Genomic DNA, 144,179 nt, shown 5'->3' on the forward strand with positions numbered 1-144,179 from the left:
GGTCGGGGTGGGTTTTAGGGTGTTTTAGTGTGCCGGTTTTCCTGCCCTCCCCCTTCCCCCGATTTAGCTATGGACCGCCGCTGGACCCCCAGGTAATTTAAGGCATTTGGGGGGGGGGGGTTCGGGAGGGTGGGGGATTTAATTTAAAGGGTCGGGGTGGGTTTTAGGGTGTTTTAGTGTGCCGGTTTTCCTGCCCTCCCCCTTCCCCCGATTTAGCTACGGACCGCCGCTGGACCCCCAGGTAATTTAAGGCATTTGGGGGGGTTCGGGAGGGTGGGGGATTTAATTTAAAGGGTCGGGGTGGGTTTTAGGGTGTTTTAGTGTGCCGGTTTTCCTGCCCTCCCCCTTCCCCCGATTTAGCTACGGACCGCCGCTGGACCCCCAGGTAATTTAAGGCATTTGGGGGGGTTCGGGAGGGTGGGGGATTTAATTTAAAGGGTCGGGGGTGGGTTTTAGGGGGTTTTAGTGTGCCGGTTCACGATTTTAACGATTTTCACGATACTCTAAACACCCAAACGGCGACGATACGATTCCCTCCCCCTCCCAGCCGAAATCGATCGTTAAGACGATCGAGGACACGATTCACATCTCTAGTCCTTTGTGTGGTTATCTACACTTTGACCTAGATTCATCATTTTGTTATAAATTTCGCAAGAATAGCCCCTGCAATAAAAAAGGGGGCATGGTTAGGGAAATTTTTGAGATACCGCATAGCTATTTCTAGTACACATCAGTGAAAGTTTGATGTGAGAGTATTAGGTCGAGAGTACAATGAACAAATCTCAACTTTGTGTACCTTTCCTCACTCCAAATCACATCAAATCTTCACTGATGTGCACTGTGCTGTTCGTACCTCTGGCTGTGCATGTAAAACTGCCCCTCAAACCCTAGACCACCACCAAAACCTCACCTCGAGTTACTAGTTGACCCTCCTAAAGTGGTATAAATAGATTACTTATATGAAACCCTTCTAGTCTCTTTCTCTCTCTTTCTCTCACTCACCAGAATTAGCTGCCTGTTTGGGCACTTCTCAATACTGCAAGTGTGATAAATTTAACATGCATTGTAGTAAAAATAGCTATGTGATATCTCAAAAATTTCTCTAACCATGCCCCCTTTTTGTAATCAAAGGTGCTATTCATGTGAAATTTATAGCAAAATGATGAATCTAGGTCTTAGCCGGATAAGTAGCGGTTCTTGAGACTTATCTGGTAAGTGGCAGCAAAGACACCACTTACCAGGAAAAGTCAAAATGTATCCAGATTAAGTGGTGCAAATCTCCTAAAAATGAGTATTTGTACTCCTAATTTTAAGCATTTAGTTGTGCAGATTTCACTCACATATTTTCCTTAGCGCTTGTCGGCTTCTACACTTGTTAAGTCATCAAATTTTGTAACATGCACGCATAAAGACCTTCCTGGTCTTCAGCCTCCCCAGTTTTGCTATAAAGAATTGAATTCTCACTTATGCCAGGTGTAACTATGCGTGAGTCACAACTGTGCACTTATCCCTTTGACAGGTTATAAAATAGCAGCATAAATGTTGGCTCTGCCCTGGAATGACCCTGGCCCGTCCCTTTTTAAACAACTAAATGTATTCATGCACCTTTCTATGTGAGGTTTATAAAATAGCATTTATGTGAATATGTGCTATCTGCATGCATATCTACTAATTTGTGCGTGCACAACTCTGAAAATTCATCTTCTAGTGTACTGTTAGCTCCTTTGTGTTCCTTTGCCTTTGGGGTATAATTATTTTCTTCTTGGAAATGCTTTGGTCCATCTAGCTCTGAGCTGATTTCTGTATTGGATCTTTTGCTGTTTTGTGGGCTAAATAAGAAGCAAACGTTTGTCATATTTCTTAATTTTTCCCTCCTTTTTTCAATTGTTATAAATTTTCTGTAAATTTTCATTTTTTTTCTCTTGATTTATAAATATTGTAATGTATATAAATGTAGTATAAGAAAGATACAAGATGGTACAAGTAATTGCTCTAGGCAATCTTTTGTGGAATAGATTGGGTAAAGGTGAATTGGTCATTTACTCTTTCAAAAAATACAAAGACTAGGGGATACCCCATGGAATTAGTAACATAAATTGTACAAAAGGAAACAGCCAGAGTTTGGCTCCTTATTCCTTCTGGCTGTTTCCAAGCTGCTATCACCCAAGTTACCAAAGGGTGAATGAAAGAATGTATATTTGGGTGGGTGAGAGCATTGCCTGTTTGAGTAACCGAGAGAGTACTGTGTGTGTGTGTGTGGGGGGGGGGGGGGGGGGGTAGAAGAGTATTATGTGTGTGTGTGTGTCTCTAACAGCATATGTGTATGTAGATGTGGGTGAGACAGAGTATTGTATATGTGGGGATGAGAGAGATCATTGTATGTGGGTGAGACAGCATCTGTGTATGTGGGTGGGTGGGGGTGAGAGAAAGTGTATGTGTATGGGTTTGTGAGAGCATATTATGTGCATGTGGGTGTGGGTAAGAGAGCATGTGCGTGTGGGAATGAGAAGAGAGTATGTGTGTGTATGGATGGATGAGAGAGCATGTGTGTGAGAGAGATCATTCTGTGTGGGTAAGAAGGCATGTGTGTATGTGGGTAAGAGAGAGCATGTGTGTTTGTGGATGGGTGAGAGCACATTGTATGTGTGGGTGGGAAAAAGCATGTATGTATGTATGTATGTATGTGAGAGAGAGCATTGTGTATGTGGGTGGGTGAGAGAGAGCATCTGTGGGTGTGTGTGGGTGGGTGGGAGAGAGGCAGCATGTGTGCGTGTGGGTGAGAGAAATAAAGCATGTGTGTATGCATCACCCTCTACTTTCTCTCTGCCTGCTAATCCATGACAATCTCAGGGCATCTGGAAATCAAAAGATCCCAGTTATGGGGAGCAGGACATTTTTAAAAATCCTTACTAGTTTTAATTAACATAGTAACATAGTAATGACGGCAGAAAAAGACCAAAATGGTCCATCTAGTCTGCCCAGCAAGCTTCCCAAGGTAGTAACTGCTGCTCTGTGCAGGTTTCCCCCATGCTTCTGTTAAGGGTAGTAACTGCTGCTCTGTGCACGTTACTCCCATGCTTCTGTTAAGGGTAGTAACTGCTGCTCCGTGCACGTTACTCCCATGCTTCTGTTAAGGACAGTAACTGCTGCTCTGTGCAGGTTACCCCCATGCTTCTGTTAAGGGTAGTAACTGCTGCTCTGTGCAGGTTACTCCCATGCTTCTGTTAAGGGTAGTAACTGCTGCTCCGTGCAGGTTACCCCCATGCTTGTGTTAAGGGCAGTAACTGCTGCTCCGTGCAGGTTACCCCCATGCTTCTGTTAAGGGTAGTAACTGCTGCTCTGTGCAGGTTACCCCCATGCTTGTGTTAAGGGTAGTAACTGCTGCTCCAAGCACGTTACTCCCATGCTTCTGTTAAGGGTAGTAACTGCTGCTCTGTGCAGGTTACCCCCATGTTTCTGTTAAGGGTAGTAACTGCTGCTCTGTGCAGGTTACTCCCATGCTTCTGTTAAGGGTAGTAACTGCTGCTCCGTGCACGTTACTCCCATGCTTCTGTTAAGGACAGTAACTGCTGCTCTGTGCAGGTTACTCCCATGCTTCTGTTAAGGGTAGTAACTGCTGCTCCGTGCACGTTACTCCCATGCTTCTGTTAAGGACAGTAACTGCTGCTCTGTGCAGGTTATCCCCATGCTTCTGTTAAGGGTAGTAACTGCTGCTCTGTGCAGGTTACCCCCATGCTTCTGTTAAGGGTAGTAACTGCTGCTCTGTGCACGTTACTCCCATGCTTCTGTTAAGGGTAGTAACTGCTGCTCCGTGTACGTTACTCCCATGCTTCTGTTAAGGACAGTAACTGCTGCTCTGTGCAGGTTACCCCCATGCTTCTGTTAAGGGTAGTAACTGCTGCTCTGTGCAGGTTACTCCCATGCTTCTGTTAAGGGTAGTAACTGCTGCTCCGTGCACGTTACTCCCATGCTTCTGTTAAGGACAGTAACTGCTGCTCTGTGCAGGTTACCCCCATGCTTCTGTTAAGGGTAGTAACTGCTGCTCTGTGCAGGTTACCCCCATGCTTCTGTTAAGGGTAGTAACTGCTGCTCTGTGCAGGTTACTCCCATGCTTCTGTTAAGGGTAGTAACTGCCGCTCTGTGCAGGTTACCCCCATGCTTCTGTTAAGGGTAGTAACTGCCGCTCTGTGCAGGTTACCCCCATGCTTCTGTTAAGGGTAGTAACTGCCGCTCTGTGCAGGTTACCCCCATGATTCTGTTAAGGGTAGTAACTGCCTCTCCGTGCAGGTTACCCCCATGCTTCTGTTAAGGGTAGTAACTGCTGCTCTGTGCAGGTTACCCCCATGCTTCTGTTAAGGGTAGTAACTGCCTCTCCGTGCAGGTTACCCCCATGTTTCTGTTAAGGGTAGTAACTGCCTCTCCGTGCAGGTTACCCCCATGTTTCTGTTAAGGGTAGTAACTGCCTCTCCATGCAGGTTACCCCCATGCTTCTGTTAAGGATAGTAACTGCCGCTCTGTGCAGGTTACCCCCATGCTTCTGTTAAGGGTAGTAACTGTCGCTCTGTGCAGGTTACCCCCATGCTTCTGTTAAGGGTAGTAACTGCTGCTCTGTGCAGGTTACCCCCATGCTTCTGTTAAGGGTAGTAACTGCCTCTCCGTGCAGGTTACCCCCATGTTTCTGTTAAGGGTAGTAACTGCTGCTCTGTGCAGGTTACCCCCATGTTTCTGTTAAGGGTAGTAACTGCCTCTCCGTGCAGGTTACCCCCATGCTTCTGTTAAGGATAGTAACTGCCGCTCTGTGCAGGTTACCCCCATGCTTCTGTTAAGGGTAGTAACTGCCGCTCTGTGCAGGTTACCCCAATGCTTCTGTTAAGGGTAGTAACTGCCGCTCTGTGCAGGTTACCCCCATGCTTCTGTTAAGGGTAGTAACTGCTGCTCTGTGCAGGTTACCCCCATGCTTCTGTTAAGGGTAGTAACTGCCTCTCTGTGCAGGTTACCCCCATGCTTCTGTTAAGGGTAGTAACTGCCTCTCCGTGCAGGTTACCCCCATGTTTCTGTTAAGGGTAGTAACTGCTGCTCCGTGCAGGTTACTCCCATGTTTCTGTTAAGGGTAGTAACTGCCTCTCCGTGCAGGTTACCCCATTGCTTCTGTTAAGGGTAGTAACTGCCGCTCCGTGCAGGTTACCCCCATGCTTCTGTTAAGGGTAGTAACTGCCGCTCCGTGCAGGTTACCCCCATGCTTCTGTTAAGGGTAGTAACTGCCGCTCCGTGCAGGTTACCCCCACGCTTCTGTTAAGGGTAGTAACTGCCTCTCCGTGCAGGTTACCCCCACGCTTCTGTTAAGGGTAGTAACTGCCGCTCCGTGCAGGTTACCCCCACGCTTCTGTTAAGGGTAGTAACTGCCGCTCCGTGCAGGTTACCCCCACGCTTCTGTTAAGGGTAGTAACTGCCGCTCCGTGCAGGTTACCCCCACGCTTCTGTTAAGGGTAGTAACTGCCGCTCCGTGCAGGTTACACCCACGCTTCTGTTAAGGGTAGTAACTGCCGCTCCGTGCAGGTTACCCCCACGTTTCTGTTAAGGGTAGTAACTGCCGCTCCGTGCAGGTTACCCCCACTTTTCTGTTAAGGGTAGTAACTGCCGCTCCGTGCAGGTTACCCCCACTTTTCTGTTAAGGGTAGTAACTGCCGCTCCGTGCAGGTTACCCCCATGTTTCTGTTATGGGTAGTAACTGCCGCTCCGTGCAGGTTACCCCCATGCTTCTGTTAAGGGTAGTAACTGCCGCTCCGTGCAGGTTACCCCCATGTTTCTGTTAAGGGTAGTAACTGCCGCTCCGTGCAGGTTACCCCCATGTTTCTGTTAAGGGTAGTAACTGTCGCTCCGTGCAGGTTACCCCCATGTTTCTGTTAAGGGTAGTAACTGCCGCTCCGTGCAGGTTACCCCCATGCTTCTGTTAAGGGTAGTAACTGTCGCTCCGTGCAGGTTACCCCCATGTTTCTGTTAAGGGTAGTAACTGCCGCTCCGTGCAGGTTACCCCCATGTTTCTGTTAAGGGTAGTAACTGCCGCTCCGTGCAGGTTACCCCCATGCTTCTGTTAAGGGTAGTAACTGCTGCTCTGTGCAGGTTACCCCCATGTTTCTGTTAAGGGTAGTAACTGCCGCTCTGTGCAGGTTACCCCCAAGCTTTTTTATTTATTCCCATCCTCTAATTATTGGGTATTATTTTGAAATATTTTATGGGTGTTTGGAACATTTTTATATGAGTTTTTAACTACTGAGATGATATTCTATTTGGTAACTGTTTTGAATTGTTCTTTTTTATTGGTATGGTTGCTGCTTTAGTCCTCTCACTGCCCCCTCCACTTCTGCCCTCGGAGTTCTAAGGAGGACTCCGGTTCCGATGAGCACCGGTCATGCGGCCCTGTTTAAAAACAGTTTGCCCACTCCATAGCCCACACCCCTGTATTTGAGCTGTGAGACCGGTGCCCCCCCCCCCCCCTTTTCCTTAATAAAACCAAAAAGTATTACATTTAGGCCTATAGAAGGTGCACAGAAATGTATTTCTGCTGGATCCTAAAAGGTGTACACCAGAATTTACTGACATTGAAAAGTTAATGCTGTTAAATTACACATAATACAAATATGAATTGTGGGGACATTTTTGCAAAGCCATTTTTTGGGGGGTAAATAGTGACTTATGTACCTAAATTGGCTGTCTGAAAACTGTTCTTCCTCAGTATGCCAAAAAGTGCGTCCCATAACCTGTGTACTTTTAGCTGAATTTAGGGGAAGCATTCCTGGAGATGTGGGGGAGGGGGAGTGGAGACAGAGCAGAAAGTTGCACACGTAGCATGTATTTTCCAAATTATCTCTATTTACCATTAAAAAAAGCGAACTGCGATCAAAGCAGGTACAAAAGTCTGCACCCATGGCAAGTTTCAAAGGGAAAGGTCGTGGACACTTTTTCTCTGAAACTCTGAGCAAACTCCACAGGTAGAACACGCCCATGGATTTTGTCAGAAAATCGCCCCCTGAATACTATAAATGTAATCTAGATCTAGAATAGCTCTACGCAGACATCAGTGGACATTAAATCGATATTCAAACTAACAGATGCAAGGAAATGTGGCGACTGTCTCAGGCTCATCTTATCGCAAAGCCCATTAAAACCGTTTCCCTTTTCAGAAATGTAAAGGAAGAGGATTAAGCGCTGGAAGTTTCCGGCATCTCTTCAAACAGCTGACCCTCTGATTTCCTGTGCTCTGATCCACAAGTGCCAAGTTACCCAGATTCAGGATGCAGGTTTCACACCAGTCCTGTTTTTCCTAGAAGCCCGTCCTGGCACATTCTGGGACCTTCAGCACTGATTTCAATGGGCAGAATCAGGGACTACAAACACTACACAGTACATTAAAAACCAGGACCGCCCAAAAAAAGCCTCCTGGAACTGGGTAACTTGGCAGCTCTGCTGACCACCATCTTCATGATCATCAGATGCCAAACTTCAATACAAAGACAGGCAGCTAAAGGCACACCAGTTTTCTCTATTCTCAGTTTTTTACTCTCCCCCCCCCCTTCTGCTCCAATTTTGTAGATCTTGACTATATTTTAATTTTATCTCCCCAGATCATCAACTGTTTTCCTCTATTGCTTGTGCCCTCTCTCTCATGCCCTCCACTAATGGACTGGCTGATTTGCCAGCACAGCCTCCAAGCAAATGACACACACACATCTCATTTTTCCTTTTGACCAGAGCTTCTGTAAAGGTTCTTCCACCTATTATGTCAAACACATTTCCATTTGACATCATGAGATCAATGCAATTAAGGCCTGATTTAAAAAAAAAACCGCACGTAAAAAATGGGGGTTATGTGCCGGGCCTTGCGCGCACTGCGCGCATTTTAGAAAAGGACCAGCCGCACGTATAACCCCTCTATGAAGAGGCGGTCCTGAAGTGGGGAGGGACAGTCCAGGGGGCAGGGAGGGATGGTCCAGGGGATGGGGCAGAGCTGGAGGCCACCAGTACAGCTCAGGAGCTGGTTTAAGTTTCGAAAAGAAAACATTTACAAAAGGTAGAGCCTTCAAAGGGTGGGGGGGGGGGAGGAGAGGGGGAGGGTAGGTAGGGGGAAGGAAAGTTCCCTCCCAGTCCGCTCCTTAATTGGAGCGGACTGGGAGGGAACTGGCAGAGCCCCGATCTCGTCGCCATGCATAAACTAGGGAACTCTACCCCCCCTCCCCCGTGCACGGCAACCCAGATTATATAACATGAGTGCGCCGGCGCGTGCATGTTATTAAATCACGCGTTCATGTGCACCCGCCAGGTAACGCGCGCACATATTTTTTTTTAAATCGACCCGTTAATGTTTTCCTAATGGGATTTGGCAAGTCAGTGCCAGAAACAGATGCACTTTTACTATGGATCCTATTTCATGATACATAAAGAATGGCAGAAACATGTTTTGAAAGCTGAGGTCTATGAATGCAGGAAGTACAGTTCTGGCATACACAGTTGGTTATGGGAACATCTGTCTAATGTAAAACAGTGCAACTGCTTCCACTTCTCAGAATGGAGGAACCACTGTTGTCATTAGACGCAGATTTCCAGGAACCAATTACACGTAGCTCATCTGGAGGGATGTACGTTTTAACAGAATGCAGGGATACAAAAAAATATCTAGTAGCAAACATATTTGAACATCTCAAAAGAACTGGATATGTCTTCCAAAACAATTGATACTTGAGTGTGCTGATGAAGTGGGCACAGTAGAAAGTCACTGACATGCAAATTCACTTAGGGGCTTTTGGTTAAACACAAAGGGGTGGATTTTCTAAGGGTCTAGCCCATGAACTTCAGACATTTTGGGGCTGGACCCAGCATTTGAACACCCCCTCCCCCCACAGCAGCTAAATCTAGGTGCGGTTATTCAGTGAAGGGACTATATTTAGCCACTCAAAATGTAGGCTTTCCACGGGGCGAAATTTAGCAGGCTAGGGAAAATTTTAAGCACTAGCCATTTGATAGCCGGCCAAAGTATGATCGACTAGGTTGTACTTAAAACCTTTCCTAAATCTACCTCATAGCAGTGTTCTGAAAATCAACCCAATAACCTATACTTCTGCTACATTTTTCAGTTTTGAACGTATAGATACAAATATATCTATAGATATATATGCAATTGCAATGTGAAATTCCTACACACTGGTAGAACAATGATTCCCACTTAATAGTAAGATTTAAGGAACATGTGTGAGAGAATCAGTATGTGAATTTGGATTTACCAAGCAGTTTTCAAGCTATATAGGAAGATGCAAAGTCCAGGGGTACTTTCCCTGTGGATTTTGCACCAGTTGTCAAAGGGAAAATGCAAACTTGCCCTGGAAAAAATTACCCTCAGAGATTTGCTCCTCATCTTTCGGCAGGTATCTTTTTTTCCCCCTGAAAAACAACAAACATCATTTTGAAAATGCAAAACTATATGGGCCGGATTTTAAAAGCCCTGCGCGTGTAAATCCGGCCAGATTTATGCGCACAGGGCACTCGCGCGCCAGCGCGCCTATTTTGCATAGGCCGCCGGCGAGCGCGTAGCTCCTGGACGCGCGTAAGTCCCGGGGCTTCGTAAAAGGGGCGGGAGGGGGCGTGTCCGGGGGTCAGGGGGCGGTTCGGGGCGGGACCGGGGGCATGGCGCCGTCCCGGGGGCGTGGTTGAGGCCTCCGGACCAGCCCCCGGGTCGGGTGATGGCGCGCCAGCAGCCTGCTGGCACTTGCAGATTTACGCCTGCTTTCGGCAGGCGTAAATCTGCCAACAAAGGTGGGGGGGGAGTTTAGATAGGGCCGGGGGGGTGGGTTAGGTAGGGGAAGGGAGGGGAACGTGAGGAAACAGGCAGCGCGTGCCGGGCTAGGGCTGCGCAGGTTGCACAAATGTGCACCCCCTTGCGTGCGCCGACCCCGGATTTTATAAGATACGCGCGGCTACGCGCGTATCTTATAAAATCCAGCGTACTTTTGTTCGCGCCTGGTGCGCGAACAAAAGTACGTGCGCACGTAAATTTATAAAATCTACCCCAGCATGTTCTTGTCTCCCCAACCTACCCTCACCTCTTATCCCACCTACCTTTCCCATGAGTAAATGTAGGAACATTGTTGAGGCCCCATGTGCTTTTAGACAGCCTCCCCAGGACTATTTAGCTGTCAGATCTTATCCATATTAATACAATGTTCTGTCATTCTCAACTTTCTCATTCTATAATCTATCTGGCATCACTGACGTAATTTGATCAAAACATATTTGTTAGACTTGGGTCTTGGCATTAGCCATCAGTTATGTAATTTATCACAGTTAATTGTCTCTGTCCCCTTAACCAGGGCTGAAGTTACATTACAGACTATTTTTGAAAAGAAAAAATTAATAGCCTGAAATTGCCATGTATAGGGGTGATTCACTAAACAGTTTTGAAGGTGGAGATGCTAAACCTGTTTTAGCTTTCATGTCAGGTTATCAGACCTTTAAAAAATAGTCTACCATTTAGCTATATACTTAGCAAATCATACATGCTGTATTGGGTAGGGGTTAATAACACATGGATATTATCTTTGAAGTCAAGAACCAAGGAAATTTGCCCATGAAATAACAGCTGTGCAGTGTGCAAAACCCAATGCTGAGCTGGATACGAGGTGCTGAAGATGGGGGCTCAAAGCTTCTCACTGTAATTTCATGACATCCGGCAGGAAGGATTAGTTGAGCCCTGGATGGCAGGGACAAGTAGGTCGATGTCTTCAGCTGTCATAACAAATCCTAAAACACTCTTGATGGTGTGCTAAGGATATTGTTATGATTTTGGTTCACGCTGACATAATGTGTCTTGCATTACAGGATTACCGTTGCTCCCATCCTCTTTGAAAAATATATTTTATTCATGTTTTACTTGATTATATTCTATATTAATAACAGCACTATAGAATTTGCCTTGTGTGGGGCAGTATGGGACAGCGGCAAATGCAAAACGATCCTAATTTTCTCCCATTTACATTTTCAAAAGTGGTTCCCATGGTTACAATGACTTTCAGGTTTTTATCATAAATTTGTAATAAATAATAATCCTCCCGAAGTAATTATTTTTTCTCTTTTGAGGAGTTAAGGCATGGTTATTATACCTGTGAAATTTCATTCTCTACCCCAGGCAGAAACAAGACCTCCTCTAGTCTTCATTTTTTAACCCTTTGGAAAACCTTTCCCCCCCATCCTGCTTTCCAGCAGTTTCTCTAGAGGTTCTTATGGTTAATGGTTATCAGCATTCAAGTATCATTAATTGTCCCATCAATGTTTTCCCCCAGATTTCTCTCAAGGCCAAGGAGAGATGGCAGGCGACAGGTTAACCGACATGCTGTGGTCACCAAAGCCTGATGTCATAAACGGGGGAGCATTGTGGACCTAAAGCTGAGCTAGATTCTGAAGGTGTTAGGGCACAGGAGGCTAGGGATGTCCTTGGGAAATCTTTTGCTTTGTTTCATTTTTATTTTTATTTTTTTCATTTTTTTGCTTTTTAGCAAGGGCTAAATCATTTTAGCACACACTAAAGTCAACTAGCGTGCTCTATAATGCCAAAACAAAATGAAAATATATTGTTTTCTGTGTCATTTCCGATTTATGGGAATGAGACAAAACGAAAAAACAAATGTCATTGTGGTGTTTTCAACATCTTTTTTAAAAGCCCGCGCATCCCTAGAGGATGCTTCCCAAACTTTATAGTTGAGGAGGGGTAATTTTATAACCGTCTTCCTAAATAGAAAGTGCCCGCCGACATTAACCCGCATTCTCAAAGTGAACTTGTCCGCGTAGGTCCACTTTGGAAAGTAAAGCTGTGAAAACGAGGGCGTGCTTGAGCGCTTGGATTTACGCTTCCTCTGGAGAGGGCGTAAATATCTGCACGTGCTTTTATGCGCCTATCTCTGAAAACCGAAAGCATGCATGGAAATGATTTCCCTGCCCCAGCTCTGTCCCAGAATGCCTGTTTTGTAAGTATGGGCCTCATTTTCCAGAGGGATCGCGTGCGATACCAAAATGGGGGCGGAGTCGGGCCCCGGAAGAGGAGGAGTCGGGGCGTCACCGGGGCCGACTCCGCGAAGACGCCGCAGACGACGAAAAGGTAAGGCCCTTTCCGCGTCCGAGTTCGCGTCCACCTTCTATGGTGGCGCTATTGGGTGCGAAACCGGCAGCGATCGCACTGCGACGGTGCGATCACTGCCGGCTAGCACAGGCCCGCCCCCCGTTTCGGCCCCCCGCCCCTCATTCCCTAAAGTATCGCTGGCCTGCGATACTTCAGAAAATGAGGCCCTATGTGTATAAAAATGCGCATGTGAGCTGCGCCTGTATTTCTCTGCACACGACCCCCACCCACCCCCACCCCCCAGCCAGGGCAATTTTCAAAAGCCCTTTCACAGCCATAAATCATTTTGAAAATCAGTCCCGGGATGCACAGGGGAAAACGAATATACTTTTGGGGAACAACAAAGTAGGTAGGGAAATGTATGTCTTGTCTTACCGATGTGCTGCAGAGCTGATCCCTGACTTAACTACAGCAGCTCTATTGCTTTGACCAATGGTTCAGTACATCTGTAGTAAATCATAATACTATCGTGCCTAGCATTTTTATGTTTAAACTTGCTAGGGCTCTCAAATATCATCGGAATCTTAAACATTTGGAAAAGTACCAATAGAAGCAGCATTATTAATAGTTCAAACCAGGACATCTGGAATGCTGACCCACAGTAAAAAAAATACATAATGTACACGGGATCGCTAAATCTAAGCTTGTCAGAAAGTAAATTGAGTTTAAAAAAAAACTACTGACCTCTTCAGAATTCATAAATCTGTGAACGATTTCTCTCTGGTTAATGTATGCAGATTCCTCTAGAGAGCCCAAGCTCTTGTTAAACAACGACAACGGAAAAATTAAAAAAAACGCCCTTTAGACTATAATGCAAAGAAAGGGCTCTTCATTGCTCTAAAGAATTTCAACTGAATGATGGCGTGATTGTGCTTAAACTTAAACGAGCACAGGTGATGATTACTTTGCCTTAAACTCAAACTGTTGCACTCGCTGCCATGGGACAGGCCCGCGAGGAGCTCACTCACCATTCAGCCTGATGCCGCCGGACGCTGTTTGTTGCGGCCTATGCCGCCCCGGACCACCGCTGCCGCTCCCTCGCGGCCTGACACCGCTGTACGCGGCAGGAGGGGACGCTGCTGTTTCTTCGCATGGCAGAGCTGCTGCCGGGATGCTCAATTTGTGGCAGGTGCCACCGCCGACGCCATGCTCTGCGGCAGAGAGGGCCGCCACGACTCTGCCTCCTGAGCGGCAAGGGAAGCTGCTGTCCTCTCCATCCTCTCGCGGCAGGAATGCCACCGATGTTGCTTCTCTGCTCCTGCCTACTCTGGACCCTGCATAGGGATGCGCATGCGCCTCTTCTTAATATTTAAAGGGCCAGCGGCGGGAAAAGCCCTGCGGCCCCAACGGATGATGTCATCCTCCTGCATCATGTCCAGCCCTATAAAAGGGCTCAGCTTCCATTCCTCGGGGCCTTCGCATCGAATCTTCATGGTTGTCCATGCTTCTTCTCTCCAACAAGGTCTTCCATGGTCTGCTCCTGTCCAGATGCACTCTGAGTCCATCAAGCTAGATTGAGAGAACACTGTACAAATCTCATCTTTGGTTGAGTTTCCTCACTCCAAAGGACATTAAATCTTCACAAGAGTGTTCTGTTCGTACCGTACAGCATGGTCGGCGCCATTTTGCTGTACGGCAAAACGATTCGAGTTTAGGAGGTCGTTCCCAGACCCCCGCTGGACTTTTGGCAAGTCTTGTGGGGGTCAGAAGGCCCCCCCAAGCTGGCCAAAAGTCCCTGGGGGTCCAACGGGGGTCCGGGAGCGATCTCCTACGCTCCTGACGTCGGGGGACAAAAAAACAAAATGGCGCCGGCGCTACCTTTGCCCTGCTGTCATATGACAGGGCAAAGGTAGCGCCGGCGCCATTTCTACAATGCACCGGAGGTCCGAGAGTAAAAGATCACACCGGGACCCTCCCTCTGGACCCCAGGTAATTTAAGGCATTTTGGGGGGGTTCGGGAGGGTGGGGGATTTATTTTAAAGGGTCGGGGTGGGTTTTAGGGATGTTTTAGTGTGCCGGTTTTCCCGCCCTCCCCCAATTTACGATTTACACGATATTTTAAAAAACAAAACCGCGACGATAAGATTCCCTCCCCCCCCAGCCGAAATCAATCGTTAAGACGATCGATCACACGATTCACATCTCTAGTACTATTTAAACCCAATATAACTGCACTGATTCTTCACTAACTTGATAAAGAGGGGATCACTCTTGAAAGCTAGTCATAGGTGTATTAATTAGGTCCAATTAAAAAAGGCATCACCTGCAACTTCTCTGTTTAGTTCTAGATAATTCTAGTAAAATTATATAGGATAATTTGAATTTGCATATTACATCACTGACTTGACAGATGCAGGGAGGGACAAAGGGGTATTCATTAAGAAACGATGTTTAAGGGTGTAATATGTTATCTTGATTATAAAGCCACTCAGGTTGTTTTATCCCATGTACGTTGAGTCAGTCCTCCAAGAGAAACAGCCTGAGTGGCGCTGCAAAACAGTCACGCTGTATGGGGTAGATGTTAAAAGGAGCGCACGCAGTGGTAGAACTGCGCGCGCTCCTGCGCACACAGCGGATCCCAGTAATTTTACATAGTACGCGCACATCTGCGTGCACTATATAAAATACGCGCATACGTGGAGACTGAGTTGTGCGCGTAGCTCAATTAGCTGCGTGCACCTCCTGCACGCGTGGCTTCTGCGCGCAGGTAAACTTGTGCACGCCGGTATCTGTGTATCTCCCAAAATCGCGCGCACGTGCCCATGCGCATGAGAACACAAGGGCAGTACTTCCCGTTCCGCCCAGAGCACAAAATGGCAGGACGGGGCAGGCAGCCCAACTTCACCACCAGGGACGTCGAACTGCTGGCGTCCCTGGTGGTGGCTAGCAAAAGATGGCTATTCCCCGTCCAGGGGCACCCAACGAACTGTGCGCACCTCAGGCGGTCCTGGAGGCGGCTGCAGAGCTGCTTTAACAGAGATGTGAATCGGAACCGGAATCGGTTCAGTTCCGGTTCCGATTCAAATCGTGCATTTTTTTTCATCCGGCCCAATCGTTTTTTTTTTTATCGGCTGCGCCCGATCCGATAAACAAAAAACCCACCCCGACCCTTCAAAACTGCTCCCTTAGCCTCCACCACCCTCCCGCCCCCCCCCCCAAAAAAATGTTTTAAAATTACCTGGTGGTCCAGCGGGGGTCCCGAGAGCGTTCTCTCACACTCGGCTGTTAGCCAATAAATAAAAAACCCACCTCGGCCCTTTAAAACTGCTCCCTTAGCCTCCACCACCCTCCCGACCCCTCCAAAAACGTTTTAAAATTACCTGGTGGACCAGTGGGCCCCGGGAGCAATCTCCCGCTCTCGGGCCGTCGGCTGCCACTAATAAAAATGGCGCCGATGGCCCTTTGCCCTTACCATGTGACAGGGTATCCATGCCATTGGCCGGCCCCTGTCACATGGTAGGAGCACTGGATGGCCGGCACCATTTTAAAAAATGGTGCCGGCCATCCAGTGGACTTTTTAGGTTGTGTCCTAACTCCCGTTAGTGTGCACTAACCCGATTAACGATTTTTTCATGATAAATCGGTGGAATTTCTATTGTATCGCACTCTTTAACAATTAATGACGATTTAAAAAATATCAGACGATATTTTAAATCGTCAAAAAACGATTCACATCCCTATGCTTTAATGAGCAGGCCTCCCACCCCCGTGGAGTAAGTAGACTGTACTGCAGTTGATGGGGTGAATGTGGGAGTGTGAATGTCAGGTTAGGCCTCACAGGAGGAACCAGAGTATTGTAGTGTCATAGTTAACTGCACTGTAGAAATTAGGAAAATGTTATGAGGTTCTTTCATGCTGTTACTTACACTGGTTTGGATTGTGTTGTGTTTTCCCTCAATTGTCAATGCTGATAACTACATGATTAGTCAAGAATATCATGGTCGTCAGTCATTAATGTTATAACACTCACATCCAAGTATGCAGTTCCTATTATGACTATCAGAGTACACTAATGGTTCTCCCTCCTTTCTTTCTAATACAGGACCTGAAGAAGAAAGCCCGGTGGCTGCGCCTACACAGGTTGAGGTGGCTGGAGCGGCTGCGGGCACAGCGGGCTGAGCCTGGTGGTAAGTGACCCTTCCAAGCTACTGTAATGTCCTATCCCCCTGTGACCCTTCCAAGCTACTGGAATGTCCTATCCCCCTTCTGAAGGAAACAACAAAGAAGTGGATGCCACAAGAAAAGTCTTTTTCAATTCTTTAATAGTGGAGACGTATAATATTTGTTAAAAATTGCCCGACTCTGGCCGAGTTTCGCCACAAATAGTGGCTGCCTCAGGGGCTTACATGTGAAAACATTGATAAAATGGGAATCCACTGACGCGACGCGAGTGGAGACGATTCGTGCTGGCGTGCAATGAAACAATATATGTGCACTTCAGATGTTAATTTGGATTCCCATTTTATCAATGTTTTCACATTTAAGCCCCTGAGGCAGCCACTATTTGTGGCGAAACTCGGCCAGAGTCGGGCAATTTTTAACAAATATTATACGTCTCCACTATTAAAGAATTGAAAAAGACTTTTCTTGTGGCATCCACTTCTTTGTTGTTTCCTCACGGCTTTATTGGATCGCCTACCTTGTTGCTTTTTGGGCCTATCCCCCTTCTGAACTTGAATGTACAGTGTATTCAGACGTCTCCTTTTGTTTCACAGATGCTGAAGAGGCCAGGCCAGGCCCAGCTCCAGGAGAAGGCGCCGCAGCCCCTCCGGGGGGGGGGAGGCGGATTCTCCCCCCCCCCCCCCCCCCCCCCCCCCCGAGGAGACGTCACCGTCTGCGGCCACCTCCTTGGGCAGAGGCGCGCCCCGGGCCTTCCCCTAGCCCCCCCACCCCAGAGGGCAACCTCCCCGTTTTGCCTGTGGGGTTAGGGACACGGGGGCAGCCAGGGCCAGCCTTTTCTGGCCCAGGGAGGCATTCATGGCCCTCTCCTGCCTCATCGGCCCCCCTCACGGCACCAGCACAGAGGCGTATCCCCGGGGGGCACGTTCCCCGAGGATGAGCCTCTGACATATGGGCAATTCCTGGCCTTCGTGAGGGGAGTCCAAGAGGGACTGAAGGCTGTGAATGCCTTCCAGGAGAGGATGATCCGGAACATGGATTGGATCACCAGGGCTCTACAGCTGCTTGGCACAGCTGTACGGATCCTGGGGGATCTGATCCGTCGTCAGTGATCATCCTCTCTGGTCCCTGCCTCCCTAACCTCACGGGATGTTTTTTTTCTGTAAATAGTTTTGCTCCTTAGCCCACCCCTTCCCATCCTTTTTTGTTTAATGTACATATTCTAAATATTTTAACTTTTTATATTGTTTTTTTAAAATGCAAGTTTTATTTACTAAACCGGTGTGGTCATTTCAGGTAAGGGTAGAAGGGGCCCATGTATTGTCCTAGTGTTGGAGGGAGGGAAGAAAGGAAGGTGGGAGAGGGAGGGAGGGAAGGAAGGTGGGTGGAAGAGGGAGGGAAGGAAGAAAGGAGGGTGGGAGGGAAGGAAGGAGGGAAGGAGGGAGAGGGAGGGAAGGAAGGTGGGTAGCAGAGGGAGGGAGAGGGAGGGAAGGAAGGAGGGTGGGAAGGAGGGAGAGGGAGGGAAGGAAGGTGGGTGGAAGGGAGGGAGGGAAGGAAGGGGTGGGAGAGGGAGGGACGGAGGGAAGGAAGGAGGGTGGGAAGGAGGGAAGGAAGGTGGGTGGGAAGGAGGGAAGGAAGGTGGGTGGGAGAGGCGGCGTGCACATCTTCATGAAAATCATTAGGTGGCGCGCACAAGTCATCCAGCGCACACATGTTTCGCATCAATTTTAATTGTCGGCGTGCATAATTGCTATTCACGCTGATGGGATCAGCTGTGCGCGTAAGTTACGCCCCACTGGGGAGGGACACTCGCAAATTGGGCTCCCTTTAAAACGATCGCAGGTCCACTCACTGGGCACCTTCACCATGGCTCAAGCACGTCCTGTTCTCATCCGGAAGCCGAACTTCATGCCAGCTGAGATTGACATGCTGGTGGAGCATGTCATACGGCACTGGGATCTGCTGTATGGTCCACAGTCTCGTATGGTGGTGCATACAGGAAGGAGCAGATCTGGAGAGGGATCAGGCCTGCTGTCAATTCCGTGTTCCACCACAATCGCAGTATTGCTGAACTCATGCATAAGTGGAGGGACATGAGGAGACTGGTGAAGCGCAAGCAGGCCAGGCGACTTGCAGAGGGAGAACGGAGCCACATAACCTTCTCAGCCTCTGAGCAGCTGATACTGGGTACCATCTCGGAGGCAGCTGTGGGTGGCGTGGGCCAGCTTGACACTATGCACCGTGTAGGGCAGGAAGGTAAGCAGAACTACAACATTGTCAACCCCCCTGTAATCCTATCCATGTACCTACTCACAGTATAGCAGCATATGTCTTCATGTACCTATAACTACTGATTACTGTTAACCTGTGTAGCCAACACTGTGGCCATTGCATGTAGAGCAGTCAGTATCCAGGATTCCAGGCAGGGCTGCTGTACAGATGTATGTACCAAGCCAGCACAGAGGATTGCACTGCTCCACTTTGGGTAGTACACTAGCAGGACAGTGTGCACTGATCTCGTAGGTGTGTATGGCACTGCTGTATATATGTAGTCATACAGCAGGCCATGTACGGCATTATAGTGTACAGACTGTCTTACAATATTTTGTGGATGTTATTTCTTATGGGCAAGGTAGGCTGTCAGAGTTTCTGCTGGTGCACATGGGTAAGCAGCCACACAATGCTGGCTTTCCACACTGTCTGCAATGGGAGTGCGCAGTTGTTGTATGGGAACTGATGTGAGGCATATGACCGATGTGTCCATTACAGTTGGTAGTGTCACCTGCTCAGTATTGGATGTTCAACATTGCAAAGGGGCCTCTCACTCTCCCCCCCCCCCCCATTCCCCATGTCCCCCTTCAGCCCCTTCCTACCCTTCCCCTATTGTTTCCCTTCCCCCTTCCTCTGGCAGACATACCTACTTCACAGGATCCATAGCATATTGCACAGGTCATGGAATGCATAAACAGTGGGGCTCGATTAGGTTGAGGGTGAAGGCGCTGTTCCTACGACAGGGCTCTCTGTCCTAACTCAGCCTGGTAACTTACCACATTCCATGCAGCACACTGACAACCCTCTGAGTCCAGAAGGGGGGGTTGGGCAGGTGCTAGATGGTGTGGTTGACGGCCCCACTATGCCACACCTGATACCCCCAGGGGTGTACATCAGGATGCGGGCCTACCTAGAATGCCGAGTCCCATGTGACTACCACTGGATTAGTAGTCAGGTCTGCTACTGTACCATGTATCACATATGGAACCAAGTACATCTCACCCCTATTGCCAGTGTGATAATTTCTATATGCTTTTGAATTTAGGGGAGCAAGATGATGAGTAACCCGCACCTGCACCTAGACGACCCCAAAGGCTGTACTGGCGTCTGCGGGTGGTCCCTGACTCGTCGGAAGAGGAGGAGGTGTAAGCCCGTGAACACATGGAACAGCCTGCGGAGGAGGAGCAGCAGCGGCAGGGAGAGGAGCCGGAGGACCCACTGGCTGAAATGCAACCTGATCGGCAGCAGTACAGCAATGCGTCGGACCAGCCCAAACCCGACCCATATACCAGTCAGGCAGAGAGACTGTTACAGCAGGGCTCCGGCCTCTTGGACACCATCTCTGGCCTGTCTGATGTGGTGCAGCAGGAAGCGCGTTCCCTCCGTGATACCATCAGGGAGGGGTGTGAGGGGATTCAGGCGTGCCTCCGAGACCTTTGCCGAGCTACTGAGGAACAGACGGAGGTTTGGAGGGAGATGCTGCAGCGGTTGCCTCCCGTGCAGCCGCAGCCACCAGCGGCTCCATGGCCTTTCATGGGGCCCTGGATGCATTACCCTCCACCTTATGGGCCTCCATACCCATGGATGCCACCTGCCCGTGCAGAGGCGCCCGGTGTGGTACCGCCACCTGCGCCTCAGCCTGTTCTAGGCTATCCGTGGATGGTATCACCACCCCCGCCTGCACCTCCTGTGATGCTTCCATCACCAGCACCAGAACAGCTGTTGCCCCTGGCTATTCCATCCTGTAGCCATGCCCTGGATGTGCCCCAAGCACCTCTGCCCTCTGAGGGTAGTGTAAACAGTGGGAGGAGTCCCCTGCACCGGAGTGCCCGGGTGGGCCAGTCTAAGCTACCTGATGGCCGTAGGAGAGGATGGCCGAGGAAGTGAACTGTGACAAGTTTTCAGTTGTTCCTTTTTACTTTTATTTAATTATTACTTTTTTGACACTTGTTAATAAATGCACATTTATCACCTACGGAAATGGCTTTCTATGAGAGTGTTCCTTTCTCGTATCGCCCGTCTTTGGCTCAAGCAATGTATTTCCTCCAATTCCTCCATGGACAGCTGTTTGTCCTCATCCCCCTCATTCTCTTCAGGGGCCTCCTCTGGTACAGGGATGTGTCTGTTAAGTGCCAGATTATGTAGAATACAGCAGGCTAGGAATATCTCACACACCTTAGAGGGGGAGTACAAGAGGCATTCACCGGATCTGTCCAGACAGCGGAAGCGTGATTTCAGGATGCCAAATGTTCTCTCTATGACAGCCCTGGTCCTACGGTGTGCCCTGTTGTAGCGAGTCTCAGCTGCAGTGTTGGGGCTGGCCATGGGAATCATGAGCCAGGATTTCAGTGGATAGCCTCTGTCACCTGTAGCATAAGAGAAAAACAGAAGGTTACATTCCATCTGTGCTTCACTGGTGTACAGCTCACAGGGCTTACAAACAGATTGCCTATTGTGGCACCCTACATATAGGGGTTCTACTAATATAGGTGGGGGCTCATGTGAGCAGTTGGTTAGCATACTACCTAGAAGCCAGCCCCCAGTGATGTGTCGCAGCTGGAACTTTTCATAGATCATGGATTGGGTGAGAATGTAGGTGTCATGAGTGGATCCAGGAAAGCGGGCCACCACATTGGTGATGATGCCCTTGGCGTTGCACACCACCTGCATGTTTAGTGAGTGGAAACCCTTGCGATTGTGGTAGATGGCCTCATCTCCTCCTGGTGCCCTTAGGGCCACATGGGTGCAATCAATAGCTCCCAAGACCGAGGGGAAGCGTGCTATTTGGTAGATGTCTCTCATGGTTTCATGCTGTTCCTCTCTTCCGATGGGGAAGGAGATAAAGTCGTGTGTGTGTGTCGCAGTAGGGCAGCCAGGGCCTGCTCCAGACAGCTTGAGGTGGCACCCTGAGTGATTCTAGACGTCAGGCCAAGCGGTGTTTGGAAGGTGCCAGTAGCCAGAAATGCCAGGAATGTAGTCACCTTGATGTGTACAGGCAAGGCATGGCCCCTTTGGGTGAGGGGTTGCAGGTCACCCTCTAACATTCGGCAGAGGGACAGTATGGTCTCCTTATTAAATCTGTAACCCTTACTTCCTCCTCAGACAGATCCAGAAATTGGGTGCGAGTCCTGTAGACTCTGTGTAATGGGTACCGCCTCTGTCTCAGCAGTCTTCTCCTCCTCTCTCTTTCTCTTCTGAGCTGTATGGATTGCAGGAGCCATATTGCTGCTGTGAACATGTGTAGACAGAGAATAACCAAGGAATGGCTGACTTTAGACAATCCTGAGGCTCTCTTCTACCGTTATACGCTCATTAACGGTGGCTATGGGAAACGCTTCTACTGTCCCAGTTTACACTGGTTACTCCCCCATGGCCTCTTCTTTCCACCTTCTGCCCTTCTGCCGGATGTCTGGCCCTTTAGAGAGGTCAGCCAGCAGCCGCAGACCCTTCACTCGTAACTTACGCACACAGAAGAGCAGTAGTAAATATACGCGCGCGAACTAGGCAGCACGCGCCAGTGGATTTATGCGTGTCGCTTATAAAATACGTTTTAGGCGCGTATGTTCGGTCTCCACCCAGACACGCCCCGACATGCCCCTTTGTTATTCGCGTAAGGTTGTGCGCGCAGGGCCATTTATGCGCACAAATACCCCTATGCAAAATTCGGATTGTGCGCGCCACGGGCATTTACACGCGTAAGTGCCCTTTTTTGCGCGCGTACGGCTTTGAAAATCTACCCATATGAGTCCAAATGCTTTGCACCTGCTCTCTTTGCGGGTGGCCAAGCGGGGACAAAATAGTGTAGTATGTTTAGAAAACCCGTTGTACATGCACCATTTTAAGTCCTCTCCCCATCCAAGCACACCCATAGGAACATCACTTTCTAATGTGGCTAAAAGAACACAGACTACGGAACCAGTGCCAAGGTTTGCTGCATTTAAGGAGGAGGATTTTCATTCAGGCCATTTTACCTGTTTACTCTGTTAAATGCCCTTGAAAATTGTCCTCATAGGCAGTTATGAGTCTGCAATGCTGAAGTTAACAAATATACTTAATCATATAGGAAAAAAAGAACCGGCAATAAAAAATCTCTTTTCAGTTTTCTATGACATATTACATAAGACTTTTAACAAAATTTATTACAGATGACATTTAATTTTGGCCACATGTTATTCTGTTTTTGACCATTGTTTGTTCCTTATTAAAAAAAAAAACATAGAATTAAAACTTGGTAACTGGTCTTAATTTCTGTAAAGAAAGAACTGTTCCTTCGATTTAAAAAAAACAACCACTTTTCAGAAAAACGTGGTTATTAAAAGCATTTAAAAGGTGGGTAATGATGATGTCTCCAATTCTGGTAGAGCAATTATTTTAATTTGCAACACAAACTATTCATATCCCTAAATAGCTTTGCAAAAATAATGTATTTCATTTTTTTAAAATATTTTATTTTAGTGAATTTATAATTTCAACACAAGTATCCTTGTACCAGAAAAGTGAAAGGAAAAACATATAAGCATAAGAATGAAATTATCTACCCACGCCTCGATGTAAAAAGAAATCGAGGGGGAGACCAAAAAGAAAAGAGCAAAATGGCATTGGAATGAAAATAAGGAAAGAATAAGAAGTTCACCAAACACCGTCAATTCAAAAATGCCGAACCTTCGTAGAGAGCTAGTATTGCAGACTACTGCAATACGTTCCTTTGAGGACTTCCAGTATCCTCAACCAGGCTGCTCCAGGTATTGCAAAATGCGGCAGCAAGGATTTTAACTGGTCAACGGAAATATGACAATATAACACTGACTTTGATCGCACTGCATTGGCTCCCGATATCTCATCATATTCAATATAAAACTGCAGTTATAATCCATAATATCATTTGTGGAGAAGTTACTGAATGGCTGAATACAACTATGTGCCTCCATATTCCTCAAAAGAACTTAAGATCTGCTAACAAAGGATTGCTAGCAGTACAGACCATTAAATCTGTTAAGCTCAGCCAAGTAAGAGAACGAATTATATCAATAGCAGAAACAAAAGTATGGAACTCATTACCCATTTCATTGAGATTACAGGCAGACAAGAAGAAGTTCAAAGCAGAATTAAAAACATGGTTATTTAAACAAGCTTACGCAGAAAATGTGCAATAGAAGCTCTCTAACCTGCTTTTACTTTTCCCTTTTAATTTTTAATATCTATACATGATTTGATAGTTGTTTTATTATACTTGTTTAAGAATTTTATTGTCTTTATTTTAAATTTTACTACTTTGGCATAATTTTTAACAGCTAATTTATCTTTGTGCTTCCTCTTTTAAATATTTTTAGCTGTTATCTTTTTAAAACTCTATTGTATTTCTTATGACAAATTAAAATTGTACACCATTGTGAAGGCTATGGCTGATGTGATGGTTTAGAAAATCAATAAACTATAAACTATAAACTACTGGCGTGGGAGTCCAAGAATAATTAAAAAGGTTGAAATAAACATAGTTGATATTATGGTATTTCACTAAACATTTACGTGGATATCATAATATAAACTGAGCACCAAGTGAAGAAACCTTTGAACGCATGGAAAGAAATTTTTTTCTACAATCTTGAGGGACCTGGTCTGACCCAGCATGGCAATTTCTTATGTTCTTATGTTCTTCTGTAAGTTCTTGGAGGAGAAGTCCATTACCTGCTATTAAGTTCACTTAGGGGCGGATATTCAGACTCCGTGAATAGGCCTACTTTTGTTTGCGCTCCAGGCGCAAACAAAAGTACGCTGGATTTTAGCAGATACGCGCGGAGCCGCGCGTATCTGCTAAAAACCTGGATCGGCGCGCGCAAGGCTATCGATTTTGTATAGCCGGCGCGCGCCGAGCCGCGCAGCCTACCCCCGTTCCCTCCAAGGCCGATCCGAAATCGGAGCGGCCTTGGAGGGAATCCTCTAACGCCCTCCCCTCACCTTCCCCTCCCTTCCCCTCCCTTCCTCTACCTAACCCACCCGCCCGGCCCTGTCTACACCCCCCCTTACCTTTCTCCGGGGATTTACGCCTCCCGGAGGGAGAAGTAAATCCCCGCGCGCGAGCGGGCCTCCTGCGCGCCGGGCCGCGACCTGGGGGCAGGCACGGAGGGCGCGGCCACGCCCCCGGACCGCCCCGGGCCGTAGCCACGCCCCCGTACCCACCCCCAAAACGCTGCCGACACGCCCCCGAAACGCCACGACGACCGGGCCCGCCCCCGACACGCCCCCGACACGCCCCCCTCCGAAAACCCCGGGACTTACGCGAGTCCCGGGGTCTGCGCGCGCCGGTAGGCCTCTTTGAATGTAGGCATACCGGCGCGCAGGGTCCTGCTCGCCTAAATCCGCCCGGTTTTGGGCGGATTTAGGCGAGCAGGGCTCTGAAAATCCGCCCCTTAGAGAATAGCCACTGCCATTAGCAATGGTAACATGGAATAGACTTAGTTTTTGGGTACTTGCCAGGTTCTTATGGCCTGGATTGGCCACTGTTGGAAACAGGATGCTGGGCTTGATGGACCCTTGGTCTGACCCAGTATGGCATGTTCTTATGTTCTTATGACCGTAGTAATATCAGGGTATATCCATACTTTCTGACCTTAGAATAGTTCTAGCCTATTTCGAAAGAAAAATCTAACAGAATGTCAATCATTCAGAAAAGCAAAAGAAACCAGTAAGGTTCCTCTTTTTTGAAACTGAGAGTTCTTGTGAAGATTCTAAGCAATCTGTTAAATTTAAGGTGGATTCTTGAACCTGTTCTACCTCCTTCTGAGGCAAATAGTATGCCATGGTAATAACTGGCATAACATCAATTGGAATTTTTAGAACTTGGAATATAAACTCATGAACAGGTCCAATGGTAAAATCAATTTAACAACAGGAAAATTAAGAACTATCAGATGTAAACTTCTCATAGAATTCTCAATATTTTCCAGTTTTTTGGCATGAACCAGTTCACATTGAATCAAGCCATGTTGGATCTTCTCAGCTACAGACACTCGGGTATCCAAAACTTCCAGTATAGCGCCATGAGAAACAACCACATTTTCAGTGGTCAACACACAATGATTAGTATCCAATGTAGCATTTGTTAAAAAGGAAATAGATGATTCCAGTGAAACTAAGGCATTCCAAACAGCTTCAAGGGTAATAACTGGAGGTTTAATTAGTCAGTTTTGGAATCAAGCTTACCCTGGAATCCACACCACCTTCACTCTCAATGATATTGTTGCCAAAATCCCCTCGAGATACTGACATACTCCACCAGCCAGGAGAGAAATAATTCCTTCAGCTGTAGTTTGATCCTCTGTAGAGGCCATGGAACCATGACCCATATCAGCAATGGCGGCAGCTTCTCCAGGTGCCGGCAATCTCCAACTAATTGCGGGGCTATCCGGCAACAAGTCTGCTCCTGCAGGCATCACACGGAAAAGAGGGGTAAGCATTATCGGTGTGCCAAGGCTCAGCGATGTTTCCTCAGCCAGCGGTATTGGCGTTTGCTCTCCATCATGAACCACAACAACTCTCTCTCCCAAACAAGTTATTGGTGCTGGGGTAAAAAAAACCCTTCAAGCCTTGGCTGAGAGAGGTCAACTGAGGGAGATACCTGGATATTCTCCCTCAGTTTAGCTTTTCTTTTAGTATGAGACACAGTAGGCAAAAACAGAAGAGGAAAGAACAGAGAAGGCTCTGATTGAAGCTTCTCAAAGTGCAGTCATCTTGGTCCACCTCATCTATTTAATTTTAAGATTTTTCCTTGAAATACGGACGGGATCGCCCACGCCGTCCCGGGAGTGCTGGGGAAGGTGGCGATTGCAGGCTGAGGCCGCCATGACTCTGAGAATCTCTGGTGCAGGGAAAAGAGAGGTGAGCATCAGAGGTCGCAGCCGTCTGCGACCAATGGGCGCAACAGTACTACCCCCCCCCCCCCCCATCTTAGGGCCCCTCCCAAGGGGTTTCGGCTTCCTTGGATGAGTTAGATGAAATTGTCAAATTAAATCCTTGTCAAGGATGTTATTAGCAGGCCCCCAACTATTTTCTTCCGGCCCCAACTATTTTCTTCCGGCCCATATCCTTCCCAGGATATGGGCTTTCCACGTTTGCGTACATCCAAAATGTCATCTACTTGGTACGTGATGTCCTCTTCATCAGTAAGAGGTTGCGGGTCCGGAGTCTTTTTTGAAAACTCGGGGAGGATGAGTGGCTTCAAGAGAGATATGTGGAAGGCGTTGTGTATCTTCATGGAAGAGGGTAGTTGCAAGCTGTAATTTACAGGTCCCAGGCAGCGAGAATGGAGAAAGGCCCATTGTAGCGTGGAGTGAATCGAACAGAGGGCAGCTTGAGATGGATGAACTTGATACTGAGCCATACCTTGTCTCCTGGTTGGAATTGAGGTCCTGCTCTGTGATGAGTGTCATAACATTTCTTGGCCCATTGTCCTGCCTTCTGCAAAAGGCCTTTGGTTTGTTCCCAGAGATGATGGAGGTCTTCAGCCGAAGCCAGGGCTGCTGGAGATGAAACTGACAAGGGAATTGGTAGCAGAGGTAATGGCTGCCGGCCATACATTGTCTGGAATGGTGTTGATCCAGTAGCGGCTGATGGGTGTGAATTCAGGGCGAACTCGGCCCAGGGGAGCAACTCTGCCCAGTCACTTTGTCTGGAGTTGACATAGGCGTGGAGGAAGTGTACGGTTCGTTCTTTCAGTTTGACCATTTGATTGTGGATGGTATGCTGACGTCAGGTCTAAAGAAAAATCGAATTTCTTACAAAGAGCTCTCCAGAACTTAGCCATGAACTGTACACCTATATCCGAGAGGATATGCTTCGGCATGGCGTGCAGGCGAAAGATATGCCATTTAAACAGCTTTGTCAATACTGGTGCAGATGGTAGTCTGGGTAATGCCACGAAGTGTGCCATTTTCGAGAAGCGGTCTACAGTGACCCATATAGTGTTGTTTTCACTGGACACTGGCAGGTCAACGACGAAGTCTGTTGCGATGTGTGTCCAAGTTCCTCTGGTGCTGGTAAAAGCTGGAGAGGGCCCCAAGGGTGACCAGCTGGAGGCTTCTGTCTTGCACAGGTGATGCAAGATTCTACATATGCTCATATGTCCTCCTTCATTGAAGGCCACCAATAGTATATTTCTAAGGTGGATAGCATACGGGCTTGCCCAGGATGACCGGCTAATCAGGAATCATGAGCCCATTTATGAAGTTTTTTTCTCAGGGTCCAAGGTACCATCGTCTTCTCAGCTGGAATGGAATGGGTAGCGGCCAGAATCACTTTGTCAGGGTTGATTATATGGCAAGGTGCATCTGGAACATTTTCTGACGTGAAGGAGCATGAGAGAGCATCTGCAAGTGTATTCTTGTCAGCAGGGCGGTACTTGAGTAGAGAGTCAAACCGATTAAAAAACAAAGACCATCAGGCCTGTCTATGATTCAGTCGCTGTGCATGACTCAGATATTCCAAATTTTAGTTGTCTGTGTATACAGTTATCTGATGTTGTGCTCCCTCAAGCCACGGGTGCCACTCTTCGAATGCTAGCTTGATAGCCAACAGCTCTTTATCTCTTATGCTATAATTTCTCTCGGCTGGAGAAAAATGCCGGGAAAAAAAAGAGCAAGGGTGCAGTGTATGGGTATCACTGTTCTGCTAAGAACAGCTCCTACACTGACATTGGAGGCATCAATCTCGACTAAAAATGGTCATCGAAGGTCTGGGTGGCGAATGCAAGGTTTTTTGAGAAAAGACTCCTTGAGGGTTTGAAAGGCAGCAACAGCTTCTGGAGACCACTGTGAAGGGTTGGCTCCCTTCTTTGTCATGGCAGTAAGTGGTGCAGTCAGGGTAGAGTATTGGTGGATGAATGTGTGATAATAATTGGTGAAGCCGAGAAAGCGGCGGAGTGCTTTGAGACCAGTGGGTTGAGGCCAGTCCTGTATGTTTTTGGTCTTTTCTGGATCCATCTGGAAACCTCTACTGGATACCACGTAGCCCAAAAAGGGAACAGACTCCTGATGGAAGGCACATTTTTCAAGCTTAGCGTAAAGATGTTTATCCCGCAGTCTTTGCAGGACTCTGGCAACATCTATCTGATGACTCTGTAGATCTTGGGAGAAAATTAGTATGTCGTCAAAATACACACCCACGCATTGGTAAAGCATATCTCGCAGGATCTCATTCATCATATTTTGGAATACAGCCGGGGCGTTACATGCGCCAAAAGGCATGACCAAGTACTCGAAATGGCCATCACGAGTATTAAAAGCTGTCTTCCCTCGTCCCCTTGATGAATGCGAACCAGATTGTATGCCCCTTTCAGGTCTAGTTTCGTGAAAATCTTGGCTCCCTGGAGTCTGTTGAATAACTCTGAAATCAGAGGTAAAGGGTACAGTCCTTTATAGTGATTTCATTAAGTCCTCTGTAGTCTATACATGGATGAAGGGTTCTATCCTTCTTGTCAATGAAAAAGAATCCGGCTCCAGCAGGTGACTTGGAAGGCCAGATAAATCCTTTTTGCAAATTTTCTTGAATATAGGCCGACATGGCCTCAGTCTCTGAGAGAGAAAGTGGGTATACCCTTTCTCTAGGGGGCTCCGAATCAGGCTTTAAATTAATAGCACGGTCGAAGGACAGGTGTGGTGGTAATACATCTGCTGCTTTTTTCGAAAACACGTCTTGAAATGATGGATTCTCCAGGCATTAAGGCCCTCCGAGGAGTGGATAGCCAGATGTGACAAGGCCCCCGAGGAGTGGTTAACTAAGACGTTCTAAGTTCAGGAACAAGTTCAGCGTAGCGAAGTGAAGTGTCTCCAAGAGGAGTGGAATAAGCAGGAAGGAAGTCCTTGCTAACTCGTAGGAAGCATAGGCTGGATGGATTAATACACTGGCGGGTGACGTCATGCGGAGGAGACGCCCCCAAGATTCCTGCCATGACATAAATAAGAGAGGGCCTGGCGCATGCCCTAGGTAATCCCCTATTCAAGATGGTGGACGGGCTCACCCACGTGTCCCGGGAACACCGGGGAAGGTGCCATTTGCAGGCGGAGGCCACCATGACTCTGAGAATCGCTGGTGCAGGGAAAAGAGAGCTGAGCCTCAGAGGTCGCAGCCAACTATGACTGACGGGCGCAACAGTACTAGGTGCTGGATTAAGAATAGGAACGTCTGTGTTCATCTACTTAAAAGAGCAGAGATGCAACGAAGAAAGAAAAACTGACTTGGCTAAGGAGTGATATCCCTTACAAGCAACCAAGCTTTGATGGTGTTGGGAATCCCGGCCGCGGCCGCCTACAGCTGGGTCCTCCCTTACCGCCAGGCATGCTCCCTGCTCCATCTCAGCTCGGGCTGCATCAGGGCCTTCTCGCAGCATTCTCCCCACAAGGGAGACGCCGCCGGCATCTTCGGGTGGCTCCACCCCCTAGGCATGCGCGCGCGGCTGCACGGGATTTAAAGGGGCCACGGCGGGATACTTCGGCCCGGCCCCAAATCCCACGTCATCGCTTGAGGCCTATAAACAGGCTACCTCAGACCTCCTTGCCTTGCCTTGCCTTGCCTTGGCAACAGGTCGCCTCCTGGGAGAATCTAGTTGCTTGTTCCTGACTCCGTCCAGTATCCTGCTTGCTCCTGACTCCGTCCAGTATCCTGCTTGCTCCTGATTCCATTCCTGCCCCACTCCTGCTCCTCTCCTGCTCCTGAGTTCCAGTTGCCACCTGCTTGCTTCTTTGGTTTGACTTCAGCTCGGTACCTGGTTTCATCTGTCTGCTGCCTGCCTTGACCCTTGGCTTGTTCTCTGGCTTCGTCTGTCTTCAGCTGGCCCTGACCTCTGGCCCATATCCTCGTCTTGCACCTCTGCTGTCTGCCTTGAACCCCTGGATCGTCTCCAACTTCTCACGTCTTCAGCCTGCCTCGACTCAGATTGCTCTCCGTACTCCTCTTCGCCAGGAGATCTCCTCCTAAATCCTGCCGGCCCCGGCACCCAAGGGCTCAACCTGCGGGGAACGAGGGCTGGTATAGGTGAAGGTCCTGTCTGGTCTCCTGGTCCTGATCTGCCTCCCGGCTATGAGTACCGCTGCAGGCCTTCCTTCAGTGGGACCACCATACACTCTAGCCAGCCCAAGGGTCCACGTTCTCAACAGATGGCTAGCAATCGGGGTATATCCTTGCAGTGTGGATGGAGATAACTGGGAAGACTAGTAAATGGGCTAATTTGGGATATTTCTGCTATCATCTACTATCTTACCAAAGATTCATATACTAACTGGCAATTTTTTTTATGCACAGAAAAACCAACGAAAGAGCCCTGAATTATAAAAAAAATGGCTACATGTTGTTGTTTTTGCATATTTTTCCCATACATAGCCCCTCTTGCAAAAAAGGTTTTTGGTCAATCTCCATGGTAAGCTTTCATGCATAATCCTCTATGTGTGAAAGTTTATTTAAATTTGTAAATAATAAGCTACTTTGATGCAAAAGCATGAAAAGCAGCTCATTATTTATGAATTAGGAGAAAACCAGTGCACAAAAATGTCTTTGCATTTTGGTTTTTGCAGAAGATAACTACATCTCTATGAGGTTTTCTCCAGGAGCAAACTGTCACACGGGAACCAAATATTTGTGTGAAAAGACCACTAACCCGCAGGTTAGTGCATCAGACTATGTGTTAAGTAAAGGTGTTTATAATTCAGTGTCAGACAGTGTTAACAAAAATGTCACCTGCATATAAGCAAATATGTATTTTCAACTAGCAAATGAATGAATATTCTTGAAAAGGCATGAAACCAGCTATACTAGCAAAGAAGAGCTCTCAAATACACCAGCTAAGGCTGAGCTATCATGGGCTTCACAATCTATAAAACAGTGGAGATGTATTTACCACAGAGTAAGCTGATTAATCAGTGAACCATACTATACATTTCACTTTGTCCCTACTGCAAGATCACAAATCACCTCACTCTGTATCCTGCAAAGCAACTCAATACATCAAAAGTGTATTGAACTCAATGTGATACAATTGGCGCTTCCATTTTCTTGAGGCACAAACATGAATGCAGTGCCCACTTGGTTTTACCCACCTAAACCTTTTGGCAGGGGCACAATGTAATAGCACAGGTAGTAAATTAGTGTAAAGTATATCACGTAGTGACAGAATTCTCAAGCAGTTTTATGGATGAAGTCAAAGCATATACTGAACAATGACCATAGTTGACATGACCTAATAGTCTCTCTCCCAACAAAAGGCCTGATTTTCAAAACATTTCCATGCTTAAAACTGGAGTTTGCATGTGTAAATGCACTTTCCTTTGTGCAAGTGTGATTTGGATGTTATTGTTTCCACCATACATTAGTCATAAGAGATAGGAGGAGGGAGGGGTAGTCGTTCGATAAGTTTAATTAATTTGTTATCTGAGATGTTTTTATTTGAATGTCTGTAATTTGTTTTATTTTTCAGTTCTATGAAGTTGATTTTAGTATATTTATTGTATATTATTATTTATTGTTGTGAACCGTTACGATGGAACCTGAGTGACGGTATACAAAAATCAATCAATAAATAAATAAAATAAATAAATAAGTGGGCTTTTGAAAATTGCTACAATTGATGCCATTGAATTGTCAATAGGTTTTACATGTGTAAGTGCACTTCGGGAAAGTAACTTTAAAACACGTGCACAGGCACCCATACATGTACACATGGGCCTGCAAGCAGACATACACTGGAATTTTAAATCATGTATGCAGCTGAGTGTGTATGATTTAAAATGTGCCAAACGCACGTCTGTGTGCTCCTAATTTTAAGCCATTAAGCTAATGTACTTTGTGTATCTGCCTTAGGATTTTGTTTGCTTTAACGCTCGCAGGTAAGTGGATTTTAAAACATTCTCACATGAAGGCCATTCCCACTTTTACCAATTAGTCCACCAGTTTGCCCAGTCCATCTCAAGGTCTTCCAGACCTCGCTGGTTCTCGAGTCTTCACTCCCCCCAGTTGACCAGGGCCCCTCACCCTGTCGTGTTAGGCCTAAAAAACAATTTCTACAGACTTACACCTCATCAGGAGCAGCAGTAAATATGCACAGCCAACAAACTTCCGCACACTGCGGCCACTGATTTAAAATATGGATTTCCACATGTAATTGTTGGGCCTGATCTGGAACACCCCCAACACGCTCTAGATTCCCCTCTTTTAAATACTCATACCTGCATAAACATAAGAACATAAGAAATTTCCATGCTGGGTCAGACCAAGGGTCCATCAAGCCCAGCATCCTGTTTCCTCATAGGGAAGCTGTTCCATCCCCTTTATCATTTTGGTTGCCCTTCTCTGTACCTTCTCCATCACAACTATATCTTTTTTGAGATGCGGCGACCAGAATTGTACACAGTATTCAAGGTGCGGTCCCACCATGGAGCGATACAGAGGCATTATGACATTTTCCGTTTTATTAACCATTCCTTTCCTAATAATTCCTAACGTTCTGTTTGCTTTTTTGACTGCTGCAGCACACCGAGCTGACAATTTTAAAGTATTATCCACTATGATGCCTAGATCTTTTTCCTGGGTGGTAGCTCCTAATATGGAACATAATATTGTGTAACTACAGCAAGGGTTATTTTTCCCTATATGCAACACCTTGCACTTGTCCACATTAAATTTCATCTGCCATTTGGATGCCCAATCTTCCAGTCTTGCAAGGTCCTCCTGTAATGTATCACAGTCTGCTTGTGATTTAACTACTCTGAATAATTTTGTATCATCCGCAGATTTGATAACCTCACTCGTCGTATTCCTTTCCAGATCATTTATATATTTATTGAAAAGCACCGGAACAAGTACAGATCCCTGAAACCACTATTTACCCTTTTCCACTGAGAATATTGACCATTTAATCCTACTCTCTGTTTCCTGTCTTTTAACCAGTTTGTAATCCACAAAAGGACATCACCTCCTATCCCATGACTTTTTAGTTTTCTTAGAAACCTCTGAGGGACTTTGTCAAACGCCTTCTGAAAATCCAAATACACTACATCTACCGGTTCACCTTTATCCACATGTTTATTAACCCCTTCAAAAAAATTCAAGCAGATTTGTTAGACAAGACTTCCCTTGGGTAAATCCATGTTGTCTGTGTTCCATTAAACCATGTCTTTCTATATGCTCTATGATTTTCATCTTTAGAATAGTTTCCACTATTTTTCCTGGCACTGAAGTCAGGCTTAGTGGTCTATAGTTTCCCAGATTGCCCCTGTAGTCTTCTAAATAATGGGGTTATATTGGCCACCCTCCAATCTTCAGGTACAATGGATGATTTTAATGATAGGTTACAAATTTTAACTAATAGATCAGAAATTTCATTTTTTAGTTCCTTCAGTACCCTAGGATGCATACCATCCAGTCCAGGTGATTTGCTACTCTTTAGTTTGTCAATCTGGCCTACTACATCTTCCAGGTTCACAGTGATTTCGTTCAGTTCGTCTGATTCATCACCCCTGAAAACCTCCGGAACTGGTATCTCCCCAACATCCTCATTAATAAACACGGAAGCAAAGAATTCATTTAGTCTTTCTGCAATGGCCTTATTTTCCCTAAGAGCCCCTTTAACCCCCTCGGTCATCTAATGGTCCAACTGACTCCCTCACAGGTTTCTTGCTTCGGATATATTTTTAAAAGTTTTTATTATGAGTTTTTGCCTCTATGGCCAACTTCATTTCAAATTCTCTCTTCGCCTGTCTTATCAATGTTTTACACGTAACTTGACAATGCTTATGTTTTATCCTATTTTCTTCAGATGGATCCTTCTTCCAATTCTTGTATGATCTTTATCCTGTTGGACTCTTATACCCTCCCAGACATAAAGTGCCACACCCCCACCAAGTTGATCCTCCCTATCATTGCAATATAATTTGTACTCTGAAATAGCACTGTCCCATTGGTTATCCTCCTTCCACCAAATCTCTGTTATGCCAATTATGTCAATCTCATCATTTACTGTTATACACTCTGGGGCGGATTTTAAGAGCCCTGCTCGCGTAAATCCGCCCGGATTTACGCGAGCAGGGCCTTGCGCGCCGGTGCGCCTATGTTCCATAGGCCTACCAGCGCGCGCAGAGCCCCGGGACTCGCGTAAGTCCCGGGGTTTTTCGAGGGGGGCGTGTCGGGGGTGTGTCAGGGGCGTGTCGGATCGGCGCGGCATTTTGGGGGCGGGACGCGGCATTTCAGGGGCGGGCCCGGGGGCGTGGTTTCGGCCCGTGGCAGTCCGGGGGCGTGGCTGCGCCCTCCGGAACCGCCCCCAGGTTGCGTCTCGGTGCGCTAGCGGCCCGCTGGCACGCGGGGATTTACGTCTCCCTCCGGGAGGCGTAAATCCCCCGACAAAGGTAGGGGGGGTGTCTAGATAGGGCCGGGGGGGTGGGTTAGATAGAGGAAGGGAGGGGAAGGTGAGGGGAGGGCGAAAGCGAGTTCCCTCCGAGGCCGCTCCGATTTCGGAGCGGCCTTGGAGGGTACGGCGGCAGGCTGCGCGACTCGGCGCGTGCCGGCTACATGACATCGGCAGCCTTGCGCGCGCCAATCCTGGATTTTAGCTGATACGCGCGGCTACGCGCGTATCTACTAAAATCAAGCGTACTTTTGTTTGCGCCTGGTGCGCCAACAAAAGTACGCGAAGGCGCACTTTCTTAAAATCTACCCCTCTAACTCTCCCATCTTACTTCTTAGACTTCTGGCATTGGCATACAGACATTTCAAAGTGTGTGTTTTGTTTGTATTAATAACCTGCTTTTCAGTTGTTAGGGATAATTTAGAAATCATTAGCTTCGGTGATTTTTCACATATAGGCACATGGACTACATTTGCTTTTATTGGAATCTCTCTGTTGGGATGCCCTAACTCTCCTGTTTCATTAGTATCCTTCAAGGATACATTTCTCCGAACCATGCGCTGCTGAGTGACTGTCAGCTTTCCCCCTTGTTCTAGTTTAAAAGCTGCTCTATCTCCTTTTTGAAAGTTAGTGCCAGCAGCTTGATTCCACTCTGGTTAAGGTGGAGCCCATCCTTTCAGGAAAGTCTTCCCCTTCCCCAAAAGTTCCCCAGTTCCTTACAAAACTGAATCCCTCTTCCCTGCACCATCGTCTCATCCACTCATTGAAACTCTGGAGCTCTGGGGACCTGCACGTGGAACAGGAAGCATTTCAGAGAATGCTACCCTGGAGGTTCTGGATTTCAGCTTCCTACCTAAAATCCTAAATTTGGCTTCCAGAACCTCTCTCCCACGTTTTCCTATGTCGTTGATGCCCACATGTACCACGACAGCCGGCTCCTCCCCAGCACTGTCTATAATCCTATCTAGGTGACGCGTGAGGTCTGCCACCTTCGCACCAGGCGGTCCTCACGTCCACCAGCCACCCTGCTATCTACATTTCTAATAATCGAATCACAAACTATGATGGCCGGCCTAACCCTTCCCTCCTGGGCAGTAGTCCTGGGAGACTTGTCCTCAGTGTGAGAGGACAATACATCACCTGGAGAGCAGGTCCTTCCTACAGGATCACTTCCTGCTACACCAGGGTGATGTTCTCCTACTGGGAGAGCTTTCTGATCCAAGGCAGCACTGGGGCTGCCAGACTGGATTTGGGACTTGGCTACTATGTCCCTGAAGGTCTCATCAATGTACCTCTCTGTCTGCCTCAGCTCCTCCAAGTCTACTACTCTAGCCTCCAGAGATCGGACTCGTTCCCTGAGAGCCAGGAGCTCTCTCACTGGCGGGTAAAAAAATCATACATGTGACACTCAGTGCAAAAGACTGGAAAGCCCCCTCTTGCTGCTGGACTGCTGCCTTCATTTTAGTTTTATTAAATTTAGGAGACTAAGGGAGTTGGAATGAGAGTACTTTAAATTTACAGGTGAATTTACTAATTATTCAGCTAGTGTCCTACAAGGGGATGATTAAACTTTCAATAAGGGCTGGTACAATAGTATGATTTAGATAAGACCTGATTGATTTTTAATGAGAATGCATGTTGCGTGTGCACGCGCCAGATACTCGTATATATGGGCCTTTTACAATTCACCACAAGGGTGTAAATGGGCTTTTGAAAATTGCTATGATAGTATGTTAGATTTATATGCTTAACTCCTTTGAAAATTCACCTGAAAGTCTGTGACATGTAGAAGGTTCCCAAATCAAAACCCCATGGTGGCAATTGTGATTATCTCCTCAGCTGACTGGAACAGAAGTAGATATTTTGCTTACAATCTGTTGAGCATAGCAGACAATAATAATAGCAAATGGGGTTTGTTTCTTTAAAACATATTTGTGGGGTTCGATTGGCTAGAAGACAAACAAGACTCATTTACATTGGATTCAGATGTGATTCAATAATGAACATTTACATTTTTATGAATGATACTGAGAGGATAAAATCTCATTGGATATCATCATTTAAAGGTCCTAATGTAAGTTGGTGATTGGCTTGAATTCTACCTGTTTGATTGGACTGATTTCAAGTCTCACAAAGTTTGCATCACTTTGATTGGTTAGATTTCCAGGACTTTGAAATTTCTCTATATATAATGCATTCTTTTATGTTGTTTTTCCCTATATAATAAGCTTCATAGTAGGTGCATCGCCACTTGTACTCGTGCTCTTTAGCAAGGGTTTGTAAATGCAATGCATTTTGAACCCGATTATTATTGGTAATATGATGTGACTTCCTTTTGTTCTCCCCTTTTTTAGAATGATGACCTGAAGCAGCCAATTAATGAAACATGACTTATGATGACTTCTGTACGCTTGGCTTTATTTAGGTGTACTGGAGCTTCTCAGCTTCCACATACACTGTACTTCTCTGCCTGCAGCTTTACATAGAAGATGAGTAATCATTAGTTGACAACATGTTTTGGCTAAAATGAGATATTTAGAAGTGTTTTTTTTAGTAAAGAAGTTCTGGCACCTAAATTGTTGGTTTCCCACATTGAATTATTGGTTGGGGATATTAATAATTAAATGCTGAGGAGATTTTTCCAGACTGATGACTGAAATTGTCATTGATGGATGCAGACCCTAGCCTTTCACCTCTGTTCCGAGGTCCTTTCCTCCTCACTTTTTGTTTGCATTGTTTCCCTTTGAATCAACATGTTTAATGTTGGCAGCGTTTCCTGTGTTCTTTTCTGAAAAATAACTGTCCACATTTGTGCACAATTCATGGATACTTTTTACCCACAGACTTTACACATATTTTTAAAGGGATAGCATATGAGATATTGAAATTACTGCAGGAATTACTCACACACATTTACGCCTGCTAATATATGGGGGTAAGGTTCATGGAAGAGAGGACGTTGCTGTTCTCCCTGACCAGTCAAGGGAACATGAGCTACCTCTGCTGTCTCTAATCGGATCCACTTCACCCATAACTTTGGACCCACCAAATAAATTTGAAAGACAGACCCTTACTCCAATAGGGAAAACCCTCCCATCATTTTATGTGCCCTAGGATGTGGTTATATGTGAATCTATGCTACACATCTTTCCCCATTATAATGTACGTCGGATATTTTCACAGAAATGCAGATTTTATTGACTATTCCGGTAAAATATTTTCAAAATACATATTTCACTTTTCACACAGGCTTGCAGTAGATGTGTTTGTCTAAACTGGAAGAGCTTTGAACATTTTAAAACCTGTTTCATCTTAGAATCTATGACAGATACCAATCTGAAATAAATATCTTTTCTCAACTATAGTCACTGAGAAAGTTTTATGACTCAAAAACACAAATACCTGACACTCAAGAAGAAATAGAGCCTGATAGAACTTCTACAGTCTTCAAATCTGCTGGTACTGCTGACTTGTTTAACTTGTTTGATGCAACAATCCACAGTGCCAGTGCAGAGTGGACAGGTTGAAAGACAAATATTTAAAATACTCTATCACTGGATGTCAATTTAGCATCTGACACCAATGAACAATAGATGTGTTGCATTGGTTGACTTGTATGGCAAGTGAATAATATTTGGGTAAATCTGGAAGTAGACAAATAGGACATTTGTTATATTTTTCACTATTGTTTACTGGCTTGAAATAGAATATAAGGAAATCCCGCACCACACAAATCAAATGAACCAACTTTTCAGAATGATTAGGGATGGTAATGTCAACACAAATCATTGCCTTCCTCCCCTGCACAAAGTCTCTTCCCCCACCCCAAATCCTGCATGCTCTCTCTCCCATACAGACCCACTCCCATAGCTCGCTCTCTCTCACACACATCTCTAAACCTGTCTCACCCTCTCCTGGCACCAATCCCCGCTCCCTCAGTCCCCAGTTGAGCCCCACCTTACTCCCCCCAGTTGTTCTCTCACATCCCCACTAGTGATCCCCTCTCTCACCTCATAACCCTCTCTTAATCCCACAGTCTCTCTCTCTCTCTTACCCCCCCAGCTCCTCTTACACATCCCTCAGCTGATAACTTATCTCACTGTCTCCCTCACACCATCCTCACCCCCAGCCAATCCCTCTCTCATTCCTCAGCCACTGTCACCCATCCATCACTGCCAGCACTACTGACTGGAGCCTGCAATAGGGGGATGAGAATGGTGGTGACTCCAGCTGCATTCTCCTCTGCTTTCAAAAGCTGAAGTTGTACTTTGAGCCATGATGGACACCAAAGCGCAATACTTGGGGGCCTGAGGCACTGCCACTCTCCTCCTCCTCCTCCTCCTCGTTCCAGCTCTGACCAGCAGTGGTGGGTGAAAGGGAAAGGATCGGGGGTGGAAGGTGTAGTGGCCAGTCCCTCTCAGTATTGCCGGTATCGCACAGGTACACACATAAAGCATGAATCCAGGATGGAGAACTGATGAGTGAAGTCAGGAAATGAAATCTGAAAAATACTATTGTTGTAAGCAAAATAAAAAGTGAATCATTTTTAAAAGTTTATAAACATAAGAAGTAGAGTATATTAGGTTAAAAAAAAAAGCGAGAGACCTAGCAATAATGTCAAGAGAGAAAGCAAATGAGTTAAGAGACAATCAAGCCGATAGTTTCAAGCCTCTAGCCTAGTGCTGCTGCTCTAAGAAGCATGTGTAGAAATACAGTGCAGACATTAAGGCAATTACCTCGCTAATGATCAACAAAATATAGCTAGACAAAGTAACAGTTACATTATGTGCCATCGTATGCATGGCATTGAACTAATGCTTTGATCCGCATCATTCAAATTTATCAAACAAAAAAAATGTTTGAACAAATACCATTAGCAATCCTTATCACCAGTGCTCTAGAAATTTCACATCTAAATTGGTGCAAGCTATTAACATGAAATCAGAAATGCCATTAAGCTCTCAACAGCGAGCATGCAGCATAAACAGCCCAGTGAATTTACAGTAGCTGTTTCCAACATGCACCACATTTAGAAAGCCTTCATTGTAACCATGGCGACTAGCTGATAGCCCTTCTTTCTGAATTAGCAGAAAATGCTTGTAATAATAGGTTTATATTACATTTTTTTCTCTAGTGAATTCTGAACAGCACGATTTTTAACAAATTATCTGAAGGCATTGTTAAAATCAAGACCTGGGGATGGTGTAGAATGGTATGACGCTGTTCATCTCGGATTCGTGCCCATCTTATTTTTAATTTTTTTTAAAGATTTCTTGCTTCTTTCATTTTGAATGGGGAAAGATAAGCGTGCTCTAGTTTCCGGCTGTTTCCACACTTATGGCTGGCCCAATGGACAGTTTCGTGCAGCATGGGGCAGCGTCAGCAGTACTGGCACCGGGAGCAACTTCTCAGCCGAACGCTGGGGGACTTGTTACACTGCCTAATTTTGATGAAATGTCACCAGCAGGGGGTTAAAAAAAAAACCCCCATTTAAAAGTGAACTTTAAAAGCCTGATGCACGCCAGAACCGAGAGATGCGCGCACAAGTTGGGCCAGCATGCGCGTTTTTAAAAGCTGCCTGGAGACGCGCAAACTTGCTGTTATGTGCACAAATGAAAAGTTCTAAAAAGGGGCGGGGCATGGGCGTTCCTGGATTTCACATTGAAGTTAGGGCGTGAATACTTACACGCATAGGCACGCACCGGGGTCCCCTGCCACGTAACTTCACTTCTGCTATGGTTGACGTGCAAATTATAAAATAAAGATAAACAGAGAGATCGCTAGGGTTTTAAGAGTCGGGCCTAACAGGGGAGAAGGGAGGCTAATAAACCAAGAGGATTTGGAAGTCATCTGCCTTATCTGGGCAAACTGGGAATGAACTGGTAAAACTGGTAATGGCTTTTTGGAGGGATAGTTTCTGAACATGAATGATCACAAGCATGCGTTCACGTCAAAAACTGATTGACCTTATGCACGTATTTGCTGACTTTCTTGTGCGGGCTGTTACAGAATTACCTCCTTCATGTTCTGCCCATTTAGAAGATCTCAGGAGACTCAGAGGATTCCTCTGTGCTCTTGGATTAGTCGTCCTTGTTTAGTTGCACCCTGATGTTTTGAGAATTTTTTTTTGTTTCTTCTATTGACATAGGTCAGATCCTTTTATTTTCATATTTTCTATTTGGATTCTTTCAAACTGTGGTCTTATAAGCAGTTCAAAAGGTATAAACTTCCTTCTATCACTATTTGAAGTTTTTCTTTTTTTTAGTATCTGCTTCTAGAGGGCTGTATTACTTGTTTATGTGTGCTGATATGCTAATATAAAAAAATGATTGCTTGTTTAAAATAAGACCTAAATATACTGTGCTTTTTGCTCATTTTAATAGTGTAAGTATTCTGGTACTGTTCTTTTTCCAAATAAAGCAGAGTTACCATTGCCATGGATGTCTCATGGTAAACCTCGGACAGTTTGGAAAGACTTGAACTGAAATACACGATGGATCAGCTATAAACAAACTACAAACTGTTGGGCAGGATGGTGGGGGTGAAGTGTTCAGCCCCCATCACCCCCTGTCGCTTATCCCTACGCAGATCTCACTTTCCTTCTCCCAGAAATGGGGGTCAACAAACAATTTGTAGGTGCAAGCGTTTTTTTTTTATTAGACTCACTTAATACATCTGCAACTAGCTTTGCAGAGCTCTGCTTCCTTCCCCAAGGCACTAAAAGGAGCAGAGCCCCCCCAAAACTAATCACAGATGTGTCGACTTGGTCCAATAAAAAGCTATTGCCAACAGCTTGTTGTTGATCTGTATTTCTACATTTTCAGGCAGACTAACACGGCAACCATAATACTTCTGTATAGAGATGCATGGGAAATCTGAGCCAGAACTCGAGCCAGATGGACTTCAGCCTGGTTCGAGTCTGAACAGAATTTTCAAATGTCACCCAGTTTCACTGGGAAGATTTGTTGAAATTTCTCCAGTGAATCTGGGGAAAATTCCATTCGATTTGAGGTGGAGTTATCACAGATTCACTGACTGGTGGAAATCCACATCAAACCATCCACTGCGGATGTCACAAATTGGCTGAACCTGTTGAAAATCTGGCACAGTGTTGCCATGCCGAGGGATCCCTATCATGTTGTTTTAAAGTTTAGCATATTAATTTGACTAATCCACAAAACTTTTGTGTGTTTCTTAAACTAGTTTGCAAAAAAAAATATGTATTTTTTAAAAATAGACTTTTCATTTTGGTATCTTCTTTGGAGTTTCAGCACAAATAGAACTGTCAAGCTATGGCACCACAAGATGTCATTCCCAACCACCCAGAGGTGCCGCAACCCAAGGCTCCCTCCCATTCTTTTTAGGTTGTTTTTTTTAACTGGTCTAATAAAAAAAAAAAGCAATTATATCAAATGAGCTTTCCAGACTACCTGGGTTACTTCTCCAGGTGTGCAATAAAGGAATAATATCTTACCCATGCGTCACTTGTTCCTAAGTGCAATAATTGGATCCCCTTCCCTCTCCAACAGCACAATGGCATAATCCTTTCCCCAAAAAATTCGAAAAAGTATAGTTTGCTCCATAATGTTGTTTGCCTTTTATTTTGCCTATTTGTTTTCATCTGTAGTGGTGGTGGTCACCATAGCAAATATTCAAATATTCAAATTGGAAATGCAGAGAAGACTGTTGATTTGGCATAGGCATGGTCATGCTGACAAGTTTTCTACAGAGCTGTAAAATGCTTTGAAAATACCTGTGTGTGTGAAAAGGTGAAATAAAATACTTAATGCTTACAAGTTCAGGTGAAAGTAATCCAAAGCAAGGAAAAATGTTAAACGTTTTCCACCTGAGACCTAGATCCATCAAATCACTATAAATATAGTGGAAATAGCGCCCGCGATAAAAAAAAGGGGGCGTGGCTGGGCAAAGTAGTAGCCTGCCTCATCACATAGGTAAATAGCGCACACGGCGCTGCGCCACCGCACGCAGCATTGCATCAGCACATCGTGCGTTGTATCACCACGCGGCGTGTTGCGTCAGAGCGTGCCGCATCATTTTACGCCACCAGTTAATTAGTGCGTAGTGTGTTATTTTCTTCAGGTTATATATACAGCCTTTCTGCAGCTGCCTCTTTGAGTGTGTGTCAAGGCATGGGTTAGAGGAGAGGAGGTGAGTAGTGGCTAGTGGATTAGGAGTTAGTTGTAATTGCGATTTCTGAGTGCGTTGTTCGGTTATTTATTATTTTTCCATCTGTTTACCTTCACCTTTGCCTTTTGTCTATGTGTGTGGAAGTTTTTGTTTGTTTGTCATGTTTGTCAGTTTGTCTTTGTCTGTGGAGGAGGTAAGTGGAAACATGAGGATGTGTGTGAAGGAGGTGAGGAGGTGTGGAGAAGGCATATGAAGGAGATGAGTGGAGGAGTGAGGAGGTGTGTGGGGAGGTGTGTAGAGGAGGTGAATGGAGGAGTGAGGAGGTGTGTGAAGGAGGTGAGTGGAAGAGTAAGGAGGTATGTGTGGAGGAGGTGAGGAGGTATGTGGAGGAGGTAAATGGAGGAGGTGAGGAGGTGTGTGGAGGAGGTGAGGAGGTGTGGAGAAGGCATATGAAGGAGATGAGTGGAGGAGTGAGGAGGTGTGTAGAGGAGGTGAATGGAGGAGTGAGGAGGTGTGTGAAGGAGGTGAGTGGAAGAGTAAGGAGGTATGTGGAGGAGGTAAATGGAGGAGGTGAGGAGGTGTGTGGAGGAGGTGAGGAGGTGGGTGGAGGAGGTGAGGAGGTGGGTGGAAGAGGGGTGTGAAGGAGGTGAGTGGAGGAGTGAGTGGAGGAGTAGAGGTTGCGGCGAGGATGGAGCAAGAGAAGCATGGGAGAGAGGAGAGAAGAGGAGAGGTGCGAGGAGAGCAGGGGGAGGAGGAAGGAGAGGAGGTGGGAGGGCAGGAGTGCTAGAGGAAGGAGGAGTAGGAATAGGGACAGGGACAGGAGTAGAGAGAGGCAAAAGGGAAGGAATAGGAGGAGGTGGGGGGGGGGGGGAATGGATAGGCAGGCGAGGACGGAGGGAGGAGGACGGTAGGTTGGGGATGAAGAGAGAGAGAGCAGATGGGAAGGGTGTTGGCAGGGCAGGGGCAGGAGGGGAGGAGGAAGGAAAGGAGAGGGGAGGGGAGTGGGAGGGAGAGTGAGGAAAGGGAGGACACCTCTCCAGAAGTGGAAGTAGCACCCCCTTATGGCAGCAGGATGCCCTAATCTCAGGGCCATCAAGTTCAGCATCCAGGGGAATGAGATGGTCATTGCAGGGGTCCTGAGCACTATGCCATGCTGTTTAGCAACTGGGCAGCCCAAGACCTTGAAGGCAGGCAAGGGTCAAATCTGGCGCAACATAGCCCAGGGCATCACCATGCGCAGTGGAGTCCAATGAAGTGGGGAGCAGATGGCTCACAGTTACAGGGGTATCAAGGTGCAGCTGAAAGCAAAGGTGGCGGCCAGAAATAAATACATAACATTGGACCGGAGGAGGAGCCCCTTGTCCCATTGTCCTCACCTCCATACAGGACACCTCAAGCAAAGGCTGGGACAGGATGTCTTCGAGGGCATGGCTGAGCAGCTGGACAGCATGTGAGCTGCAGCCGGTAAGTTCACCTTTACCTGTAAATGGGCAGGCAGCAACGGGTGTAATCATCATTTGGCATAAGATGCTCACAATGCTAAGAAGAAAAGTGCACTTCTGATGCCAAATGAAAAAAGGATACTAGCTGGCATTGGTACTTATGTCTTATGTTTTGTTTCCACAGTTCTTGCCCATGAAGCTGACGGTCCCAGCCGGGAATCCTCAGGGACCAGCAACACATCACCACCTTTGCACTGGCCCTTCCTCATGGATGCCCAGACCCAGATCAGCGAGTAGGAAGAGCAGCAGCAGACCCAGGCTCATGAACCCTTGGCAATAATGCAACTGCTAGGTTCACCCAGCCCACTCAATGTGTCCCTCAACCTCTCTGTCTTCATGGAGGAACAGAGCCTTGAGTGGGAGGCTCCAGATTCTGCACTCTCAAGCCAGCACACCACAGTGCCAGCCCAAAGCACTACGAGCTCGGCAGGAGCAGCCCCCTAAGCCTGCTCATGCCACTTTTGGAACCCAAATTCCAGCAATCAATCCCACCATTACAGCACCCTCACCAGCACTGGCACCAGGCCCTGCACCAGCACCAACAGCATCCCCGCCACCAATAGAGGAGTTCATGCATGAGCAGCTGCACCAGCTGGAAAGGAGGCATGGGGTCCACCTCTGACACATACAGGCATAGCTAGAGCGCCTCAACAGGCAAAACCAGATCCTGCATGAGAATACAGCTGCAAACACGCAGAATGTGACGATGCTGGCTACTGCAGTCAACAGCATGACAAATGTGCTCACGCAGATCCTGCAAAGGATACCTGAGCCACCATCCAAGTCATCCCCAGCATCACTGGAGTCCACACCCCGCAGTAGTCCCCAAGATGACAGTCACCAGAGGGGTAGGCCCTCCAAGTATCAAGCCACGGCGTGGTAAGGGGCCATAAACTACAAAAGATTGTGCCATGGAATGGCAAATAAGAAGAGTTGTACCAACATTCCTGGCCCAGCACCTCTACAGAGTGGCTGTGCCATCTAGATAGAAGCCTGCTGGGCCATCCTCACTACAGAGTGGCTGTGCCATCTAGATGGAAGAAGCCTGCTGAGCCCATCCTCACTACAGAGTTGTTGTGGGTCTAAATAGAAGAAGCCTCCTGGGCCCATCCTCACTACAGAGTTGTTGTTCTGTTTAGATGGAAGAAGCTTGCTGGGCCTGTCCTCACTACAGAGTTGTACCATTTAGATGGAAGAAGCCTGCTGGGCCCATCCTCACTACAGAGTTGTTGTGCCAGCAGGCAGAAGGGATGGTCTACTGTCAGCATTGTGGTGCATCAGCCTAACTCTAAATCCCTCCTCAATGCTTTATCCGTTTTTCCTCTACCTTGAAGTGGCCTCCAGTCATGGTCTAGCTGCTATCATCGTGTCTTATCTTCTGCTCTGGATGCTGGTGACTCATCTCACCTCAGCTCCTACTGCTGCTGCCTCCATGCTGCTAGTGTCTCATTTCATCTCAGCTCCTACTGCTGCTGCCTCCATACTGCTGGTGTCTCCTCCTGGGCCACCTGATTTCATGTTGCTGGCTCTCCTCCTGGGCCTCCTGATTCCATATTGTTGGGTCTCCTCCTGGGCCTCCTGCCTCCATGTTGCTGAGTCTCCTCCTGGGCCTCCTGCCTCTATGCTTCACTCCGGTCCTGGACCTGCTTTCTTCTTACTGAACTCTGCTGTCTTGCCCCTTAGCCAGTCCCCTTGAGTGCACTCTTTCAACATGGACTGTCTGGGGCCTTCACTTGAACTCTGCTGCCTTGGCCCTTAGCCAGTCCCCTTGAGTGTACTCTTTTAACATGGACTATCTGGGGCCTTTTTGTAGCCATCACATAACAGGCTGCTATCAGCTCCAACATAAAAGCTGTATTATAGCTATTGGGGGTGCCAATTCCTGCTTTCTATGGTCTTTGCTGTAATATTGATTTTGCCTGTAAATGTAATGATGCCATTTCAAACAATGTATGTACATGTCTACACTGAATGTACATTGTGCATTGAATAGAATGTACAATGTTTTGTGCTATTTGCTTTCTTGTCTTTGTAGATTGTGATTACCTAAGACGTTGGCTTGATTTCAGTGGCCTACCTGGTCACTGGTTTGAAAAATACGCTTCCTGGTTGGCTCCTTTGATTGTGTGGTTTTTGTGTAAAGGGTTCAGTAGGTACAAGGTTTGCCCTCCACATGACCATGCATGCTAGAATGACCTGGCATATTCCAAGTAGGCACTAATCGAGCACACAAGACTATAAGGGCTAGGCCATACAACTGAACAGTCAGTGTGTATATTCCTAAAAAAGACAAAATGAGCTAAAAATAAGGTCATTACTGGGGACCTTCAAGATTGCCTCTTGTTGCCTTCTTCATAATGCATATTCTTAGCTAACTCCTGCTTAAACGGGCCTGTATGTGAGAAGGAAATTAGCTAGCTGGCACACACAGTATATTGTGTACATGTAGAGCTTGTAGGGTGTTAAGGGGAAGTAATAGTCATCATCACACCAGACCTGATCCTCAAACCCCTTACTTGTGCCTGACACAAAGGCTATTTGTAAACCAACATTTGAACCTTTCACACTAAACCAAATATGACGTCTACTTGCTGAGTGTTGGAACAGAGTGTCAGCTGCTGTGTGACAACTAGGGAAGAGGAGTGAGGGAGTAGTGTCTTGTCCAAAATGTCCACAGGTGAAAAGCATAGGGCCTAGAGGCTGCTGCTGCTGCTGCTGCTTGGGACCAGGCAGACTTCCACAGACTGCCTGGCACCCCTGTACTGGCATGGCTTGGGGATCTGTATAATATGTATAAGGTAAGGAGGAACTTACAGGTAGCATTCAGATCCCTAAGGCAGCCCTCTACAGGGATGGCAGTCAGTCTGTGGAAGTCTGCCTGGTCCCAAGCAGCAGCAGCAGCCCTCTAGGCCCTCTGCTCTTCACCTATGGACATTCTGGACAAGACACTACTCCCTCACTCCTCCTCCCTAGTTGTCACACAGCAGCTGAAACTCTGTTTCAACACTCAGCAAGTACACAGCGGTGTGAAAGGGAAAGGTAGGTTAATGTACAAGCAAAGCACCTTACACACTAAGCAAACCCTAAATTCTACAGTACATATGGCCACAGACAGACTGACTATGTATGCACAGGAAAGCTATTGACCTACATATGCCAGAAAGAAGGTAGCCCTACCCTGCCAGCGTACAGAGGACAGAATGAGTGGCAAATGATGCAGCCAGGGTTGGGAGGCTGTATGTCAACTGTGCATGATAAGATCAACTGAGAGGACGCCAAGCAGACCAGTGACTGCAAAAAGGGACTCTCAAATCGGACCTCCGCAAGGCCTCAGCCAAGTGGCAAGCAAACCAACCACTCACACACACACACACACACCCACACACACACGCACCCGCCACCTCACTACATGCTGCCACTAAACCATTCATCTGAATCAGGGCAAAATTGAGGGTCCTTGCCACTCCACGTTCCATCCATCACAGCATCCCCACATTCAGTGGACAGCTTCTTAACACCCATTACCTCTCTCCCTAAAGTTGCAAGCCTCTGGGGCAGCTTAAGCTCTGGGTAGCCTGCACAGCCCCTAATAACTGAACTATTAGCCACGCTCAAAGTACTAGGTGGCAAAGAGTCAGTGTGTATGTGGGGGGGGGGGGGGGGGGATGGTGTGCATGACAGGCAAATGTCAACTAATACATACAACGTTAGACTGCATATATGATGTGTCACGCTGGCAACTTTCACACCTCCTCTAAACGCTAGGCATACATTGTGAGTGTACTTGGGGAAAATTTTAGAGTACAAGGCGTGAGGCCATTCATACTAGGGATGTGAATCGTTTTTTGACGATTTAAAATATCGTCCGATATATTTTAAATCGTCAAAAATCGTTAGGGCCACGATACAATACCAATTCCCCCGATTTATCGTCAAAAAATCGTAAATCGGGGGAAGGGGGAGGGCAGGAAAACCGGCACACTAAAACACCCTAAAACCCACCCCCGACCCTTTAAATTAAATCCCCCACCCTCCCAAAACCCCCCCAAATGCCTTAAATTACCTGGGGGTCCAGCGGCACACTAAAACACGGCACACTAAAACCCCCTAAAACCCACCCCGACCCTTTAAATTAAATCCCCCACCCTCCCGAACCCCCCCCCCCCAAATGCCTTAAATTACCTGGGGGTCCGTAGCGGCGGTCCGTAGCTTAAATTACCTCCGTAGCCTTAAATTACCTCCGTAGTGGCGGTCCATAGCTAAATCGGGGGAAGGGGGAGAGCAGGAAACCGGCACACTAAATCGTGTAGTCTTCAGCTGGCGCCATTTTGCAAAATGGCCGCCGCAAAATGGCGGCGGCCATAGACCAAAACGATTCGACGCAGGAGGTCGTTCCGGACCCCCGCTGGACTTTTGGCAAGTCTTGTGGGGGTCAGGAGGCCCCCCCAAGCTGGCCAAAAGTTCCTGGGGGTCCAGCGGGGGTCCGGGAGCGATCTCCTGCCGCAAATCGTTTTCCGTACGGAAAATGGCGCCGGCAGGAGATCGACTGCAGGAGGTCGTTCAGCCCGCTGAACAATGGCGCCGCTGGACAATGGCGCCGGCCATACGCGTATGGCCGGCGCCATTTTCCGTACGGAAAACGATTTGCGGCAGGAGATCGCTCCCGGACCCCCGCTGGACCCCAACATTCAGAGGACACTGCTGGTTGAGGTGTGGGTGACAATCTGGAAGATGCCTCACTAACCGGCCACACCTGATTGTGCAGAACCAGCAGTGTGGACACTTCAAGCTTGTTATTAACCAGTTAGATTTTAATAGCGCCCAATGGGAGGATAGGAACAGGGCCATTTTGCAACGGAACATGTTGAAAGTGTATAGCGCCAGCTCATACAACAAGCTTTAGGGCCGGTGCATTGTTTGCTCTCACAAGATTTGCAGGCCTCTGCAGCATGGGGAGAAAAAGCCAGGCCCTGGCCCAATGACCTACAGATGTAACTGTAGAAGCCACTTGTCATGGCAGCGATGCTTCCCCCCCCCCCCCCCCCCCCCCCCCCCGCTCCATTTCTGTACTGTTTACCAGAAACACATAACCAGAGATGGAATATAGAAAGAAACATCTCTCTTACCTATGAGCCAACCATCACCATACAGGCTATCCTCAAAAGTTTCACACAGGAATCGTACGCAGCTCCTGGGTACCTGGCCACGACATCAAGGATGTGCATCTGAGCATCACAGACCACTTGCACATTGATGGAGTGGAAGAGCTTTCTGTTGCAGAAGATCTCCACCCTGTCACGGGGTGGAATGATGGCCATGTGAGTGCAGTCGATAGCTCCCAAAACATTGGGAAAGTGTGCAAAGGCACAAAAGCCTCTCTTCAAGTCCATCAAGTCCTGCCTGTCCTGAGGAAATGCTATCTAGTGATTATTGCAGTCAGAGACTGCTGTGATGACCTGGTCCAGACATCGGGAAAAAGGGGCTTGGGACATTCTCCCTACTGTCGTTTGGAAGTTGTCATGAAATGCAGGGTGGCCAGTGGCTTGGTGAGGCCCGGCACAGCGTGGGACCTTTGTGTGACGGGATCCAAATCCCCTCGGATTTCTTCACATAATTCCAGGATAGCCCGAGAGCTGAGGCGATACCTGCAAACCACATAATCCTCTGGCATGCCCAGCAAGGATGTTCATGGAGGAAAGATGCACTTCCTGTATCTCCTGTGCCATGGCCGCCTCGTGCCAGGCACTACCCCAGGCCCTGACCCTGAGGAGGCCGTGCCTCTGGCCTGTGGTGCAGGAACTTCCCTCGGAGGGCTTATCAGTCACTGGTCTTGCCTGTTCTTGTGGTTGTTGTTGTTCCTCTTGTTGTTGTCTGCGGCGAGTCTCCCGAAGTATCCAGAATTCCCCAACAATTAAGCTTGCCACAAACATTATTTACTTATTTGTTTGTTAAGATTTTTATATCACTATTCAGTCAAACCGTCATAACGGTTTACATCTTATTTAAAAGATTACAGCATACAATCATAAATATAGCCTAACTAAAACAAATAGCATACAATACAGCATCCTACATAAAACTGAGTAAAATAGTATACTAAAATGATTTAAAGGAAATTAAAATAAATTTCAATAAAAGGACTGAGTAAAAGAGTTCTTTGCCTATTTTCCTTCTAGATTCTTAAAATCAATACCAAACAGCCATGTTTTCAGGTTTTTCCTAAACAATTTTACATCTGCTTGTAATCTCAATTCCACTGGGTGAGTTCCAGAGTCTCGGACCTGCTATTGAAACAGCTCTGTCCCTCACTTATTTATTTATTTATTTATTTTTCTATATCGATGTTCATCGTACATATCACACCGGTTTACAGTGTAACAGAGGGGACTATCGATGTAGACTTCCTATTTTACATTGGAACTTTGCGAGCTTATTGAGCTTTGTAACATTATATATCATTATACATTGTACAATGAAATTAGTAGCTTTTTACAATGAAATTAGTAACTTTTTACAATGAAATTAGTAACTTTTTACAGTGACTTTTATGTCCTTTAGCATAGCATCTTTGTGGCTAATGATTGGTCTGTGGAGAGTCATTCTATGAAATAGTGGAGGTGGATGTTATGCTCAGGCTTGTGAACCCTTGGGCCGATGGGAGGATGGAATACCTTATGAAGAGGATCTGTAGATTCTCCCGTTGGGTGGCGAGGCAGGAACAGAAGATGTGACCAGCTGACCCTCGGTACTGGAGACAGAGGCGAATGTGGAGGCAGACGAGGAGTCGTAACGTCGAAGAAAGGAAGTGTGTCTTCGCCACTGGAAGTTCACGGTCCCCCCAGGAGGAGCCTGTCTGGACCCGGACCGCTGGGACTTAGGTGGGCCCTTGGAGACGATGGTCAAGAAGGAGTCTGAAGTCAAGTGCCAGAGGGTCGTCGCTTACCAGTCCGAGGTCACGGACCGAGGTATCACCACTTGCCAGTACGAAGTCACACACTAGAGAATCACCGCTTGCCAATCCGAAGTCAATACCAGGAATCACCGCTAGCCAATCCGAAGTCAGGAACCAGGAACTCCAAGACGAAACAGGAACAAGGATCCAAAGCACAAGAACTCACCAAAGCAAGCAGACTTGACTAACCAAGGAAGTTGCCAAGTCAAAGAATGAGCAGAGGAAGCCTCTTTTTATACTTCCTCTGCTCTGGATCATTGGAAGCAGCTGAAGGTAATTAAAGGGCTTAGGTCCCTTTAATTCTAGTGAGGAGGCGCGGCCTCGCACCTAAGATGGCAGCAGCCATCTTGGATCTCAAGCCGCGGAGGAAAGCCGCTAGCTGCCGCACGGGAGGATCAGGGACGGCTCCTGACCCGGCGGCCAGCCCGGAGGCCCACGCCGACATGCAGGGGCACCGGGCATATGCAGCAGGGCAGTCTGCCCCGACGACAACGACGCAGCCGCCACGGCTCAGGTAGGGAGGCGTGCCCACGGATGGCCGTGGGCGCGGAACACAACAGTGGATAGAGAGCATTGGAACTCTGTATGAGGTATAATAAGAAAGCTTGTCTTGTTGGGGTTTACCACAATAAGTGATTATGAGGTTCTGTGGGGGGTGTTATGGGAAGGGGGGAAGAGGGGAGAAGATGTGTGTGAAGGTGGGGGGGATTTATTTTTGTGTGTTGGGTGGTGGGTGGAGAGTGGTTGATGGATATGCTTTTTTGAAGAGCCATGTTTTCAGGTTCTTTTTGAATGATTGTGTTGTAGGGTTGAGTGAGTTGGGGTGGTAGGCTGTTCCAGAGAATTAGACCTACCATAGTTAGGGTTCGGTTCCTTGTTGAGGTTAGGTGGGCTGTTTTTGGTGATGGACTTGGGATGAGTCCAGTGTTGGTAGAGCGGAGTGTTCTCTGGGTGGTTTGAAAGTGTAGGGCCGGGCTTGGCCAGTCGAATTTTTCAGTGTATAGTGCTTTGTGTATGAGGGTTAGCACTTTGTATTGAATCCTGTGTGGGATAGGCAGCCAGTGAAGGTTTTAGAGGATTGGTGTGATGTGTTCAGATCTTTTGGTGTTTGAGAGTGATCTTGCCACTGCATTTTGGAGGAGTTGTAGTGGCCTGAGAGAATTGGATGGGAGGCCCAGAAGTAGTGCATTACAATAGTCGAGTTTGGAGGATAGTAGTGCTTGGAGAACTGTTCTATAATCTGCGGCGTGGAGAAGTGGTTTGATTTTTTTGAGTATCTGTAGTTTGAAGAATCCATCTTTTATTATTAAGTTGATATGTTTCTTCATGTTGAGCTCGTTGTCAATGATTATGCCGAGATCTCTGGCTGAGGAGGTTATTCTGTCGTCGGTTGCAGGTGCTGAGTTGTTGTCTTTGAGAGTTGAGATTGTCTTGTTATTAATGTGAAGTATTTTGGTTTTCTTGCGGTTCAGGTTGAGGGCCAGTTGAGATAGTATTTGTGTTATCTTTGGAAGGTATTTGTCCCATGTTTTAGTGTGTTTGTGATAGTTTCTTTTATGGGGAGTAGAATCTGAACATCGTCAGCATATAGGAAGAATGTTAGATTTAATCCGGTTAGGAGTGTGCATAGGGGGAGGATATAGATGCTGAAAAGGGTGGAGGAGAGGGATGAGCCTTGAGGTACACTGTGTGTGAGGGGGATTTGTTTGGATTCAGTAGTGTTACGTCTGACTTTGTATGATCCGTTTGTCAGGTATGATTTGAACCATTTAAGTGTGGTGTTGGTTAGGCGATGTCACTTAGTCTGCTTAGTAGGGTTTTATTGTTGACAGTGTCAAAGGTGGCAGAGATGTCGAGTAGGATGAGGAGGTAGGATTGTCCATGATCAAGGCCTTTGAGGAGGTGGTCTGTGAGGGAGAGGAGGAGCGTTTTGGTGTTAAAGTATTTTCTGAAGCAGTGTTGGGAATGGGATAGGATGTTGTGGTTTTTCCAGGTGTGCTGAAAGTTGACGGTTGACAATTTTTTCAAGGATCTTTGCGATTAAAGGGAGGTTGGAGATGGGTCGATAATTTGCTGGATCAGCTGAGTTGAGTTGTGGCTTCTTGAGGATTGGTTTGATGCTGGCACATTTGAGAGAGTCAGGGAAAGTACCTTGTTTGAGTGAAATATTGATTATGTCTACTATGGGTCTGGCTATGGTGTTTGGGATTTGCTTTAGTTTTATGGGGATGGGGTCGAGGGGGTGTGCAGCTGGGTTTATTTTTTGAATTATTGATTCCACTTCGGAAGCGGTGACTGTTTCAAATTGGGTCCAAGATGGTGTGGTGAGGTGTTCTGAGTTGGGTGCAGGTTGGTTGTTGTGCGGGTTAGCGGCGATTATTTTAGTGATTTAATCTTTGAAGTAGCAAGTTCTTCACAATTTCTGGAGGAGTATTCTTGATGAGGTGTGTTAGGGTTCGGTTGTATCAGACCTGTCACGTAGACGAATAAGGCTTTGGGGTTAAATTGGTGGTCATGGATCTTTTTGGCGTAGTAATCTCTTTTAGCCTTATCAATGTCTGTTCTGTAGATATATAGTATGGTTCTATATCTATCTTTTAGTTGAGGGGATGGGTCTTTTCTCCATTTTCTTTCTGATTGTCTTAGAAGGTGCTTGATGTTCTTCAGTTCAGACGTATACCAGGGTGTTTTGTGTTTATTGGTGGTCTTGATTAATTTTTTGATAGTTGGGCATTTGATCTTTGCAACTTCTGTGTTGATGGCTATCCATGATTTCGTGGCGGTCTTTGCTTCGCTCTTGTCGAGGTCTTTTAGTTTGTTTGGTAGGATTTCGGTGAGTTTGTTGATTGGGCATGGTTTGATGAATTCGATGGATTTGTTGGTTCAGTTTGCTTCTATGGGTGGGTGAATCAGATGTAGGTTGGTGTGGATGAGCTTGTGGTCTGAGCAGGGGATGGTTTAGGCTGATGGGGGGTGAGGTGGTCTATGTGTTTGTTGATGAATATTAGGTCTAGGGTGTGTCCAGATTTGTGGGTCTCGGTGGACATAGGGGTCAGTTGCATTAGGGCAGCACAAAGGGGCACACTAAAGGACAGGCCCCTTAGTTGTGCTTCTTCGGCACGAGACGCCCGGCACAAGATGCCGGAGGGCAGCTTGCTCACTTTTGAAGGTCCTCCTGGACCGGAAGTGACGCACGCCGGGGGGGGGGGGGGGCGTTGCACTCGTTGGGTCCGGTCGGCAAGGGTAGACCGTGCGCTTCTGCTCAGGTTGGGGTTGTGCACGGCTTGGGCCCTGATAGGCCTCCCGCGCCAATTGCATCCAGCTGGCCGGGGTCGAGGTGCAATGGCGGTCATGTATCAGACAGAGGGTCGTCGGGTCATCTGCTCACCCGTGGAGGTCCTCCTGGGCCGGAGGAGATGCGTAAGGTAGGTCACTGGTTCTCCTCGAGGTTGTCGTTGAGCACGGCCTGAATCCCGATAGGCTTCCTGCACCGAACGCACCAGGCTGGTCAGGGTTGAGGTGGAGGTCGTGTGGGTGAAGGAAAGTCCTCGGGCAGCTTACTCACTTTTAAAGGTCCTCCTGGACCGGAAGTGATGCGCGCCGGGAGGGGGGGGGGGCGTTGCGCTTGTCGGGTCTGGTCGGCGAGGGTAGGCCGTGCGCTTCCGCTCAGGCTAGGGTTGTGCACGGCTTGGGCCCTAATAGTCCTCCCACACCGATCGCATCCAGCCGGCCGGGGTCGAGGTGCAATGGCGGTCGCGTATCAGAAGGAGGGTCGGAGGGTCATCTGCTCACCCGTGGAGGTCGCTGGTTCTCCTTGGGGTTGTCGTTGAGTGCAGCCTGAGCCCCAATAGGCTTCCCGCGCCGAACGTGCCAGGCCGGTCGGGGTCGAGGTGGAGGTCGCTTGACTTAAGTGAGCTGAATTTACAGATGGCACTGTAAGCAAACCCTTGTTTACTGATCGAAGGTTCCTCTGAGGTGAATGTAAATGAACCACCGCTTTTAGCCAGTCTCTCTGGTCACCATATAACATTGTATGTAAAATACACAACACTTTAAATTGTATTCGAAATTCAATGGGAAGCCAATGTAAGGCAAACAGTACTGGAGTAACATGATCTCTTTTTCTTTGCTGTTAGTTAATATTCTTGCTGCGGCATTTTGCAAAACTTGAAGTGGCCGAATAGTTGACAATGCTAAGCCTAATGACAAAGAATTGCAGTAGTCTGTTCTAGAGAATACCAAAGCCTATAAAACAGTTCTGAAATCATTTACTTCAAGGAGCGGTTTTAATCACCTGAGTGTCAAAGATTTATTATAACCTTCTCTCATTTTAACTGAAATGTGTTTGTTAAAAGTGAGTTCTGAGTCCAAGATTATTCCCAGATCACGTGCATTATCAGTTAGTGTAATTGGTATGTTATCCTGCATAGTAAGTGTTGTTTGTTTGTCATTTGACTGTTTTTCTAATAAAATAATTTCTGTCTTATTTATATTTAAGAGTAATCTCATCTCAGTTAGAAGTTGATTAATGATATTCAGGAACATTACTGTTCATTTATGGCCAAGCTTTCCCATAACCACTCCTTTCCGCCATGGTTTCAGTCCGTATCATCAGGTTACTGTCTCCCTAAGGAGGTTAGCATAGTCCTTCCCAATGTAAGTTCCCAGCTTTCGCCCAAGTTATGTCTACCCATGTTTCTATACCTGCTTTCACCCTAGTTATGTTATCCAGGTTTCTCTACCTTGTTCAATGTAAGACAAGACTGTGTCACGTTGTTTTTTGCTGGTTGTAATGTAAACCGAAGTGATAATTAATCCTGTTAATTGAACCTCGGTATATAAAAGCTATAAATAAATAAATACATTTATGGGTCTTTTCTAACGTATCATTTATTGGTATTAATATTTGAACATCATCTGCGTAAACATAAAAATTTAACCCTAATCCTTGTAATAAATGACATAATGGCAACATATAAATATTAAACAAGGTTGCCGATAATGCCGAGCCCTGTGGAACTCCTATATTCAGGGTTATCTTGTCTGACCTATTATTCTTAACTTGTACTTGGTAAAATCTATCTGATAGATAAGATTTAATCTCAATTTCCGAGAGTCTTTTCAGTAAAATAGCATTCATTGTAAACCGGTTTGATTTGTATCCAATGCAAGATCAGTATATAAAAGCTAAAAATAAATAAATAAATTAAATCAAAAGCAGCCGAGGAAGCTAGACCAGGTAAGAACAAGTGTTTTTATTGAGCCAGGAAGACCTTGTAGGTGTGTCCATTTTCATTCCTCTTTTCATCATACGCGATAATCCCTGTGATAATACCCGTGGCCCATGATAATTAGTTTTTCCACCGTAATGCAGAAAAAATAGGTGTAGTTATTTCTGGCGTTATATCCCGCGATAGTGTGCATTACTGATTTGCACACCGCACTAACAGACTCTCATTTCCATTTACTCCGCCCATCTCCTCCCACTCAAATACTAATTTTACATTTGCATACGCATTTTATGATGCGGTATTTATTGCGTGCATTATGGCCCTACCATGAATTGATAAATGACCCTGTTAGTGATTTAGGAATGATTAGTCTCACCAAGTCACTTAACAGCTAGTAGATTTCACTTGAGGACTTGGATGACTAAAAAGGGTCTTATCTACCATGTTACCTCATTGTTGGCCAAATGGTTCAACCTGGTCTCAATAGGGTTACTTTCTTTTAACTTTTAAGTACTTCAATCAGTATGTATCAGACTCTTGCACTGTGTTAGGATTTGTGGGTATGTGGGCCCCTTGGCCGAGGTGAGAGGTGGTACCACACAGGGGAGGAGCCCCACTGAGCCTCACCGTCAGGAGGCGAGGCCTTAGCTGCGGGATGTTATACAGCAGGAGTAGTGCAGGAGAGAGAGAGAGAGAGGGTGACCCCAGGAGGCAGGCCACAGAGCGACAGCACAGGTGCTGAAGTCAGACTCAGCTCGGAATAACTGAAGTCAGGCAATAGGTGCGGCACTACCCGAGGAGCACGGGTGCCGAGTGAAAGTACAATCTCTGTAGTAAACGGGGTCCATAAAGATGGTACACAGGAGGGTTCCTTGGTGGGAGGTCACGGTAGTAGTTCACAGAGCAGGGTACACCAGCGAGGGTTTCTCCAGGATATCACGGCACTGGTTCTCAGAGCAGTGTACACCGGTGAGGTTCTTCTAGCGATATTACAGCAAAGGTCTGCAGAGCGGGGTAGATCCGGAGTGGGCTCCTCTAGCGATATCACGGCAATGGAGAAGGTACAGAGAAGGGCGACCAAAATGATAATGGGAATGGAACAGCTCCCCTATGAAGTTAGCACATGGCACATTTAAAACTAATCGGAGAAAGTTCTTTTTCACTCAACGCACAATTAAACTCTGGAATTTGTTGCCAGAGGATGTGGTTAGTGCAGTTAGTATAGCTGTGTTTAAAAAACGATTGGATAAGTTCTTGGAGAAGTGCATTACCTGCTATTAATTAAGTTGACTTAGAAAATAGCCACTGTTATTACAAGCAACAGTAACATAGAATAGACTTAGTTTTTGGGTACTTGCAAGGTTCTTATGGCCTGGATTGGCCACTGTTGGAAACAGGATGCTGGACTTGATGGACCCTTGGTCTGACGCAGTATGGCATGTTCTTATGTTCTTAATGGTCCGCAGAGCGGGGCACACTGGAGAGGATTCCCAGGTAGATATTACAGCAGTGGTCTACAGCGTGAATACTCACAGTGACTTGAAGACAAGGTAGTAGTAGTTCCGTAGGAAGCCTCGGGGAGCGAGGCAGGCAGAGATATGGGTGAAGGCCCTCCGAGGAGTGGATAGCCGAGAGACGACAAAGGGCCCCCAAGGAGCAGGTACCCGATAGTCTCACACCATGGAAGCAGGAACCGGAACAGGAACTGAAGCGAGAGTAGATGGATTCAGCAAGATGAACTCGTTGCCGCCGGCTGTCTGGGCAGGCGGGTTTAAGTATCCGAGATCAGTGACATCATCTTAGGAGGACGCCCCCGAGGTTCCTGCCATGATGTGGTTATAACAAGCCCGAGAGCGCGTGCCTAGGGGACCTCGAGGGTAAGATGGCGGTCGGCAGTGTCCATGTTGCTAAGGTGGGCCCGGGAACGGAGACTAGAAGGCTGGCGGCAGCTGGCAGAGACTGCGAGTTCGCCCAACAGAGCCAAGGCAGAGAAAAGGGAGGTGAGCAACAGAGGTTGCAGCCATCTGCGGCCACGGAGCATAACACACTGTCAGTTATATAGAAGAACATAAATCACAAATAGCTTAGAGCCACTTAAAGCATATGTTAAGAAAGTCTGAAAATCCACAGCTCTGTTCTCTAATCCCAAATTAGAATCAATTAAAATATATTGATTTGGGCATCTCATTAGCTTTTTTATTAGTATCTTTTTAATTAGATTTTAAATTGTTCTGTAAAAAAAAAAAAAAAAACAAGAAAGATTATCTAGCCTGCTCATTAATTTCTGTACATGGTAAAAGAGAATGGAAATGATCCTGCAAATTGACCACCATAGGGTAGCAGATGGTAGTCTGCAAAACTATCAACCTAGATATGTTTCAGAGTGAAGTGATGTCCTTTTGCAGCACTGGATATTCTTATGCAGAATCTAACATTGTTTTCACCAAAGGACATAGCTTTTGGGATTCTGTTATCCAATCCAGAAATGTTTTATTTTGGCCTTTTCGTCTGTGACATGGGATCATGTTTGCAAATGGATTTGCAGCTGGTAGAGGTCAAAAAGAGCATTAAGGTGTTTCAAATACCAAGGACTTAATCACTGTCTTGGAGACAACTTGTTGAATGTCTGTTTGATAAAACTGCATTTTTTTTTCCTATGACTAACACCACAGACATCTGACTGGACAATGTGCAAATAAGAGCATGTGCCAGCATTCAGAGTGTGGCAATATATCCCTCCTCGCTCAGTTGCCAGAATGTGACTGAGGCCAGAATTCTCAAAACCATCAGCTCCCTTCAGAGACATCAACATTGCACACACATCAAGGCTGAATTTACTAAATGTGAGCTGTGTGGCACCTGCAGTAGCTGAGCGCCTCTGGCGTGGTGATAATGATGAAAGCAAGGCTGTGCAGCTCACACCGTGAGATACAGGGGACACGAGAAGAGAGGCTGAAAAGACAGGCTAGAAGGGCGAAGGAAGGACTGGCAGGAGAGAGTGAAAGGGGGGCTGTTTCGAAGAAGAGAAGAGCAAAGAGATAATGGAGGAGCTTGGAGAAGGAGTAAGCTGAGGATGGAGGAAAGACAGAATTGGCTGGGGGGGCGGGTAGTCTGAGAGACGTTAGAAATCTGGCAAACAAGGGAGTGGGAGGAGTGAAGAGAGATTGAAAGTGTCTATATTTTACTGGCCAGTGACTGTGGCCAATGGCTGTTTCAGTCTGCATGCAAGTGAACAAGAAGGGAGGAGGCCATAATCAGCTGTGAGTGAGACATTAGGAAGTGCTGCAGTCTTTAAGGCACTAGAATGTGATAAGAGAGGATTAATAAGTAAGACAAGGTTTGAATTGAATAACAAGTGTTTTTTCTGTTTCTTTTCTTTAAAAAAAAAATTGCTCAGAGAGGTAGCTAAATTAAATAACTGTTAAAAAATTAAATTTGCAAATGAATAAATGTGAAAGAAACTAAACAGTAAATCAAAATAGACAATCATGCTAAAAGAAAGGCAAGATATGAGGTATTAAAGTCTAGACAGTGACAAACAAGACTCCATATTACATATGTATGAGATTAATTTGTAAACAATGAAAAGAATTAAAACTAAAAATAAACAAGAAGAAGAAATGTGATAATTTCTTTATATAGTACATGGCTCATTTATACAAATGACTTGCTTGTAACCCTCAAGGGCAGAGTCAGCGGTTTGGAGGAAATGCAGTAATCCTCATTAGAGTAAATAGCAGCCAAACCATTCCTATCCTCTTCAGTCATAAATATGATCAAGATGACCTCATATGTACATATGTCTTGCACTGGCCAATTAGATTATTCGATGCAGAGCTCACACACACAGAGCACTCATAATCATAATAATTATATTGCTGGTTAAGAGACTCTTGGAAGAGTAGGTTTCAAAGCATGCAGTTATTTCAGTTTCTTTATAATGTATATAGTTAGGGATTCCAGAACGGTTTAGCCAATCACCGGGCAATCTGTTTTCACATTTTTCTTAGAGGAGGTGGTTTCGATTTTTGCTGACACAGTTGTACAGAAGTGTCCTTGTTTAGTGTAATGGATAATAAAGGAACTGCTATATATAACAAGTAAGAGGTTTGAATGTCACCCTCTGTGTAATCTGAAAGATCAGAGTTAACATTGTTAGAAACGACAGACACAACCAACTCAACAAAATGTTTTACCTTTGCAGTAGTTTACCCATGATTAATTTTTTCTACAATTTACTTGTAAAATTATATAATCTTTCTTAATTTCATAGAGAGCTCTACTTTCAAAATGGCTTCTCTCATGGAAAGACTTGTTTGAAAATGGAGTCCCTATTGTAATGTATTCATGCATCTCCCAAGCAATAAAATTCTGAGGGCTGACGTATCAAAGTTTAGCACTGGCACGGAGGGGTCTGAGCCCCTGCTGCGCTGGTGCTGAAGTACAGGACATATATCACAACTGGGGAAAGAGCTGGTTCTATTTAGTGTGGGTGCTAAACAGCATTGGAATTAAAAGTGCATACCCTGCACCTACTACATATAAGAAGAGACGGAAAGCACTTAATGGAAGGGTCTTCAAACTTTTTCATGAGAAAGGCAACATAGAATGTTTCAAATTAACAAGATCTCTGAATGGGGGGTGGTGGTGAGGGATGTCCCCCTTACTGAGCAGAGGATGGACCTCATCCTTGCATCTCAGAAATTTGAAATGCTGGGGGAAGGAGGAGCATGTGCCCCAGTCTCGGCCCCATTTCTCCAGTCATCTGCTCTCTTTGCCTTCCCCAGTCATTAGAATCCTTGCCTTCCCCTTCCTTCCTCTTGCCTCTTCTCTTTGGTCCTTCCCCTAGCACCATCCCCATCGTCTTCCTCCTTTAGTTACCTGAGCCCATCCCATCTCTCCATTCCACTCTGCTCTGGCGGCGCCAGCACCACGAGCAGCTTCAAAGCTCATGGGCCAGCAGTTTCTGCCTCCTGTCTTTGAGAGGTCAGTAGCAGGACACCCCAGTCTGCAGGTTTTGAACATGCTTGAGATGCTGGCTCATTCGGGGCAGAACAGAATGCAGTGGTGGAACTTTTTTCACTGATCCTCTACCTTCGACACAGTGGTCTGGGTTGTATGGTGAGATATGTGATCTGCACAGCCACTTGAGGAATTGTTGGGCAGCCAGGCAATTGTGCTTCTTCATAAGGGCGCCTCTCTTATAGGGGATGGAGGAAGGAGAAAGCACTGAGTGGGCCGGGGAATATTGGTCAGCAAGTTATGTGCAGCTCATTGGCTGTAGTTTGGAAACCCCCTATTTACAGACTAGGAGAAATGGGCATTTTAAGCTCCCAATAATTGTACGAAGGAACAGTGCTGGGTAGGAGGAAGGGGATCCCAAATAGCACTGAAAATTGAGTTTAAAAGTATTTGTAAATCAGGGCTCATTTTGTCTGCAGTGCTTCACAAAGGAATTTGGGCTTACCAGTCTTGCTATGTATTTTGGATATTTTTGTAAAGTCTACTCTGTTTTGTTATGCTGTGCTTAAATTCGTTTAATCTGCTTTGAATTTGGAGATGGGAGTGGGCTCACGAGACTGGTGGATGGATTTTGTCACTTTTCATAAAAGTGGTAACTGAGAAGTTTGGAAACTACAGTCCAGTTAGTTTAAATTGGATGGAGGGCAAATTAATGAAGACTCTACTAAAGGAAAAGATACGGAAATAGCTAGAATCCACTCCAGTGGGTTACACAATCCAATGCAGCATGTTTACTATCCTTAACGAAAGGCATAGGGGCAACCTACACAGAACAGCAGTTACTAACCACAATACATAGTCTTGCTGGGGAGACTGGATAGACCACTTGGGTCTTTTCCTGTCATCAGTTACTATGTAACAATGGTTTTATCAGAGGTAGATCATGTTGAACAAATCTGAACAATTTCTTTGATTGAATGGCTAGAGAATTAGAGTAAGAACATGTGCTAGATATGGTTTACTTAGATCTCAGTAAAACCTTGGACACGGTCCCACATAGGAGGCTCATAAATAAACTGAGTATCCTGCACGTGGGTCCCATAGTGGTGGACTGGATTAGAAACTGGTTGACAGACAACAGAGGATGTTGGTAAATGGAATTCATTCTGAGGAAAGAAAGGTCATTAGTGGAATGCCTAATGAGTTCTGTCTCGGGATCTGTTCTGTTCAGTAATTTTGTAAATATTATATGGTAGACAGGGAAAAGTTTGTCATTTTTGCAGATGACACCAAGATCTACAACAAAGCGTAAACCCCTGAAGCAGTAGATATAATGAGACATGATCTAAGAAAGCTCGAGGAGTGGTTGAGTGCTTGGAGTTGGTAGTTACGATTCAGTGCAAAAACAAAATGCAGTTACGCTCTTGGAGTGCACAAATACAAAGTAATGGTACACGATGGGAGAGTGAGAAGCTGATGTGACCCAACCAGAAAAGAGAAAGTGAGCTTGTCTGACAATCTCAAGGTAGTGAAACAGTGTGAGAAGGCAGTGGTCAGAGCCAGAGACACGCTAGGGCGCATAGGGAGAGGCATAACCAGCTGAATAAAGAAGGTGATGATGCCTCTATACAGATCATTATTATTTATTTATTTATTTATTACATTTCAGATACCGGTTACAGAATAAACCAAGTGATTTATACTGTAATATATAACATTCATAGAAAAACATAAAGCAAACTAAAATAGATAAAATAGAAATAAAATAAATCAAAAATAGAAATCGCTGTCAGACATAAACAAAAAAATAGTATCACTTAGCCCAGATTCAACCCATCATGTCAATACCACTTAGCAAACTGAAAATCACATTTGGAAAGCTTTACTGACTTTTTCTAGAATATTGTGTCCAATTCTGGAGGTTATTCCTCCAAAAGAATATAGACAGGCTAGAAGCAGTTCTGAAAAATGCTCCCTAAATGGTGTAGGGTCTGCATCAAAAGTCATATGAGAAGAGACTTAAGGGCCTATAATTGTATAGCCTAGTGCAGAGCTTCCAAAATCTGTTTTGGGGTCCCCACAGCCAGTGTTAAGAACAGAGCTGGGAGGCTGCAGTACTGAAAACAACCCTACCCTTCAGTCCTTCAAGAACAGAAGAAAGGGGGAGGTGATGAGGACAAAATAAAAGGTGGAGAAAGGAGGCATGTCCTAGTGATACTGCAGGCCATGGGATAACTCACCAGAAACTGAGCAAGTCAGTGCTATCAGTTAGTGCTGGCTGGCCACGTTTTAGCAAAGCTACAGGGTCTTAGGAGGCTGGATGTTCAAGGAACAGAGTCTCTAATTTCAATAGCTGTTTGGATTTTTTCAGGGCTTACTAGTATGATAGGAGTGACCAGAGGGGGAGCAGGGCTTTGTACAGGATTAACTATCAGATTTTGTATGGTCATCTACCTTCTTCTCTGCAGGACCACTCCTATGGAACAGCCTACCAAAGGAAGTAAGATGTCTCTGAGAAAGAATATTTTTTTAAAAAGTCCTAAACACCTTCCTCTTAAAAAAAAAATGATAATGGTTTACCCCCAACATGTCCTTCCTTGCAGAGTGCTGCTTAGCCGACTACTGACCATGCTACTGGACCCCTGTCTCGATAGAGTGAACTCCCTCGTGCTTATGTGTTGCTTCCGTCTTACTGAGGAATTATGTAACATCCTGTTCTCTCATGTTCTTTTGATTGTGTATGTTCATATTGTACCCTGCTCTGAACATAGAAAGGGCGGGTAATAAATTTTTCTAAATAAATAAATAAAATCAATGAGGAAACAACAAAAACTGACTTGAATAAGGAGAAATATCCTGCAAGTGTTCAGGCTTCTATGGCTGGTAGATGGGCTATATATTTATTTAAAAAGGACTTATTGCCTGCACCCTCTGAAGTTTGGGGCAGGTTATGATAGAAACATACATAATAAAGCATTCATAATAAAATAATAACAATAGGGTAATACATATAATGGTAAAACTAAAGCATAAAGGAAAACGAACTGTCATACAAGAATAGACTTGAAAGGATAAACCTAAATAGTTTAAAGAAAATTGGACTGTGGAGATGGAGGAGAAAAGTATTTATAGTCTGTTAAGGTCTTTATATGCCTGATTGAATATATGGTCTTTCAAAGCTTTTTTGAAGTCCCTAGCACCAGGTATAGATCTTTTGTTCAGTGGTATAGAGTTCCATATTATGGAGCCAGCTATGGAAAAAGCACGCTCAAGAGTTGCTGAGAGTCTGGTAGATTTTGGTGAGGGTATTTCGAGCAGAAATTGGTTTTATGATCTAGATTTCATGTAGGAACACAGAAGTGAAGAATTGCATGCAGCCATGGCCTGTTGACATTGTAGATTAGATTGTGTATTGTGGAAAGTGTTTTATATATTATCCTCCACTGTATGGCTAGCCAATGGAAGGAATGAAGGTCATAAGAACATAAGAAAATGCCATACTGGGTCAGACCAAGGGTCCATCAAGCCCAGCATCCTGTTTCCAACAGAGGCCAAACCAGGCCATAAGAACCTGGAAAGTACCCAAAAACTAAGTCTATTCCATGTAACCATTGCTAATGGCAGTGGCTATTCTCTAAGTGAACTTAATAGCAGGTAATGGACTTCTCCTCCAAGAACTTATCCAATCCTTTTTTAAACACAGCTATACTAACTGCACTAACCACATTCTCTGGCAACAAATTCCAGAGTTTAATTGTGCATTGAGTAAAAAAGAACTTTCTCCGATTAGTTTTAAATGTGCCCCATGCTAACTTCATGGAGTGCCCCCTAGTCTTTCTACTATCCGAAAGAGTAAATAACCGATTCACATCTACCCGTTCTAGACCTCTCATGATTTTAAACACCTCTATCATATCCCCCCTCAGTCGTCTCTTCTCCAAGCTGAAAAGTCCTAACCTCTTTAGTCTTTCCTCATAGGGAAGTTGTTCCATTCCCCTTATCATTTTGGTAGCCCTTTTCTGTACCTTCTCCATTGCAATTATATCTTTTTTGAGATGCAGCGACCAGAATTGTACACTGTATTCAAGGTGCGGTCTCACCATGAAGCGATACAGAGGCATTATGATATTTTCCGTTTTATTCACCATTCCTTTTCTAATAATTCCCAACATTCTGTTTGCTTTTTTGACTGCCGCAGCACACTGTACCGACGATTTCAATGTGTTATCCACTATGACGCCTAGATCTCTTTCTTGGGTTGTAGCACCTAATATGGAACCCAATATTGTGTAATTATAGCATGGGTTATTTTTCCCTATATGCATCACCTTGCACTTATCCACATTAAATTTCATCTGCCATTTGGATGCCCAATTTTCCAGTCTCACAAGGTCTTCCTGCAATTTATCACAATCTGCTTGTGATTTAACCAGTGACATGATCTTTTAGTCTAGTATTAGTGAGTAGACAAAAAGCTGAGTTTTGCACAAGTTGTAGAGATTTTATTGTACACTGAGAAAGACCAACATAGAGAGAATTACAGTAGTCAAAGAATTGGGGATTGAAGTACAGTTCTAAATTCATCATGTTCAAGTATGGGCTTAATGTGCCTAAGAAGACGGAGCTTGTACTATGAAGTCTGAAGTACTGATTTAATATGTGTTTTCATGTCTAGTTTGGGATCAAAGATAATTCCAAGATTATAGACAGATTGTGAGATTTGGAGTGTAATATTCTAAAGACAGAAAGTTGGTGGTGGATCAGAAAAGGCTGGATTACCAAGAATTATTATTTCTGTTTTTGACAGATTCAGGCAGAGCTTATTGTGAGACAGCCACTTGTTGATAGAGGATAAGCAAAGAGCTATGAACTGGGATGTTAAATGCCAAGTCTGGTATGTTGGAAAAAGGAACTGAATGTCATCAGCATAAAGCCTGTATGAGAGACCAAGAGTAGCAAGAAGTTTACACAGAGGTGCCAGATAAATATTGAACAGAATGGCTGAAAGGGCTGATCCTTGCGGAATGCCCATATTGATTGGGAACCATGTAGAGGTTGTAGTCTGAAGACAAATTTGTTGTGAGCGGTCCTGTAAATAGGATTTTAACCACGAGAAGACAGTGCCTATAATACCAATGCTAGTGTGTTGAAAGAGGAGTATGTCATGATTAACAATGTCGAAAGCAGCAGAGAGATCTAAAAGATTGAGAATGTACGATGTTTCAGAATCAAAATTTCGATGAATTATATCAGTGATTGATAAGAGTAGAGTTTCGGTTCCGTGGTGAGGTCAAAAACCAAATTGATACTGGTTTAAGATAGAATGTTCATTAAGATAACTGGAAAGCTGTTTTAAGACTACTGATTCAATGATTTTAGAAAGTAAAGAGAGGGAAGAGATAGGACGGAGGTTACTAAAGTCAAAGTCAATAATCATTGGTTTCTTTGGAATGGGTGTTACAGATCAGAGGCGTACCTAAAGTATTTGGCACCCAGGGCAGAGATATTTCCTTTGGCACCCCCCATATATTATTTTAAAATTTCCTAAACATTGATTAAATATTACAAAACAGCAAATACATCAAATAACACCCAATAATTAAAATAAGGATTTTAAAAATCTCCCACTCTCCATATCTGACATCCTAAAATTGTTGTAGACTGGGGGCACGCATTTACACACACAATATGCGCCCTCTCTCTCACACACACATATACATGCTTGATAAGAGATGGAGGGAGCATGTATGTGTATGAGAAAGAGAGATAGAGGAAGAGTGTGTGTGTGTGTATGTGTGTGCGTGTATGTGTGTGTGTGTGAGACACACACACACATACACTTCCTCTGTATCTCTCTCACAACACAATCAGGCTTCCTCTATCTCTCACCTACACACATGCTTCCTCTTTCTCTCTCACACATATGCTTCCTCTCTCTCTCACACACACACACTCACACACACACACTAACACACAATGCAGACAAAAGCTGAACTGGAAACCACGACAAGCCAGATTATGTGTGCAGTGCAATAATGGAAAAGCAGAACATTACTATTCCTCAAAACAATACAATCAAGAAATATAAATCAATCAGAATAGTAAAACCATACTAAAAATTATACATATCAAAACAGATGATGAATAGACTTACTTATTTCAAAATAACAGACACATCACATCTAATAATTAAAACTAACAAGGATAAAAAAATTTCTCGCTCTCCATACCTGGGAACTTTAGATTTCTAGTCATCCTGAGATTGTTGCAGATTGGAGGAGTGCGCACAAACTTTAACCCCTCTCAAACACATAAATAAAGGCATATATGCACAAACACAGGCATGCTTTCTTGTAGAAACTCACACAGGCACTCACAGACATACACACACACAAGAACATCCGTATATAAAAATTGCCGTTCTGGGTCAGACCAAGGGTCCATCAAGTCCAATATCCAGTTTCCAATAGTGGCCAATCCAAGTCACAAGTACCTGGCAAGCACCTATACATTAAATAAATCTCAAGCTACTATTGCTTATTAATTAATAGCAGTTTATGGATTTTTCTTCTAGGAACCTATCCAAACCTATTTTAAACCGAATTACACTAACTGCTGTAACCACATCCTCTGGCAATGAAGTCCAGAGCTTATCTATGCGCTAAGTGAAAAAGAATTTTCTTTGATTTGTTTTTGTTTTAAATGAGCTACTTGCTAACTTCATGGAGTACCCCCTAGTCTTTCTATTATCTGAGAGTGCATTAACATGTTAAATCCTTTCATGATTTTGTACACCTCTATCATATATATCTCTTCTCCAAACTGAACAGCCCCAACCTCCTAAGCCTTACCTCATAGGGCAACACAGGCACCCTCACACACACATACACACACACACACACAGGCACCCTCTGATACACATACAGACACCCTCACACACACACACACACACACACACACACAGACACCCTCTCATACACACACACACACACACACACACCCTCTCATACACACACACAGGCACCTTCTCATACACACACATACACACACACAAACTCACACCTTCTCATACACTTATACACATACACACACCCTCTCATATACAAATACACACTCACACACTCACACACACTTTCATACACTCATACTCACACATATACCCTCTCATACACCCATACACACACACGTACACTCTCTTATACACAGGTACTCACTCTCACAGGACCAGTCTCTCGCTCTCTCACACACATTTTGGACCTCTTCTTCGGCCGGTGGCTGCAGAGCAGGGTCTCTTCATCTGCCACCAGCTCCGGGGAAAGGCCAGCGGCATGGCAGGGCACCTTCTTCTGCTTCTGGCTCTGAGGAAAGGCTGGTGGCATGGCAAGGCCTCGATTTTGCTGGCTGGGAGTAGGAACCCCCCCAGCATGTTACTCCTCCGAAACCACCATGAAACCGCAATGGCACCCACCCCCCTATTATCACCCAGAGTGGACTGCCCCCTCACCCCCTCTTAGTACACCTCTATTACAGATGCATTTTTTAAAGAATGTGGGAGATTTCCAGTAGAAAGAGAAGAATTAACAATGTTAGCAATAGCTGGTGAAATGTCGCCTCTAACTAATTTTAGCAAGCCAGTTGAACAAGGGGTTAAGGGACAAGTATAGGTTTCATTTTGGAGATGATGTGGACAATTTCAGTGTTTGCGACCTCATCAAAACTATGCCAGGTATTATCAGAAGTGACTACTGGTGATGAAAATGTGTGAATTTACAATCCTTGAGATTTTTGAGATAAAGTAATTGCCAAAAGCATTGCACAGACCAAGTTGAGAATTGGCTTTAGGATACTTGGGATTTTTATTTCGACTATTAATGAGGAACTTTACTGCATTAAAGAGTGTCTGGGGATTATTGTTAGACACTTGAATTTGTTTGGAGTAATAGTTCCTTTTAGTAGAATTAACTGCTGTTCTGTATTCAGCAAGTTGTTGAGTATAAATTTTATGGTTTTCAGGTGTCTTATGTTTCTTCCATATGTTCTCTGAGTTACGAAGAGCTTTTTTTTAGTAATGATAGAGAGTAAACCAAGGTGCATGCAATTGTCTGCGAGCAAAGAATTTTCATAGGGGGGGCGAGTTTGTCCATGGTATTTGATAGGGCAGAATCCATGATTTTACCATGTAATCTGTGCAGTCATTAGAAATCTCAGAAATCAGAGGAAGAAATAAGTAGTTAGGCGAAATGAGCCAATTTATATTTTCTTTTGGCATCGTCTACTGTGGAGCTGATATATATTACATTGCGCTAACATCAGCTATGAAGGTACGTAAATGTGGTGTTTATTGCATGTTAGTGTTAGTGTTAGTGACATTCAAATGAGAGAGACAGTAAAGTATGCACGTACTTTGTTGCACTCCGCAGCCGGCCCTGCTCACCTTGCTCTTCCGTCCACGAGCTCTGGGCTCTCCTCCTCCACAGCTGCAGCCAGTTCGCGGCATCCCTGGCTTCCCCACTCTCAGTCTCCTGTGCAGGCCTCACAGCGGAGCTCCCGACGGGGCTCCACGTCCTCAGCGTCCTCGGCCCCGCCCCTAGGTGCGAGTGTGGCCGACCTACAGCCCTTTAAAGGGCCAAGCACGGGAAAACCCCGAGAGGCGCACGCTGATGACATCACCGAGGTTCCATATATCAGGCAGGGCTCAAACCCATGATCCCTGCCTTGGCAATTGGTTCGTACACTCCGGTGTTTTCTAATTTGCCTGTTCCAGTGTCACTTGTTCCAGTGTCTCCAGTGTCTCCTGTTCCAGCGTCTCCTGTTCCTTCATCTCTCCATCCCTGGTAGTACTCTTCGGACTGATCTCACAGTACTGACCTTTGCTTTGCTCTTGACCTCGTCTGAATGCTGCCCGGATCTGACCTCTGCCTATCCACTGACTACTCCTGATCGCTGCCTGGAACTTGACCTCTGCCTGACCTGACTACTCCCGGATTGACTACAGGTACTGACCCCTGCTTCGGCTGACCTCTCTGGACTGATACTCTGGCCTTGATCCTCGCTATCCACTCGGACACTCTCTTCTGGCCTCCTGCAACTTCTGGACATTCTTTCTTGGACACCGACTGCTCAACCTTGTTCGTGGTAGGCATGTCCCTGCGCTTCCTCTTTAGGAGACCCTATGAGGCCCACCTAAGACCAGGTGGCCTGGGTACCCAAGGGCTCAACCTGAGGGAACCCCGGGTTGCTATTGGCGAAGCTCCAGCTAGCCTCTGCCTCCTCCTGTGCTCCGCCTCCTGCTGGCAGGCGCTCTCTGGGTCCGACCAGAGGGCCGTACCAATCCTGCACCAGGCCAAGGGTCCACCTCCAGCACAACATACTTAACATACAGACAGTATTACAAAAACTGAATAACTACATCTCTCTGAAGGACGTTTTTTATGCTAAGGCATCTGTGAAGCTAATTTGCATGATTTTGCTTATCATTACCGTATTAGCATAGATCTCACATTAAAATTACAGTAAAGTAATTTGCATATATTAACAGTGCTGTTATCTCATGTAAACCTAATTTGTGTGCGGTAACACGACTTTTAAGCATTAACGCTTGCGATGGTGTAAACCCACTTTTGTACACTGAGGACCTGGGGTAATTAAAAGGCTTCCCCTACTAAAAAAAAATTGTTTTCAAAGTTTGAGACAGACCTCACAAAATTGTCTACCCTCGTAAATTTTATAAAAACTGCTTTTCCTCTCTGGGTATATCCCTTTTTGTTGGTCCTTTAAAAACTATCCCAGCCTGCTGAGACCAGTTTTTAGCCTAAACCCAAACCCCAGAAGAATAAAAGAGAACAAAGAGAAAAAAATGACAACAGAAACATTTGCTTCATTTCCCTTCACAGCTGTCTGCCAGAGATATTGCATTGTCAGCAAAAGCCTCAGAAATCTAGAAAAGGAACTGTGTAAACACGGAAATAAAATTATTAATTTAGAATGTCAACCAGCCAGAGCATTTCAAAAATGGGAACAGCCTACAAGTCAGTTTGCTTGATCAAACTGTGAAATCACACGTCTTTCAGTGAAAGGTTTGGTCAATGAGGCGATGTGTGCAGGCCAAGGGAGACAGCAAGGGAAGGCGTCTGCTGCTACAGTGGCAGCCCATGCTGGTCAACTAGCAGCCTTGAGGGTGTGCCTTAGAACAGGCACCCGTTGACCCCTGGGGCCAGCAAGGGTCACCTGTGCCACCCAGATAGTCTGTCGGGCAGGATGGGGGACACCAGAGGCCACTGTGGGATTTAGGAGAGCAAGTGTTACGAGGCCGAGGGTCTGGTTCACTAAACTTTCCCCACTTCACCATAGTCAATGAATGGAAGGATTCATTAAAGAGCAGTTGAGCGGGTAAGATATATGGCGAATTTCTTTGGGTGAATTTTCAGCTAACCCTTACCAGTTAGGTTTTCAGTTGTCGTTTCCTAAATCTAGCCGGCTAAAACTTAGCCGGCTAGATTCTGGGTGCTCAAACAGGACTGCTTGAACTTAAATAGCAGATGCTGAAAATCAGCAGTAGCCAGCTAAGTCCTCTTCCCCCTCCCTTCATTTCAAAGTAGAGGAGGGGGCCTCCAGCCCCCAGGCATCCTCCCCCCCCCCCCCCCCCGCCTTGAAAAGCATAGTGGGAGGGGGAGAAGCTATCATAGGCCCCTACACACACACACACACACACAAATTCCTCCTCCTTCCCTCTCTCCCAACTATGGCTCCATCCCCTCTCTACTTGTAGCTCCATTTGTTTCACTTCCTCACTCCAACTCTGAAAACAAAGCTTTCTCACAGCTGCTTCTTCCCTGCCTTCTGTAAAAAAAAAAAAAAGTACCTGCCAGAGATCATCTCCCTCCCTCCCTCCTGTGTGAGAATAATGACAATACTGTTGGAAATGTCCTTTGTCCATTCTATACCTGGGCATCACCAGCATATTCTGTGCTACATATCACATTAGTCCAGTCTCAGTTATATCTGCAATATATCCCCTCATTGATGTTTAACTTTTCAATGTCTTAGCAACAACATTATGCTCTCAAATGATGAACAGGAGTGCATGTTCCCAGCACTACGGACTTTGGGTTGATATCCATGTCTGCCATTATTGATTGTTAAGCCATTTCCCAATGCAATTTGCAGCTGCGGTACAGCCTTCCATTTAACGTGAGATACCCATCCCACATGCCGCCCCCCCCCCCCCCCTCTCTTTCTCTCTCTCTCTAGCTTCAAGCAGTTTTATCCAGTACTGTTTTTCATGTCCAGGAAATTGTTGGCTTGATGTTGCATGGCACTTTGCATTTCCTGCAAGGAAGGCCTTCTCAGGGCAATTTTCAAAACCATTTACCAGGCTAAATAGTGATTTACCTGAGTAAACTGGTCTGTCTTATAATTGTGCCTTCCTCTGCTTGGCTAAAAGTACAGGCAGGTTTCCATGGCAAGCTTATTTTCAGTCAACTGAAAAAAAACAGGCATTTCTGGGGACGCGTTAGGAAAGGAAAACAGCATGCTCACATGGGATTTTCAAAGTGCATCATTTCACCCTCCTCCACCACCCATACAAATATTTATTTATTTATTGATCTTGAGTACTGAGAATGTGCATGGAAAAAAAAAAACCTCATTTTGTTTTGTTTGTTCATTGGGAAGGAGTTGGCTTTGGATTTCAATTTATAATACATAATGTTATATGTATCGTTGTTTCAAATGTAAACCGTTGTGAAGGCCATTTCCAAACAACGGTATATAAAAACACATAAATAAATAAATATTATCGTTATTTTGGTTTGGTTTGTTTGCTGAACCAAAATAAACATTTACATTGAAGAAAACCCAAAAGAATGTCTTAGCAAGACCTATGCTTATCTCTTCCTTGATGGTCTCCAGTGTAGAAAGAGACCGGGGTGATCCCCAATGGCTCCTGCCCTGCTGGCTTCCAGTTAAAACATTTCACTAGCTGGCCCTGAAGCTGCAACATTTTGTTATACAGTAGTGTTCAGTCATTGTCCAACCAGGAACCAGAGGGGCAAGAGCCACTGAGGATCACTTTTGTCCCTTTCTGCATCAGAAAGGTTTTGTTTTCACTAATTTTCTCAAAGGAAAATCAATGAAGAAAAAAAAATATTTTTTTTAAATTGTATTTTTAAATGAAATAAAATGCAAGTGTTTTGTCGCATGTTTCATTTTGTTGAAAACAAAGGTACACCCCTAGTGATTAACCCACCATTACAAATGAAGTTCAAAACAGGGTACAATAAAACACATCGCCGAGATGAAGTGAAGTTATAGTGTTGTCTGAGGAAGCAGTTTGCATGCAAACCTTTTTGCTGCGTTATTGAGCTATTTTGAATGACTTACCATATGATTATCTCTGTACAGATTTCATGTTGTGCCTTAAAAGTGCTACTGGCTTGTGCAAAATTAGCTTTCATGTACTAACTCAGTGCTTTCAATGCTTATGATAACATGAATGCACTTTAGTACAATGGCCCCATGGATTCTAACTCAAAATTCTAAAAGTAGCACGCCGCATTTAGACCAGCTTCAACAAAGTAATTCTGATAAACTGTTTCCAGTTTTATTTTTCATTATAGAAATGAAACAAAATGACACAAAATATATCATTTGTATTAGTTATATCATTTCAAACGAATGCAATCCCTAAAGGAGGGCGATAACTTGTGTCCCTATGGTAGTTGTTTGCCGTAGTAGGTATGTAGAGAGCATATACTGGCATTAGCTGTATGTGAGATTGCTGGCATGAGAGCACATGTAATCTATTTACTTACTTAAGTGTTCCGTGCATTGCCAAGAACAGGAGAGTTTCATAGTGAGAGAAATATAACCTATGCAACCAAAAAGTGAGCAAACTGAACTGTGGGAATTAAAAATGCTAGAGCAGGAGAATCCTGTGAGCCCTTGTCAATCAAGTTGAAAGCTACTTCTAGTGGCTGGATACAGCAATGGAAAAGGTCATTTCAGCTGTCCAAGTCAACCTGATCCCAAGAGCAACCAGCAGGCAGTTCTTCTTGGAAGACCTTAAGAGGCATGAAGAACCATATGTCATGGTGATGAAACATATTAGAATTATTTTTACTTTCACCACAACACAACTTCCATGAATTCTTACAATGCATTTGCCTCACTCTTGGACTAGAATAAAGAGCATCATCTCCTTTCTAACAGACAATTTAATGGCTATTCTAAATCTAGTAATAGACTAGCAGGAATGCTTTGGTTAATGTGTGTATTTTGAGATGTTCCCCCTCCTTGACCCTCCAATTTAATTTCCGTCCTTCAGATGCGATGAATGGACTGTGAAGCAGGTCATGCCTCAAAACTGACACATGGGTTAAAGATAGAACTTGCAGGCTGGAGAAGCATCCAGTTTGTAGATTAAATCAAAGCAGCTCTGAATAGATGGGAGGTCAGCAAAGGCCAGCTTTGACATCTGATAGGATCGTGTGATCAATCAGTTCTTTCGTAGGGTTTCCAGCTTCCTGAACAAAATGCTTCTGAAAAAAAAAAACACCCAGACAGCCTTGTTAAAAACTGCAGAAGCAGCACTTGGAAGCATGGAATAAATTTTAAATATTATCAAAAGTTGAAACATTTATTTAAGGTAACCAAAACATCATGTGCTTGATATTTTAAGACCTTGTCACCAGTTAACTTGAAAAATAGCATTCACTGGTGGCAAAAGGTTTAATGTATTTTTATACCATAACCATAACCCCTTGTCAATATCACTGTATAACTGAAGAATGTTTACATTTTGGATAATTTATTAAATCTACATTAAGTTTTGCAGTGGTCAAGCTAATTGTGCTGTAAGACAAAATTGTATTGCTTTACTTTTGCTTATTGGAGGCTGAGCAATCACAATAACAAACACTAAGGTGAAAGTGTTCAAGAAATCATGTCCGAGGCATTCAAAGACTGATGAAACAGAATATCAATAGAGTGTACTGTACTGTAAGATGCATAATCATTTTGTCATGAAAGAATGTGACATTTCTTTGACTTAAAATTCTGTTTACGATATACTGTTAGTTGTCAGAGTGTACTGGAATGGACTATGCTTATTTTAAGCAAGCTGTTTTTACATAGCTAATCTACCCTTCACTTTGTGGCATTCCTAAATGCCAAACCATAATATCATAACATAATTCCCTGAAGGACTAAAAGGACAAGTGAAGGACACTGTTCCAAAACTCAAAACACTGTGCATGTGCAGTATCTTCAGGCATACATGGCAGAAGCAGTGTATGCAAATCTGTCTCATGCATATTCATTGCAGCACTCCTGAAAACCTGACTGGCTAGATGTGCCTCCAGGACAGGTTTGGGAAACACTATACAAAAGACTAAGAGGTCCATATTCAGAAAGCTGTGGAGTGGGGAAGTTATCTTGATAACTTTATCTGGATATTCAGTGGAACTTATCAGGCTAAGAGTTCCACTGCATATCCAGGTAAAGTTACTTGGATAACTTTAGGCCTGCTGTTTATGCAGACCAACTTGTATGCACAAATTTAGCTGGATAGGAATCATTATGGTGCTATACATAGTAATTGACAGTAAATAAAGTCCAAATGATCCATCAAGTCTGCCTAGCAAGTTGCTTATGGGAGTAACTAGGGACGTGCATTCGTTTTTCACAAATTAGACAATGTCAATGATATTGTCTAATTTGTCATGGTTTGGTAGCGCCGAAATGCGAAGCGATTTTTGCTGAAATTTCGGCAAAATTCGTATTTCGTGTTAGTGCACACTAACAGAGTTACTGCGCACTGCATATCTCTTAGTGCACAGTAATACCATTTAGTGTGCACTGTTTTTCTAGCTAACGAACTCCTCTGAATTGATACTTTTTAATTTTTAAGTTGCATTTTTTAGTGCGCACTAACATTAGTTACAGCGCACTACTACATACTTAGGGGCGGATTTTAAGAGCCCTGCTCACCTAAATCCACCCAAATCCAAATCCACCCAAATCCACCCAAATCCGGGCGGATTTAGGCGAGCAGGGCCCTGCGCGCCGGTGAGCCTATTTTACATAGGCCTACCGGTGCGCGCAGAGCCCCGGGACTCGCGTAAGTCCCGGGGTTTTCTGAGGGGGGCGTGTCGGGGGCGTGTCGGGGGCAGGCCCGAACCGTGCGGCGTGTCAGGGGCGGGCCCGGGGGCGGGTCCGGGGGCGTGGCTACGGCCCGAGGCGGTCCGGGGGCATGGCAGCGCCCTCCGTACCCGCCCCCAGGTCACGTCCCGGCGCGCTAGCGGCCCGCTGGCGCGCGGGGATTTACGTCTCCCTCCGGGAGGCGTAAATCCCCCGACAAAGGTAAGGGGGGGGTTTAGACAGGGCCAGGCGGGTGGGTAGGTAGGGGAAGGGAGGGGAAGGTGAGGAGAGGGCAAAAGAAAGTTCCCTCCGAGGCCGCTCCGATTTCGGAGCGGCCTCGGAGGGAACGGGGGTAGGCTGCGCGGCTCGGCGCGCGCCGGCTATACGGAATTGATAGCCTTGCGCGCGCCGATCCAGGATTTTAGCGGATACGCATGGCTACGCGCGTATCTACTAAAATCCCGCATACTTTTGCTGGCGCCTGATGCGCCAGCAAAAGTACGCCAAATCGCGCGGTTTGAAAATCTACCCCTTAGTGCGCACTAACTAACCTGCAAACTAATGGTGTTACGGTCGTGGACCCTTGGGTCGGCCGAGTTGCAATGTGGGGACCCATAGTGAGCATCACAGCCGGGAGGTGGCACTGAAGAGAGACGCTGGAAAAGTCTTCGCCACTGGAAGTCCAGAGGTCCCCCCAGGAGGAGCCCGTAGGGACCCGGACCTCTTGGACTTAGGTGGGACCCTATGCAACCAAGGATCCAGGAAGCGGCAGAAGAGATGGTCGATGAGGACGGCAGGACCCAGGAGGCTGGAGAGTCTTTACCCTCGGAAGCCCGCGGCTCCCCCCAGGAGGAGCCCGTGAGATCCTGAGCCGCTGGGACTTAGGAGAATCCCCTGGGCCAGCAAGAACCGGATACCTGAGGAGGTGGAGGAAGCAGAAGTTGGAGTCCAGGAACAAAGCCAAATCAGAAGCCAGAAGTCAGAGGTCCTAAGCCAAAGCCAGGGGCAGAAGCTGGAAACAGAGTCGTTGAATGGAGCCGGGTCAGAAGCCAGAAGTCAGGTCCGAAGCCAAAGCCAGGGGCGGAAGCTGGAAACAGAGTCGTTGAATGGGTCAGAAGCCAGAAGTCAGAAGTCCAAACCAAAACCAGGGGCAGAAGTGAAGACGAAGTCAATGGACGAAGCCGGGTCGGAAGCCAGAAGTAGAAGAGATGATCCAAGATCCAAGCAGCATCTAGTAACTCAGTGGACTGAGTGAACCTCGTTGCAAGGCACTGAAGGTGTCCAGAAGCAGGGTTTAAATACCCTGATAGCGTCTGATGTCATCTGAGGCAGGGCTTGAGTTTTCCTGTGCTGGCCCCTTTAAAAGGAACTCCTCCCTGCGCACGCGCGCCTAGGGGCTGGGGCCAGCCGCAGCGGATCGCCGGCATCTCCCCCAAGGAGGGGAGAGACATGACAGAGGCGGTGCAGGGCCTGAGGAGGCCGTGAAACGGCCCGGGCTGTCCCTGAGGTAGGTGGAGGGACCAGGGCATGGCCCGGTACCATAACAGTACTCCCCCCCTAGGAGGTCTGGGTTTAGCCGGATGGTCCAGATGGAACTGGTGGAGAAGCCCTTTGTCCAGGATATGGGATGAAGGTTCCCATGAATTCTCCTCCAGTCCGTATCCTTCCCACGAGAGGAGGGATTCCCACCGGCGATGGTGGAACCGAACGTCCAGGACATCTTTCACGGTATATTTATTTATTTATTTATTTAAAGGCTTTTATATACCGATGTTCAAGTACTGGTACATATCACGTCAGTTTACATAGAACCAAAATTGGAAATTACATCGAACAAGAGGGTACAAATAACAGGGCTAACTTCGTAAGAACTTATAGATAAAGCTGAGAACGACTTAAAATTATTACAAATAACAAATAACAATCAACAAACTCAGATTTACAACAGACTTAATAAGCATGGTTGCGTATTAAAGTACAACTGACAGGAGAATTTATGGTTACAGCATCGGACAGCTAGCGTATTGGAGTTTGAAATGCGTGAATCAATGCCATAGGGAGAGACCTTTAAGTGACGGCTTTTGTGAAAAGTCAAGTTTTGAGCTTCTTTTTGAACGTTCAACTACAAGTTTCAAGACGAAGGTCCGTGGGGAGGGCATTCCAGTGAGAGGGGCTGGCAGTCGAGAATGCTCATTTCATTGTGACATCTTGTTCAGCAGTGGCGATGGCAGGCTCAGGTGGCTTGGCATGAAATGCCAAAAGGACCACAGGCTTGAGCAGAGAGACGTGAAAAACATTATGGATTCTTAGGGTGGATGGCAGGCATAGCTGGTAGGACACTGCCCCACCAGTTTGGCCACGGTGAATGGGCCAATATACCTGGGAGCCAGGCGTCTGGAGGGAATCTGTAACCGGATATTCCTGGTACTCAGCCATACCTTATCCCCCGGACGGAAGACCGGGCCAGGGCGTCGTAGCCTGTCCACGTATTCTTTAGCCTCGGCGGCTGTCCAACGGAGTTTCTCTTGGGTGGAGTTCCAGAGGGTGCGTAGCTGTCGTGCCATAAGTTGAACTGCCGGGGACGGTACCGACAAAGGCAATGGCAGAGGAGGCCTCAGGGTCTTTCTGTAGACCAACTGGAATGGGGACTGGTTGGTCGCAGAGTGCTTATGGCGGTTATAAGAAAACTCTGCCCAAGGTAGCAAGGTGACCCAGTCATCCTGGAGGTCTCCCATGAAGGCCTGGAGGAAAGCCTTTAAGGTTCTATTGGTGCGCTCGGCTTGGCCATTGCCTTGGGGATGGAAAGCTGTTGTTAGGTCGAGTTGCACACCGAACTTCCTGCAAAGGGCCTTCCAATATTTCGCAGTAAACTGCAGACCACCGTCAGAGACTATGTGCAATGGGAGTCCATGTAGATGGCACGACAGCTAATTCTGGTGCTGTAGGCAGCTTAGCAAGAGGCACGAAGTGAGCCATCTTTGAGAATCGGTCAACCGTGACCCAAATCACAGTCTTTCCATCAGAGGTGGGCAGGTCTACAATAAAGTCTGTGGACAGGTGAGTCCAGGGCATGGTAGGGATTGGCAGTGGCTGGAGGAGTCCCCAGAGACGACCATACAAGGGTTTCTGCCGGGCACAGGTAGGACAAGACCACACATAGAGAGTAACATCTCGTTTGACTTGCGGCCACCAGTAAAACTCGGTCAGGAGTTCCAACGTCCAGGCTGTTCCTGGATGCCCTGCAGTCTGGGAATCATGGGCCCAGGCCAGTACCTTCCTTCGAAGTCGAGACGGAACCACTGTCTTACCCGCGGGGGCCACCTCAGGTGCGGCTAAGAGAACTTTGGCCGGATCCAAAATATGAGGCGGGTCGATGATATCTTCATCGTACGGGAGAGAGCATCCGCTCTCACGTTCTTGGATGCCGGCCGGTAATGTAAAGAAAAGTTGAACCTATTGAAGAAAAGGGACCAGCGCGCCTGCCAAGCATTAAGGCGTTGGGAGCGACACAGATACTCTAGGTTCTTGTGGTCCGTGTAAATGACCACTGGGTGTTTAGCCCCCTCCAACCATTGTCGCCACTCCTCAAAGGCTAACTTGACGGCCAGTAGCTCTTTGTCCCCTATGCCGTAGTTTCTCTCGGCGGGAGAGAATTTGCGGGAGAAGTAGGAAACAGAGTAAGGCTTTACCTCTGGTGGACAGCTGACTTAGAACGGCAACCGATTGCCATGTCGGAGGCGTCAACGTCTACAATAAACTGGCGTTGGGGGGTCCGGGTGATGAAGGCACGTATCCTGGAGGAAGGCGTTCTTTAATTCCTGAAAGGCTTGTCGCGCTGTTGCTGGCCATTCTTGGCATCCGCTTCCTTTTTTAGTGAGGGCCGTGAGAGGCGCCACCATCCGGGAATAGTATGGAATGAATTGCCGGTAAAAATTGGCGAACCCAAGGAACCATTGGAGTGCCTTCATGCCCACTGGTTGCGGCCAATCCTTGATTGCTGTGACTTTCTTTGGGTCCATATGGAAGCCTATGGATGATATGATGTACCCAAGAAAGGGTAGCGATTCCTGCTCGAATAGGCACTTCTCAAATTTGCATAAAGTCGGTTATCTCACAGTTTCTGTAGTACACAACGGACATCGTGGCGGTGCGTCTCCAAGTCCTTGGAATATATTAGCACATCGTCAAGGTAAACAATTACTGAGGTATGTAGCATCTCCCTCAGAACCCTCGTTCATGAGGTCTGAAAAAACCGCCGGGGCATTGCAGAGACTGAAGGGCATGACCAGGTATTCGTAGTGGCCATCCCTTGTGGTAAATGCGGTTTTCCATTTGTCTCCTGGCTGAATCCTCACTAGATTATACGCCCCACGGAGATCCAACTTAGTGAACACCTTGGGCCCCCTGTAGTCTGTCCATAAGTTCCGGAATCAAGGGCAACGGGTACCGGTCACACACCAGGTAATGCTGTTCAGGCCACGGTATCTATGCAGGGTCAGAGGGACCCATCCTTCTTAGCTACAAAGAAGAACCCGCTCAGCCAGGGATTTGGATGATCGAATGAACCCAAGGTCCAGGTTCTCCTGGATGTATGCAAGACATGGCCTGGGTCTCTGGAAGTGACAATGGTACACCTTTCCTCGTGGCGGCGTGGGTACCTGGAAGCAAGTTGTCACTCAGTCAAAAGGAACTGTGCTCCAGGAGGATCTCAGCTTTCTCCTTAGAGAAGACATTGAGGTAGTCTTGGTAGTGGGGCCGCAGTGCTAATGAAGTCATCAGGAGAGGCACTGGTGGTCGAGGGACAGCGGCCAAACAGGAGTCGAAGCATGATGTCCCCCCAGGATGCCACCTGAGGGTATCCCAAGAGATTACAGGAAAGTGCTTCTGCAGCAAGGTAACCCCAAGATGACCGGATGCATGGACCTTTCCAAGATGAGGAAGGAAATTTCGTCCACATGCAGGATGCTGGTGTGTAGCGTGAGAGGCTTGTTATGAGTAGAGATGGTGCCTGGAAAGGGTCTCCCCTGAATAGAAGACACACGGAGGGGGGGGGGGGTCTTTGGTGTTGAACCCCAATCTGGAGTTGCTGAACTAAGTCCTTGAGGATGAAGTTTCCTCCGGCTCCGGAGTCAATCAGGGCTGGCGTATCGAACGGGAAGGAGTAAGGTCACCGGAACATTGCATGGAGAGGCAGAAGTGGTGTGACCTAGGGTTAGCTCCCTGACTGTCCCTAGGTCCGAGCGTTTCCCCGACACTCGCTACAGCGGGCAAGGAAGTGTCCCTTGCCACCACAATACAAACACAGACCCTGAGACCGACGTCTTCTCCTCTCCTCTTGAGAAATGGGGCCCCGGTCCACCTGCATGGGTTTTGCATCTTGAGCTCCCAGAGAGGCGGAAGGGGAGTGCCCGTTTCGGGAAGGTGTGGATCCAAGGCTCCAGGGCCTCTGAACAGGCTTCCTCTCCCGGAACCGGCATTGGATCTGATGGTCCATGCGGCCCGCCAGGTTGACGAGATCGTTCAAGTCGTCCGGGAGATCCCTGGCCGCCAGCTCATCCTGAAGCCTTGGGGAGAGACTTTCCAAACAGATACCATGCAGGCTATCACTTCCCCAGTTCAATTCGGCAGCAAAAGTCTGGAACTCCACAGCGTGTTCAGCCAAAGGCCGGTTACCCTGACACAGTTGGAGCAGTTCAGAAGCGGCTGTAGGTCTGCGAGAGGACTCATCGAAAATCCGTCAAAAGGAGGTGATGAATTGTACCAGGTAGGCTAGGCGGGGGTCCTGATGCTCCCACAGTGAAGAGGTGCGGCTGGACCGGTATTGATCCTGGCTCCAGGTACCGGGAACTAGAAGCAGTGGCTCCATCAACGTGCTCAGCCAACCTCTGCACTGTTGCCATCAGTGAGTCAAGGCAAGTTTGCTGCTTTGCAGCCTCTGGGCAATACCCGGGATGGCTTTCAAGCCTGCGAGATCCGCCGGGTCCATGGCCTTGCAAACTGTTACGGTCGTGGACCCTTGGACCAGCCGAGACTGCAGATGTTGCACTGTGGGGACCCACAGCGAGCGTCACAGCCGGGAGGCGGCACTGAAGAGAGACTTCAGAGAAGACTTCGCCACTGGAAGTCCGAGGTCCCCCCAGGAGGAGCCCGTAGAGACCCAGACCTCTTGGACTTCGGTGGGACCCTATGCGACCAAGGATCCAGGAAGCAGCAGAAAAGATGGTCGATGAGGACAGCAGGACCCAGAAGGCTGGAGAGTCTTCACCCTCGGAAGCCCGCGGCTCCCCGGGAGGAGCCCGAGCCACTGGGACTTAGGAGAATCCCCTGGGCCAGCAAGAACTAGATACCTGAGGAGGCGGAGGAAGCAGAAGTCGGAGTCCAGGAACGAAGCCGAGTCAGAAGCCAGAAGTCAGAGGTCCGAAGCCAAAGCCAGGGGTGGAAGCTGGAAACAGAGTCGTTGTACGGGTCAGAAGCCAGAACCCAGAAGTCCAAACCAAAACCAGGGGTGGAAGCGAAGACGAAGTCAATGGACGAAGCCGGGTCAGAAGCCAGAAGTAAAAGAGTTGATCCATGATCCAAGCAGCAACTAGTAACTCAGGGGACTCAGTGAACCTCACTGCAAGGCATTGAAGATGTCCAGAAGCAGGGTTTAAATACCCTGATAGCGTCTGACGTCATCTGAGCCAGGGCTTGAGTTTTCCCGCACTGGCCCCTTTAAAAGGAACTCCTCCCCGCATGCGCGCGCCTAAGGGCAACTAACTGGTTGTTAGTGTGCAGTAAGGCCCATTAGTGTGCACTAACACACTTCGTCGAAAATTGCAGAAAAAAAAAATGAACTGTGGGAAAATGAAATTTTCCGCGGAGCACATGATCCGAAGCCTGAACTGATATCTTAAACGAAGCACATCTCTAGTAGTAACTGCCATTCCCACGCTTGTTACTCTCACCACCCCGTGCCTTCTGTTAAGGGTAGTAACTGCCACTCATGCATATTACCTCCCACCCCGTACCTTCTGTTAAGGTCAGTAACTGCCACTTCCATGCACATTACCCCTATCCTGTACCTTCTGTTAAGGTCAGTAACTGCCACTCCATGCACGTTACCCCTATCCTGTACCTTCTGTTAAGGGTAGTACTGCTACTCCATGCATGTTATCCCCTACCCCCATGCCTTCTGTTAAGGTCAGTAACTGCATTGCCATGCACATTACCCCCATCCCTTGTCTCTGTTAATCGTACTGCCACTCCATGCAGGTTACCCCATGCCTTCTCTTAAGATTAGTAACCGCCGCTCTGTGCAGGTTACCCCATGCCTTCTCTTAAGATTAGTAACCGCCGCTCTGTGCAGGTTACCCAGTGCTTTCTGTTAAGAGTAGTAATTGTCACTCCATGCAGGTTACCATCCATGCCTCTGATAAGGGTAGTAAATCTCATTACCACCTTCCAAGAAGAAAGTGCTACACCTGAAGGAATTATAATTTACCCTAGTTCTTTATTCCTATCCTCTAGCCTGCAAGAATCCACAGTGTTTATCCCATGCCCTTTTGAATTCAATACTGTTCTCATCTTTCCCACCTCTTTCGGGGAGGGCATTCCAGACATCTGTGAAGAAATATTTTCTGATGTTGTTTCTCAGTTGACTCCCTTGGAGTTTCTTATCATCACCCTAGTTCTACAGTTTCCTTTCCAACAGAAGAAGTCTGAAGTTTGTGCATTATTAACACTTTCCATATCTGAATGTCTTGTATCATATTTCTCCTGCATCTATCCAGCTAAAATCTGTAATTCTGCCTTTTACCACACCTACAGTCCTCCTACCCTTTTTGTTTGGCTACCTTTGTACACCTTCTTCTTGGATCTCCTTTTACTCATTGTTCCTCTTGTCCTCTCACTGACTGTCTTTGGGATGTTTATGCCACTGTTGGTGCTGCTTTTCCCCTCTCATGGTACCTTGGGGTGTTCATGCCAATTTTTGCCTACTCTTGGTTTTTTGGAGTGCTGTTCTCTCTGCTGTTGATGCCTGTCGGCAAGCTTAATTAAACTTGGATAGAAAACCCTAATGTTAGCATCCAGATGCATTGCTTCCTCCACTGATTTTAATGGAAACAAATTAAATAACATACCAAATTAACTTTGGAACAGAAACAAATTAAATTAATTAAATTGGCCTACAAACTGATATAACAAACTGAAATATTTTCCAAGCACATCCCTACAAAACATTGTCAGACATAATTAGGGCAAAAGTTTCTGAAATATTGTCCCTCTGGCTTGCTCATGTTGGCTCAAATCATTCATGCTCAATGTCTTTAGCCATCATTTTGCTAGACACTTGCTAAGGAGCTTTTTGCCAGAACCTGACATTTCTGCTGTTCATGTTCTCAAGGGGTGGTGGCTGTTGTTCCTTGGACTGTGAAGCCCTAGGTCTGCCTCTACCATGCTGGCCATGGGATGGTCCTCTTCTCCATACTACTGGAGTACTTGGGCATCTGGGCTGCTGGCACCAACACAACACCTCCCCCATCACTGTTGAATGAACTTTCATGGGAAATGTGATCTTCAGGTTCGAGCAGTCATTACTCTCTGGAAGAAAGTCCCAATCAGCATCATTGGCATATCCCTCAAATGATGAATCATTGTTATCGTCTGTGAAAAATACTCTGAACATTTCTTCAGATATGTAACTCTTATTTCTTTGATTATCTGAACTGTAGAAAATAACATGATGTTAAAAGGAAATTAAGAAATAGAACACCATTGCCCCTTTTCCCCAGTGAAAAACTCAAGCAATAGGATAGGATTCTCACCTACCCCCGGCAAGTACAAGCAGAAACAGAAAATAACATTATCCCCTTCAGTCCATGGAAAAAAAGCAATGAGAAGTATATACTGTTGAGGCGGAATCCATTACGTCAAAGATTGGTCCTCTTTCTGTATTGATTCCTCCTTCTTTCTTGCTTCTCCTTCCCTGCATGTACTAATGCAGCAAAGAAGCCCACACTTCCTGCAAAAAGACACTTGTAAGCAACACATAAGTTACACTAGTTGTTATAAAATTATCCTTCCGATGGCCGCCTGAAGGAGGACATTATTTGCAGGCTCTTCTGACTTTGTTTCTTTCTTACCAATATACTCCCAAAGCACAAGAGAAAGGTGAGGATTTTCCCCACTGAATTTCCTTACCCTGCAGTTCAGCCACTGATATCATCCTTCATGTCCTTGGCTCAGACAGTGAAAGGTGGAAATGTCCCTGCTGAGATTTCCAATGAAGGAATGTTGGTTTCACCTGGGACGAGGTATCACTCAGCCGCCATCATCAGGATGCACCACCAGCTGTAAGGCATGATCTCTTCCAGACAGCAACAGAAGTGCAGGATGCCGATCATGTTCCTGCTAACCCACCCATGAGGGTCCAGGAAGGTTTGGCTCTACCTTATCAATATCGAGTGCACCCAATGTGTCTCCCTGAATGGTGACATCCTCTGCTAGGTGTTTCGCGTTACTGCAGCTCCTGGGTTGGCGTCAGTGGATGCAGGTCTGATACTAGATCTGCGGAAGGCCAGTCATCTGATGAGATCCCACAGTTGTTTGGTAAACTGGTGGCCATCAAGCTTGATTCACTATGAGACTTGTTATCTAAGTTTGGCCAAGTCTTAATTGCTTCTTCACTCAAGTTGGATTTCTTTATTTCTAATTTGGAGCCTCATATTTCAAGGCATGATTCTCTTTTGGTTGAGCACGGAAATAATTTGGATGTTGTTAAATGAGAAATTGACAAAATATAAGGCATACAATCTATACAATGTTTCAGAAATGAGGAGTTTTGTCTTGAAGAATTGAGATCTTGGAAAATGCTTCTAGACATATTAATCTTCAGGTTCTGAATTTTGCAAAAATCATAGGGGAGGTACCATAACTACTTTTAAAAGATAACTATTGGACTGTTTACATTTGTCTCAGGAGAATATTCCCTCTGTTAAGATTTTTTTCTCATCCTCACCTAGTTCTTCTAATGCTCAAGATGTAGTTACCTCTTCTCCTATACTTAATTTGACTCAGATGCTGGAAACTTCTGAGGTTGAGATCATTGAGCAATCCACTTTGATTGTATCCTTCTTTTACAGATTTATATTTGAGTAAAGTAATGTCTACTTATTTCAGGAATATTAATGCTGCATTTTATGGCCAAACTGTGATAGTGCATCCAGATGAATAGAACAACACAGGAGAAGAGAAGAGCATTTCTTGCTTTGTGGCAAGATATACCTTAGCATTATGTTGCACTATCCCTGTAAATGGTTTGATAAAAACCGCAATGTTTCGCATGTTTTCTTCTCTCCAGGTCAACTTAAAATGTTCTTAGATGCTAGGAGAGTTACTATAACACCGTCTAGTCCCATTCTGAATCAATAGTCCTGGTGTTAATATTTGGAGCCTAATTGTATCTGGAATTTTTTTTCTCCTTGTATTTCTTTTTCTCCTCTTCTTATTACTTTATTGATAGAAAAGATTAGCAATTTGTTTGATTTGCTTAACATTCCTTATGTATTATTTTTTCTATGCTATTTCTGTTTCTATTTCTATACAAAGTTTGTATTTTGTTTAAATGATATATTGTAATAAAAATAAAGTTAATAAAAAAAAAAAAAGATCCTTCCTATGTATTAACATAGAAAAGTTAAAGGCACATGTAAGGGCCTCCAGATCTTTGTCAAGAGTGATGGTATGGTCCAAGTAGGTATTGGGTGTGTAACATTCATTTACATAATCCATCCTTATGGCAGGGATTTTCTCAGGTCTATAAGATAGCAGCTCCAGAAGGTGTTGCAGGAGTCTGGTTGTAAGAGACCTTGATGCAGCCTTCTTGGAAGCAGTTGCTATGGAAGGGACTTTTTTTCTGGAAGGAGTAGATTAGGATTGACCTTCAGGGTGGAGATGTCCTCCAATTCTGGATATTTCCAGTAGAAAGGCCACTTTTCCACACAGACATAATGGATCTTTTCCTGTGTTTTCTACTAGTTTTGGGAGCATAAAAGTTTCCCTTTTCTCTCACAAAGGGAAGAAAGCTCAATCTTCTGTTAATCTTAATCTTTTATTGTGATTAAAGATCCCTAGTAGTGCACTAGAAATTCACAGTGTGTAGCTGTAATTTTAATTTATATTTTATTGTGAAGGACAAATGTGTGACTGCAGTTTCTGAAAAGTGCCCATCTCAGGGAGAGGAGAGTGGAACCATCCTGGAGGTTGAATACAAGGGAGAATCCGTAACAGCAACCCAGAATACTATATCTGATATTGAGAAAGTCTTGGAGGCAAGAAAAACCAACGGGACACCTGAGAGTTTCATTGCTGAGTGTTTTATGTATTTTTGCTGGACTGTATTTCTAAGTAACTAATTTCTGAAAAAGGGGTATTTTTGTTACATCCTATCATTTACCTTTTGCTACAGAGGGTAACTTTCAAACGGGCAGACTTTGGCACATGTGCGCTGGCACACGTCCAGATGCTTAGCAATTTTGTCACTTGCATGCACGTTATAAAATAGCCTGGCTGCATGCATATGTATGCCCACTTTTAAGTGGGTGCGTGCCTAGGAGGGTAAATCCCAATTCTTACACGTACATCAGGTTATTTTACAAAGGGCGCACGTCCACACCATTGCCAGTTTCACCAGTTCATCCACCAGTTCACCCAGTTAAGAGCTAGGTCCTCCAAACCCCACTGATTTGATAGCCTGCACTCCAGACCCTTTAAACCTGGCAGAAATAGCTAATTTCTTTAAATTTTCAAGTTACAACTCAACCATAGCAGAATTAAAGTTATGTGGCTGTGGGTCTGGGCGTGTGCCGGGGCATGCAAGTAATTACGCACACATCTCTTGGCCACGCCCTGAAATGCCCACACCCCTTTTTGAAATCAAGTGAGAGTGTGTGCAGCGAGAGATATACGCACATCTGGGCAGCTTCTATAATTTGGTGGGCATGCGAGCCTGACCTGTGCCTGCGTCTCCCGATTCTGGTGCATGCTGGGCTTTAAATTTTACCTTTAAATGTCTTATTTTTAGATCAACACTTCAAGGTTATGAAGGACTGTTTCTTGAGTGACTGTGAGACTCATCTCTTTGAGCCTAGAAGCAATGGAAGAACCACAGGGTTGAATCAATTTTGTCAGGCCTCTGCAGTGTCGAAAGCTGTGCTCCTTTTCCTCAAGGAAGACCTAAAAAGAGATCACACATAAAACAAGACATTTTTGGTGGTTTGGTAGAGAGGATATGTAACCCAAGCAATTAGGCTCTTTATGTGGGTTCTAAAACTTCATTTGGCTATGCTGTGGTTGGTTATAGCTTTTATTTCCAGATATTACAGTAAGAGGGCAATTTTCAAAGGCATTTACCCATTTCTCTTTGAAGATCAACTGGATATGTGGTTAAAAGTACAGGCATACAATTAAGCACCACTGAACAATGGCATAAAGTATGCACAATCACAGTAGTGAAGCCTAATATGTACATGGATTTTTTAAAATTCAAAGCATGTGAAGTTTACAACCATGCCTCCGAAACATCCCCCAGTATAAGGTTAATTTTAAAAGATTACTGCGGACGTCCATGTGCACGCGGTTCCCAGCGTCAACACACGCGTGTGCTATAAAATCTGCTACCTGCACGCACATGCGCGCCACGTTTTATATCGACACGCGCATGTGCGTGCGGGTGCCGACTTGTGTGAGTAAGGGAGGGCGATTTTGCAAGATGAACGCGGCGACGGACTAGGCGGGAACTTCCTAAACCCCCTAGCTAACCTGCCTCCCTTTTCCCCTGTCTAAAACCCCTCTAACTACCTTTTTTTTTTTCTTTGTTTCCAAACTTACCTGCTCTCCGGAGCACTAGTAAGTTGTGCGTGCCGGCCAGCTGCCGACACATGCTTCGGCAGGACAGCGTCTAACGGAGCTGTCCTGGCCCACACACGCCCCACCCACTCCCCTCCCATTCCCTGCCCCTCCTCTGGCTTTCCCTTTTTACTTTTCCGGTTCTTCCATGCGTACCGGGAGATACACGCATGGCCCGGCCACCTGTGGATCCTCCTGGTTTCTGTACGCACCGGCCTTTTAAAAGTTGGCCATAAGTGTGCTGTGAAAGAACTTGTGCACTTTTAGACAACAGAACACTCATTTATGCAGATTCATGCGATCTACCAGTCTAACTCCTTGTAGTAGGTGCATTGATCCCGACTTAGCCTTTGATAATGTAATGCTCAGTGCAGAGCTCTGTAAAGCACTGATAGTGGTCATGGGTTGAGGCTGTGGTTATTATTAACTTTCTTGTGACTTTACTGCTCTTGGAAACTATCAAGTGACGCGCCCATTTATGGCAAGAGAGCCCCCATGTTCAAAAACGTACCGAGACTGTAAATTACACGGATAACTTTATCCACATATTCAGCAGAGCTTCTCCAGGTGAGGGTTCCACTGAATATTCGGATAATGTTATCAGGACGATATTGTCCAGATAACTTTAAGCCAGCTGCTTATGTGGACAGACTTGTCTCCACAGATTTAGCCGGATAATGCTGAATATGGAGCTAACAGGCTAAATATGTTACCCAACCCTTGCCATGCCTCCAGCCCCACCCACTTTGCACAAAAGTTGTGTGTAAATAATTACCCAAAACAAGGGGAATAGTTTTAAAGGGCCAGAGTTATGTGAGTATAAGCTGATTTTATCCACATAAATCTTTTGGATAAGGACCTCAGAGTAGCTGTGTGAGAAGTATAAATCAGGCAAATGTCTCTCACATGCCCTGCTTGTATAACTCAATAGTTTTCTGGTAAATATACCTCTCGTGGTCAAATGATAGTCCAACTTCCTTATCTGTTTCATTTGTGTCCACCTTGATTAGATGTTAAACTGGAATATCAATTAGTGCATCTTGCAATAGTGTATTTGGTTGCACTATTACACATGAGAAGTCAAATGTTGAGAGACTGCAGATTCACTATCATTTAAAGTGATTTACTAAATAAGCATGATTGATCAGTCAAAAAAAGAACTAACCCATGAAGGCAACTAGAAATCAAAGTGCTAATCTGGGAAGGCTAGAGAAAGTAGAGCATATTTAGGGTGATGATGAAAGACAGATGACTGGAGGGAGATGTTTCCATTATATGTAGTAGGGATGTGAATCATTTTTCAACAATTAAAATTATCGTCCGATAATTTTAATATCATCTTAAATCGTTAAAGAACACGATACAATAGGAATTCTAACGATTTATCGTTAAAAATCGTTAAATCGGGTTAGTGCGCACTAACAGGAGTTAGTGCGCACTAACCATTGTTAGTGCGCACTAACAGAAAATGATACAAATTGACACTTTTCAGGTCAGTTAAGGTCAGTTTAGGAATGAACATGTATTCCTATTGGCTGGCTTCCCTCTTATTTATTGATGTTACCAAGGTTCCCACTGAGGTGATGGTTGGGGGGATGGGAAATGGAAACGGTTGGTAGCTTGACAAAAAAAGTAATGTGATCAGTCAATGTGACTAGAACTTGTGCCCTATCCTTGATACTGGGAGTGTTGTGATCTTCCTGCACACAGTATCCTGGTATCAGGGATATGGCACTGAGGGCAGGAAGATCACAACACTCCCGTTATCAGGGATAGGGCACTGTGTGCAGGAAGATCACAACACTCCCAGTATCAGGCATAGGGAACTGCATGCAGGAAGATCACAACACTCCCAGTATCAGGGATAGGGCACTGCATGCAGGAAGGTCACAACACTCCCGGTATCAGGGATAGGGCACAAGTTCTAGTCACATTGACTGATCACATTACTTTTTTTGTCAAGCTACCAACTGTTTCCATTTCCCATCCTCCATATATTGTCAGTGGGAACCTTGGTAACATGAATAAATAAGAGGGCAGCCAATAGGAATACATATTCATTCCTAAACTGACCTTAACTGACCTGAAAAGTGTCAAATTGTATCATTTTCTGTTAGTGCGCACTAACAATGGTTAGTGCGCCCTAACTCCCGGTTAGGGCGCACTAACTCCCGTTAGTGCGCACTAATCGGAAAAAAACGATTTTTTAGATAAAAAATCATGCCAAACATGATTTTCTTCTCCTGCCAGACGATTTCGATCATTAAGACGATCGGGCAAATGATTCACATCTCTAATATGTAGGCATATCTGGAGACTTCTTTCATTTGGACACAGGTGACTCATGTTTGCTTCTCTTCTTCCTTTCCTATTTGAAGAGGAAATGAGAATGCTCGACTCAGCAAAGAGCTAAAATGTTTTTATTTCCTTTTGTAGTCTCTGTAGGCCAGTTTGGCTCCGATTTATTGCATCAACTGCCATTGCTTTGATTAGGCTAGGGTTTATTTCAAGCAGGCTGAAGATGCAAACGTTTTGTTCCACAGTCCTATGGTTAGAACCTAGGAACCGGAAACCTATTTGTAAAGAGTTCATATTTGTCTTAAAAATAAAATGTATTCTTTCATTTCAAGGGGGACACCTTTTCAGAGACTGCAGAGCACTGAACAACTCAGCACAGCATCTGGAAATTACATGAATTGGTGCTGTGGGGGACAGGATTCACCTGTAAGGCACAGGGACTCACACTCAGAACAAATCAGTCCACATAAAGTATGTTGCAAAACAAAACTGAAGTTTACTGAATTAAATATAGTCCAAAAGTAAAATAAAATAAATAAGAAGAAAGTCTTTCTCCAGCTGACAGTCTCCACAGTTCCTAGAATCTTTTTCTAGCTCACACTATCAAACTGCAAATACCTTATGCATTTTGAGCAGGTCTCTTTATTGCATCCGTTGGTCTCAGAAGGCTTCGACCTCTGTGCCTCACCTTTCTTCCTTCTCTCTCCTCAAGCCTTGGGAAGATGGCTGCTGCCGCATCTTCATGCCGCTCTCTCTAGCGTCCCCAGAACGGCAACAGCGACGGTGTTCACCATGGATTTCCTGAGGGCCTTCTAGGGTGCATGCACGCACGCCACCCACATCTTTATCCACGTCATGGCGGGACCCTCGGGGGCGTCCCCTCCGAGTGATGTCACCATCTGGATATTTAGCCTGCCCTTCATTTGCTAACAAACTGAGGGGGTCATTTATCAAAATGCGCTAAGCCCTGTTAACACATGCGATAGCACCATATTGTATGGTGTGATGCAAATTTGAAAAACAGGAGGAGTTAGGGGTGGGCTTGCCTGTCTGTGAAGAGGTATCACACAAACTTAACAGTGATTTTAACTACACCTCTTTCAGTAGCGTTAATCTATGTGATAGCTTGCGTTATGGGGCAGTAAGGTTTTATCACCTTTTGCAATGTCTCCTGCAAGATCTAGTTTAGGTGGGGAGAGAGAGAGAGAGACTGGCCATAATGTCATCTCCCTAGATAGGTATTTGTATCCCTATGGTAGGCCCACCTAGTAACGCGAGGTGAAGTTTAGGTATTAGTGTAGAGAGTCCATCAAGCTAGGTTGCACAAATCTCATCTTTGAGTGAGTTCCCTCACTCCAAAGGTCATCAAATCACAAGAGACCATTGTTCTGTTCGTACGTCTCACATTGAATGTCAAAGTGGCCCCTAATCCCCTACACTAATACCTAAACTTCACCTCGAGTTACTAGGTGGGCCTACCATAGGGATACAAATACCTATCTAGGGAGATGACATCATGGCCAGTCTCTCTCTCTCTCTCTCTCTCTCCAGTGGTTGTAGGCAGGAAATACAACAGGTCTGGCACCTATCACAAAGTCTGAAAAACCACACCCCCTTTGCTATCACATTTTGATAAATCCAGGCCTGAGTTAACAAGGATTGGAATGCCTCCGGTCTAAGCTGCACTGCCGCTGGAAGCTCTCTCTGCCCTTCAGGGTCTTTCATCTCTAACCTGGGGGCCCTTGTGCTTTCTTTCAGGTACCTATCTGGGATACCGGGTACTTGCTCCTCGAGGGCCTGCTCTCCCTATCTTGGTGCCTACAGTTCAACTACTTCTGCCTGCCAGGATCTTCATCAATACAGCTATCTACTTCAGTAAGTAATTAACCTTGCACAGCCTACCATCTACCTGAGCGTGGGGCTGGTCTCTTCTGCTGAGGACCCCTGGACTACTACTACTGGGTTACCTCACTGCTGCCACCCCTGGGCAGTACCACCAAGCTGTATAATAAATACGTATTCTCTGTGTCTGCGTGATTAGAGTCTAGCCTAGTACTGCAGTTCCTCACGGGGCTCCTCCCCATGGGAGTGGCCATCTCCGCAGTACCCAAGAATCCACTCCAACACCTCAAAACCATAACACTCCTCTTCCTCAGAAACCCCTCAGGATAAAAGAAAATCCTCTTCTCACTTGAACCAATAGCTAATACTTAGGAAAACCTAAATTCGCAGACCTGCAGAGTCTTTTGGCTGGAACTCCTGCTGGACTTCCCCTCCATCTAGATGAGAATGTGACCTACCCTCTCACCAATGAATAGGAAACAAGGCCAGAGATCAAGCAGCCCCCTTGCTGTCTCTCTCTAGCTCCCTCGTTGATAACTCTTCTAAGTGACTTTGAGAGTCACCTTTGTAGACTCTTGCTTGCTGACCCACCCTATGGCATGGACACTCCTGCAATTCCTAAAGGACCACTACTTCCTTGGAACCCCTCATTGCTGGAATATTCCCACTTACAATCTATGGGGGGAGAAACTTAACCTCCTCTACATGAAGATAGAACCTAAAGTTAAGGTGATTCCCATGAAATAATCTTGAATGCTGGAAAACCTTTAATAAATGATATTATACAGTACAATAAGTTAAAAACCTGTGAAAATGTCCCCTTTTCTCTAGTTTTCAGTTTCTGTTCATTGTTTCTGTCAACCACAGAGGTTGCTCAACTCTTCTGCACGTTTTGCAGAATGTACATCTCACATAAGAGAACCAAGGGATGTGGCTTCTCGCACAGGAAGGGCAGGCAGAAAAATAAAAACCTCTGTTTCCTATGCACTTTGAGTTCTCTACAAAAGATTCATGCAGGTGCATGACAAGCACCCAGAAAATAAGGGTACTTTATGCATGTAAGCTTGGCAGATTTGAAATAACTGATTAAGAATTAAGTCAGGGTTATCACTTAATTGAAAATCAATCAGGGTAAGTTTCAAAGAAAAATATAAATATAAATTGCTACAATATATATACAATTAAATTGTCCACAGATTTTACTTGTATTAAGTGCACATAATGCAGGTAAGTAAATGGGCTTTTGAAAATTGCTATGATAGTATGTTATAGAAACATAGAAATGACGGCAGAAGAAGACCAATCGGCCCATCCAGTCTGCCCAGCAAGCTTCACACTTCTTTTTTTCTCATACTTATCTGTTTCTCTTGGCTCTTAGTAACCTTTGGTTCTATTTCCCTTTCACCCCCACCATTAATGCAGAGAGCAGTGATGGAGCTGCATCCAAGTGAAATATCAAGCTTGATTAGTTAGGGGTAGTAACCGCTGCAATAAGCAAGCTATACCCATACTTATTTGTTTACCCAGACTATGTTATTCAGCCCTTATTGGTTGTTTTTCTTCTCCCCTGCCGTTGAAGCAGGGAGCTATGCTGGATATGCGTAAAGTATTCGTTTTTCTTCTCCCCTGCCGTTGAAGCAGAGAGCTATGCTGGATATACGTGAAGTATCATGTTACATTTACATTTTCCTTTGAAAATTACTCTGTAAATATATATCTCCTAAACAGCAAGTCTAAGAAACAATGTATTCAAAGTTTCACTTGGACATCATAGAAAGGCTTCACAATCAGATTCTGAAAGTGAAAATGATATAAAATATTCTCCAAATTAACCACACCCTTATGACTATATAGATATATATATATATATATATATTTATTTTTTTTTTATTTTTTTTTTATTTTTTTTTTCACCAATGGTCTGTTTCTAGCATTCAAAAGTAATTTCCCTTTCCACATGTTGGCACGTGTATACCATCCTATAGAAGACTCTGCCATACACAGACATGGGGATATTGTGAAGTGAATCATACAGGGCTCGCTGCTACCATCTCCAAAGAACATAAATGTCAGAAAAGAAAGGCAATGTGTAAACATCCTTGAGAAGTGAAGGCGAATTAGCACTTGGAGGAGAGCATGAGAGAGTGTAACTCTCAAAGGTTTATGTCACAATCATAATATGCACACATCTCTGATTGTGACATAAACCTTTGCTCTCCTCCAAGTGCTGATTCGCGTTCACTTAGAAGGATGCTTACACATTGCCTTTCTTTTCTGACTTTTATGTTCTTTGGAGATGGTAGCTGCATATCGGCGTGTGTGTGTATCGACACAAGTACGCTGGAATTACCTTTGCAGGCACTTGCACACAATGTAAATGTGCATATGTAACATACTATCATAGCAATTTTAAAAAGCCATTTACACGCATAAAGTGGACTTACACATGAATATCCTACGGACAATTCAATGGCATATATTGTAGCAATTTTCAAAAGCGCTTACATGGGTAAAGTGAATTTACACGTGCAAAACCCAATTTTAAACATTTCTTTTTGTAGTCTCTGTAGGGCAATCTTTTTATTGGATAATTTCAGTTTTAACTAAAACAAAGAAAAAAAAAGAAACAATACAGGAGAGTATATATAAACATTTAAATGCAACACATTTTGAGTGGGAAATGCATGAACATCTTTACGAATCAAGGTAATAAAACAAAAATTTCCAAATATTATATGTTTTTTTATTTTCAGCAACCTCAAATTTATGTACCATACATATGGTATTCCACCGATAAGTGCCATTCAGAAGACCACTATTTTTCCAATTGCTGAGCACTGTTTGCAGACCATGTGCAATAAGAATGTCTAGCAATTTTTTCTGATTAATAGTGAGCTTATCGTTTATATTATGAGAATGCAAAATAATTATTTTATAAGCCTTAGGTATGGACATGAGTAAGATTTTAATAATATAGTCACAAACCCGAGCCCAAGATGATTGTATCTTAAAACAGTCATATAACATAAGTTGTAAAGTACCATCACTTGATTCGCAATGCCAGCAGGTACTGAAACTCTGCAATCCAGCACTATACAACTTCACCGGAGTATAAAAGTATAAAGTCTGAGTAAGTCTGGCCAAACATGAGATTCTCAAAGACCACGTCCAGAATCTTTGCCATTTGAAAAGGTCATGTTTTTAATACTACACAGCTTCTAAAACAATTACCAGAGGTTTTCCCTACCTGAGTGTAATAAGAGTATATTGTTTTTAATTTTGAAGTTAAACCATATTTAAAGGCCCTATAAAATTCCCCTGGAATTCCATCAGGTTCAGGAGATTTACCTGAAGGAATTGAGTCAATAGCTCATGCAATTTCCTTCTCTTCTATCAGAGAGTCTATGTACTCTTGGTCTTCTTTTTGATAAACAAGGGGCCTTTAATTTTGCAAGGACAGAGTCACAGACTACCTGTGCCTGCTTTGCATCTAAAATCTCAGACATATATAAATTTTGATAGTATTTCAAGAATTGACACAAAATGTCAGAGTCTTTTACAACAATAGAAGTATCCAAATTGGCATGAATTTGAGTTCCATTCTTTTTAATAGCCAAATATTGTGCAAGAAGTCTACCAGCCCTATTGCTTCTGACATAAGAATTAGATTTTTTCATAAATATATCCTTTCCTGCTTTCTGACTAAGCAGCATATTGTATTTGTATTTCAACTTGGTGAGATTCAATAAAATGTCTAATGAGTCCCCTCAAATATGCTCTGCCTCTAAAACTACTATTTCTGTTTCTAAGGAAGCCAATCTTATATTATTTACTTTATTCCTACATGCTGCATAACTTATATCACCATATAGTGTGGTCTTAAATGCTTCCCATATCATTGGAGTAAGGACTTGATCTGATAATAAAATTCATGGACAAAACGAGATACTTTATCTTTAAAATCATCCTCTAGCAGTGCAGTATTAAATCTCCACATGTTAGCCTGCCCAAGACTAAATCTAGAGGCTGATTAAAATCTCCTTTTAAAATAGGTACATCTCCAAAGCCCAAAAGAATCTTTAATATATCTTTAAAAACCTCTAGTGAATCCAAATTTGGTGCATAAGTACTGAAAAACATAAGGTGTTGCCCAGCCACTAATATATCCATTGTGACCCATCTGTCCCATGTATCAGACATTTGGGATAACATTCCAACCTCTAATAATTTTTTTAAAAGGATGGCAATTCCATTTTTCTTTTCACAAGCCACAAAGAATACACAGCCTCCAACCCATTCCTTGTGAATTTTCGCTGATTCTTTTCCATCTTGATGTGTTTCCTGAAGAAAGTCCACATCTACTCCATTCTCTTTAATATAGGTTAAGATTTTTTTTCCTTTTAATGGGATGGTTTAAGCCCTATACATTTAGACTAAGAACATTTAGGGGCTTAATTGAACCCATTTTTACTTAGCACAAGCGAATAAAATATGAGGTATAAACAAAATGGCAGACAGTAAGGATGGAGGTGAATTTTACAAGCCCGGCGCGTGCATTAATTAGGAGCTGCGCGAATATATCAGGCTTACGCAGAACTTAAAAGTCGTCAAGATGTATGCGCATCTCCCACAGTGCACGCATCTCAAACGTTTTCAAAAAGGGGCGGAGCATGAGCGGGGCATGGGCATTTCAAAGACAAGTAAATACTTATGTGCCCCAATGCATGCTGAGATCTGCAGGGTTTTAAGGATCAGGGGCAACTGGGGGAAATGAAGGCTATTAAACTAGGGGGTTTTCGATGACCTCTCTCTTAATCTGGTGAACTGGGGACAAACTGGTATAAATGGGAAAACCGTTGGCATGCACCCCTTTTAAAATCTCTTGATTTACGCAGTGGAAATGGGATTTGTACACACATGTGAGCGCAGCCAGGCTATTTTATAAAATGCACGCATATGTGCACGTCTGCTATAAAACGGCTGTGTCCCTGGGCGCAGGACATGCAAATGTATGCACGCTGGCTGGTTTGAAAGTTAACATCTATGCACTGTACAATACCTTATATAATAATTATGGTTCCAAGATGTTCCCACAATGCCACTTAAGGTATAAAACTCCACTATAATAAAAAAAACAAAAAACATATAGCAGGCTAATACCTCCTTAAAAAAAGAAAAAGCCTGCAGTCTCGATTCAACAGGAATCGATTGGGTTTGCAGGAAAAAAAACACATAGAAGGACCCATCTAACCCTGTTTACCACTTAAAACGACATAAGAACATTAGGAAAAACCTCTCTTAAAGCAGATGAGGTGCATTCACGGCAGTATCATAAATATCTCTTTTGTTATTTTCCCTACCTCCCCTTCCCCACCTCACATATTTCCCTTCGCTTTTACTTCATATCCTTATCTCCTTCTTCCTTTCTTTCCTTCTCTATTTCTCTCCCTTCTCCCCTTCCACTTCTTCTTCCTTCATTCTCTTTTCCCTTTTCTCTACTCCCTTCTCTCTTTCCTCTCCCTTCTCACCCTCTTTTCCTTTCCCTTCCTCTTATTCTTCTCCCTTCCTCTCTTTCTATCTTTCCCTTCCCCTCCCAAGAGAAAAGAGAAGGAAGAAAAGAGAAGAAAAATAAAAATTAGTCTTGATCTTATCAATATTTTATTCCTCGTCTTCAATTGCTCCGCTATCTAGCAGCAATCAATAGCTCATTTTCACCAAGCCATTCCACACTATCCTTGCTTCAGAGGGGATAATACTTCTGAGGAAAAAGGAGCAATTCATTCAGTTCCGATCACATGTTTTTGGGCTCACACGTTTTTAAGTAGTACTAAGTTAGCACCATTTCCCCTCCCGGATGCCAAACTCTCATAATGATATTAAATTTTACTTTAAAGTTTAACAGCACTGCAATACATAACATTTTAAATTTGATAGCACCACTTCTTGCTGTACAATTCCAGAGTCTGTGTTGCTCTCAGCCAGCCGTGGACTCGCCCAGCAACCGGTCACTCATATCTCAAATGCTGGGCAAAGTGAGGACCGCCGATGCCGAGACAGCCCCATGACCTGAGATGCAGCAGGTCTGCCTCAGAGGCTAGGCTGCACCACACTGGGGACACTAGGGGTGTGAATCGTGTGATCGATCGTCTTAACGATCGATTTTGGCTGGGGGGGGAGGGAAATCTGATCGTCGTGTTGTTGTTTTGTTTTTGTTTTTTTAAATCGTTAAAAATCGTAAATCGGGGGAGGGCAGGAAAACCGGCACACCAAAACAATCCTAAAACCCACCCCGAACCTTTAAAACAAATCCCCCACCCTCCCGAACCCCCCAAAATGTTTTAAATTACCTGGGGTCCAGTGGGGGGGGGGGGGGTCCCGGCGCAATCTCCAGCTCTCTGGCCACGGCTGCATTGAGAAATGGCGCCAGAAGCCCTTTGCCCTTATCATGTGACAGGGCAAAGGTAGCGCCGGCGCCATTTTGGTTCCTGGCTCCCGACATCACGTGTGCAGGAGATCGCTCCTGGACCCCCGCTGGACCCCCAGGGACTTTTGGCCAGCTTGGGGGGGCCTCCTGACCCCCACAAGACTTGCCAAAAGTCCAGCGGGGGTCCGGGAGCGACCTCCTGCACGTGGACCGTATTGCCAATCTTCAAAATGGCGCCGGCGCTACCTTTGCCCTCACTATGTCATACGGGCGACCGTCACTCTCCAACAAACTCCCAGTGGCGATCACCAATGATAAGTATGAATTCTCTACCCTCGTGCTGGTAGATTCTGGAGCTGGTGGGAACTTTATCATGAAGGCCCTGGTGGACCATCTGAAGCTACCAACAGTTCCCAGGGACTCACCTTTAATTATTTCCTCCATCTACGGGGAACCTGTCCTTGGTTGGATCACCATGACGCCTCTGCACCAGCATTCTATATGTGGAAGAGAAAACCCTTTCACATCATTGAAAAGGCAGTACACTCCATCGTGTTGGGATTGCCCTGGTTGCAACTCCATTCCCCTAGCTTTGACTGGGGAACCTTTGAGCTAACAAATTGGAACCTTCACTGTCATGCCTCCTCCACCAGTTCTGCTAGCCACGACCTCTTTGGGACTGCCACTGCAGTACTCAGACTACACAGATGTATTCTCCAAGAGGAAGGCAGAGATTTTACCAGAACATCGATCCTTCAGTTGTGCCATTAACCTAAACCAGGTGCTATCCCACCATGGGGAAGGGTGTACCCCTTATCCCTCCTGGAGACCAAGGCCATGTCCCAGTATATCCAGGAAAACCTCAATATAGGGTTTATCCAATCCTCCATGTCTCCAGTGGGGGTAAGATTCTTCTTTGTGCCCAAAAAGGATGGTACTCTATGGCCTTGTATAGACTACCAGGGTCTAAATGCTATAACCAAGAAGAATCGCTACCCCTTGCCTCTTATTTCAGAACTTCTTGATCATCTTCAAGAAGCCAGAATATTTACAAAGTTGGATCTCTAGGGGATGTACAACCCTCATTCGAATCAAGCCGGGTGACGAATGGAAAATAGCATTCAACACGTGGGACTGCCATTATGAATATCTGGTAATGCCCCCACGGTATTCCAAAACATGATGAATGATTGTCTGCATGGTGATCTACGTCGATGACATTTTTATTTTTTCCAAAGATCTTTAATCCCATTGCCAGGACTTTCAGTGATCATCCGACTATGGCCCAATATTTATTTATTTATTTTATTTATTTATTTATTTAAAAGTATTTCTATACCGTCTTTTCAAACTAGTTTGATCAAGACGGTTTACAAGAGACAAATTATAAAGAAAAATTAACCAGAAATTAAATTTAAATCAAATAAAATAAAAATTATAAAATAAATTAAAATCAAATTAACAACAGAAGTTAAAGAAGATAATAGAAAGAATAAAAATACATTATATCATTATAATCCCTACTCTTATAAATAAAATATACTAATTTTAACAAAAACAAGTAAAGTTAGAAAAGGAAATAGTAGACCTTGAGGATAAAACTCATAAAGAGCGTAATCCTAATAGATGTATAATCAGGCAATCAATAGATACATAAGTTATGAAACTTATGAAACTTAGGTGTTCAGATTATCGAGGTGACCAAATGCAATCTTAAATAAATAAGTTTTTACTGCCTTCTTGAATTCACTATGACTGGTAATTTGCCTTAAAAGTTAGGAAGTGAATTCCACAGCAAAGGTCCTGCCACTGAGAAGGCTCTTTCCCTGGTCATATTTAGTCTTGCCAGTCTAACTGTGGGAACATCAAGCAAATATTGAGATGTAGATCTGAGGTGTCTCGTCGGTTTATACAACCGTAGAGATGTACAAAGCCATGTTGAATCAGGGTCATGAATTAACGAGTGAATTAAAGAGAGAACTTTGTATTTTACACGAAATTTAATCGGAAGCCAGTGTAGCTTATGCAAAATAGGAGAAATATGATGTCTCATCGGCAATCCTACTAATAAACGGGCCGCTGAATTCTGTATATGTTGTAATGGTTTTATCGCGGAATCTGGAAGACCCAAAAATAGACTATTACAATAGTCTAGACCAGAAAAAATGAGAGCTTGAAGCACATTTTGAAAGTCATTTTTGAAGAGTAAAGTTGTTTGCTAAACTAGAGAAGTGCATCTTTGAGAAGGAGAGCCTAACCTTCCTAGGGTACATTATTTCTAGTGGCAGCTTCAGCATGGACCCAGAGAAGGTATCTTGTATCCAGAACTGGCCCTAACCTTCCAGTCTTTGCTCCTTTCAGAGGTTCGCAAATTTCTATTGACACTTCATCCCTAACTACTCTCTGATTGCAGCACCCCTCATAGCTCTCACCAAGAAGGGGCAAATCCCAAGGAATGGCCTCCTGAAGCAGTCACTGCCTTCCTCGAGTTAAAGCAGGCTTTCCTCCAGGAACCATGTTTCTGCCACCCAGATCCCATATGTCCCTTTATTCTAGAGGTCAACGCCTCCTCCATGTGGGTGTGGGCCATTGTTGAATCAACACTCTGACATGGGGGTCTTCTGTCCTTGCTCCTTCTCCCAAAAATGTTCCCCTGCCAAACGGATCTACGGCATTGGGGACAAGGAGTTATTAGCCACAACTATGGCATTCAAAGAGTGGTGACAGTGGTTAGAGGGAGCACAATACTGTATTACAGTATATGCTGACCATAAGAACTTGGAACATCTCCATCATGTCCAACATCTGAACGCCCGCCAGGCCCACTTCGACTTTGAGGTGAAATATAGGCCGGCAACCAAGAATGCCCAAGCAGACGCCCCCTTTCAGTCTTTTGAAGCAGAAGACATGCCTGATCCTCTCGACTACATTATCGATTCAGCGTGGATTCTCTTGGACCATCCCTCCAGGAAAGATGGTCATTCCAGGCAGACACTGTCATAAGGTTTAGAAATAGTCCTACGATTCTTGCATTGCAGGTCATCATGGCTGAGCCTGGACTCTCGTGCTGCTCCAGCAGTATTACTGTTGGCCCCAGATGCAGAGAGATGTCAAGGCCTATGTGGACTCTTGACCTACCTGTGCCTAGCAAAAACCTATGGTGGGATGATCTTGGGGGCTGTTACAGCCATTGCCAGCCCCCAAGGAACCCTGGACCCACCTGTCCACTGACTTTGTGATGAATCTCCCCCTTTCTAATGGCTGCCATACTATCTAAGTCGTTATCAATCACTTCTCCAAAATGGCTCACTTCGTTGCTCTTCCAGGCCTTCCCTCCGCACCAGAACTGGCGAAGTTGTTTACCAACCACATTTTCCACCTAAATTGTTGGAGACATGGACCCTTGAACCAAGACGAGGTTGACACTACCACCAGAAGTGGGCGATTGTTGGTCCTCGTCATCGGGAGGTGGTACGGGCAAGGAAGACACAAGTGGACCTTCACCTATACTCGCCCTCGTTCCCCGCAGGTTGAGCCCTTGGGTACCGGGGCCGGTAGGACTTAGGTGGGGTCTCTCAAGGCATGGAACCAGAGGATGAAGCTGAAGTGGAGTCAGATGAACAGGGGTCGAGGCTGGTGGCCGACAAATGGAACCAGGAACAGGCCAAAGGTCAGGATGGGCAGCAAACAAGCGAAGTCAGGAGGCCAGGCAAGAGGTCAGGGCAGGCGGAGATCAAGCAGATACCATGCAAGAGTCAAGGCAGGCGGAGGTCAAGCGGATTCAGGCAGGCAGAATCAAAACAAGAAGATCAATCCGTCGGGACAAGGAGCAAGGCAGGGTCTGGAGATGGAACAGGAACGCTGGAACCAGGAATCAAGAACAGGAAGCAAGGCAGGATTGCTGGAACAAGGCAAGGATCTGGAACTCAGACAACTCACACTCACGAATGAGCAGGACCCATTGCTGAGGCAAAGTGCTGGTAGCAGGACAGGGTATTATATACCCATCCTGCTTGACGTTATCTTTGCAGGCCGTGAGGAACTTTCCTGCCGCTGGCCCTTTAAATTTGCAGCAGAGGCGCGCGCGCCTAGGGAGGCGGGCATGGAACTCTGGGTTGGCAGTGTGTGGGGGTGCTGCGAGAGCAGGCTGCTGCTGCAGCGGTCGGCATTGGCCGCAAGAGGCAGTGATGGGGGGAAGCAGGAATGGGTCGCCTGCCAGCCCAGGTAAGGGGACCCGGACACAGTTTCACATGGCCGGGGATCCTAACATAAATGACTTGCCTTGGCATATTGTCTCTGATCAAGGCATCCAGCTTATGGCCAAATATTGGCGATCACTTTGCTGGAAGTTCAACATTACATTGGATTTTACCACAGCCTACCACCCACAAGCCAATGGCTAGGTAGAATGGACGAACTGCACACTTAAAACCTTCCTGAAAGCATTCATCAACGAATGCCAGGACAACTGGGCTATCCTTCTCCCTTGGGTGGAGTTTTCCCATAATTCTCACATTAGCGCCACCACAGGATCCTCTCCATTTCTGATTGTATACTGCTTCCACTGTCTGTCTCTTCTCCAGCGGCTCAATTAACAGTGCATGAACTCCAAAAGCTGTGCATCCGAACAGAGGCAATGATCCTGAGGACTGCCCTAAGAGCAAAGAAGGCAACCAATATCCACCGGCGACCAGCCCCACAATTCAAGCCTGGAGACAAGGTCTGGTGAAGTACCTGCCATATCTAGCTCAGGGTACCCTCCATGAGACTCGCACCTCTCTACATTGGGCCTTTTCCTATTGTCCAGCAAATAGGGCCCATTACCTACCAATTACATCTACCCACTTCATTGAAGATCCACAACGTGTTTCACATTTCTCTCCTCAAGCCCTTAGTTCTGTCATGGCCAACCCAGAGGGTTCCAGAATCCCTGGAAATATCCACTGAGGAGAACAAGGGAAGTACTAGACATTCAACAACGAAACAAGAGGTGGGAATACTTGATCTCCTGGGAAGGATACTGCCCGGAGAAGAATACGGAACATGCCTCAAGCATCAGTGACAAGACCTTCCTAAAGGCATTCTACACATCTCATCCCAAGACATTCTGACCCCCTGGGGGAAGGTTTAGAGGAAGGGGTACTGTTGCGCTCGGCTGGCTACCGGGCTCGCCCCATGACCGGTCGCTCTTACCTCGAACACCGGGCAGAGGGAGGACCACCAACCCCAAGATGGCCCCATGACCTGAGACGTGGCAAGCCGCTGCACAGGCTAGGCCGTGCCACACTGGAGATGTCGCTCAGCTGAGTGAGTGCTCCTAGGCACTCACATGCGAGAGTCAGCCTTATTTAAAGGACCTGTGGTGGGAAATCCTCCACGGCAACCTCCACTGACGTCACTGGGTCTTCCTACTTAAGGCCAGCCTGGACCAGCTCTAGACAATTCAGCAAAAGGTCAAACTCCCTGTGAGTAGCTGGTTGCTTGTTCTGGTACTTCCTGTGATTCCTGATTCTTCGCTCCCTCTAACCTCGACTGCCATTCACCCCCTAGGATCTTCTCTGATCTTGGAGCTCCTCTGGACTTCACTCATCTGCCACCTGCCCTGACCTCTAGTTTGTCTTCGACTCTGCTGCTTGCCACATGTTCCAACCTCTGGTATGTTTCCAACTCTGCCTGCCACCTATCCGACCTTGGCCTGAACTGACTACTCTTCTTGCTGGCCTTCTGCCTTTCCACGTATCCTTTGCCATCCATAGGCCCGCACCTAAGTCCAGCCGGTCCCAGCACCCAAGGGCTCAATCTGCGGGGAACATGGGCTGATATTGGTGAAGGTCCCATTGGACCTCTGCTCCAACCAGCTTCACCTACCGACGAGGACCTGCAGGGCTCTTCCCTGCAGGTGACGTCAACCTCACCTCAGTCCAAGGGTTTACATACGCAACAGTTTGTCATCTAGTTTACTGAATTCCAATGCTGATCACATGGCAATCAACAGCTATTCCAGATCCAATTAATGTACAAATCTATATTAAATCTAGGTTTGAAAAATAAATACATTGCCAAAAATAAAAAAAAGTAATAATGAAAACAATTAGAGATGTCCAACTTTTCCATCACATCTAAAGTGGTGATTACTAAATTCATCAATTCTGAAGAGGTGGAGAGAAAGCAGAGCAAAAACAAAATCAAATTAATTACTGTGTGTTTAGACTCTAGAGTTCTTAATGATCTTTTTAGCTGTTTCAGCTTCCATGTATAAATTTAATTTTAGGCCACATGGTTCCTTTCTTTTCATAGAAAGGCTTCCAGCTCCATTGGATCATCATATAATTTAGGAGAGTTATTATAACTCCCTTTCATTTGTGCAGGGTATTGCAGACCATACCTTACCCTAGCTGTTTTAGTAACGGCCTCAGACAATAACTGCATGATTTAGCCACTGATTTAGCAAGGTCTGGCATATAATAGATTTTTCGACCCTCATATATCACCAGTATTTGGGCTTGTACTGCAGTAGCTAAGATTTCAAGTGTTTGAGGGTTTTTCAATATTTTAAAGACTATTGGCCTCGGGTACTTAACTTTGGGGAGTGGCCATAAAAGAACACTTTAAGTGCATTCAACTTCAAATGGCCTGTCAAACTCCAGATTTAAAATTTGAGGAACTAGACCCTTGATGAAGCACGGATATTATTGTGATGACTTCTGTTGGAAAGATCCTCCATCGCTGCATGGAGAGTCTCAAGTTCAGCAGAGGGATGGCGCACTTTATCCGGAACATCATCCAGGTCAGCCAACTGTTTCTCACATTTTCCTACCATGATTTGAAGGGCTGTGAACTGATTCCCCAGTCACTCCAGATCAGATTTAATGTCCCAGATTGCCTTAAAATGTTGCTCCATTAGTTCTTTGATCCCTTGTAGTTCAGCCAGCAATGTTTCTCTCACCACAGGCTCCATAGCCTGCTTAGCTTTTTCAGGTGTGGGGGGATTGGGCTTGAGCTGCTTGGCTCCCGAAGTAGCCCCCATGATTTGAATCAACTTTTAGGCCTTTTTCCAACATCTTAACATGACAAACCTTAAATTTTGCCAAGAAAAAGAGTCATTTAGAGGTTAAAATACCTGAAAAGTGGAATAAGAGGTATATGAGAATGGAGTCAGGCATCCATCTTGTGTGGATTCCCGTGCACCCCCATATGTAAGCAGATTTTAAAACATGCTCACGTGAGACGTGTTGCCACATTTCCAATTTGTCTACCAGTTTGTCCAGTTAATATCAAGGTCTTTCAGACCCCTCTGATTTTTCATCCTGAACGCCGCCCAGTTGACCCGGACCCCTCACCCTGTTTTATAAGCCCTAAAATTCAAGATCTGCAGTAAAGTTATGCAGATATCTTATGTTCTTATGTTCTCAGCATACGCATGTTGCGATTTCTGGTTTTAAAACACGGAGTTACCCTTGTAAGTGCTGATCCTGTCCCAGAACGTCCATGCCCTGCCAATGCCCCAACTTTTTACATCCCATTTTTACACACGTGCATGGGTACATATGCACGTAATTTGCGGCATTTTTTAATCTGCGTGGCTCACTCGCAGCCCACATGTGGGCATTATTGCGCGAGCAACACTTTTAAAATCGACTTCTAAGATAGTAATTTCCAAAGGGGCATGTAGGTGCACATTAATATATGTGCATAGGCGCACATCCAGGGACGTGACAATTTTTGTAACATACTCGCACGTATGCTTGTTTGTTATAAAATATTGTAGGCACGCATATGTGTGCATCCTATTCTGCAAATGGGCATGCACAGCCGTGCACATCAGGTATGAGCCATGCAAGTAGGGGAATTTTATAACCAACTTACATCCACGCCTTGATCAGTTTCACCAGTCGTCTACCAGTTTGCCCAGTGTAGAGCTAAATCCTCCAAACCCCTCCTGGTTTAAATACCCTTTACTCCCCCCAGTTATCCCAGACACGTCAAATCCATCAGGGATGGCTGGGTTTTTGTTTTGTTTTGTTAAAGTTTTACCTCCTCCATAGCAGAAGTAAGTATTTGCAAGCACATCCCTTGGGCCCACCCTGGAACACCTCCACCCCACTCAAACTATACTACACCACATCCCTTTTTGAACAGGAGTGAGATATTCGTGCATCGGGAGATGGTGTGCATGTAGGTGGCTTTTGAAATCCGCTCTGCGTGCATGTCCTACATATGTGCACATCTCCCGATTTTAGCGCCTGCTGGGCTTTTAAAATTCATCTCTAAATGTTTTGATTTTTCAGCCCTGAATTTTTGCTATAGCCACAGTTAAGAGTCATTTGTAAGCCAATACCAAACAAGGGTCATTGGGAAAATCTTCCAGTGAATCAGTGGGAAGGCAATACCAATAAAAATACAGGATAAACAGAGACAATAAGCATTACCTCTTTGGTACAGTTCCTGGATTTGTTTCTAAAGGAAGCAATCACACAGCTGAGGTCTGAAAGGTCATCTGATCATGAAATTAGTGCCACATTGTCAGCAGTTACCTGGCTGATGGACTCCAGAGGGGCTTTTCAGGGTCTGGTATTTAGTAGGGACACTCCCGTGCACTGTAAAACTCCAAGGGAAGTGACTTATAAATTCATCCCCTGATTCCCCAGGCAGGGTTCAAACCTCTACTCTCAATCAGGCCGATACAGTACAGTGCGCTCCGACGGAGCGCACTGTTAGCCTGCTATTGGACGCGCGTTTTCCCTTACCCCTTATTCAGTAAGGGGAGGAAAACGCGCGTCCAACCCGCAGCACCTAATAGGGCCATCAACATGCAAATGCATGTTGATGGCCCTATTAGGTATTCCCGCGCGATACAGAAAGTAAAATGTGCAGCCAAGCCGCACATTTTACTTTCAGAAATTAGCGCCAACCTTTGGGTCGGCGCTAATTTCTTCCGGCACCGGGAAAGTGCACAGAAAAGCAGTAAAAACTGATGTTGGGCCGAAAACCGGACGCTCAATTTTGCCGGCGTCCGGTTTCCGAGCCCGTGGCTGTCAGCGGGCTCGAGAACAGATGCCGGCAAAATTGAGCGTCGGCTGTCAAACCCGCTGACAGCCGCCGCTCCTGTCAAAAAGGAGGCGCTAGGGGCGCGCTAGTGTCCCTAGCGCCTCCTTTTCCCCGTTTTTACCGCATCACCTAATTTAAATATAGAATCGCACGCACTGGCGAAGGGCCAGTGCGCGCGCCGGGAGAGCGGGCGTTCGTCCGCTCTCCCGCGGACTTTACTGAATCGGCCTGACTATCTGGCTGGCTAGGAGGCAGAAATTCCCCAGCTGAGCCACCAACTACAGCTCAGCTGGGGTTTGTGACTAAGTCCCAGCCTTTACATCATAGTCCTCTTTTTGTAGAAAAACAAGTCCCAACAAAACAATTTCCAAGAAGAGTCCAACAAAGGAAATCCAAATTAGGCCCGGCTGGCCTATCTACCACCTCTCACATTTATTTATTTATTTATTTAGAGGTTTCTTATATACCGAGGCACGTTTGCAAAACATCACCTCGGTTCACAATGTAACATAAATTAGCAACAGGCTTTACAATAATAACATTAACAGGTAGGGATTAACAAGGGCAGGGGAGAATAATACGAGAAATATATACAAATGTACAAGTTGATATTAACAAGTAGGTTAAATAAGCAATAAGGATGATTGGGGGGGAAGAAGAGGAGGGAACCTAGAGTAAAGAAGGGGGGGAAGGAGAGGGTGGGGGGTGTAGAATGGGCGAGGGTCAGAAGGGTGGGGAGAGGGTCAGATGGGGTAGGGAGAGAAAAAAAGAAGGTGAGAGGGTCAAATGAGCGGTCGGTAGGTGGTCAAATGGACGGTGATGTCGAATCTATGTGGGGAGTCAGTTTATTAGTCAGGATACGCTAGTTTGAACAGCCATGTTTTAAGATTGTGCTTAAATGTTTTGTGGCAAGGTTCCTGGCGTAGTTGTGGCAAGGTTCCTGGCGTAGTTGGGAAGGCATTTTGTTCCAGTGGGAGGTTCCTGATATGATAAAGGATCGCTCTCTAAAGGTGATATGTTTCAAGCACTTAGGAGAGGGTATTTGGAGTTTGGCTAGGTGATGTGTTCTTGTGGGTCTTGTTGGAGTGTGAAGCAGGAGATGTTCTGGGAACCATTGCATGTCCTGATTATGAATTGCTTTGTGTATTAGCGTGAGTACTTTATATATTATCCTGGAGGTTACAGGGAGCCAATGTAAAGATTGAAGGACTGGTGTGATGTGGTCATGACGGTGTGTGTTGGTAAGGATGCGTGCCGCAGCATTTTGTAATAACTGTAGAGGTTGTAGGGTACTTTTTGGTAAGCCAAGGAGGATAGCGTTACAATAATCAAGTTTGGACAGGATCATAGCTTGCAGAACTGTGCGGAAGTCGGAGGTATGAAGAAGAGGTTTGATTCTCTTCAGTGTGTGGAGTTTGAAGAATCCGCTTTTTATAGTGGCTGAAATGAATTTTTTAAGGTTAAATTGGTCATCTATTATAATGCCAAGGTTGCGGACTTGTAGTGTAGGAGGGCGATCAGGTGGTTGGGATGTGGGGGAGAGATAGCGTGAGGGGTTGTTAGGAGGGGAGAGAAGGAGTAGCTCTGTTTTGTTAGTATTGAGTGCTAGGAAGTTATCGGAGAGCAAATTATTTATCTCAGATAGCACAGAGTTCCAGATCTTCATTGCGTTTGTAATGGAATCCTTAATAGGGATGAGTATCTGCACGTCGTCCGCATATATAAAGTGCTGGATACCCAGTTTAGAGAGGAGATGGCAGAGGGGGATGAGGTATATATTAAAGAGAGTAGAAGAGAGGGATGAACCCTGTGGTACTCCTTGAGATAGTTTTACGGGGTTGGACTTGTTACAACCAATTTTTACACTGTAGCTTCTGTCACTAAGGTATGATTGGAACCATAGTAGGGCTGAGCCAGCAATGCCAATTTCCATGGGGCGTTTGATTAGTGTGAGGTGGTTGACAGTGTCAAACGCCGCAGAGATATCTAATAGTGCGAGTATGTGTGATTGTCCGTTGTCCATGGCTTTAAGTATGGATTCTGAGAGGGTGATGAGAAGAGTTTCCGTACTATGGTGTTTGCGAAAACCATATTGGGATGTGGAGAGTATGTTGTGTTCATCAATGTATTCTGTGAGTTGTTTGTTGATAATCTTTTCCAGTATTTTGGAGAGGAATGGGAGGTTTGATACTGGGCGATAGTTGGCTAGTTCATTGGGATCCAAATTAGGTTTTTTGAGGGTGGGTTTGATAATGGCATGCTTGAGTTGCTTTGGGACTTGGCCTAGGGTGATGGATTTGTTCAGTATGGGCCTTTACCACTCCTCCCAGAGATAACTCCGCCCGCACAGCAGTTTTCCAAAATAGTTCACCAGCAGAAAAGAAAACAATCCAAAACAAAATAGAAGTCTCTGTGTTCCAAGCTCACCATTCTTGGCACCACGGTTGTAGTCCTTCCCTCACTCTCTCCGACATGGGCAGCTTCCTGGAAACAGAGTCCTTTCCACCATAGACATCACAGTCCGGGGTCCATCCTCTTCAGTCCCCAGAAGGAGACTGAAGCTGCTCTGGGTGAGGCTTGTTTTTATAGGGTAGAGGCTCCTCTCCTAGTGACCAGGTAAATTTTGCACTTTTCAGCTGCTTAGTGAATTTAGGAATTATATGTAGCTGATCTGTAGGGTGACATTTTCACCCTGTGGGATCTAGTCATCTAACTCCTTATTAAGGCAGCTCCCTCCTTCTAAATCTCGATTCTCTGTGTGTGTGTGTGACGGGGTCACTATGCCAGTCCGGGGAGGAAGGTTAAAACCCAGGAACCAGGAAACCCCAGGAACTAAAACACCCCAGGGAAGAAATTTAAGAGGGAAGGAAAACCCAGAGACAGGGGACTAGGGAGTCACATTGGTTCCTTCCCCCCAGTAATAAAGAGACAAGAGACACAGGTGTGGGGGGAAAAGGGTGGAGACTCGAGAACCAATACCTGGTCACTAGGAGAGGAGCCTCTACCCTATGAAAACATTCCTCTGGGCTAGGGTAGGGTAGGGGGAAGACACGGCCAGTTAAATTCGGGTTCTAAAGCTTGCTGTGTAAATTTTACCCACTTAGATTGAGGTGAAATTCCAGACACAACCTAGTTAGCTAGCTTGTGGCTGAAATTGAGCATAAGATATCCTACTATGTTTTAGCCAGTTATCTAGCTTGCTTGAACCTAATACAAATTGTAGCAGGCAGTGCCTGGTGTTTACAATCTACTTCTTCTACTTCTTTTTCTGAAATTCTTGTGCAAATAATTGTTCATTTCCTTCTCACCCAGCACATAATTTTTATATCCTGAAGCTTCTTTCTGCTGCGTTCAGGCTTCTAGCTCAGTCCTACCTTGCCCAATCCAGGCAATGGCAATATGAACCTTCCTATGCAGTTACCTAGCATTCCCCCTTCCCTTTTAATGTATATCTTCTCCCCAGTTCCGTCTAGCCTGGCCTTGCAGCAACATTCCTCAGGCTGAGAGGCAATTGCCTCTAGAATCTGAAACAAGTAAGTTTTCAAGTCGGCCAATAGTGTATTGTTGTGCAATGGCGGGAACTCCATCCTGAGAGCTGTTAATATCGCTTCTGCAGCATCCCAAGCCCTTCCTCACTCCAGAAACTGGAACTGAGTTTAAGAACCAAACTTGGTGGAAGGCACAGCTGAGTCATTGGGCTAGTTCTAGCCCAGACATCTGAATGAGCTCTCTTGATTTACTGGGAATCTCTCACAAACCCAGGTATAGATTTATTCATAGATTCAGTCAAAGATGTATATTAGTAATTTCTGGTTTAATTTAAGATCCTTTCCCTTCTTAACTCATTTAAGAACATAAGAACATAAGAACATGCCATACTGGGTCAGACCAATGCTCCATCAAGCCCAGCATCCTGTTTCCAACAATGGCCAATCCAGGCCATAAGAACCTGGCAAGTACCCAAAAACTAAGTCTATTCCATGTTACCGTTGCTAGTAATAGCCGTGGCTATTTTCTAAGTCAACTTAATTAATGGCAGGTAATGGACTTCTCCTCCAAGAACTTATCCAATCCTTTTTTAAACCCAGCTATACTAACTGCACTAACCACATCCTCTGGCAACAAATTCCAGAGTTTAATTGTGCATTGAGTAAAAAAGAACTTTCTCCGATTAATTTTAAATGTGCCACATGCTAACTTCATGGAGTGCCCCCTAGTCTTGCTATTATCCGAAAGAGTAAAATACCGATTCACATCTACCCGTTCTAGACCTCTCATGATTTTAAACACCTCTATCATATCCCCCCTCAGCCGTCTCTTCTCTAAGCTGAAAAGTCCTAACCTCTTTAGTCTTTTCTCAAGTCAAAGATCGTATATACTGACCCAATACCGTATCTTAAAAATAAAGTCAACCAACAATTTTATGCATCATTTTCATTCTCAGTGACCTAGATATAGTAAAGTTTGACTACATTCATTTCAGAAGCATTTTGGCTAGAGACCAGTGGAAATCAGGCCCCTGAATGGACAAGCTAAAGGCAGTGCTTTCGTTCCACTCTTGAAGCCCAGTTCCCTATTTCCTTATCTCAGTAGATACATACTAGTTAAATGCTCTATTTTGCTCATTTATCCACCCAGGTAGGTATCCCAAAATGGGCATGTATTTGGAAAGTTTTGCATAAAATGTATTTAACGTAACCGATGCATTCAACTGATATATTTTCCCTTTTTCCATCTAGAAAGGGCCTATGCACTAACATTTGCAGTAAAATGCTTTACTGTGCGTGTGACAAAACAAAATGTATGAGAATGTCCAAAAGTTCAAGGTGAGGAGCAATTATAAAACATGCATAACGGTAGCAAAACAGTACAGCAAGACTGGCCAGAATCGAAGGCTACTAGGGAGCATAGAGAGAGGCATAGCTAGTAGAAAATAAAGGAAGTGTGCCATTGTAGGAGTCGTTGGTGCAAGCATTCCTATAGATCTCACCTTGCTTACTGCGTTCAGTTCTGGAAGTCACTGTTCTGGAAGATGGTCCAGAGAAGGACTACCAAAAACATGCAAGGACTACATGAAAAGCCCTATAAGGTGAGACTTAAGCATCTATACAAACATATATAGATAGAGAGATAGTTAGATATAGTTATAGACAGATATATAAATATATAGGGAGAGTAGCCTATAGAGGAGCCAGTCAAATACTTGAAAAGTATTAATAATGTAAAGGAGGTATGCCTTTTTCAGTGAAAGGGTAGTAGCAACGTTAGGAGATATTTTTCACAGAAATTATTGTGGGTGTGTGCAACACCCTCCCAGAACAAGTGGGAGAGGCTGAAACAGAAATGGATTTTACGAGGGTATGAATTAAACACAAAAGATCTTTGGTTACAAAAAGGAACTTAGCAGCATGTGTTTAAGGGTTTAAAGTCCCATAGTTGAATAATTCAACTAGTTTTGGGGTTGCCAGGTTGAGTGGCAAAGTGGAAAATATGAAAGAGTCCCAGCAAAAATGATGGCAACCAAGCAACCAGGTCTGCCTGGTAGGCAGCAAAAACAGTAATAATTAGAAGTCCTAAAGAAAATGCAGGTACGTAAGTAGCTGAGTCTGTTTAGTAGGTTATACAGAGGGCCTAGGTGTCAAGTATTGCTGGTATTGGTAGCCAGTTTGATTTACCTGTGATGACAGAAGTAAACAGCTGGGTCATTCTGGCAGGCTACAAGTACAATAATAACTAGGGGCCCAATTTTCAGAGGTATCTGGATATGTAAGGTAGCCAGACAAGATTTACCCAGCTAACTTACATGGGATATTCAGCAGCATGGCTAAGTTACTGAATATCTCCATAGAAATCACCACTTAGCCAGATAACTCATATCCGGCTATGTTTAGACCTACTATTGAGTTGGTGTAACCTATCCATCTACCATAGGTGGATAAGTCAGAATATCGGCACTTATCCGACTATGATAGATGGATAAGTAGCTCCTCCACGATGTGCCCACTGCCCTCTCATTACATATCTGACTATCTACTTAGGCAGATAAGTACTTATCAAGCTAAGTTGGAACTGCCGAATGTAGCCAGATATTCAATGGCCGCCACTTAGCCAAATCAGTCACTACTTATCTGGCTAAGTAGTGCTGAATATCAGCCTCTAGATGTGCTTGTGGCAATGTAATAACTAGAAGTCCAAAAGGAACACTGAACCTGGTCTGTCTGACAAGCTAAGCAGGGACCACGCTGGTATGGGTAGCTATTTAAATTATTTCAAGGATGGGTGAAAAGGGAGAGGTGCTGGATGTGAAGTGAGTGGCAGATCTTATTTGGTTATCTGTCTAAGATAGTGGAATAGAAATGAAGAAGACAGCAAAAAGTGTCCTTGTTAAGGAAAGAGATATTATAAGCAGTCATGCACGATTGCTGGAGATTGGGATATATCTTTAGTAGTGTGGGCAGGAATAACCAGATAAGACTGGCCTTTCTCTACCTTCATTTTACAATTTGTTACTATTTATATACTAAACTAGGTATGTACAATCCCCATTTGCTCTTTTCCTGGTTCTGCCCCCAGCACCTGTGAGTGCTGGGGGCAGAATCAGAATAGCATCTGTACCCCAAGTGAGGACACTCATGAAGAGAAGAGACTTTCTGGACAGGAACCAGACCGATGTCAGATAGCCCTAGCCCATACAACCCATCGATGCCAGGAAGGAAAATATGCCAGCCATGAGTCAGAAGGCCACCAACACCTGAAATCCCCCCTTTAGGAGCACACTGTAGTGTTGCATCAGAAGCAGCCTGGTGATATTTTTTGTGTAGTGTACAATGTTTGAAAAACATTAGTCATCGGTGAACTTTTGATTTGAAAATACATTATATTGTCAAAATAAAGGTGTTGTTTTGAAGTGCCCAAATGTGTGTTGATGCCTCTCTTCTCTGGCCTCCTCCTCTCTCTCTTTCTCCCTCTCCTCCATCTCTCTCCTATCTTCTATTCCACATCTCCCAAACCATATCCTGCCCTAACAGCCCTATCTCCTTCAGTAATTCCCTATGCATCCTGTTAACTGAGTGTTGGTGTTTGAGGTAGTTGTGGGTGGATCCTTGGGCCGGTGGCAGATGACCACTCCCCCGGGGGAAGATCCCGAGAGGGACCACCGGTTAGGCTCAGAGTATGGAGACAGACACACTAGTTCTTTTATTAAACCGTATATTGAACCACCAGAGGTGGCAGTAGTGAGCTGGAGGTGCCCGGCAGGGCTGTAGTCCCTCAGGTACTGGAACAGCGATCCTGGAAAAACGATTCGCGGTAGGAGATCGTTCCGGACCCCCGCTGGACTTTTGGCAAGTCTTGTGGGGATCAGGAGGCCCCCCCAAGCTGGCCAAAAGTCCAGCGGGGTCCAGCGGGGGTCCGGGAGCGATCTCCTACGCTCCTGACGTCGGGGGACAAAAAAACAAAATGGCGCCGGCGCCATTTCTACAACGCACGGAGGTCCGAGAGTAAAAGATCACACCGGGACCCTTCCTCTGGACCCCAGGTAATTTAAGGCATTTTGAGGGGGGTCGGGAGGGTGGGGGGTTTATTTTAAAGGGTCGGGGTGGGTTTTAGGGATGTTTTAGTGTGCCGGTTTTCGATTTACACGATTTACACGATATTTAAAAAACCCAAACTGCGACGATCCGATTCCCTCCCCCTCCCAGCCGAAATTGATCGTTAAGACGATCGATCACACGATTCACATCTCTAGTAGCGCCTAAGTTCGGGTCCCCTGCTGGGCTCAGGCGTTGCAGTTTTCCGGACGGACTGGACAGGACTGCCGAAGATGTCTGGAAGCACCACAGTAAAGGCAAAGACCCTCCTTCCTCCCACCGAGACGTTCGATCGGAGACAGTCGTCCACGGTTCACCTCCATGGATTCCACCATGGAAGGAGGTGGCGGTGATGGAGTCTTGACTGGAGGACTCTGGACATGTGTGGGACATGGTGTAGGAGAGCGGGAAGCCTTTATTTCTAGGCGCCGTTGCCGGAGTCGATGGTCGATCTTCCCGGTGAGGGAAATCAGGTCCTCTAGAGACGTGGGAGTCTCACGGATGGAGAGTTCATCTTTGAGAGCGCTGGAGAGTCCATCTAGGAAGATGGCTTGCAGAGAAACTTCTTGCCACCCGAGCTCAGTAGCTAGGGTCCGGAATTCCACCGTATACTCAGAGAGGGTCCGTGACCCTTGACGGAGGTGGAGTAGATTATGGCTGGCTACAGCTTGGCGGCCTGGGTCTCCGAAGGTCTGCTTGAAGAGAGCAACAAACTCGGAAAGCTTGGAAAGCATGGGATCAGAGCATTCCCAGAATGGAGAGGCCCATGCAAGAGCCTTTCCTTCTAAGTGGGAAAGGATGAAGGTCACTTAAGTGGTTTCCTTCAAGAACAAGGAGGGTTGCAATGCAAATTGTATGAAGCACTGGTTGAGGAAGACACGACAGGAGCGTGGGTCCCCGTTGTATCGAGGAGGTGCAGGGAGTGCCAACGATGCTTTGGGTAGCATAGAGGCCGATAGGCCCACAGAATTGCCTAAAGCTGTATCTCACAGCTGGGAATGAAGCTCTTCCACCGAAGAGGCTAGTGATTCCAAAGCCCTGCAATGTTCTTAGATGGTGGCAGCCAAACCCAGTAGGGCCCTGGAGGCGGGAGACTCTGCCGAGTCCATGGCCTTAACAACCTGTAGCGCTTGGAGGTGGACCCTTGTCCTGGAGCAGTGTAGAACGGCTCCCCGGGACCAGGAAGCACCTGCCCCAGGGGACGGGACCAGGAAGCACCTGCCCCAGGGGACGGAGCACAGGAGGAGACAGAGGCTAGGATGAGCTTCACCACTGGAAGCCTGCAGTCCCCACTTGGACTTAGATGGGCCTCGCAGGGTCTCCCGGAGAGGTAGTAGAGAGGCGTGCCCACGAGCAGCAAGGGAGCGAGGTCGGTCACTAGGCTGTAAGTCTGGAGAACCAAGGAAGGCCAGTACAGCGTAGGCGATGACAAAGCAAATGACAAAGCCAGAATCAGGAGATGTGGTCAATGGTAGCCGAGGTCAGGTTCCGAGGATCAGTCTGAGGAGTAGTCAACGAAGCATGGGTCAGGTTCCAGAGATCAGATGAGGTCACAAGGCAGGCAGAGGTCAAGATCCAGGCAGCGAGCAGAATGGTCAAGGAGTAGGCCAAGGTCAGTACCAGAGAGACAGTCCGAGGGTACAACCTGAGGAGACAGGATAGACAGACACTGGAACAGAAAGACGTTGAAACAGGAGGACGCTGGACAAGGCTGGAACAGTAGGACGCTGGAACAGTAGGACACTGGAAAAGTAGGACTCTGGAACAAGTCTGGAACAATAGGACGCTGGAATATTAGGACGCTGGAAAAAGGCTGGAACAAGACTGTGAACGCGGAGGCAAACTAGTATACTTACAGTGCCAACCCAATTGCCAAGGCAAGGAAGTGCAGGCAGGAACTTCCATATATCGTATGTTCAATCAGGGCACGCCCCTGGCCCTAGAAGAGACTGGGCAGTCTGCGCATACGTAGGGGCGTGGCCAACGCCACTGAGGACGCCGAACTCCGGCGTGAGGCCTGGTGCACAGTGGAAGGCCCAGCGATTGCTGCCGTGGGACATCGAGGCCTGGAGGAACTCGCGGCTGCCACTGGGGAGGCCGACCCGTGACCTGCAGAGGAGCTAGCGAGGTGAGCAGGCCATTGTGCGGGCCGGGCACGAACGGGGTGCGCAAAAGCTTGGCTGCATAGGGAGAGGAATGGTCAGCAGAAAATGGGACGTGATATTTTCCCCGTAAAGTTCCCTGGTGAGACTTCATTTGGAATACTGTGTACAATTCTGGACAGTGCACCTTCAAAAGGATATAAATCAGTTAGAGTTGGTCCAGAGAGTGGCTACTAAGACGATCAGTGGTCTTCATTCTAAAGTATATGGGGATAAACTTAAAGATCTAAACATGTGTACTCTAGAAGAAAGGCAAGGTAGGGGAGATATGATAGAGACATTTAAACATCTCAAAGGTTTCCATGCACAGGAGATGAGCCTCTTTCAATGAAAAGGAGGCTCTAGAAAAAGGAGTCATGGGATGAGGGTGAAAGGGGGTAGACTCAGGAATAATGTTAGGAAATATTTCATTACAGAGAGGGTAGTGAATGCATGGATAGACTGGTGAAGGCAAAATCTGTCTCTGAATTCAAGAAAGCATGGGATAAATACAGGGCTTAATGGGAATTGTAAGGTCTAGATACATTGGATGAATGATCAGGCTAGCTGGGCCGTATGGTCTTTTTCTGCTGTCATGTTTCTATGATGGCCTAAAGTACATGTGTTAGTAACATGTCTGCTACATGTGTATATTTTTGAAATGCATGTGCAGGGTTTCCAACCGTGCTGTCGAAATGCCCCTCACCCAGATTGTCTCTTTTTTAGCACTGCTAAAACCATGTGTGTTGTGAAAGTTTGCAGACTTTCTGGCAGCTGAGAATTTGATAATGTGGATCCGGAAAATCTACCCATGCCACATTTCTGACTAAGCCTTTGAAAATGTGTTCAGTTATGCCAAGTGCATCAAGACTGTAGGGGTAATTTTCAAAAGGATTTACACACATAGAACTGGGTTTACACATGTAAATGCACTTTACCCATGTATGTGGGCTTTTGAAAATTGCTACAATATATGTCATTGAATTGTCCATAGGTTAATCACGTGTAAGTGTACTTTATGTGTGTAAATGTCTTTTGAAAATTGTTACAATAACATATTACATTTATATGAGTAACTCCTTGGAAAAGTACCTCCTTAGGCAATTTCAGTCTTAAATATGAAGAACCATACAGTTCACATTCTTACTTTTTAGTTTGCTTGAGTTCTGCAATTATTTTGTTAAGTGACCCCTTATTTGGTTATTTAGCTCATTTTTCAGTTATTTAGATTTTTTAAAATAATCTCTCCAGTTGTCACCAACATCTCAAAAACAGACTGTGCAAATGAGAAACAGGTTTTGATTTGAGCTGTAAAACTGCATTCCTAGCAGCTGGCTGAACTTCCGCAAGTCCTTAAGATAATATTATTTATGACTGCATGCTGCACCAAATTTAAAGATGTCCTGTCATTTCCCATTGGCAGTTGCTACACTTAATGGCAAGGGCAGAGGTGATCAACCAGAAGCTTATTTTGCCTCTAAACCCGGCGCATGCCTCTAGCTGATGTTCATGCATTTAGATGAATGAGGAAACCCTAGTCTCTTTCACCCTGGAGCAAACTCAAGTCAGCACCAAAAATGCAGCATTAACTCAATCAACAGCATTGATGTTAAAAACTTGGTTCTCCGAAACAGGTTATTCTGCTGACTCATGATAACTGGTCTCTGAAGAGCAGCATGTGAAAAATATAGCACACAATTAATTTCCTATGCACTTTTTCTCTGTCATCTAAAAGGCAGCTATTTTTTTTTTTTTTAGAACACTGCTCCTCTCAGTACAATCTGCTTAAGGCTCATTGTGAAAATAATGTGCTTCTTTCTGACTTCTGAGAGACTGACTGTTAATGCGCATAAATGCAGTATTTTACTTGTGTATTGAACCAATTTTAATGAGATGCAAATGAGGCAGGCATTACCACAGCTGGTAAAGTATGCACAGTAAAGTAGAAATCTTAACTACACTTCCCAAGGCGTCTGCATTCTTTCCTGCTTCTCTAATAGGTAATGAGCTATCTTGCATAACTTTGCATCTCATTACCTCTTTCGCATAGATTTTCCATTAAAAATAGCACAAGCTAAAAATTCAGATGTTTAATAATGCGCATTTACACTTGTGTTACTGTGAATGTGTTTTAGTACATTGGCCTCTTTGGGGGTCTATTACCTAAGGTTTAGTGTGCATGCTAAGGTACATTCAATGCAATATGCTATGCATATGGATGGTTCCTTTAAAACAAATGCACAGGCACCCATACATACATGTATATGGACTCACGGCAAGATGCGCTGAAATTTTATGTCCTGTGTGCATGTTAGAAAATAGGCCTGCTGCGTGTATGTGTGCCCCTAATTTTAAGCGTGTATGCACATAGCAGGTAAATGTCAGCTTTGAGACATGCAAGTGAAGGAATTTTATAACATGCACACATCCAGGAAATAACCAGTTTCACCAGTTCGCCCAGTCTATAGCTATGTCCTCAAGAACCTCTTGATTCTTTAGCCTGCTCTCCCCCCAGTTCAGCCAGACCCCCTTGAGCAGTTAATATATGGCTACAGTAGTAATAGTTTTATTTAGACTTACACCTCATCTATAGCAGAAGTAACTTTGCTTTGAAATGGACCTGGATGTGTGCCTATGTGCTTAGCACCATACGCGCATATCTCCTGGCCCCGCCCCAGAATGCCCAAGCCCTGCCCATATTCTGTCACTTTTTTCCTCATGTGTGAGATAGCTATGTGGCAGCTTTATAAAATCAACTGGGCACACTTAAAAGATACTTATGCTTCTTTCTCCTAGTTTTGCCATGTGTATTGCTTGTAAAATTCACTTTTAAGGCACTAACATGCATACTAAGGAGGTCATTTTCAAAGAACTCCACGTGGCCCCATATATTGGCATATATGGCTGCACGGAGATCTTCGACAGTATTTTATAACGCGTGTATCACGTACATTCAGATTATAAAATATGCCTATGTCTACCCCCCCCCCCCAACATATGCGTGCATGTTTGGTTATGCACGAATATCTGCAAAACATTAAACATGTGTCCTTCCCTACTTATTTTATAAACATATGCTCATATATTTTACATGTGAAAAAAAAATAACTTGCTTGCGTAAAACCCTGATTTATATGCAGAAGCTGGTATATTTTTAAACATGCGTGCATAATCAAAATCACCAGTTTGCCAATACCTCAACCAGTTCACCCAGACCTCCCACCCAAACAATAGGAGACAACCGAAAGTTTGATATCAATTATGCTAGATAATTAGTAGGTGTAAGATTTCGTGAAAGTTGCCTAATGTATTCGTGAAAAATCTCTTATAAGATAGCATCTTATGCATGAATCTCTTGGCTCCACCCAAGAATGCCTGTAGACCACCACTTTTTGCAACTGTAAATATGCGCGTAAAACCAAAACTATACGCCTATTTTTGATATTTGTAAAATAACATGTACGCAAGTACTAGCTACTTTAGTACTTACACTCAAGTAGGCTAACATTTTGCATGTAACTCCTTTGAAAATTCACCTTTTAGGGAGCCTTCAAAGATGTTAGAGGATATATACTAGAATTACCAAGTGACTACATGTAAATTAAGGAACATTATATGTAAATTAGGACTTTACTGGACACACAGGAAATAGCATTCTATGTACTTCTCCATATGCTCTTTAGCATATGCTCGATAAGGCCTACAATTTAATACCTGCCTCAGACCTGCTGTTAACTTTAGTTCCAAGGGCTCAGTGTTGCGACCGTTACTGCTCCTTACCTCGTTGGCGACTCCCTCTTGCTCAAGTGGAAGGTTGGCTGCCGCGGCGTCTTTCTGCCGACTCCTCCCCGCTGTAATCCGCCATGATTCACAAGAGCCTAAGGGCGCATGCGCGGCACGGCCCCGACTGATGTACCAGCAATGGCGCAAACCTCAGGGGCGTCCCCCTGAGATGACGTCATCTGTACCAGATATATAAGGTCTCAGAAATCGCTAACTAACGAGTTAGCAAGGAGTTGGATAAGAGTTTGGATTACAGGATGAGTTTCGCTCTCTCCTAGCTACTCTGCCTCCTTGGACTTACCAGGGGTACCCGCTCCTGAGGGGCCTCGCTCTCTCTTTGTTTTTCAGGTCACAGTCAGGAACCGGTACTCGCTCCTCGAGGGCCCATGTTCCCGGACTGGTTGCTGAATACATATTCTGCCTGGAAATCATCGCTGCCTACCACCCCAGTGAGTTACCATCTCTCTCTCAAAGGTTTCCCTGGAACCAGGTACTCACTCCTCGAGGGCCTAACCCTTTCCAGCTACTGAGTTTCCTTAAGACCTTATGTGAGTTTTGTCATCCAGTTCTGGCTATGAACACAGCATACCTTGTCTACTCACTATCTATAGTTTCTCTGCAGCTCAGCAACCCTGGGATCGCTGTTCCAGTACCTGAGGGACTTCAGCCCTGCCGAGCATATCACCTCATTACTGCCACCTCTGGTGGTTCTACTAACCTGTCTAATAAAAGAACTATCTGTGTCTGTCTCCATATCCAAGCCTAGCCGGTGGTCCCTCTCAGAATATCCTCCTGGGGGCGCAGTCATCTGCCATCGGCCCAAGGATCCACCTATCTACATTCCTCTACAGCTGAGTGCCCTCTCCAAGCACTCCACTGGTAACAGATTGCTACTCCTTACCCATCAGGAGCCTTCAGAAACAGATTCATAACAGATTGCAACTCCGCAGTCTATACCTTAACGGATTGTTAACTACTCCCTCTACAGGAGCTGAGCATATCAGATTGCTAACTCCTCCTTCCACAGGAGCAGATTCATTACAGATTGCTAACTCCTCCCTTCTTGAGGAGTAGAGCATAACAGATTGCTAACTCCTCCCTCCACAGGAGCCAGTTCATAACATCATGAGTCCAAGTTGGCAGGCACCCGGGTCATAGCAGGACCCTAGAGATGTTGCGGAGATATTACTGGTGGCCCAACATGGTGCAAGACTCTCGTAGCTATGTAGATTCATGTCACGTCTGTGCCCAACAGAAGCCACCTACAGGATAGCCTTCAGGCCTACTCCAAACGCTTCCAGCACCTACCGAGCCATGGTCCAGCATCTCAACAGACTTCATCACAGACCTGCCTCCGTCCTAGAACAATACCGTAATATGGGTCATCATCGACCGTTTTTCGAAAATGGATCACTTCATTCCCCTGCTGGGTCTCCCATCGGCCCCGGAATTAGCCAAGTTGTTCCTGAAACATATCTTCCATCTCCATGGACTCCCAAAGGAAATCAAATCCAACCGAGGACCACAGTTTGCCGCCAAGTACCGGCGCTCTCTATGCAAAAAGTTCAACATTGCCTTGAATTTCACGTCGACCTATCACCCACAGGCCAATGGTCAAGCTGAAAGGACCAACTGGACCTTGAAAACATTCCTTCGTTCCTACGTGAATGACCAGCAGGACAACTGGTCCGATCTATTACCCTGGGCTGAATTGTCGCATAATATCCAAATCGCTGCTGCCACTGATGTATCTCCATTCTCCGTGGTATTCTGGCGACAACCTTGGTTGCCACTTCCAGTTCCTCTGACTGTTCCTTCTCCAGCCATGCAATTCATGGCCCACACCATTCATCAGGTGTGGAATCAAGTCAAAGAACGCCTTACCCAGGCTGCTGAGTGCTCCAAGCGCACTTCTGATGCCCATAGATGTCCCGCTCCACTCTTCTGTCCTGGCCAGAAGGTGTGGTTAAGCACCCGACACATAAGGTTGACACTCCCTTCTCATTGCCTGGCTCCCAAGTTCATCGGCCCGTTTCTTCGAAGAGTGGGAGCAGTGTCTTATCAACTTCAACTACCTCGTGCCATGGGCATCCACAACACGTTCCATGTCTCCCGTTTGAAGCCATTGGTCCTCTCCTGGCCCTATCGCAGTGATCCTTCACCTCCGCGGATCTCTACCGAACCAGATTCATCACTCCAGTAAGAGAGGTCCTCGACGTCTATCGGCGTCAAGGTAGATGGGAATACCTCTTAGCCTGGGAGGGTTTTGGGGCTGAGAAGAACTCATGGGAACCATTTCATAATATCCTTGATAAAGAACTCCTTAGGACTTTCCACAGGACCTATCCTGAAAAGCCATGGCCGCATAGATGGAGGCCTAGAAGAGGGAGTACTGTTGCGCGCCCCGTCCACACCCAGCCCACGCATGGTCCTGCTCACCTCGCTAGCTCCTCTGCAGGTCACGGATCGGCCTCCCCAGTGGCAGCCACGAGCTCCTCCAGGCCTCGACATCCTGCGGCGGCGGTCGCTGGGCCTTCCACTGCACACCAGGCCTCACGCCAGAGTTCGGCATCCTCAGTGGCATTGGTCACGCACCTACACGCTCGCGTGCGGACTACCTGGCCTTTTGTAGGGCCAGGCGTGGTTCCTAGCTCTGCAGCACGCCCTGATTGAACATACGATATAAGGAAGTTCCTGCCTGCACTTCCTTGCCTTGGCAATTGGGTCGGCACTGTAAGTGTACTAGTTTGCCTCCGCGTTCACGGTCTTGTTCCAGTCTTGTTCCAGCCTTGTTCCAGTATCCTACTGTTCCAGCGTCCTAATGTTCCAGCCTTGTTCCAGTGTCCTACTGTTCCAGTGTCCTACTGTTCCAGCGACCTACTGTTCCAGCCTTGTCCAGCGTCCTCCTGATCCAGCGTCCTCCTGTTCCAGCGTCCTTCTGTTCCAGCGTCTGTCTGTCCTGTCTCCCCAGGTAGTATCCTCGGACTGTCTCTCTGGTACTGACCTCGGCCTGCTCCTTGACCATTCTGCTCGCAGCCTGGATCTTGACCTCTGTCTGCCTTGTGACCTTGTCTGATCTCTGGAACCTGCTTCGTTGACTACTCCTCGGACTGATCCTCAGAACCTGACCCTGGCTGCCATTGACCACGTCTCCTGATTCTGGCTTTGTCCCTTGCCTTGTCATCGCCTACACTACACTGGCCTTCTTGGTTCTCCAGACCTACAGCCTAGTGACCGACCGCGCTCCCTTGCTGCTCGTGGGCACGCCTCTCTACTACCTCTCCGGGAGACCCTGCGAGGCCCATCTAAGTCCAAGCGGCACGGGTCCTTATGGGCTCCACCCCGGGGGACCGCGGGCTTCCAGTGGTGAAGCTCATCCTAGCCTCTGTCTCCTCCTGTGCTCCGCCCCCTGGGGGCAGCTGCTTCTTGGTCCCTACCAGGGAGCCGTTCTACACTGCTCCAGCACAAGGGTCCACCTCCAAGTGCAACACAAGCAACTTTCTGGCTTTTACCATTGCTTTATCCACCTGTTTGGCTTCCTTAAGATCATCAGATAAAATTATCCTCAGATCCCACTCTTTTGGGCTTAGAAGGATTTCATATCCAATACTGTATCTCTCTCTTTGGTTTTGCAGTTTAAATGCATTACTCTGCATTTTTTAGAATTAAATCTTAGCTGTCAGTCTTTAGACCATTCCTTGAGCTTTGCTAGATTATCCTCCTCATATTTTCCACACCTTTCTGGCTGTCTATCTCCTCTGTTGGTATCATCGGCAAAAAGACACACCTTTCCCCGATAAGCCTTCTGTTATGTTGCTTATGAAAATGTTGAAGAGAACCAGTCCCCGGACCAATCCCTGAAGCACGCCACTAGTAATGCCTCCATCCTCAGAATAAACTCCATTTACCTTACCACTACCCTTTGTCACCTCCCACTCAGCCAGTTTTTAATCCAGTCAGTCTAATTTCCATACCAAAAGCACTCACTGATTTATTAGTCTTCTGTGCAGAATTTTGTCAAATGCCTTACTGAAATCCAGTTACACTGTATCTAGCGCTCTCTCTTGATCCAACTGGTCACCCTAAGAAATTGATCAGATTTGTCTGACAAGATTTACCTCTAGGAAAACCATGCTTCCTCACATCTTGCAATCCATTGGATTCTAGAAACTGCACTATCCTCTGTTTTAGCAGCAATTCCATTTCCACTTTCTTGATTAGGAACCACATTTGGCCCTCTCCAGTTCTCCAGAACTACTTCCAACTCTAAAGAAGCATTGAAAACGTCAGCCAATGGAGCTGCCAGGACTTCTCTAAGCTTCCTTGGACGTATCCCATCTGGCCCCATCACTGTATCTACTTTAAGCATAGTTAGCTCCTCACGAACACGCTGTACTGAAATTTGATTGGATTGTACCTCACTTCCAATCTTATTTGTGTTCTTTTTATACGGTCCTGCTCCAGGCCCTTCCACAGTGAACACTGAACAAAAATATTTGGCAATTTTGCTTTTTCCTCATTGGCCTCCACATATTCATCCCATTCACCTCTGAATCTCACTCTTTTGCACTTGCTTCTTTCACTAACATAAGTAAAGAAAAGCCTTGTCTCCACCCCCATCCCTGTTTTACCATATTTGCTATTTTTTATTCCATTTTAAGTTTTGCATTCCTGACTCCTTTCCCAGTTCTCTTAGTTTTGCCTGTCTTCCACTTCCTCTAGTTTATGAATGCACCTTTTCAGCTACTTATTGACCTCTTTTCCCTTTCTTTTATTTACTTTCCTAACAAAAACTTTAGTTGTCCTTATAATATCTCCTTTTAGTTTTGCCCACTGCTCTTCTACTTCCCCTGGATTTTCCCAACCAGCTAACAACTCCCCTATTTTAACAAAATTAGTTTTCCTGAAGTCTGAATCGGAGTCTCTTGTGCTCTAATATTAAACCTCACCATCCGGTGATCACCGGATCCCAGATGATTGTCGACTATAACATCCCCATTGGTAAGCGCCAGGTCCAGTATCACCCCCTCCCATGAGGTTCCGTTATTGACAGAATAATTATCCTTGCAGAGAATCCACGATCTCCTTGCTTCTAGAGACTCTGCAGCTGGGATGCCCCAATCAACATCCAGCAGATCGAAACCCCCTAACAACAGTATCTCCCCTTTCCAAGCAATTTTGTGAATATCCTTCATTAAATCTCTATCCTGTTTGTGATGAATGTCTGTATATTATACCAATATAATAGGTGTTCCATTCCCTCTTTCCAAATTAGCCCACAGTGCCTCCTCCTTACCTCATAAGCCCTGCAATTCTGCTGCTTTATCATTATTTTTTTATATATAATGCCATGCTTTTTCCCTTCCGTTCTACCCAGTCCTTCCTGAATAGATGGTAGCACAGTATAACAATATCCCAGTCATGGGTTTTCTGAGTACCATGACAGCTATAACATCTCAATCAACTTCTTCAATGATTGCCTCTAGATCCGGGACTTTATTTCCCGTATTATGAGCATTAGTGTACATAGATTTCCAGATTTTGCTCTTTTTTTTCCCATTTCTATGCAAATATTTAATGTTTTATTTATTTATTTGCAGAATTTGTATTCCAACAGGATAAAATATAGCATAATAAAACACAACACAACAGTAACACATTCATGTAAACAATGCATAAAACAAAGGATCATCTAAAATGTACTTACCTTAGGATTTTACTCACCCATCCCTGATGATTCTAGTTTAAAGCCCTCCTGAGTAGGTTTGCCAGTCTGTGTTGGAAGACGCTGTGCCCACTCTTTGACAGGTGCACTCCATCTGTACTCAGCAGTCCTTGAAACATCATCCCATGGTCCAGGAAGTTAAAACGCTCTCGTTAACACCATCTATGCAGCCATTCGTTTATCTTCAGAAAGTGAGCTTTCCTGCTTGGGCCTTTATCCTTGACTGGGAGGATGGAGGAGAATGTCACCTATGCATCTATCTGCTTTACCCTCTCTCCCAAAGCCATGAAGTCACTTTTGATACAACCTATGTGGTATCTGGCAGTATCATTTGTGCCAACATGGATGAGCAGCATTGGATAATAGTCACAGTAGGCTTGAGGATTTTCAGCAATCTCTCCATAATGTTTTGTATTTTTGGCACCCAGCAGACAGCACCCTTCCCGGAGCAACATGTCTGGCCAGCAGACGGATACCTCCGCCACTACAAATCTTCGCCTCATGCATTTGGATGTGTGCACTTTTATCCAGCAATATTTAAACACGATGGCCCAAATTTTCAAAGCCCAGCGTGTGCAAAAAATGGGGATACGCACGTGGCCGGGCCGTGCATGCACTGAGCACATTTTAAAAACGGCCCGGCCATGCACATATCTCCCTGGGAGATATGTGCATGGCCGGGACAGTGGTTATTAGGAGGAGCAGGTAAGTGCTATAACAAAAAAATTACGATTGTTAGGGTAGGTTTAGGGGTTGGGGAGGAGAGGGGAAAAGGGAAGAAGACTAAGTAGGGAGATAGGAAAGTCCGCTCCTTAATTGGTACAGTGCAGGGCTCCTTAATTGGAGCAGACTGGGAGGGAACTGGTATAGGCCCGATCATGTCGCCGCGCATTATTTTTTTTTTAAAAATCCGTGCACACTTGAGATGCCACCTGCCCGCACATGCATGCACCAATATTAAAATCGGATGCGCATGTGTGCACAAGAATCGTATTTTATAACATGCGGGCGGCGACGCACACATGTTATAAAATGACTGCAGCCATGTGCGTGTGCCAGGAACTGTGTGCATATGGATGCATGCACAGGCCTTTGAAAATCTACCCCAATGTAATTGGGTACCCTGTGTTGGAAAATCGACTGTTTATTATCACGGCTTGCTCCACTATTTATTTATTTATTTAAAATCTTTTCTATGCCGTCATTAAGTTAGAAACCATCACAACGGTTTACAGATAGGCACATAAAGATATGTTAAGAATTGTATTGGGTAATATGTTCTATAAAAGTACCAACAAGGTTCCGGTTACATAATTTCAAATAAAGACTATTTGTTGAATGTCGTAAATCTTGTCCTTTTATACATGTAACAGGGTGCTAGAGAGGTTGTGCCTGAGAGGCTGGGTAATCGGGAGCTTCTGCTTTCTGCCTAAGGCATCTGCTGTTACCTGCAGGCTGAGCCCTTGAGTGCAAAACTTCCAGATGAGAGCAGGAACCAGGATGAGCTGAAAACCAGGATCAGAGCAGGAAGCAAAAGTAGAGCCAAATGCCAAGACCAGAGCAGAAGCAGGAGTGTAATCATAGGACAAGACCAGAGCAGGAATCAGGACTGCACGATCACAGCTAGGCAACACATGCTAACACAGAACCAGCAAAGGTGTGACAGGCTGGAGCTCCTTATATACAGCTCTCTATTTGGGCCACGTCTAATGTTCATCCAATAGAGAACATCCAGAGGCAGGGCCCCCTACCTTTGACTTACTGCTTCTGTGGCTCCATTGTAAAATCCTTTGCTCTCAAATACCTGTGGCTATGGGTTTGATCCCCACTGTCCTTGAAATTTGTGTGGGTTAGAAAATTACCCACCTACATTGTTATTTAGGTACCATGTTGAAAATGTACTCTTTTGTGCATGACAATGTATCCAGCAGATAAAGGACCTGTACTGCACTGTGACTGTTGCTATCATGAGCCATGGACATTATCTGTTAATGCAGTATACTTTATTTATTTAAAAGGATTTATTATTCGCACTCATGCATAGGATGTTCAAAGCGGATTACATTAATATTTACATTATACCAAGTGATCACTAAGGGTGAGTAGACTTTTCTGTTGTAGTTTTATACTGCTTTTCTTTCTTTTTTTTTCCTTTTGTTTTTATTTAAAATTTTAAAAAAATGAACTTGATAAAAGAAATGAAAAATAAAACAAAAAAAGCGTAGGGTCCCTGCCCCCACCACAAAAATATCCCCAAACCTCCCAGGATTTCCTCCCCTGAACCCTCTTACCCTCACATGAGCTCCTGACCCACTGTTGCGGTTAATGTTATTGGTGCTGGCAGACCAAGGCTGTCACCATTGTGAATTTCTTCTGTACGGAGCGTCTGGCCCAGGCAGATGCCATTTTCAATGTCAGAAATGAACAAGGGTGCCGACCTTGGTCTTTTGGTGCCATTTCCAATTGCAGCATGGGTAGGTAGGGACATGCCCCATAGAAGACTTCATTCCGCCCTCCCAGACTCTGGCAGTATTTTCAGTCAGTCCGATCCAGTAAAGTCCGTGGGAGAGCGGACTAACGCCCGCTCTCCCGGCGCGCGCACCGGCCCCTCGCCGGTGCGCGCGATCCAGTATTTAAATTAGGCGACGCGGTGCAAACGAGGAAAAGGAGGCGCTAGGGACACTAGCGCGTCCCTAGCGCCTCCTTTTGGCCTGGAGCGGCGGCTGTCAGCGGGTTTGACAGCCGACGCTCAATTTTGCCGGCGTCGGTTCTCGAGCCCGCTGACAGCCACGGGCTCGGAAACCGGACGCCGGCAAAATTGAGCGTCCGGTTTTCGGCCCGACAGCCGCGGGCCGAATTCAAAATTTTTTTTTTTTTTTTACTTTTTTATACTTTTGGGGACCTCCGACTTAATATCGCTATGATATTAAGTCGAAGGGTGCACAGAAAAGCAGTTTTTACTGCTTTTCTGTGCACTTCCCTGGCGCCGGAAGAAATTAGCGCCGACCTTTGGGCGGCGCTAATTTCTTAGAGTAAAATGTGCGGCTTGGCTGCACATTTTACTTACTGGATCGCTCGGGAATACCTAATAGGGCCATCAACATGCATTTGCATGTTGAGGGCGCTATTAGGTGCCGCGGGTGGGCCGCGTGTTTTCCTCCCCTTACTGAATAAGGGGTAAGGGAAAACACGCGTCCAGAGCAGGGTGACAGTGCGCTCCGACGGAGCACACTTTACTGGATCGACCTGAGTGTTTGCTGCTTGTTGATGTATCCTATGGTCATGTGAATTGAATTGAATTTAAGGGCAAATGCTGATCAGCTTTCTCCTCTCTACTTCATGTAACCTTAGTCTTTGTTCATACGAGCATCCTTTCCCTTTTGAAAGTTTAGCACGAGAGCCTTGGATTTGCACACTGTTCCTCTTCCAGTCATTAAATCAAATTTGATCATATTATGATCACTATTGCCAAGCGGCCCCACCACCATGGCCCATGAAGCTTCTTCTTTGCCCCATCTTCCCTGCAGCTCGGATGCTTGCATATGGTTTTTGATATAAAGAGCCACTCCTCCCCCCTTTTCTGTCCTCTCTGTCCTTTCTTAATAAGTTATATCCCGGTATGGCCGTATCCCAATCATGAGAATCCGTGAACCACGTCTCCGTGATAGCAGCAATGTCCAGGTCCGCCTCCACCATTAGGGCTTGCAGGTCTGGGATTTTATTGCTCAAACTATGAGCATTTGTGCTCATAGCTCTCCAGCTGTTCTGGTACAGGTTAATGCTTTTCTTGGACTCACTAAAAATATTGGACTCACTAAAAATATTGGGGTCAATTTTAACACCAGCATGCGCGCACACATGGACGCGGTTATTTTATAACATGAGCGTGTCGGCGCACGCGTGTTATAAAATATGATATCTGCGCGCACATGGCCTCCTCTGCACGCTGGGGGGGTGGGGGAATTTTAAAAGGCCAAATGCTGCGACAAGAGTAGGGCTTCCCCAGTTTCCTCCCAGTCTACTCCAATTAATTATCAAGCAGCTCCCTCCCAGTCAATTAAGAAGCGGACTGGAAGGAAAATTCCCTATACACCTATCCAACCTTCCTACCCTTTCCCCTCTCCTCTCCTCTCCTCCCTAACCCTTAACCCCTTCCTAGCTACTCTTTATTGCTATCTGAGGTTTTGTCCTTTCAAATTTTGTTTATAGCAAAGGTTTCTAAAAAAGTTGTTTTGGTGCAGTGCAGTACTAGATACAAAGAATATTTGTAGTGATAACTATATATAAGCGAAAGAAGATTTATTATTATAAAAAATGATAACATAAGAAAAAATAATAACGGTTTGGTAACCAGTGTGCTTTATTTGTTTGATTATTGTGTGAAATTTCCTAGAGCCAGGGATCACTGCTATCTCCAATGTGCATGCAACCAGAGATCTCAGCAAGATAAATGAGCATCTCCTTGACAAGTAGCATTTGTCTTTTCTGGTTTTCAAAATGCCATAAATGTCCATAATACAGTAGTGTGTTTGTCTGGGTAATTGCTGCCTTCTCCGTAACTAACATTCATTTGCATACAAATCATAAATAAAACCAAGAATGAGGCTACCAAGATGACATAAATTCATAGGATGGGATTTTATTATTTTGATTTAAGTATCATGCATTTTTAAATTATATATATATATTTTACAACTTTTGATAAGAGGAATAACAATACTACAAATCACTTGAGAACAAGGAACTGAACATAAAAAGAAATGATTATGGTTGTCCAACACAATGTAACTATCATATTAGACCAGCTGAAAATATACGTTACTTTGCAATTAAGCCTGAGTATACCAAATCAATTTCCAACTCACATTATACTTGTAAACTATGAATAATAAAATTATCTGCACATAAAGCCCCCAGCAAGTCGGTATTAAAAATATTTCAGATACTGTTCCTAAATTATACAGAACAGATTATGTCCAACCTGTAAAGTAAGTCATATTTAGGAATTTTGCCATTGACACCAGTGGAATTATCCACGTCACATTCATGCACTGCGACTGCCTTTTTAGTGCCATCAATTTAATTTTTATCTTTTAGACAAGTTTATGTACTGTCAAACAGAATATGTCTCCAGAACAGTCTCTGTCTGGTTCTGGTGGTAGCACAGACTGTTCAGTAATGAACAATATCTTATTGCTATTGTTTATATGCCCATAAAATGGCATTTATCTGGTGGGATAGGAGCAAGCAGCAATACTCACAGATGACTGCTCTCTGAAACTGTTTGAAAGGAGAAATGTGGCAGGACCCATCAAGGCATGCTACAAAGGCAAAGAAGCCCCTTTTGGCTCTGTCCAGACTAGAGATGTATTTATTTATTTATTTAGATGTTTTATATCCCGTCATTCCACGTGAGAATCACTAGTTCATTACAGGAAAAACATTCATAAATAAAATGAGTGTTACAACGTGGATAGACATTCATAGAAACGGAAGTAATACAATGGTAGACGTCTAACATAGGAACAGAGTTAGATTAAAGGGGTTAGCGAGGGGGGGGGGTTTATTGTATAAGAAATTATTATATAGATTATCTGAGTCATGGGGAACTGGGTGTTTCAGTCAAGTAGAAGGCGCTGAGTGATAAACTTGTAATTGTGGACAGTATGCATGCCGAAACAAAGATGAACCTTTGAACCCCTGCAAACCAAACCAGAACTTGGTAATCTCACAAGGATGAAATGGAATTCTGAAGGGGAGAGCTGTGATGTTAGGAGCGCTCAGGAAGGACAAGGCCAAGCGGCCTCCACACATTAAACGGGATTAATGGGCTCCGACTGGCCAGCTAAAAGTATGCATTGGATAAAAAAAAAGGAGTTCCCCTCCGCGTGTTCAACATGCATGCTTGACAATTCCAGAAGGGCGAGCATTAGGTTACCCTCCTTCACTGCCTGCCCAAAATAACAGGTGAAGAGTACGTGAGCACTTTTTGCACGTGTATTTTAGCAGGTGCACTCTACCTGGGCAGTTTCCCTTTGAAAAACGGTGTATTATTCCTTTTACAAGCACCTGCATACTTTGTAACGGTGCCAGCATTTTGAAAATTGCCTTCATGATGTTTATGCTCATGCTACATTTTATCATACTCCAGTAGGATTGCTTTCTCTTTTGTAACAGTGCAATGCATTGTGTTTTTAATTCTTTGTTGAACAATTTCCTTAATGCTAATGGTGCTCACATACTTCCATTTCAGCTCTCAGTACTGCCCTACTCTTCCAGTCTGTGAGAAAGTATTATTTCAGTTATTATATGGCACCCTCCCTAATGCAGCTTGCAATAGCAATACACATACTATTTAAAAAAAAAAAAAAAAAAAAGGCAGACACATAAATGACAAATGATCCAACAAAAAACTGAAATTAGTGCTGTTAGGAGGAGTGAGGAGGAGAGAAATTTCACCCCCCCCTCCCCCCACCAATTCATCTTCCATAACCCTTGCCCCCCCCCCCAAATTAAGATGTCAAACTACATTTATAACCCCAACCCCCAATTCCCTCACTCACACCCCCTCCCATCCGCTCACTTTCTCCTCACATCTCTTCCAGTTGCCTTCCATTTCTCTCATGTTTACCAATAAATGCCAAGGTTTGCTTTTTGGTTTGCTTTCCGCACAATACTCCTTACTGGGTTCTAGCAACAGCAATCAGCACAACGAGAGGAAACAGCAGTGACCCCAGCCCTGGTGGTTTAAGGGTCAGGGGAGAGAGGCAGCACACAACTTTGCAAAGCCGCAGTGGTAGGACTGAGGCAGGGGTTTGGCCAACAAATAGAGCTCCCTGTCTTGACCTTAACTGATTCTTCTTAATGTCCTACTCGAATTGTCTGGTTCCAGGCCTCACAGTGCAAGGAACATCAAAATAAGGATCTTAAACTGTACACGTGCTTTAACTGACAACTAATGTAATGCACAGACAGACTGATGAAATATCAGCATGTGGAAAGCAGGCGCTCATGACTGAGCACCCGCTCTCCTAGGGCACGCCAATTGATCTCTCCAGGGCACCCACTTTAATATTTAAATCAGCTGCCGCAGTGAAAAGGAGGCGCTAGGGCAAATTGTACGCCCCTAACGCCTCCTCAGCAGCGGGCGACCAGGAGAGGTGGCTGTCAGCGGGTTAGGAAAATGGACGCTCAATTTTACACGTGTCTCTTTTCCTAACCTGACCGTTTTTTGACAGTTCCAATTTTTCAGTGACTCCGACTTAATATCGCCACGATATTAAGTCGGAGGAAGTACAGAAAAGCAGTATTTTCCGCTTTTCTGCACACTTTTTGGGCTGCTCAGAAATTAACGCTTGCTCCGGGGCAGGCGTTAATTTCGGCGAGTAAAAATGTGCAGGTCGGGTGCACATTTTTTTTTTCCATGGGGGGGGTAATAGCGAACAGCCTCACCAACATGCATTTGAAAGTGATGAGCACTATTAGCTTCGCGGGGGAGGGAGGGAGTTGGACGCGCTTTTTGAACGCGCTAATCACTTTATAGCATAAGGGGTTGTGAACGCGCATCCATCCGCGGGTTATCCAGTGCGCTTGGCTGAGCGCCCTGTATTGCATCGGCCCGATAGTGCAGAAGAGAGAGGTTCTCTATGAGCAATCCCAGAAAGCAGCTGAGCGACTGGATTCTGAACTGCGTGTACCCTGCGTGTACCCTGTAACCGTGAACCTTTACAGCAGGCAGGGAAAAGGCACCGGTACGGCAGCTGCAAGATGGATGATAGCTGCAACGAGCCAAGCAGGCTATGGCAGAAGTTTGCAGCATACCTCCACAGAGCCAAGTGAGGTAAAGTGAGAAGAGGTGGTTACAGTAGCAGGCAGCAAACTGCAGGGGAGAAAATAGCGAGCAATGGGAAGGCTCCATGCAGCCTGAGCTCCAGCAGATTTGCATGCATCTTCCCTCCCACCTGAAGAACTGGCACCTGAGTGATGCATCACAGGGACAGAAACTTCCAGTTTGGGCACCCAGCTTTTGGCATGATATTACAGCAAGGCAGGGTGGCTGGTGGCGCCAGCAGGCACCATCTTTCACCTCCCCCCTTCCTGCTGCGGTGAATATTCAAGGAGCATGGTCCAGACCATGTGCAGCCTGTGTACCGCTAGCCAGACTGGGCAGTCCTCGAGGTGCTACAGTGCCAGGGCCCAAATTGTGCCACTCTAGGCAGCTGCCTATTCTGCCCAGTGCTCAGGCGTGCCCTGCCAGAGCCTAGTTGTCAATGCTGTTGTCCAAGCAGACTCTTTATTGGCTTACAAGACCTTTCTATCCAGCTTATGAGCTTCAACTTCCTGCCCAGTACCTCCCCCTTCTGCAGCTTCTCCCCAACCTCCAAAAACCCGCCCACAGACCCCACCACACCTTCCAAATTTTGCCCAGAGCATTTAAGTCTATAATAACCAGGTTTTTAGAAGATTTCATGCTTATGTTTTCAGTTTTGCCTATCCGTTTGCGATACTGACATCGCAGGTGGCATAATAACCCAAGAATGGCCAAGATGGGGGCAGTCCAATGGTCCATATTGCCTAGCATCCTGTCTCTAACACTAGCCCCGGAGTTAATATTTGTAACTCCTAACAGACCCAAACCAGAGTAGATGTATAATTGTGTAGCAACCCAGTCCCCACCCAGTCGAATATCTGTTTATGGACTTGTCTTCTAAGAACACATTCAGACCCTTCTGAAACTTTGCTGTGCTGCTAGCTGTGATTACATCCTCCGGCAGCAGATTCACACTTTAACTACCCTCCGATTAAAGAAATATTTTCTTGCATTCATCCAGAAACTGCTAACAAATAGTTCCATTAGATGCTCTCTGGCTCTAGTATTTTTTGGACTGGGGAAATGATGACATGCTGGTGATTTGTTCTTTTCCACTTATGATCTTGTAGATCTCCTATCATGTCGCCCCTCGGCCTTCTCTAAGCTTTAAAGTCCTAATTTGCTTTCAGCCTCGCTTCATATGTGAGATGTCCCAGTCCTCTCATCATTCTGGTTGCCCTTCACACACACACACACACACACACGCACACACACACACCACACACACACACACACACACACACACATCTTTCTTTCCGACGTACTTCCTCACCTCACCCCCACCACACACAGACACCCATCCTCACCCAGGCACACACAACCCACCCCCAGTTATCCTTATTCCTCCATCCTCACAGAGCGGCTGTAAGACATGTACACACCTGGATCCTCTATAAGACACACATGCAGGTCACGGAGTCTTTACTATCCAATTCTAGATTTGTTTTCAAGTTCGATACCAGTGCAGAGACTTTTTACTTATAGTGCAGACTGTTCCAACGTCAGCCTTCATCCTGTGACAACTTCCAATCTGTTGCTGTGAAAGTAGGACAGTGTAAAGAAGAGGACTGCATTAAGGTTGTTGGATCAAACTGGCATCTCTAGCCCAAAGAAAAAACATCTGTGGTACTTACAAAATATTTGACCTGTCAGAAAATGGCATGAAGTTAAAAGCTCTTTCAAATGAGTTGTGCTATTCTGCTGAGATTAGGTTCCACAACTAAACATATGCAGGTGGATTCAGTTACAGGGTAGCAGGTCTGCAGAAAGAGAGTCTTTCTTTTGTGGAATGCATTTGTATTTGTCACTAAAGAGGTTTTTTTTTTTGTCTGGTTTTGTCTCAGAATTGTGCCTCAAAAGACATATTGTTTCATACTTCCTTCCTTTCTTTGCTGTCCAGATGTCTTTGAAAGCTTCTCTGCTTTTCAACTTGGCTCTAGCATTTATGTCAACATAGTTTTCTTTTTTTTTTCCTCAGGAATACTGCTTTCTGGAAATCATGTCTGCACATTTTGTTTTGTCCTAAAATGATGATTATTCAGCCCGGCCTGGTGGCTTTCTGAAGAGATCTGGCATCAGTTGCCACATTTGCCCTTCTACTCCCTGGCTCGGTCCAGGCTGGAAATGCTGTGGAGACCTGGGGGAGGAATCCATAGTCAGTGCACAGTGGTGACCCCTAATGGCCAGACTTAGCACCTGAAACTGTAGAGTTGTGAAAGTAGCCGTGGTTCATAGCCTCCGGGCCAGGACCATCACCACCATGATTGAGCTGAGTGAATTGGAAGGGGGAAAACACTTTGTGCAATCATTTGAAAATGCAATTTTACATACACAGTTTACTTGTCCTACATGAGCTCTCCCAGGAATGCCTCTTTTTAACACCGCTAAATGAATGCAAGTTTCACCCCAGGAGATCTAAGAAATGAGAACATAAGACTTGCCTTACTGGGTCAGACGGGTCCATCAAGCCCAGTATCCTGTTTCCAATAGTGGCCAATCCAGGTCACAAGTACCTGGCAGGATGCCAAAGTGTAGATAGAATCCAAGCTGCTTATCCCTGGGATTTCTGCAACTCCACCTTAATAATGGTTTATGGACTTTTCCTCTAGGAACTTGTCTAAACCTTTTTTAAATGCAGCTACACTAACAACTTTCACCACATCCTCTGGCAATGAATTCCAGAGCTTAATTATGCATTGAATAAAAAAAACAATTTTTCTCTTATTAGTTTTAAATGTATTACCCAGTAACTTCATTGGGTATCCCCTGGTCTTTGTACTTTTTGAAAGAGTAAAAAACAGATTAACATTTACTCATTCTATTCCACTCATTATTTTATAGACCTCTATCATATCCCACTTCAGCCATCTCTTCTCCAAGCTGAAGAGTCCTAACCTTTTTAGCCTTTCTTCATAAGGGAATTGTTCCATCCCCTTTATCATTTTGGTTGCCCTTCTCTGTAACTTTTCTAATTCTGCTATATTTTTTTGAGATGTGGTGAGCAGAACTGCACACGATACTCAAATGAGGTCGCACCATGGAGCGATACAGAGGCATTATGATATTCTCTGTTTTATTCTCCATTCCTTTCCTAATAATCCCTAGCATTCTATTTGCTTTCTTGGCTGCTGCTGCACACTCAGCAGAACATTTCTAGTCTGACTACACAAACAGTACAAAGCACATTTTCACATTTGCACCTGCCTAAATGTTCACTGGATTATAAAAGTGAAACCACTTGGGTAGTTTCACTTTTAAAATTCCCCACGCATATGTGGGGGATTTTTACTCTAATTCTCTCCCCAGTTTTATGAACCTTGTTGTAATGTAACTTTATGAACTCTTTGCACTTGTTTATGTTCCGTTTTTTGTTCACACCCCCTTGTTATATGTAAACCGGCATGATCTGGTTTTTAATCACGAATGCCGGTATAGAAAAACTCTAAATAAATAAATAAATAAATAAAATATGTGAGTACAGTACTCACACTCCTTGCATTTGATCAGCTGTTTCCCTTTCAAAACTGAGCTTATGCTACTTAGCATGCCATGCATGTGGGTTCAGCAATCATTTTGCAAAAGGAATCCTTTATTTGCACAATCATTAAAGAAGCTTCCAGCAACATAAATATCTTTAATTTGGATTTCTATAACTTTAGGGGGCACTAATTAAACTGCCCTCATTAGTGCGGAGTTTGCAGCAATAACCAAAGCCAGAATGCATGCGTATTTCTGCTTTCTTGATTGCCACAGAACACAGAACCTCCAGAGATTTTTGTCTCCTTTTTTTTCCTGTAGATACTTTTTTTCTGGGCAAAATAGCACATGCAGTTTGGAAAATCCACACCTATGTATGTCACTGCCGCCTCCAGGATTGCAGATAAACGGACATGTCTTATGGAATAGCACGCCTACTTTTTCTCCGCATTGAGGGCAGGCGATTTTCCAAAGGGAAATGGCTTTATTTCCCTCTCCGGGCATTCCTCTGGAATTTGAATGCAGCGATGCCATGGACCATCTCTGGCCAGTCAGATATGACTCACATCATGGAGGCGGGCTCTTGCACAACGGTCACCAATACTGTAAAGGAAACCAGAGAGTAAAAAAAAAAAAATCCCTGCTACATTAGATATCATTTTAACATCTTTCTGTTTAAATCTCAAACAGCACAATCAAGAAACTTAATGGTGGTTGTCATATTAGATGAGGTTTCAATCTTATTGCAGACTTGTAAGGGGAGAGGATCATAAGAATATCTACTGGCTTTGCCACCTGTGAGCTATAGCAACACTTCCCTTTGGTCATGCTCAGTGAGAATAAAAAATAGGCAGCCATTATATATTTTCCATTATATATTTTCGTCTTGCATAACTGGATAAAAGGTGGGTATGAGCTATGTTCTGAATAGTGAGATTTGAGTGAATGACAGGGGGTTAGGGAATGTCATTCTTATTTGAGATGGATCATTTCCGGGTACAAATTATTTTAAAGAATTGCCTCATTTACTAAGTCCAGGGCAGAAGAATAAATAAAGTGATGAGTGATCTTCAGGATTCCAGCACGAGTTTGGAAAGCAAACAAGTTGTTTGGACTCAGCTTCTAACAGTGTGATGCAATATAAGTTTCTTCGTACAATCCATTTAGAAATGGAATTGATTTATTTTGAAATGAACCGCTATCCATTCTTGGATGATGACCATTAAGGTTCAGTAATAAGAGTACCTCTAATACTTTAAGTGGATTTCCTCAGCGCTCTCCTTTCTGTTTCAAATCCTGTTCATAACTTATGAAGCACAAAGACTGCAACAGCGCTACCAAATAAATGGATATGCTGCCAATATGTAATGTATTTCAGTTTGGGGAGGATAATTTTCAGAAGCCATTTTCCCAGAGAAATAGAGATTTACCCAGGCAAATTAGCTATCTGAAAATTGCCCAGCTAGAAATGTGCATGGGAATCAGCAATCTGCATAATTTTAGCTAGCTAAAAAGTAATTAGGCTGGGGACCTGTTCAGGTCTGGGGAGGGAAACTGTTGTGCTTGGAGGTGGACCCTTGTCCTGGAGCAGGGGAGAACGGCTCCCTGATCGGACCCAGGAAGCACCTGCTACCAGGTGGTGGAGCACAGGAGGAGACAGAGGCTAACTGGAGCTTCACCACTGGAAGCCCGCTGTCCCCCCGGGTGGAGCCCTTGGGGACCCGGGCCGCTTAGAGTTAGGTGGGCCTCGCAGGGTCAAGGCTAGGAGCAGGGCCAGAATCAAGGAGGATCAGTCCAAGAGCAGTCAGCCAAAGCAGGGATCAGGTTCCAGAGGTCAGACGTGGTCAAGGAGGCAGGCAAAGGTCAGAATCCGGGCAACAATCAGCATGGTCAAGGAGACAGGCAAAGGTCAGTACCAGAGAGTCAGTCCAAGAGGTACTACCTGGGGAAATGCAGGAACAGACAGATGCTGGAACACGAGGACGCTGGAACACAAGGATGCTGGAACAAGGCTGGAACAAGACAGGAACAAAACTGGAACAAGACTGGAACAGGCTATGAGACACGGAGGCAAACTCAGTACACACACAATGTCGACCCAATGCTTTGCTCGATGGTAATCCATCCGGCCAGGTCTCCAGTCACCGATGAACATGGGATACCGGACGGAACAGCACAACTCCAGGAGACAGTCGACAGGAGCGTGGTCCAGGGCGAGCAACTGACGCCAAGGCCTGGAGGAGCTTGCAGCAGCTGCCAGGGAGGCCACCCTGGGACCTGCAGTGGAGTTGGAAAGGTGAGCAGGCCTGTGCCTGCTCACCTTTCCAACTCTGGAAGGGGGGGGTACTGTTGTGCGGTCGGGGTGCGCAACAGTACCCCCCCTTTTGGGCCTCCCTCTATGCGGGCGAGGTTTTTAAGGGTGAGTCCTGTAGAAGGCTCTAAGGAGGTCCTTGTCAAGGATATTATGGGAAGGTTCCCACAAGTTCTTCTCGGCTCCGTAACCCTCCCAGAATAAGAGGTATTCCCATCTGCCTCGACGGACGTCAAGGACTTCTCTTACCTGAAGAGTTGTATCAGGTTCAGTGGAGATCTGGGGTGTTGACGGATCTCTTCGAGAAGGCCAGGATAAGACTAGCAGCTTCAATAGGAAACATGGAAGGTGTTATGAATGCCCATGGCACGTGGCAGTTGTAACTGGTAGGACACTGCTCCCACTCTCCGTAAGTATTGGGAATGGGATGATGAACTTCGGTGCCAGGCAGTGTCAAGGGAGTCGCAGTCTTATATGACGAGTACTTAGCCACACTTTCTGGTCAGGATGGAAGAGTGGAGCGGGACATCTGTGAGCATCTGAAGTCCGTTTGGAACGTTCGGCAGCCTGGTTGAGGCATTCCTTGACTTGGTTCCACACCTGATGAATGGTGTGGGCCATAAACTGAGCGGCTGGCGAGGGAACAGAGAGAGGTATTGGCAGCTTTCCTTGTGGTAGAGCTGTTCCATCCCCTTTATCATTTTGGTTGCCCTTTTCTGTACCTTTATCAGAGCAACAATATTTTTTTGAGATGTGGCAACCAGAATTGCACACAGTATTCTAGGGATGGTCTCACCATGGAGTAATACAGAGGTATTATTATATTTTTCATTTTATTCTCCATTCCATTCCTAATAATTCCTAATATTTTGTTTGCTTTTCTGACTCCTGCCACATACTGAGCCAAGGATTTCAAAGTATTGTCCACGATGATACCCAGATCCTTTTCCTGGGTGGAAACTCTAAATATGGTACCTAACATTTATTTATTTATTTATTTAGAGATTTTTATATACCGACAACCGTTTGCACATCGTATCGGTTTACAGATAACTTAAAACTTTTTGGCAGTGCCATTACATATTAGGGATGTGAATCGTTTTTTGACGATTTAAAATATCGTCCGATATATTTTAAATCGTCAAAAATCGTTAGGGCCACGATACAATACCAATTCCCCCGATTTATCGTCAAAAAATCGTAAATCGGGGGAAGGGGGAGGGCAGGAAAACCGGCACACTAAAACCCCCTAAAACCCACCCCCGACCCTTTAAATTAAATCCCCCACCCTCCCGAACCCCCCCCCAAATGCCTTAAATTACCTGCGGGTCCAGCGGCGGTCCGGAACGGCAGCGGTCCGGAACGGCCTCCTGCAATTGAATCGTGTTGTCGTCAGCCGGCGCCATTTTTCAAAATGGCGGCGCAAAATGGCGGCGGCCATAGACCAACACGATTCGACTGCAGGAGGTCGTTCCGGACCCCCGCTGGACTTTTGGCAAGTCTTGTGGGGGTCAGGAGGCCCCCCCCAAGCTGGCCAAAAGTCCCTGGGGGTCCAGCGGGGGTCCAGAAAACGATCTCCTGCCGCGAATCGTTTTCCGTACGGAAAATGGTGCTGGCAGGAGATCGACTGCAGGAGGTCGTTCAGTGGGGGTTCCGGACCGCTGCTGAACGACCTCCTGCAGTCGATCTCCTGCCGGCGCCATTTTCCGTACAGAAAACGATTCGCGGCAGGAGATCGTTTTCCGGACCCCCGCTGGACCCCCAGGGACTTTTGGCCAGCTTGGGGGGGCCTCCTGACCCCCACAAGACTTGCCAAAAGTCCAGTGGGGGTCCGGAACGACCTCCTGCAGTCGAATCGTGTTGGTCTATGGCCGCCGCCATTTTGCGCCGCCATTTTGAAAAATGGCGCCGGCTGAAGA

Source organism: Rhinatrema bivittatum, chromosome 9 (genome assembly GCF_901001135.1).
Source record: "Rhinatrema bivittatum chromosome 9, aRhiBiv1.1, whole genome shotgun sequence".
Lineage (NCBI taxonomy): Eukaryota > Metazoa > Chordata > Amphibia > Gymnophiona > Rhinatrematidae > Rhinatrema > Rhinatrema bivittatum.